The sequence below is a fragment of the Bolinopsis microptera genome, chromosome 11, assembly GCF_026151205.1.
Source record: "Bolinopsis microptera isolate Bmic1 chromosome 11, MBARI_Bmic_1.0, whole genome shotgun sequence".
Classification (NCBI taxonomy): Eukaryota; Metazoa; Ctenophora; class Tentaculata; order Lobata; family Bolinopsidae; genus Bolinopsis; species Bolinopsis microptera.
In genome coordinates, this window is record NC_087082.1 from 1,365,682 (window position 1) to 1,509,860 (window position 144,179).

General features: G+C 38.0%; 10 protein-coding genes across 13 annotated transcripts in view; 7 read left to right on the plus strand and 3 right to left on the minus strand.

Annotated features, from left to right (window-relative positions):
- Nucleotides 1-8,866: 8,866 nt before the first annotated feature.
- LOC134822739 (polyprenol reductase-like) lies at nt 8,867-10,307 on the minus strand. Its single transcript, XM_063833978.1, is given in 4 exon segments — nt 8,867-9,029; nt 9,032-9,169; nt 9,172-9,711; nt 10,148-10,307. Coding segments are annotated over 4 exon segments (855 nt in total). The 5' UTR covers nt 10,266-10,307; the 3' UTR covers nt 8,867-8,970.
- Nucleotides 10,308-10,486: 179 nt separating this feature from the next.
- LOC134822732 (charged multivesicular body protein 7-like) lies at nt 10,487-14,481 on the minus strand. 2 transcript variants are annotated; one of them, XM_063833958.1, is made up of 9 exons: nt 14,274-14,481; nt 14,012-14,136; nt 13,625-13,803; nt 13,304-13,443; nt 12,916-13,137; nt 12,635-12,737; nt 12,400-12,492; nt 12,074-12,205; nt 10,487-11,815 (listed from the first exon to the last, which is right to left on the minus strand). In XM_063833958.1, the coding sequence occupies exons 1-9, from the start codon at nt 14,354-14,356 to the stop codon at nt 11,540-11,542; spliced, it is 1,353 nt and encodes a 450-aa protein (XP_063690028.1). In that variant the 5' UTR covers nt 14,357-14,481; the 3' UTR covers nt 10,487-11,539. The 2 variants fall into 2 exon arrangements, with proteins under 2 accessions (XP_063690028.1, XP_063690027.1); XM_063833957.1 differs by having other exon boundaries at nt 10,835-11,809.
- Nucleotides 14,482-20,805: 6,324 nt separating this feature from the next.
- On the plus strand, nt 20,806-61,395 carry LOC134822726 (rap guanine nucleotide exchange factor 6-like). The gene is made up of 24 exons (XM_063833945.1): nt 20,806-20,952; nt 21,154-21,312; nt 21,795-21,884; nt 21,989-22,149; nt 27,585-27,753; nt 29,132-29,221; nt 29,640-29,795; nt 34,218-34,306; nt 35,378-35,558; nt 36,001-36,161; nt 44,464-44,634; nt 47,355-47,497; nt 47,902-48,017; nt 48,245-48,325; nt 48,715-48,984; nt 50,925-51,113; nt 51,472-51,636; nt 54,919-55,158; nt 55,962-56,094; nt 56,657-56,820; nt 57,587-57,691; nt 57,992-58,141; nt 60,236-60,437; nt 60,680-61,395. The coding sequence occupies exons 1-24, from the start codon at nt 20,857-20,859 to the stop codon at nt 60,874-60,876; spliced, it is 3,678 nt and encodes a 1,225-aa protein (XP_063690015.1). The 5' UTR covers nt 20,806-20,856; the 3' UTR covers nt 60,877-61,395.
- A 4,456-nt stretch (nt 61,396-65,851) lies between these two features.
- On the plus strand, nt 65,852-67,380 carry LOC134822815 (charged multivesicular body protein 1b-like). Its single transcript, XM_063834081.1, has one exon. It carries the CDS (start codon nt 65,864-65,866, stop codon nt 66,473-66,475), a length of 612 nt encoding a protein of 203 aa, XP_063690151.1. The 5' UTR covers nt 65,852-65,863; the 3' UTR covers nt 66,476-67,380.
- Nucleotides 67,381-72,459: 5,079 nt separating this feature from the next.
- On the plus strand, nt 72,460-74,563 carry LOC134823131 (serine/threonine-protein kinase/endoribonuclease IRE1-like). The gene is made up of 2 exons (XM_063834478.1): nt 72,460-73,374; nt 74,555-74,563. The coding sequence occupies exons 1-2, from the start codon at nt 72,460-72,462 to the stop codon at nt 74,561-74,563; spliced, it is 924 nt and encodes a 307-aa protein (XP_063690548.1).
- A 530-nt stretch (nt 74,564-75,093) lies between these two features.
- Nucleotides 75,094-77,484, plus strand: LOC134823133 (serine/threonine-protein kinase/endoribonuclease IRE2-like). The gene has a single exon (XM_063834479.1). It carries the CDS (start codon nt 75,094-75,096, stop codon nt 76,816-76,818), a length of 1,725 nt encoding a protein of 574 aa, XP_063690549.1. The 3' UTR covers nt 76,819-77,484.
- Nucleotides 77,485-86,951: 9,467 nt separating this feature from the next.
- Nucleotides 86,952-99,918, plus strand: LOC134822638 (alanyl-tRNA editing protein Aarsd1-like). Its single transcript, XM_063833780.1, has 9 exons — nt 86,952-87,083; nt 87,191-87,336; nt 94,140-94,273; nt 94,525-94,593; nt 94,793-94,874; nt 97,629-97,732; nt 97,912-97,988; nt 98,210-98,371; nt 98,542-99,918. The coding sequence occupies exons 1-9, from the start codon at nt 87,015-87,017 to the stop codon at nt 98,938-98,940; spliced, it is 1,242 nt and encodes a 413-aa protein (XP_063689850.1). The 5' UTR covers nt 86,952-87,014; the 3' UTR covers nt 98,941-99,918.
- On the plus strand, nt 95,419-96,912 carry LOC134823059 (serine/threonine-protein kinase/endoribonuclease IRE1-like). Its single transcript, XM_063834409.1, has one exon. The coding sequence runs from the start codon at nt 95,419-95,421 to the stop codon at nt 96,910-96,912; it is 1,494 nt and encodes a 497-aa protein (XP_063690479.1).
- Nucleotides 99,919-99,976: 58 nt separating the features above from the next.
- On the plus strand, nt 99,977-102,567 carry LOC134823305 (ornithine aminotransferase, mitochondrial-like). Of its 2 annotated transcripts, XM_063834725.1 has the most exons (4): nt 99,977-100,680; nt 101,408-101,956; nt 101,997-102,068; nt 102,103-102,567. In XM_063834725.1, exons 1-3 carry the CDS (start codon nt 99,992-99,994, stop codon nt 102,037-102,039), a joined length of 1,281 nt encoding a protein of 426 aa, XP_063690795.1. In that variant the 5' UTR covers nt 99,977-99,991; the 3' UTR covers nt 102,040-102,068; nt 102,103-102,567. The 2 variants fall into 2 exon arrangements, with proteins under 2 accessions (XP_063690795.1, XP_063690794.1); XM_063834724.1 differs by having other exon boundaries at nt 101,408-102,567.
- A 35,064-nt stretch (nt 102,568-137,631) lies between these two features.
- Nucleotides 137,632-144,179, minus strand: part of LOC134823339 (epithelial splicing regulatory protein 2-like) — an 18,839-nt gene continuing 12,291 nt past the window's right edge. For both annotated transcript variants that reach the window (XM_063834767.1, XM_063834768.1), the window contains exons 5-6: nt 140,908-141,030; nt 137,632-140,769 (exon numbers count right to left, since the gene is read on the minus strand). In XM_063834767.1, coding sequence (XP_063690837.1) covers nt 139,646-140,769; nt 140,908-141,030 — 1,247 coding nt within the window. In that variant the 3' untranslated portion in view covers nt 137,632-139,645. The remainder of the gene's footprint in view (nt 140,770-140,907; nt 141,031-144,179) is intronic.

Below are 144,179 nucleotides of genomic sequence, written 5' to 3' on the forward strand. Positions count from 1 at the left end.
AATTCAGTTGAAAAATCGAACCCCTTGCCTGGAAATTGCCCCTCACTCCTCCTCCTAAACTCCATGAAAGATGAAAACTTCCAAAGTCTCTTCAACACTGATAATATTGGAATATTTACCCCAACAAAAAGGTGTTCAAGTTGGAAAAGCGAGACAATTTTTAAAGACTTCATGATCGTTGGGAAACTCACTCGATAAAACAACTTCTATTCTGACAGAAGAGATGCCCTTCTTGCTCAATAAAGAAGAAATTTCCGCTACTGTTAGTTGGACGAATGACACATATGACAATACCGCCCCATGCGCATCCAGTCCCAGAACATAGTAGTGAATTATATGTTCTTTGTGTAACTCTAGCTTCCCATCAGCAGAGGTAAATCTTACGACTGAGTCTCTGGACAAGTCGATATTGATTTGGAAAGGTTCACCAGTCGAACAGATGGGACACGGAACAGGTTGACATAGTACCATAAAACTTATTGCATTTCCTTTATTTAAATCATTATGGAGATCATTGACATTCCGATTGACTCCAGAAAGACTGAATGTTTTAATTCTATCAGGCACAAACTTAACAGCAAACTCCTCGCTTAGTTTGCTATTTCTAATCATTGCACTCTTAAACATAGGAAGTTCTTTTAAGTCGTCTAGCATTCTTATAGGTAAGAGAGGGGTATCAAAGAATGGCAAAAGTAAAGGTACCAGTTTCTTCATAGCTTTGAAGCTATTACATCTTGAGATATTCATGGCAACAAGCTCAAAACCTGCATAAAGTGAAGCGCCTTCAATCATCACCTTTGTAACTCTCCCTGAAAGTAACGGATTTCTGAGCTGTTTTTCTACGCTGGGTAACGTTTTAATCTCCACTTTATTTTCTTTGATGATATTGTCCGCTTTCTCATCTTGAAACAGGAAACTTAAATCAAAGTCTAATGAATCATCCTTTGCTTTTTTGTCTTTCTTGCTCAACTTCTTTGTTTCTTTTCCTTTGCCCTTTTTGCTCGTATTAACTGTCTTAGAGACTGTGGCAATCTTTCTTGGATCAGCTGAAACCATGCAAATTTCATTGCTTGACGGAGTTCTGATTTTAAGGGATTTAGCAACAACATTTTGGTAAATGCTTACATCGGACTCTTTCGAAAAAATTATGATGAAGCGAATACTTGTTACATTATCTTCGTTAACAAGATCAATGATTTGAGGGATCGTCAATTGTAGAACAGGGATGTAGGATAGAAATCTTCCAGTTTTAGAAATTCCTAACATATAACAATGAATTATGCTTTCCGAGTGACTGTCTTCTGAAGCTACAAAACTGACACAAGATTCGCAAGAAAAATCTATATTCAATCCGTGAAGAAAATGGGATTCGATTTTTGCATCACAACACGGGATTTGGCATGGAATACCCTCTTCTAAGTGCATGTTGATCCTTTTTTCATTTGATAGTAGTCTACAAAACTCCTCCTTATTCGAGAATATCTTAGTTATAGAGAAAGTTTTTATTCTATTAGACACAGCCAGTTCTTTGAGTTCACTATTTAGTCTTTCGATTTGAATTGGTCGACTGCATTTCGAGAGACCAACTGTCTTTATGTCCTCCAAAACGCTATCCGGAATGATTCGATTTTCAAAATAGGGTGCCAGCAAATTTATTATGTTACGTTGGTTAAGAAGTTCTAATTTCGAAATGAAGTGACCAACTACGTCCAAACCTGTGTAAAAAGGAAAATTCTTTATCAGTGCTGGGTATTTGGCGACTCGGGGAAGCTTCAAGATACTTCCTGGTGTAGACGTGTGTGCGAATAACTTTTTTCGAGTGCTTTCAATCTTCAAAGCTTCGTTTTGGTCCTTTTTAATGGCTTTGTTCATAGTTTTAGTTGACGAACAGCTACTCCTCAAATCAACTTTATCAAAACTCATCATTGATGTTACTTCAACCGTATTTTCAGAGTTTCTGAAAGGAAGAACTTTTGTGGTTTCATAATTAGTTTGTGACAGTGAGCTGCCAGCCCTATCGTCATTGTAAAATTCCTCTTCATTATCAGCAGTCGTAGGAATGTGCGGATTAGCCTGGTGCTTGTTAAATTGAGCAGTAGTGGAATCAAGTTTACACCGCTCATGTGGAAGAAAAAGACTTTTGAATTGAAGAAATTCTGTCTCGTCAGAAAATGCGGTGGCTACAGGAATAATTTCAAGATTTCGTAACACAAGCTCTCTAGAATCATCAAAATTGTTGATAAGCCACGAAATAAACTGCCCACAAATAGCCGTTTTTGAGTTCCTTATCAATCCTTCGCATATTCTGTCGTCAATGTCTTGCAAATCAGGCAGCCTCGTGAGAATATGTTCTATCAAACTGTCGGCATTTTCCCGAGCTGTCTTATCAAATTCTCTCCAAAGTTCGTCATGCTGCCAATTTTGTTCAGTAACGATACTCAACAGTTCATAATAATAAAAGAGTGTAAAAGGGCGAACGGAGAGATCAAATGAAATCCGTTTCAAACAGGCAACCCAAAGACTTGGTATGTCCCAAATATCAGCAAATTTACACATACCAATAACATCATCTGCTCTGTGAACTGCTAATCGTTCTCCGTACATGAATTCAATACAATGCCTCACAACTTCCACACCACTGGGATTGCTGAAACTTTCAAGATTTATCTCATCAGTTCCAGCTGCGATGATTTTTTGAAATTTTTCACTGTGAATAGCCAAGACAACTGAATTGCAAATAAACCTCTGGACAGTTTTTTCAACTCCACTTGATGATGATTCTTCAGAAACAAGGTTAATAACAACTATTTGAGGAATTTCAAAGTTTCTGAAGAAGTCGACCAGATTTTTAGGAAGTCCAAAAAACATTACAGACGCCGAAAAACTAAAACGTCCTCAGATATTCTTGTTGTAGCTCTTTCGGATTTCCATAAACCACTGGAACAATGCTGCCCATCAACATATGGGTGTCTGGGAAAGTTGCAGCTGTTAGAAATTACAGAAAATAAAAGGGAGAAGTGGAGAACAATTATTAGAAATGAGAATGGAATTCAAATTAAACATTAGCTTGCCAATATGAAATTGGCAGTTACTTGTTGATTACGTAATCAAAATTTTAATTTTTACCCTCTATACTAGAATAATACCAATTCGACAATTTGAAAATTAAAATTCAACTCAAGAAACCGACCGGATCTTCTTTAATATCCGGTGTATTTCTTGTGCCAACGTCAATATGTATAATCAATAATTACTGCAACTCATAAATTTGGAAGTTGGGGGTCACCCGGTCACTGGATCAGGCATTTATTACGTAATATTGCTGTCGTGATGACGGCTGCTTATGGAGGGGGAAGGGGGTTAAAATTACAAAAATTTGATTACGTAATTATATACATATGGTCGAATCGTAGGCAGAGTAAAAATCAAACAGGATTTGAGAAGTTTTAAATACTGTAAATCTAAATATTCAATTAGAAAATATCTAATACATTCAATAAAAACCCCATAATCCATATATATTATTATGATAGCTATTAAAACTATTACAACAGTATACTAATTATTATTAACGACTATGTCTATAGTACACAATGTCATCAAACATGATAATATTAAATTAAACTAATATGTAACATACACTTAGAATACATACAAATTATGTCACCATATTATAAAAACTATTCATCTACAAACTTTAACGTCTATAGTCATTGGATGTAACTAACAATGAACTTGCTCCCTACAATAAATATCTTGCATGTAAAATGTACAAACATTTACAGAGGTCTTTGGTTAAAATTATACAAGAATACCATTAAATATGCTTAAGTTTGCTCTAACATTTTTGGAGAAGACTGCTACAATTTTCACTCCAAAAAGTGGATATTTTAACATCTGCTCCAGGATTTCTCCTACTGTCAACTGTAGAATAGAGACATAGGATATCGGTGATTTGTCAGCACACAGTCCAACTATATAACAGTGAATCAGGTGGTCTTTGTGGAATTCTTCATCTCCAATAAAATCAACTTTTGCATCAGATGAGAGATCAATCTCCAGACCTTGAAGAATGTGAGTCTTCATTTGGTTGGTCGTCTCTTTGTTGTTTGCACTTCTCATCGTTACTTGATCACCACAAATTTGGCATAAAACACTGTGGTCCAGTTTGAGGCTTATCCTTTTATCTATGGACAGTTGTCTGAAAAACTCTGGCAAATCATAGTGGTATTTTTCTATCGAGAAGGTATCCACTCTGCCATTCATATTGATATCAAATGACTCCTCAAGTTCTTTTGGACAGAATTTTGCTGAGAGCTACATTTTTTCAAAGCAATGCATCTGACATCCTCTAAGATACTTACTGATACAGCAAGGTCCTTGAAATAGGGTAGAAGTAAACGCAGTAAGTTCTTATCCGTCAGATTTCTTTTTGATACAAGGTGAGCGATAGCCTCAAGTCCAGAATATAGAGTTAGACCGAATTCTTTAATTTTTTGTGGGTAATTTTTTACAGAACACATATGTACAGGTAACCAGTAATCTAGTTCTCTCAGTTTCTCCGACAGTTACGTTTGGCTCCTTGACAACATTTGCTTTACTGGATGTTATTTCGCTGATTTCAGAGCTACTGGGGGTAACCTCTACGGGGGTAACCTCTACGGCATCATCATCATCATTAATTACCCCCTTATCAAAACTCGAAGGTGAAATTTTGAGTGTACTACTCGACGATTGGTCATTGCTTGCACATGGCTGAGAAACCAATTTATTTATCCTGAAGTTATCATATCTATTCCTCCTCACTAGAAAGTTTTTCAAAAAATCATCACTGACCCGGATTGATTTCGATAATATGACAACAACTTTAACTGAACCGGCATGAGGACCTTTTTCATGCGACAATATTTCTAGGATCTCACTTACTTTTAGTAGCAAAATCGAAATATACCGAAGAACGGAACCGTCTTGATCCAGCTGCATAACATAGCAGTGCATTATATGGTCTCTATAGAAACTAGGGACGCATGAAAACTCAACAATAGAGTCTGCAGACATATCGATTACAAGTTCCTCAAATGGAGCCGAGCATAGTTTGATTTGTTTTTTTGATTCAGTACCTTACAAAACTTGGCACACGTCTCTGTCATTGTCACTGCCACAGCCTCCAATCTTCCTATCACCCATGGAATTGATAAACTCTTAATGAGCTGACTTGTTGATGTCGACTTAAGAGCGATCATTTTAAAGTCCTCCAAAATAGAAACTGGTATCCAAGGATTCGTGAAAAAACGGACCAGTGCAGCAAAAATATCTGACCTTCATGCTTATCCGAAGAAAGGCGAAGTCCAACTATATCTAACCTGGTGTACAGCGAGAAATTCTTAATCTCATCTATGAGCTGTTCAAAAGGTATAGAGTATGACTTAACAGATATGCAATCTCAATTGTTTCGTTTTCCCAATTCCTCGGATCAATTTCGTGCAACTTCACATTGTCCACCTGCACCATTTGTTTCTTCATCGCAACACTCATCTTTAATTACTGAAGTTGATTCCTCGTGATGAAATCGTAAAGCAAGAACATTTCTGAAGATTTCAAGATAATTTAGAATATCTGTTGAGAAGACAACCACGACTTTCACACAGGATGTGCCTTTCTTGCTCAATAAACGATTGATTTCTGCTACTGTAAGTTGAACGATTGAAACATATGAATGTACCGCTCCCTTTTTGTTCAGTCCAAGAGCATAGCAGTGAATAATATGATCTTTGTGTATCTCTCCATCAGCGGAGGAAAAATTGACGAACGATTCTCTGGACAGATCGATGTTGATATCTGTAAATTTAGAGTGAGAATTTTCACCACCACAACAGACTCTGCATGAAACAGGTTGATAAGGATGCACATTGATTACCTTTCTCTCCATCATTTGTGAACGAAACTGGTCCATATTCCGATTTATCGCAGAAATACTGAATGTTTTAATCCTACCGGGCACAGAATAAATAGACAGTGAACTATGAATGATCTCTTTCATCGTTTTACTTTTTTGGGCGGTCGCTGTTAGATGTTTCAGATCTTCCAACATTATTGTTGGTAATAAAGGGTTATCGAAGTAAGGTGGGAGTAGAGATTGCAGTCTCTTCATAGTTTTGGGATTGGCAGTTCTTGACAGATTCATGGCAACAAGTTCAAATCCTACATAAAGTGAAGTCCTATCGATTAACTCCTTTCCCACTTTTCCCATGAGTAACGGATTTTTCCCACGAATAGCCACTGGTTGGGCTACATTTATCCAATCTGCATCTGGATCTTTGGTAGTTGGTCCAGCCTTATTGACTTTTGTCTTTGTCTTTTTTGTCTTTGTCTTTTTTGTATCTGTCTTTTTTGTCTTGTCTTCTCTGACTGGAACCTCACTAGATCGATTGTTTGGGTCATCTGACGTATTCCAGCTTTGAATGCCCTTAACAATAGCATTTTTAGATGTATTCGATTCCTCATATTTCATATTTGAGAAGATGATGATGAGTCGAATGCTAGCGACATGATCACTGGAAACACGATCAATTATTTGAGGTATTGTTAACTGTAAAATGGGGATATAAGATAAACATATACCAGTCTCAGACATGCCTAACATATAACAATGAATTATGCTGGCCTGATGATCATCCTCCGAAGAAACAAAGTTAACACAGGACTCCGATGAAAAGTCCAAATAGAAACCGTGTAGGACGTGTAATCCACCTTCTGAATCACACTCTATTATCGGACATGGAACACCCTCCTCAAGTCGCATGTTGATATTTTTCTCCTCTGTAAGTCGTGCACAAAATTCCTCTTTATTCAAGAACACCTTGGTCATTGTGAATGTTTCTATTCTATCAGATGCAGTAAGTCCTTGAAGATCATGCTTGAGACTTGGAATTCTGCCTCGTCGACTACATTTTAAGAGAGCAATTGTCTTGACGTCCTCTAAAAATATCTCAGGAATGAGCCGATGTTCAAAAAATTGTGCCAGCAAATTCATGAGATTACGTGAATTCAATGAGTCTGATTCCGAAATGAAGTGACCAATTATGTCCAACCCAGTGTATAAAGGAAATCCCTTTACGAGAGCTGGATAGTCAGAGAGGGGAATCTTCAATAAACGTTCTGCTGAACGTGAGTGGGAAAACAACTTCAGTCTTAAAGTTTCCATCTTGATAGGTTCCTTTGAGGGCAGTTCGATGTGCTCATTCACTTCATTTAGATCTTTTACCCTACTAGTAGACAAACGGCCACTAATCACATTAATATTACTTAATTTGGTAATTGATGAGGCTTTACTGGTATTACTGGAACTACCTGAATGTAATTCGACCATCATTTCATCAGTTTGCAATATTGAGTTACTTAGAGGTTTGTCTTCATCGTCAGGAATCTGTGAACTTTTCTGGTGGTGCTTGTAAAATTCAGCAGTAGTGGATGCAAGCTGACCCCGCTCCCATGGAAGAAAAAGACTTTTGAATTGAAGAAACTCCGTCTCGTCAGAAAATGCTGTGGCTATAGGAATCAACTGAACGTTCTGTAACACAAACTCTCTAGAATCGTCACCTTCTTTGATTAGTGATGTGACAAACTGTCCACAAATAGCCGTTTTTGAGTTCTTTATCAATCCTTTACATATTCTGTCATCAATCTCCTGCAGAACAGACATCCCCATGACATGCTCAATCAAACTGTCGGCATTTTCCCGAGCTGTTTTCTCAAATTCTCTCCAAAGTTCTTCATGCTGTAAATTCCGTTCGGTCACAATGCTCAAAAGTTGATGAAATTCAAAGAGTTTACAAGGGTCACCAGATAAATCTGTTTTTATTCGATTTAATCCAGCAACCCAAAGACTTGGGATCTCCCAAACATCAGCAAACTTACACACACCAATGATATCATACGTTCTCGTAACAGCCGCCCGATCTCCATACATGAATTCAATACAGTGCCTCACAATTTCAACTCCGCCAGGAGTGCTGAAATTTTTAATATCTATCTTATCGGTTCCAGCTGAGATGATTCTTTTGAATTTCTCACTGTGAAGTGCCAAGATGACTGAATTGCAAATGAATTTCTGATCAGGTGGATCATTTTCATATGACGATGATTCCTCAGGAATAATGTTAATGGTAACTATTTGAGGTATTTCAAAGTTTCTGAAGAAGTTTATTAGATTTTTAGATAGTCCGAAAAACATTGCAAATGCTGAAAATTAAAGTCGCTTCAGCAGATATTCTTGTTTCATCTAGTCCAGTCCAATTCTCGTCAACACATCAATGACAGCATCAGCGATGCCAATTACCCATCGACATGAGTATCTGGAAAGATTTCCTTCATCAAAAATCGAAAGAATATGAAGACAAATACATTTAGGAGATATAACCTTATTATGGCATTGCAATTAAACTGAATCAATTTCTCGACTTTCAATCATCAGGTACAGATATTATGTGGAATTGGTCCAAATACCAAGAGGAAAGAGTGAAACTAAGATATTTGACGCAAGCAGTAAACATATCCGATGATAATAATGATAACTGTAAAATATGATCATCCATGATTAGATAAACTTACAAGGGAATCTGTAGCCTATTTATTATATTATATATTAATAAGAAAATAGAAAATGATAGCAAAGCAATTGTCATTCCTAATCCTAATCTGCTTAAGAACAATTAGCATAAAGTTTCATTAAAACAGAAGCTACGAATAATTATTAAGTAATGGACTTGCATCAAAAATCTATTTATACGGCTGATAACTCATTACTTAATATATAATGTGAACAGCCCCTATACTGTTATATCATACCGTTACAGGAAATAATAATATCACACTACCCTCGATTCCGAAGGGGGAATATAATTCTGACTGGAAAGTCGTCGGAAGCTTTCTTTTAATAAACATTCATAATTTATAAGTACTTATCAAAGACTAATAAACAAAAGGAACCAATATTTTACGATTTTTAGGATAGTCCTCAAACTTCTTAAATACCAATTGTGAGTAGGCGGAGTACAAATCAAACTAAAGTTAAGAATCTGATACAAACAATTTGCACCAAGCAAGTAACCACCCCCAGAACTAACAAATATTGAGATATAGATAAGAATCTCTGCCAGATAATGTGGGACGACACAAACACAAACCAATCCCCATAAGGTATTCCATACACGTTACGCCCACTTGCGCGCAACTCTGCTAGTATCACGTGACACCTGTACTGATGAAGTGAAGCCCAGCAGAATACCACGACCGAGAGAACAGCAACAGGAGTAGAAACTAAGACTGATGAGACGTTGATAGAGAGTGAGAGTAGAGGGTAATAACACAGTGCAAAGAGGAGATGAGCAGCGTGCATCTTACTCTTATCATGTTTTACAATCAACAGACTTTCAAGTAACCGGCGAGTTAGTTGAGCGTGAAGGAGAAGGGTGGGTAACCAGGGCTGGGTAGCTGAGAACTTGAACTTTTCAAACTGTCCTATACCAAGAGGGGTTAAAATAGTTTGTAGCAAATCCTCTGCAGATGATATGGTGAAACTGATAAAGGAAGTCTGGAAGATCAAGTCTAACAAGAAGATAGTGTTAAACAGGTAACCAGTTGTGTAGAAGTGTGTGAAGAACCGGTGAGGGACAAGGAGTCGGCTAGGCTCTTTTGTTTCCAATGTTTTACCTGAAATGTGAGGAGGCTTGAAATACAACATTGTAATATAATGATAACTCATACACACTGAACGTTATGATACACACTGCAATGCATAATGAATCGGTATGCAGAGAACAGTTTTACGGTATGAATACTGTTAAAATACGCTTCAGTAACATTAACGAAACCTGTCCAATAACAAATTATATACCGAATGTATAGTAAGTTATATAGGTGGCCTATAGATTTGGATTCTCGTGGGGTAGAGAAGCACATTTTTAAACTTTTAATAGTAAGTACCTGTTCAGCATAAGGAAGATGCACATTTTGTATTATAGAACATAGGTACAGCACTTTCTGTGGTTATTAATTCTGACTAGGAAAATTACAAGCCTCAAATTCACCGATTGTTCTCTACCTTTATTTGTTAATTAATTAATTAATTGATAATTAATGTACTTACCCCATGTAAGCAGGCTGTCGAACTTTCCACCAGTGAAATACGACAATAGTTTTACAAGAGGAGGACCACATACTGACACCGCCCAGAAACACAACACTGTACTCTCCACTAGGCTCATCTTCTCAAGAATAAAGAACTGTTATCTGATGTTTTATTTACTGAGAATCAAACAATTGATAAAATTATATTTTGAAGTACAGTAATCTTCATTAGATTAAAGCTATATTATATTGTGTCTATATTATTTCTATATCTTTCTGTTTAAATAGAAGTCTTGTGAGGAATATTGAAATTCAGGGTATAAAGTTTTGTGAGACAATTACAAGCTATGTTTTATTTGGATTAAAATAAATTTCGGTTTATAAGTTTGAGTACTATACAGCCTCATACAAAGATCACAAAATAATTTATTATTGATAAAATCGTATGTCACAACAACACTGTCGCAACCTCATTCTTAAACAAATTTTATAACATTATCTATATTATAATTTGGAGTTTTCTTTCTGTATATTGTATGCATTCCCTGTGACTGTGTGGCCACCAGCTTTCTAATTTTTATATAATAATATTATATACGAAGAAACATATGTCACAGAGTTTTAACTTTTTTGAATTATTGGCGACAGACCAATTTCAGCAAAAATGAGGGCCTGTGAGGATCTACGTGGTGACATATGGGGAAGATGGGAAGATAAGTGGGAAATTAAGGCAGGGACAGGAGATCACTCACCATCAGGACCATACCAAATTAGTTTCATTTCGTAGGATGCGGACTACCGAGAACTGATAAAGATATTCGATTCATCATCGTGAAAAATATATTTGTTGACCCAGGGAGGCCCTAGATAGTTCCAAATTCAGTGTTGCTACCGGGAGTTTGCAGTCTCTCGAAAAAACTGATATTCGTTTGAAAAAGGTTTCGGAAGGAGACAGTATTCCAGGACTTGAATCAGAAACGGACTTTAAAGTTACGCTAATGAGGCTACCAGAAATGATGTTCACAGAGTGTTCAAGGGTTTGGGCAGACCTAATACCAAGCACAGTATCTTAGGAATAGAGGAAACCGGATTGCTGACCTGTAAAGATGATGGAGTCTACATGGTGACCTATGGATCTGGAAAACGAGGCTTCTTCAGGATTACTGTAACCGGATGATAGTAATATTATACGATTGTAATTATATTTATAACTGGTTAATTCTTTACTGTTATTAAAATAATAAAATCTGGACGGTTTATTCATATATCATGAAATCTACCCATTCAGAATATAAACAAAAATTTGGAAATTTAAAAAACGCGTATCCCCCATGAACTTAACTCACCTCCAAACAAAATTAATCAATACCAGGTCATATATAATAAGACACTTGTTCTCAAATCCTAACAACTATTCCATCAATGTCCCGACCAGTTTTCTCCCAGGTTTTCTCCGTAACTCCGGAGATAACCTCGCTAACATCTCCTTTGGAGGGGCCTCTCTCTCGACAGGGTGCTCTACTTCATCAAACTCCTCAGGTGGGGTTGGTGCGTTATCAAGCTCTTCTTGTATAGAGTACAACTCTGCTAGCTCCTCGGAGGACAGCATGTTGTCCTGGAGTCTGGTGTTGTCTGGTATGTCTCCTTCTTCTTCTAATGTCAGGTCTATAACCTCTCGGTCCTGGGACTGGGATTTGAGAGATTGTGAGGTTCAACAAGTAATCAGGATTCAGAGTGACATGATCTGAGTATATATTCTAACTGGAGGATGGTATAAATATTGGTGTGTCGTCTCATACTACCAGGTAAACACTAAACACATTGTTTCATTTCACAGTATACTATACTGTGTATAGTATTAGACGTTTTGCGTTCAAATGTTCACACAAAATGTTCACACAGCTAAAACCAACAAAAGAACAAAAAGTAAAACTTGACTAACTACCTGCTTCTTAGGGGGAGGCTCACTGTTATCAGCTAGCAAGTTAGCTAACTCCTCTGATAAACTCATGTCACAGTCAACGTTGGTATCTAGTGATGTCATCGCAGAGTTCAGGTCATCTTCATATGACTTGTACTGTGAAGAAGAACTGATACAGAGTAAGCAAATAAAACACAAATAACCACACGAATTTGTATGATCTTCTTAAAATTGGTCAGGGGCAGGGCATATTTCCTGTTTTGAGTCAACATCTGCTACAAAGATTTAACTGCTTAAATAGTAAAACACCCGATCAGGAGACAAAACAACTAATCACATGACTAAGCTACCTCATCAAGCTGATCCATTATGTCGTCAACTTCATTCAGGGACACTTTGTTCTGTTTGAGGGCTTCTGCACCCACTTTCAGGGTTGACAGGATCTGAATAGTGGTAATTTATTGGGGTGATCCATTTGAACTGTTCCAGCCTTCAATCGTTCTCGTAACTGTCCAATCTAAAAACTTAGAACTAAACTATATAACTAAACACAGTTAACTTCAAGCAAATATTTTCAATACTTACCGTTTTGTTGTGCTGCGATTCTTCTAGCTGGAGCAGAAGTGATTCTGTGTTGTTGAGTGCACCTTCCCATTTTGCTATTGATCTCTCATACAACTTCTTACGTCTGTTATATAAAGTTGGGTTTAAAATAATGAGTTGACGATAATCTTAAAACATTTCAGTACAAAATATGTTGATCTGTTGGATTCAATCTGATTAACCATACCGCAAGAATCTTAAAATTCGATCATTAAAATTATTAAAACACAATCTGGCCACCTGAACAAAAACAAGCTACAAACCGGAGATGAGCCAGAGCTGCATTTTTATTTTTAGCCTTTCTGGCAGCAGTCAGGAGATCGTTAACTTTCCCACTCAGTTGCTTGATCTGGGAACAGAGAGCATCTCTTGTTGCTTTCGCTTTCCCAATTGCTATGTCTACTTGTGAGATTGAACTGACTACTTTCTCATCTGGAGCTCTCACTTTGACCAATGATACAGGGTCACCGTACATTACAATGTCACTGAATGATGAAATATTTTAAAATAAGTCAAATCAACATGCAGACACAGCCAATGAAATTTAAGTATATCGTTGTCTGAGATTTACCATGAACCTTGAAAACACAAGTTCCTTGACACCTTTTCATGAAAAACTATCATTTTTCATTACCCCAGCCCCTTCCTCACCAGCGAAAACCAAGATAGTTGTTTAAATTCTCCAAGTTACTGGGATGTACGAATGTCAACATTAAATTATTCCACTCTTGAATTGTGAATAGGAGGTCGTCATTGTGGTACACAGAGTTTATCACCTTTGATCGACACTCCTGAAGCGAAGAATCGTTACCGTTTATAAATAATAAATATAAACAATAATTTGTTTACAATCGTAAAGTGATATCAATAGTACTAATAGCTACATATTATATATTGTACTAAAACTCCAAAAATGTAAAATAAGGATCCAAATATTTTTGATTTGAAAGTAAAATTATCATCAAAAATTACTTCTAACACAGAAACTACGACAAACTTCTGCTCAGAAGTATCAGGGACTATTCGTCTCCACACAGAGGTCAAAGGAGAGGCCAGAACCCCAAAACCCCACCTTGACCAGGTTTCTGTTAACTTTTCAAGTTTAAGTACTGTCCGTTTGTTTTGCATCTCCTCGAGAACACCTTCTAAGCCTGAAAAAGACTTATTTCAAAAGTTTCAAGTGGTATAACAAAATTGCTAAATTAAATCTGCACAATAAAAATACTCTAAAAATTCTTTTTACCGCAAAACCTGATCTACCCCAGTAGAGTTTATGCTCATCAGATGAATTATTGATATGTTAAGTTTTGATTTACTGTAGTATAATTCCCAAAAGCATTATCGTTTTGCTGTACTTACATTGAGGTGGAACTCCCCTCCAGGCAAGGCATCGCTTTAGCTCACTAATTGTAACAAATGGAGTTTTGCGGTATTGACATACTGCACAGATGAGATTGCTCCAAAAATTGAGCTTTCGAGAAGGTCTGAATTGTACAAAAGCTTGTTACAACAAAGCATTTACTGAAATCTATGAGCATGGAGTATTGATTTGCACATTGATTATTAAATATACCAGACTAAAAAATTACCAATTATGCACCTACAATAATAGAAATTTTACCTCACTGATGTAGAAGCAAAATCCGAGATGAAATAAGACATGGCATCTGAATCCCTCCATTCTGATGGCCATTTAAAAACCATCTCTGTATAAAAACAAAACCACCTCTGTCTGTTTATATTTCTGTATCATCAGTTTGGAGCCAACATTTCTCATTGATGCTTCATTTTTTTACATTTCATCAACCATAGCATTTCATTCAGCTTTAAAAATTATGTATTTAAGAGGAATATTGTAAATAACACTGTTACCTCGAGCTCTACAAGATATTTAAATTTTGGCGTTTTTGAGTCTCATTAGGTACCCTTTATGTTCTGGTCTCAGAACATGCGCAACATGATATATATAATATAATACACGTTAAAAAGTTAGATGTCTAGTATTTGTATTTGTTATTATTAAGTTCGATTGTAATATCTGCTTTAAACACTACTAAAAAATAAAATAAAACACATCGCTGTGTTTTTTTTAATTTTTTTAAAATTATTAAGTTCGATTGTAATATCTGCTTTAAACACTACTACATGTTGTAAAAAACAAAATATTTGCAAAACAAAACGACGGGGACACAGAAAGGAGAAGGACAACACATCACACGGGCGGAAACTGCTGCTGAGTTGACGAGTATCTGATTGTATTAATTAAGGGTCTCTTGTTCATTAAAATAAGTGCGATCATACTTCTAGAGTATATTGGGCTGACACAGCTGCTGCAAGGTTAACATAGGGGTCTAAAGCTGGGAGTGTGTACACAATTAAGCTAGTTATGATAATTTTAAGATCTGGTGGACACTTGATCCCGACACTTAATCAGTGATCTCCTCACTCAATCAACCGTCTGATCGGTTCGAGACTGCTTATAGGGCAGCATGAGACCGAAGCGGCCCCACGAAAAACCTCACCGAACCTCCACGCGGTGTGGGGTGGGTGGCTCGAACGGGAGGTGCATGAGTGTTTCTAACCTATGCAAAGGAAGGGACTAGCCATCTCTACAACAAGGAAAGGCTCTAATAGCCTCTACTAACCTTAGAACCGCAGCATAACCGCTTTTCCCACAGGCAAATAACACCTTCCGCAGGAAACTAACATGCTCACAGGCCCCCACATGACGTGTAACCCCAGGATTTGGTTTTGGATCGGACACTGAAAACAACGATAGAGGAGCAGTCTACACGCTCACAGGCTACCATGTCTCGTGTAACCCCAGGACTTGGTTTTGGATCGGACACTCAAAACAACGATAGAGTAGCGGTCTACACGCTCACAGACTACCACGTCTCGTGTAACCCCAGGATTTAACACGCTCACAGGCTACCAAGTCTCGTGTAACCTTAGGATTTAACACGCTCACAGGCTACCAAGTCTCGTGTAACCTTAGGATTTAACACGCTCACAGGCTACCACGTCTCGTGTAACCCTAGGACTCTAACACTTAATAGACTCTAACACGCTCACAGGCTTCCACGTCTCGTGTACCCTAGGATTTGGTTTTGGATCGGACACTCAAAACAACGATAGAGGAGCGGTCTACACGCTCACAGGCTACCATGTCTCGTGTAACCCCAGGATTTGACACGTTCACAGGCTACCATGTCTCGTGTAACCCCAGGATTTGGTTTTGGATCGGACACTCAAAACAACGATAGAGGAGCGGTCTACACGCTCACAGACTACCACGTCTCGTGTAACCCTAGGACTCTAACACTTAATAGACTCTAACACGCTCACAGGCTTCCACGTCTCGTGTACCCTAGGATTTGGTTTTGAATCGGACACTCAAAACAACGATAGAGGAGCGGTCTACACGCTCACAGGCTACCATGTCTCGTGTAACCCCAGGATTTGACACGTTCACAGGCTACCATGTCTCGTGTAACCCCAGGATTTGGTTTTGGATCGGACACTCAAAACAACGATAGAGGAGCGGTCTACACGCTCACAGACTACCACGTCTCGTGTAACCCCAGGATTTAACACGCTCACAGGCTACCAAGTCTCGTGTAACCTTAGGATTTAACACGCTCACAGGCTACCACGTCTCGTGTAACCCTAGGACTCTAACAGTAACAATTAACAGACTCTAACACGCTCACAGGCTTCCACGTCTCGTGTACCCTAGGATTTGGTTTTGGATCGGACACTGAAAACAACGATAGAGGAGCGGTCTACACGCTCACAGACTACCACGTCTCGTGTAACCCCAGGATTTAACACGCTCACAGGCTACCGAGTCTCGTGTAACCTTAGGATTTAACACGCTCACAGGCTACCACGTCTCGTGTAACCCTAGGACTCTAACACTTAACAGACTCTAACACGCTCACAGGCTTCCACGTCTCGTGTACCCTAGGATTTGGTTTTTGGATCGGACACTCAAAACAACGACAGAAGAGTGGTCTACAGTGACGTTACAGGAACATTGCACACTCCTACGAGTTGCATGTAGCAGGCCATGACCGTCCCTGGAAGTCCCTGTCTCCTCATCGTTAACCCGTAAGGGGTTGCACCAGGGGCGGTGGTAACAGAACTTCAAGACTCTCGGAGTCTGTTGTCGATATCTATGTATAATATAATTATGGTATATAATTTGGGAGTCTCTCTCTCTAGCAGCAGGAGTTGGAGAATGGGGACGCGTTGTGAAAGCCACCGCAAGGAAGGCTTACAGTCGACGCCGACCAATCAAAAGAAGAGACCGAAGCGATATAACGCGAATATCTTTGATTTTAAGGAAAGCTTCACTATCAGTATTCACTCAAAATGATCAGATCGTCATCCCACCACATAAAATGTTTCGAACAGTATACAGGTAATTTCAGCAATGGTAATTGTATAGCTATAAGGATAGACACCCTCGAAAAATGAATAAACCAATTCAATAGATAGAAATAAAATCCACAAATTCACATCACAACAAAAAGCAGTTTAGACCCCCACTGCACCTAACTTAAGCACTCCATGGCCTGTTAATTAAACGTTTACGGTTTAGGAGTGTTGATCAGGTTAAGGTCCAAATCACTTATCGCAGTGGGTGGAAGAGTTTTGGTACCTCTGTAACCCCTGATATATAAAATTATTCAAACAATATACACATAATATTATATATATAATATTATATATATAATATATATAATATTATATATTATATAGCAATGTAACCACTGATTGAGATTATATAGTACATTAACCTGTATATAATACAGGTTTCTGAGTAAATTAAAACGCAGTCTTCGTCTGACAAATGATATCACATCACAAAACCGTTGGCCTTTCTTAAGGCTGATCTTTTCAGCGAAATGTTTTAGGTAGGAACTGTGAAGCCTCGCACTGATGTCCAGTCATCCTACAACATGTTTGGTACTTGTAGCGCGATGCGTTACTGTGCCGTGCCGCGCACTCAATTATACTTCTCACAACGACAGATCGGCGAAATGCGCTACTGGGCCTCGCCGAGCTGCGATGAATTGACATTGTCAATTAAGTTTGGTACCGCCTAATGAGGTTAATTGTTGCACGTTAGCAAATGGTTCCCGATGAGATCACTGATTGGGTGACGAAATTACTAATTAAAGGTCATAACTTAGCTAAATTGTGTTCAATCAACTTGAGAGAGTGGCGTGCCACATTATATTCTTTATAATTAATGAAATTTTGTGAAACTTTCGGAACTCTTAAATTTGATTTATAGGCTAAAGCTATATTTTCTGAAATTTTGATAAAATTACCGTTTTAGAGGAAATAGTTGATTTGTGATTGACGATGTCAATCCATCGAGATCGTTGCTCTGCGAGCAACGATCGACGACGACGACTTCGATGCGAAGCAAAAATGCATTAATGCTCGTTTGCGCGGCGCGTCGAAGTCCTCCAAAGGAAATAGAAAATTTTTGTGCGCAGCGTACGCATTACCTGGGGACCTCAGGCTATTATGTTCATTAACATAGAATAGAGATTCGGCGGAATGACAGGCTGAGTGCGGCCCAGTAACGTACGCAGTACCCTTTTTATATCGCACTTTGAGCTATTCATTTCATGAAAGAAGCAAGATCAAGAAACTTAAATAAAAACCTTACTTATTACTGGCTCGAGCGCGCGTCTCGATCACATGATGTGATCGGATCGTATAAGCTGAGCAATTTTTTTGAGCTTCTATCTAGCTAGATTGTAAATTAATATTATTTCGCCTGCCTTAAAATAATCATGTGACTTTTTTTACAATGTTGTGTCCTCTATACTAAGCTGTTATTTAAACTGTAAACACGGTTTGATTAAATTTAGGCGAACGTTTATGATATGTGCCATGTGGGAGTGCGCATATTGTCATCGTCATTAATATTTTAACTTTCGTCTGGCACAAATCGAGCGCTACTGAGTTTTTAATGTTGCAGTGAAAAGTCTTTACCTATCAATATCGTTTCTTTGTTTATGACATTGTGAACAAATACTAGTATTTATCATTCTATATTGATTTAGGGCCCTCTTGTTGTACTATATATGGGCCTTCTTGTGGCCCTGTATTCCTGAATGTGTATATCACATTACAGAAGTTAAGTAAAACAAAATTTTAAGTAAAACAAAATTTAAATTTTATTGACATTACAATGAATAATTATATCATAATAAATATACGTAGACATCCGATAATAAACTTGTTACATCCAGTACAACCCAAAATGTCAGCCGACTAACAAAAATTTTTAAGAAAGCTTGCATGTTCATAGTTTTTCTAACGAGCATACTTAGGCTGTACGGAAATAGCTTTAATTCTACGTCATATTAAAAACTTTACATCATTTTTGCGATACAAAAATAAACTTTAAAATAAATAAATAACTCTTTTGCTGCTTAGGCGTTGTCTCTTTGGTGCTGAGTAAAAGTATAATGACTTCTCTCGATGTGTAGGCAGTCATTTTCGTCGACGTATTCTCTGATTGTTCTGTAAACTTTATAGTGTACAGCTTAATAGTGTTTGTAAAAATTTTTAACGGGTGATACTCGTAAAATATTTGTTCGACCGTCGACAAGTCCAACTCGGCGCGCATCCTGGTAGGTTGTAAACCTACAAAAAAATTGGCAAACTATATCCAAACATTTGTTATTGTAATTGCCCTTTAATGTTTATAAAAATACTGAGATCATTGTTTTGCTAATACCCTTTGATATCCATTATCCCATTGAAGGAAAACTTCGTTCATTAAAATCACATTTGTTTAGAAAGTTAGCCTCATAACCCAACAATAGCATCCCTAACATCTTTTCACCTGATACCTGGACAAGCTACGATGATGCATCTTAGCATAATCTGGCCTTTATAGAGCCAATTATATGAGCACATTGATCTGATGATCTCCTTGTTTATCAAAAATCTTGCTGCTTCCTACTTTGTGACCTTGGTGCAGCTTGGTCTTGAGCCTCCTCATTTCAAAAATAACAGGCTTGTTTGCCTGGATTCATACTAGCAACTTTTTCAGGGACATACCTCATACTTACAAATTTTTAGAAGGCCATGGTGCTTCTTTCAGTAATTGGGGTACGTAATCCTAGAATTGTTTTAATGCAGCTTTTAGAAGTTGTTCTTCTTTTCATCATAGAGATACCAGAAACTTTCCTTATATGAATGTTGGTGCCAACGCCGGTTTTCTTTTTCATCCTTGAAGGTCTCTCTAATCCCTTAGGTAAGCAACCACATCTTACTGGGGCCCTCTCCTAACATTATAAGCCTAATTTTTGAAGCATCATTATTTAACATGACAGATGTTGATTGTTGACGGTGCAAACAACAGGTAAAACTTATTAGGAGGATACCACATTTGCTGTTCCCACTGATAGGACTGTGTAGACAATGCATGGTTTTACTGCTTGTTACCCAGCAATGGGTAACAATGGACAGGCGCAGTTTTTGTTGTGCAGTAGTGTTGCAAGAGAATAAAACCAACTTATTATGTATTATGTACTAAATAGAATCAATAATATTATTGACTATATTTTATGACGATAAGTTGTAAATTTCGATCAATTTATATTTATTTATTCGGTCTCCAATTATTGAACTACGGAAGCTGGTTGCCTCAACAATGTTGACTATGCATGGTATGACTGAATTGTCAACCTGTGATAATTAAACGAAAAATAAATGATAAACATGATTTAAAAACTGTAAACCACCAACTGAATTATCGCTGAAAATTAAATAAGTATGTAAACAAAAACCATCATGTGCTGTTAAGCAGCAGGGCGCGGCTCATCTGGGCTGCCGTCCTTCAGCTTCTGTTAACTGAAATTACTACAATCCAAGTTGAGGCAATCAGCCGACGCGCTGCTTTTATGGTTATATATAATGATATGTTTAATCTGTAATAAAGATCAAAATTCAAATTTGTTTCTCAAAATTTGTTTCTCAATGAAGTGAACTGGTTTGCGTTTTCAGTGGGAGACTAATCAGTAATCAAGTGTATCTAATTATTCTGTTTTTATTGTGTATTGCTCTGTGAGACTTGTTCCAATTTTTTTCTCAATTTAAACTTAACTTATAAACTATTATAGTGATTAGTGTTACACAATGTATGTGCATCATGAGCGGCCACCCTAATGGAAGTATCAACCCGAGTAATTGCTGCTCTCAGAAAAGATTCACGGGAGAGAAACATTGAAGATTTCAATGCTATCTTTGAATTCTTTGTTCAGGTAACAAGAATCAAAAGCTTGATTCATTTTTCACATTTACAAGAAGAGTAAACTTAAATAACTTATTATTCATACATAAAATTCTGAACTTATTGCTGGTACAACAATAATTATTGTGTAATCTAAGTTATATGTTAGTAGGGTCACATTTTAAAATATTTTACTTTTATTTTATGTAATGCTAACAGTCACAAATTTCAGCTGCCCCATTTTGCTGCCTGGACAAACGCTGGTCTGAAGGAGACATGTCACTTAGCCCGATACATAGAGTGCGACGAGAACACTGTGCTGTTCAAGAAGCACACTCCCGCTAAATGCTGGTACATACTGCTCTCTGGATCTGTTTTCTGTGGAAACCAGGTATACTTAAAGGATGAGGGGACCTTAGAATTTACTTCCAAATATTCGCGTTTAAGTCCTGTGAAAGTGTGTAGAATCAAAAAATACGCCGGACTGTGAAATCGATAATTCGTGCAATATCACGACGCGCTCCTATTGGCTGATAGCAATTTTGGGCTGTGACGTCACTTATGTGTTAAGACCAACGTGCGCGCGCACCCTTTGTGCTTTGCTCGTGTCAACATTTTGTTCTGTTCTGTTTTAATTACGTCGTGTTACCTTTGGCGTTTGCGAGAGCGGTATCTTTGGTTGCACTGAATTAGTCTAAGTTACGAATAATTCTCTTTAATAATTATACTTATAGTTAAATGTAACTCAGAAAGGCTTTCTTGTAGACTCCATCTGGGAGTCACAGTCCGGGAATGTTTATTATTTTGACCCACCCTGTATTTACATAAACACTCGACATGTCAGCTGTTCAGCTCTAATAACGTCATCACCAGATGTTCTACAAAGACACAACATTTGGTCAGAGCTCCCCACCATTTCCTCACATGAGAAAAGATGATTGCATTGCTCTGGAATTCTGCCAGGTAATATCTTGTTATGTTTCCCTGATAATATCAAATTTAATCAGAACACGTTGTCCAGTACAAAATCATATGATAACCAGCTTTGTGATACTATTGTTCCTCAGATAATCGTGATTGACTACACGCCACAAGAGTTGACGGGGCACGCGCCAGCTAACTACAGGTCAGCTCTCCGATCATATCCCGGTCGATATGGTGGAAGTGTTGAGAGTTACAGTTTACAATCTGGAGATACCTTCCCTGAGAGGGAGAGTCTGGATGGCAAGTAAGAATTACATTCCAGATATTATTTTAAATAAGTTTTATCCTCCACGGGGGGGGGGGGGGGGGGGGGGGGGGGGGGGGGGGGGGGGGGGGGGGGGGGGCCAATGACTACTTTTGGTGACTTGGGGAATTACGTCAATGATTTTACCCCGAGTCCCCATGATTTTTAGTCCCCATTAGTCCCCAAATGTCTCCATTAGTCCCCATTTAGATTTCAAAAAATCTGGCTTTTCCAGACCAGATCGCAAACTTCTCAAGACTGAAGTCTAGAATATTTATAAATGGTCACTGGACATTCCTGACTTCTTGGGAGCTACTTGAGGGCTGTTAGAGTACCTCAGGTAAATTAAGGGGGGGGGGGGGGGGGGGGGCTTGGGGGCGACTACCAATGACAACATTGAGGAGACATATTGCATATATACGCTTATTTTATCAGATTGATCTAGTAACACGAGTTGTAGCGCAAGGAAAATAAACGCATTATCAATTTTTCTTATTACTTTTGTATTGTTTTGCCTGAAATGATATGCTCAGTAATTTGAAATTGGCGTTGGTTTCTTTTGTTTTTGACGATCATTTATGGAAATATTCACAAAAGAGTGCTTGCCAGTGCTTAAAATAAAGATCACCCAAGTCTGTTCACAGAACGGCTGTTATAAATACTCATTCACCCATCATCTAACATCTTTAAGTGTATTAGGAGGGTAAGTCGAAGGGTTAATTCATGATTTTTCATTCGATTATAAGATTCAGATATAACAATTTGAAATATGACTTGACTTTTCTTTTTTTTTTCAAGCAATGAATTGACACAATATTTAACCTTTTCAATACAGTGGTAGAACACATTACAACCGGGCTTATCATTTTACTTTTAAGTCAGATTTATCCTACTCTTATCTTGGACAAAACATCTCGATCGTATCGTTATTAAGGAGGGGGGGGGGGGGGGGGGGGATCATGTTTTTTGTCCGTTTTTGTCCGTTTGGCAGCTATATTTTCAAAACGGACAAAAAATAAAGCGGACAAAAACGGAAAAAAATAACAAAAATTGAAATAACATTTAGATGCTTCCTCCTCTTCTTCCTCCTCCTCCTCCTCCTCCTCCTCCTGAGTCCTCCTCCTGGGTCCTCCTCCTGAGTCCTCCTCCTCCTCCTCTTCATCCTCCCCCTCTTCATCCTCCTCCTCTTCCTCCTCAGTCCTTCTCCTCAGTCCTCCTCCTCAGTCCTCCTCCTCATCCTTCTCCTCAGTCCTCCCCCAGTCCCCCTCCTCCTCCTTCTATTCAGTCCTCCTCCTTCTCAGTCCTCCTGAGTCCTCTTCCTGAGTCCTCCTCCTGAGTCCTCCTCCTGAGTCCTCCTCCTCCTCCTCCCCCTCCCTCTCAGTCATCCTCCTCCTCCTCCTCAGTTCTCCTCCTTCTCATTCCTCCTTCTGAGTCCTCCTCATTCCTCCTTCTGAGTCCTCCTCCTCCTCTTTCTCCTGAAGTCTTGAGTCCTCCTCTTTCTCCTCCTCCTCCTGAGTCCTCCTCCTCCTCCCTCTCAGTCATCCTCCTCAGCCATCCTCCTCAGCCATCCTCCTCAGCCATCCTCCTCAGCCATCCTCCTCAGCCATCCTCCTCAGCCATCCTCCTCAGTCCTCCTCAGTCCTCCTCCTCAGTCATCCTTCTCCTCCTCCTCCTCCTGGGGGATCCTGTTTTTTATCCGTTTTTTCAGTTCGGAACCCTATATTATCAAAACGGACAAAGAATAGAGCGGACAAAAACGGACAAAAAATAACAAAAATGGAAATAATATTTAGATGCTTCCTCCTCCTCCTCCTCCTCCTCCTCCTCCTCCTCCTCCTCCTCCTCCTCCTCCTCCTCCTCCTCCTCAGTCTTCCTCAGTCATCCTCCTCCTCCTCCTGAGTCCTCCTCCTGGGTCCTCCTCCTGTGACCTCCTCCTCTTGGGTCCACCTCCTCTTCATCCTCCTCCTCTTCCTCCTCAGTCCTCAGTCCTCCTCCTCAGCTCAGTCATCCTTCTCAGTCCTCCTCCTCATCCTTTTCCTCAGTCCTCCTCCTCCTACGTCCTGCCCAGTCCCCCTCCTCCTCCTATTCACTCCTCCTCTTCCTCCTCCTCCTCCTCCTCCTCAGTCATCCTCCTCAGTCCTCCTCCTCCTCCTCCTGGGTCCTCCTCCTGGGTCCTCCTCCTCCTGGGTCTTCCTGATCCTCCTCAGTCCTCTTCCTCCTCCCCTCCTCAGTCCTTCTTTTACTCCTCCTCGTCCTCGACAGTCCTCCTTCTCCCCAGTCCTCCTCCTCCTCCTCCTGGGGCCTTTTCCTGGGTCCTCCTCCTGGGTCCTCATCCTCCTGGGCCCTCCTTCTCCTGCTTCTCCTCCTCAGTCCTTCTCCTCCTCAGTCCTTCTCCTCCTCAGTCCGTCTCCTCTTCCTCCTCCTCCTCAGTCTTCCTCATATTCCTCAGTCCTCCCCCAGTCACCCTCCTCTTCAGTCCTCCCCTAGTCACCCTCCTCCTCATCAGTCCTCCTTCGCCTTCTCAGTCCTCCTCTTCAGTCCTCCTCCTCCTCCTTTTCCTGGTTCCTCCTCCTCAGTCCGCATTCTCTTCCTCAGTCCTTCTCAGTCCTTTCCCCAGTCACCCTCCTCCTCATCCTCCTCATCAGTCCTCCTTCTCCTTAGTCCTCCTCCTCAGTCCTCCTCCTCCTCCTCCTGGGTTCTCCTCCTGGATCCCTCTTCTCCTCCTCAGTCCTTCTCCTCCTCCTCAGTTATCCTCCTCATCCTCCTTCTCCTCCTGGGTCCTCCTCCTTCTCCTCACCAGTCCTCCTCCTCAGTCCTCCTCATCCTCTTTATCCACTTACTTCTCCTCCTCATCAGTCCTCCTCAGTCCTCCTCGTCAGTCCTCCTCCTCGTCCTCAGTCCTCGTCATCAGTCCTCCTGGGTCCTTCTCCTCCCAAGTCATCCTCCTCCTCCTGGGGCCTTTTCCTGTGTCCTCCTCCTCCTGGGTCCTCCTCCTGGGTCCTCCTCCTGGGTCCTCCTCCTGGGTCCTCCTCCTCTTCCTTCTCCTCAGTCCTTCTCCTCCTCAGTCCTTCTCCTCTTCCTCCTCCTCAGTCTTCCTCCTCAATCCTTTCCCAAGTCACCCTCCTCCTCATCCTCATCCTCCTCATCAGTCCTCCTTCTCCTTCTCAGTCCTCCTTCTCAGTCCTCCTCCTCCTCTTCTTCCTGGTTCCTCCTCCTGGGTCCTCCTTCTCCTCCTGGGTCCTCCTCCTCTTCCTCCTCCTCCTGGGTCCTCCTGATCCTCCTCAGTCTTCTTCCTCCTTCTACTCCTCAGTCCTCCTCCTCCTCAATCCTCCTCTTCCTCCTAAGTCCTCCCCTTCTCAGTCCTCCTAAGTCCTCCCCTTCTCAGTCCTCCTTCTCATCAGTCCTCTTCACCAGTCCTCCTCCTCAGTCCTCCTTATCCTCATCCTTCATCTCCTTCCTTCCTCTCCTGTCTCCTCCTCATCCTCCTCATACACATCCTTCTCCTCATCATTCCTCCTCCTCACTGCTCACTCCTTCTCCTCCTCATCCTCCTTCTCGTCCTTAGTCCTCTTTATCAGTCCTCATCAGTCCTCATCAGTCCTCCTCCTCCCCAGTCCTCCTTTTGGGGCCTTTTCCTGGGTCCTCCTCCTGGGTCCTCCTCCTTTTGGGTCCTCCTCCTCATCCTTCTCCTTAGTCCTCCTCCTCCTCAGTCCTCCTCTTGAGTCCTTCTTCTCCTCCTCCTCCTATTCATTCCTCCTCCTCAGTTCTCCTTCTCAGTCTCACTCCTCCTTCTCAGTCCTCCTCCTCCTCTTCTTCCTGGTTCTCCTCTTGGGTCCTCCTTCTCCTCCTCAGTCCTCCTCCTCTTCCTCCTCTACCTGGGTCCTCCTGATCCTCCTCAGTCTTCTTCCTCCTTCTACTCCTCAGTCCTCCTCCTCCTCAATCCTCCTCTTCCTCCTAAGTCCTCCCCTCCTCAGTCCTCCTAAGTCCTCCCCTTCTCAGTCCTCCTCCTCATCAGTCCTCTTCACCAGTCTTCCTCCTCAGTCCTCTTTATCCTCATCCTTCATCTCCTTTCTCCTCCTCATCCTCCTCATACACCTCCTTCTCCTCATCAGTCCTCCTCCTCACTCCTCAGTCCTTCTCCTCCTTAGTCCTCTTTATCAGTCCTCATCAGTCCTCATCGGTCCTCCTCCTCCCCAGTCCTCCTCATGGGGCCTTTTCCTGGGTCCTCCTCCTCTTGGGTCCTCCTCCTCTTGGGTCCTCTTCCTCTTGAGTCCTTCTTCTCCTCCTCCTCCTATTCATTCCTCCTCCCCAGTTCTCCTTCTCAATCTCACTCCTCCTCAGCCCCCTCCTCTCCCTCCTCAGTCCCCCTCTTCCTTTTCCTCTCTTTCATTTCTCAATAATTTGTTCAATTTATAATTATTGTTGGTGTTATTGTTAACATAATTTATTGTTATATACTAAAATGTTTTTAAGCGCATTTGAGTCTGACTCAAAATGTGCTCAAGAATCTTTGTGTTTAACAAAGTTTTACTCTCCAGTAACAAAACTTTTCATCCCTTTTTATGTTATTAAAAAATGTGTAGACTATTCTTTGTGCCTAATTGAAGTTTAAAAGTTTGAGAAAGGACCATGGTCATTAACCGGGCTACCCATTTCTGCAGATAGCCTGTTACAAATTGTGGAGAAAATTTAAATCAAAAGTTACAATTTTTGTCCGTTTTTGTCCGTTTTTGTCCGTTTGGCAGCTATATTTTCAAAACGGACAAAAATTAACGGACAGAAACGGACAAAAACGGACAAAAAATAACATGATCCCCCCCCCCCCCTTATTAAACTAACTTGAAAACCATAAATAACTGTCAAAAATTCTGGGGACTTATGGGGACAAATGGTGAATTACGTCAACGAGTTGACCTCTAGTCCCCATGATTTTTAGTCCCCATTAGTCCCCAAAAGTCTCCATTGGTAGTCATTGGCCCCCCCCCTCCACCTCAACACATCTTGGCATTTTGTTTTTATATATAGTAGGTGACGTTATGATGCAGAATTTGCTACAGTTGATTACCGAGCTGTCACAACCTGATGGGTTTTGGCAGCTTTATAGATTACATCGAGCAAACGTTGAATACGGTGTATATCGACTATCTAAGAAAATTGATACTATATAGAACACTGATCAGATTACACAGATAGCATCTTCATGCTATCCTTTCGTGGGCCACCTAGGTCGAAATTACAAAACTGTTCAAACCAGACATGTAATAGTAAACTTGAACCTACAACCCACAACTCACAAACCAGACCCTTCAATCACAACTAGTTGTCTATGAAACCCAAAACAGCAACTCAGCAACTAACCAATTGCAGTCGAGTTTTCTCCAAGTTTTACTTTCTGTTACATTTCTGACGCTCTTATCCAAATCCCCTCTTTACAGGTCTGCCTCTTCTGTTGACTCGTACCCAGACCTGTTCGGTCTTGCGGAGGGAGTGGTGGATAGTGACGACGAGAGCGATGAGATATCGCAGTTATCCGCACAAACCACCGACCCACTTAGAGATAGTTTAGGGAAGAAACCGAGTGATAGAACTGAAAACGATGTGGAGGTTAGTTTAGATTATATCTCTTTGAAAACTGCACTAAAAGCGTTATTACTTCTCAAGGCCATGCAATTTGATTGTAGTGGTTTACAAGATCCTCTAATCGTCAGCTCGATTAAATATATTGCCTTTGATATAAAGTTGTTTAAGTCTCGAAGGAAAGGAAGTCGTGCTGGTATTAACTCAGTTTATACTATAATCAGACAATTTGGTAGCTGGTTAGAGTAGCTAGTACCGGATGGTATAAAACAGCTTGTAGTTGGTTCTTGAAACGTTGGATCTTGAAACGTTTACTTGATACGATCAAGATTTAAACTCTTTAAACAGTTGATTTGTTGGGGGAAGATCTTGCCTCTTTGTGCAGTCAGCAGTCAGGTGGCTCTTCCTCGACTGCTTCCTTTCACTTTCTGCAATTTTGCTTACCACATAATATGCGATTGCATGATTTTAAGCTTTTTTTGTTGTGATAGTTACATATTTTTATTGCACTTTGACACGTTCAGTTTGCCAACATTCATTTTTGTGTCCAGTTTAACGATGTTGAATAGCACCACTGACCACTAGATTTACCGTTAATTTGACATTGTACTTGACAAAATATTTCCTATAGTGGCAAACATTTTAATTATACTGCCCTTCATTATCAAATTCCAGCTTAATTATTTGTCGTACGATTCCCTGACTTGATCACGGATTTGAGACACTTGAAACTTAACAAGTGAACTTGTGTTTTGAAAGGAATTGTATTTCAATGAACAGGATCTTTCTGCTTGTTTGTAAACTATGATGTTTTCCGACCTAGTTTCTTGGCTGAATCTTCCTTTGACAGTTGCCCTGTACATGGCATCAATTTTACTGTTCATTGCCAAGGCAAGTAATGTATTTAATCACTCATTAGTACATTTTATTTTTCGATTATGATTAGTCGTTACAGCTAGACATCTAAAAGAATCGGGGTCTTGAAATCTTAAAATCTGTAGAATGTAAATTTAGTTTATTCTTGAATAAAAAAGTCGTTAGTACGTTTTATTTCTACATTAAGTCGTCTAATATTACCGAAATCTGGATACTAAGCTGCTCTGAAAAAATTTTGAAAATTTGTTTTGATACTTGTTAATCAACATGTTACATGTTACACTCCAACGGTGTGTGGGAGTGCCGCTAATAAACGGATAAAATTTGTATCATATTTTAGCTTTTTACTCTTTGGAGTTTTTATTGAATATCAAATATACCACTTGGCACGAGAGTAAAGAACCTAACCGTTTCATTTACATCCTTCAGAAAATTATGATTTTAATTAGAGTATTATTTTTAAAACCCTAGAAAACTTCTTACACATTAAGTTGTTTTATCCTCTGTAAAGTCAACACTCCTTTTACAGGTGATCTACAACGAGGTGTCTCATCTACCTGCTCTACTTAGACTACCTCCTCCTGTCCGTAAGGAACTCTGTCAGCGTATGCTATACAAGGTACTACACATCTACTTTACATCTACTTTACTTTCAGTATTGATTTAGTGTAAACTGTATTGGTTACTGTTTCTTCTTGTAGGGACAGCAGTCTTACACAAATTTAACAGAAATTCTTGAGATGCCAACACTCTCCAACTTTAAGAACAATAGTCTTTCATAGATAAACTTTCAGATAAATTTCATTCGGTAATTCTACTTTCTTTTTCAATTGCTTGAAGTTGTACAGTCGGCCTTTTGGCCATATTTCTTAATATGCAGCACGTATGCAATAGTATGCAGTATGTAATAATATTGCGTATGGGTAGGGCGCTTAGTGCCCTTACCCATTTATGTAAAATTATCGGTAGATCAATTAGTTTATGTAATTATGTAATTGTGTAATTATTTAATTAATGTAATTACATAATAACTGCAGGTATACAGAGACCCAGGGTTCACGATAGTGCAGCATGGGAAGGAGCTTCACTCCTGGCAGGTGCTACTGAATGGTGTTCTGGAGGTCAGAGAGGAGGGTTTACCTGCCAAACTGCTACATGTGGGGGAGAGTTTCGGGATGCCTGCTGCAACTCAGGTACGGGTTTTAAGTGGGGTTTTGTGGAATGCTTGTTGCGACTCAGGTACTAAGTGGGGTTTTGTGGAATGCTTGTTGCGAAACTGACCTTAAAAATGTTAATAGCACAAACCCTATGCCAGATGGCGATGGATTTTAATAATTTGTTGAACTTAAGAATTCGACAATCTGCCATGCTCTGCACGCATAACATAACATCTCAGTTTAGTCATTCGCAGAGCTTACTTGCAGTCGGTTTCTATTTAATTTGTACCCACTATAGCACGCTAAAGTATCTCTTTGATCTACAAAATTAAAAAGTCATTAAGGTCACGCAACTATGTCACGATCCTCAGTTCTGCAATTTTAATAAAACTATAAACAGGCGCCATTTGCACGGTGTAAGGTTGGTGTCACCCTCGCCCAAGCGTGGGAAAATGGTAGATCTCCTGTCAATGATGATCATCAATCATCATCCCATCCCAGATATAATGACAGATACCCCTGAAATAGTATGTGCTTATCTTAAAGTAATATCAACCAGTCCGTCTTAAAGTATGTGTTAAACTGGTATTTGACTGGCATTCGACTTAACTTTCAATAAACTGTTTAAAGTTTTCGTTCTGAGAGCTGACACAGAATCTTGAGTATTATATAGTGGTGTCCCACTGTCCCCCAAGGAACAGTTTTAGGTCCCATACTATTTTTAATATTCATTAATGACATTGCTAGCTGCGTGTTGCATTCAACGTTAAGATATTTTGCTGACGACACAAGAATTTGCAGATCAATCAGTGATTCACATAATGTTACTGAGCTTCAGTCTGATCTTGACGAATTCACTAAGTGGTCATCAAGAAACAACATGGCACTACACGAGGATAAGTTTGAGTACATATGTCATCTTGCCAACAAACGTAATCCTCTCTATGAGCTTCCTTTTGTCCATGAACAGTTCCAATACAGAACATCAACTGGTACTATACTCACTCCTGCGCATCAGCTCCGTGATCTCGGTATAACAGTATCCAGTGATTTGTCCTGGACATCACACATACGATCTAGTTGTGATAAAGCGAGGAAGATGGCAGCATGGCATTGGTATTCAGTGTTTTCCACTCTCGCAATACTGGTGTTATGTTACCACTATACGAGTCACTAGTCCGTAGCCACTTAGAGTATTGTTCTCCTCTGTGGAATCCGGCGAACTTTCACTTCAAAGATCCATGGTTTATAGCATCTCCATTATTGGGATCGCCTGAAAACCCTGTCCCTCGTGTCACTTCAGAGGCGCAGAGAATGTTACAGTGTCCTGTAAATGTGGAAAATCCTGCATGGTTTCACAATTCACATCCAACGACCTTGAAGTACAGTTCACAGTAAACCCACGATTGGGTAAGGTTCCATCTGTCCGTACAAAAAGCTCAGCGGCTCATCAGACTCTATATGGGAAATTCCACGATAACGGTAACCAGTAACAAAATAATAAAGTTTGGAGGTGGTTTGGGAGAGATAGAAAATCTTTAAGATATTTGACCATATTTTCAGGGGCAAAAAACCGTTTGTTGATATCTAGCCTAGTTTAAAAACTGTAGCGCGTCAAAGTTGGCTTAAATTTAGTGTATCTTTAGTGTGAATATCCAGTTATTTTCCGAAACATTTTAGGGAGCTTTATTAATCGTAGAATTCAATATTTTATCCTGTATATCAACCTAGTGGGCTTCAGATAGAAGGCCAGCCTAATTTTGAGGGCCAAATTTCTTTACTTTTTGAGTGTCTTATGATCAAATTTTTCCTCTTCGCGTGTGAATAACGCTACCAAATAGTGAAAAATGTTTTACTGTGGCTACACTATACGTCTGTTTGATTCGTAACTCTCTCTCTAACGGCAACTTTAGTCATCTATAAAGGTCAGAAAATTTCATTCGTTTTGTCACACTGGAAGTGCGAAAAGTAGGGGTAGTGTGATTCACAGGTAGCGTAATTCACAGCTTGGTAGTGTAATTTACACAGCGGAAAATTAATAAAACAAGTGGTTTAAATGCTTTGTTGTGAAATAAATTGTACTTTCAATACTTCCAGGGCAATTCCAGGGACCTATTTTCAACAACTGCCTGAAAGTGTTGGTAATTTAATCGAAATTAGGGTTCCGCCAGGGCAAAATGTGCCACTTTTAGACCATAAATCGCAAAAATAATGATTTGTAAATGGATTAGGACATCAAAATTGATTTGAAAGTGTTTTATAGTCATTGTTAGGTCTGGGAACACTTATTTGAGTAATTTAAAGGCTGATTTTCAGAAAATATCAGCAATTTGGGGCTAAAATTACCTTATTTTCTTGTCACGTAACTAAATTTTGCTCAAAAGAGCAGTGTTTTTGCCCCAAAAAATTCTAATTTTTATCAAAAAGCATGCATAGAGGTATCAAATTAAAGCTCTTGATGACCTCTTCACATTAAAAACACAAAGAAGTAGTTTAGAATTGATATAAGTGATAAAATGGTCTAAAAATGGATTCAAAAAGTTCTAAATTTCACCCAATTTCTGTCTAATCATGAACCTTTGAGAGCTCATAAAAAAATCATGCCACAATATTACACTAGGTACATTTTTCTAGGATTACTCTAAATGTCCTATACTTACAGATAGATCAACTTATAGATGCTTACCAAAGTTAATTTGCAACTTATTGTTGTAGTTTGTCCTAAAAAATGGCAAAAAATTGCCAAAAAATGCAATTTTTGACAAAAAATGAGGTAAAATTAATATTTGAGATCAAATATCCATTTAATCACTCTGAAAACCTTTTTAAACGTTATTTTGGGGCAAGATACCCCTAGAATACATGTTTTGTGGTATATCATACCCCTTAGTCATGCCTATGTCTTATGTCTACCTCACATGGGCGCCCGGACCACTATGGTATGGCAGTAGGGTGTAATCTACACCATTACCAGTATCTAATTGGACCAATTAGTAGTCAATTTAATTTAAAATCAGTAATAGTCAGTCTACTTCACCATTTTACAATAGCAGCAACCAAATTAAGAACAAGCAAACATCAATACAACGCACAAACAGAGCAACTGGGCAGAGTGTGAGTTACACTACGTCCAAATGTGAATAACGTTTACTTCCTATATTGTCCCTGTACTACACACATTCCACAAATGTATGTTAGGAAGGACATAGGAAGTTGAAAAAATGTGTACTTTATTGTGATCAAGCCTTATTGTAACTTCTGCTATTACACTGGGGCACGAATTGCAATTTTAAGGCAAGATTTCTAAAACAACAAATTATGCCTGTGAATAACGCCTACTTTTTAAAATGCTGCTCATATAAAAAGTATAAGAGATAGACATTAAACTTTTATTGCCACATCATCACAAACGTTCAAACTTCATTCTGACTTTATATTATCATGCTGCTAATGTTAGCCTACAATTAGCATGCAATTAAAAGCTAAATTTTGTGCAAAGTGTGAATTACACTACGTGGAATTGCCCATATGAAACACCATTTAGTGTAATGGGTCCCAGAATCTGGAACTGTATACCTTGGCACATATATTATGTGCAGTCTCCAAGCATGATGGCTTCATATTATGACGGCTTTCATGTTTTCCTTGCCGGATAAACCGCCAATCCGGGGCTCCACGCCACCGAACGGCGAACTTTATACTGGCTGGCGTAATGATCGAGAGAGGCATCTGCAACTCTGACGGATATCAAAGGTACCAAAGGTATTAAATAGTAAAACCACGTTTAAAACTCACTGGACGTCAGAGCCACAATCTCCTATATTCTTGCTGCATAGTATAAATGCTATAAATTGCAGCTTATTGCCGTTTTTATGCACAGATTTATATACTTTCATCCTCCCCTTTTAGTTATGAGCTATATGCTTAGTGGTTACTGCAATTTGATGGTTAAAAATGGACACCAATCATTAAATCTGCATCATTGTTAATAACATTGCAACATATAAACGTTTTAGCACGCTTTTTAAAAAACAGTAAAAGGTTTCCAGATAAACCCTTCGTTACTAATCTAAACCGTTATATCCACTGCATTCCTTAATACCTATTCGTTTAGTTGTATGTTTCCTAGACGAGTCTGTCACAGATCTCGATTAAACTGTTTAATTTTGAACACAGATTTATATACTTTTATCCTCCCCTTTTAGTTGCGAAATATATGTTTACTGCAATTTGAGTGGTTTAAAATGGACACCAATCATTACATCTGCATCATTGTTAATAACATTGCAACATAATATTTTTAGACGTTCTATATCCACTGCATTCCTTACCTGCACTGTTCAGTGTTCGTTAAATAGTTGTATGTTTCCTGGACAAGTCTGTCCCAGATCTCGATTAAACTGTTTAATCGGTCACAAAATGTCATTTCACGATTAGTAACCTGTCACTGACCCATAGGTTCTCAAGCAGCAAGGAGACATTTCTACCAGATCTGCAGACTGCCACATTCTTAGCATTCCACGCTCGGAGTTCCTCCATATCATAAAGTGAGTCTAAATATTTGTTATAATAATAGTCTGCTATTATATTATCCAATTATACGCATATCATAAAGTGAGTCTAAATATATGTTATAATAATAGTCTGCTATATTATTATCCAATTATACGCTCCTATATCTTTCCATAAAATTGGGTTGTCTTAATATATACATGAACAAGCGAACTTTGTTGCAGCTTGTATTTTTGCAGGCTACAAAACCAATAAACCATTTCACTACTTTATAGTACAGTAACTGTAAGTTACATGGTCACCCTGACTATACATAAACCCCTCTCTCGACAGACCACTCCCTGACTATACATAAACCCCTCTCGACAGATCCCTCCCTGACTATACATAAACCCCTCTCGACAGACTCCCTCCCTGACTATACATAAACCCCTCTCGACAGACCCCACCCTGACTATACATAACCCCTCTCGACAGACTCCCTCCCTGACTATACATAAATCCCTCTCGACAGACCCCACCCTGACTATACATAACCCCTCTCGACAGCCCCCCTCCCTGACTATACATAACCCCTCTCGACAGACCCCTCCCTGACTATACATAAATCCCTCTCAACAGACCCCACCCTGACTATACATAAACCCCTCTCGACATACCCCTCCCTGACTACATAAACCCCTCTCGACAGACCCCTCCCTGACTATACATAAACCCCTCTCGACATACCCCCTCCCTGACTACATAAGCCTCTCTCGACAGACCCCTCCCTGACTACATAAACCCCTCTCGACAGACCCCCTCCCTGACTATACATAAACCCCTCTCGACATACCCCCTCCCTAACTATACATAAACCCCTCTCGACAGACCCCCTCCCTAACTATACATAAACCCCTCTCGACAGACCCCCACCCTAACTATACATAACCCCTCTCGACAGACTCCCTCCCTGACTATACATAAGCCCCTCTCGACAGACTCCCTCCCTGACTATACATAAGCCCCTCTCGACAGACCCCCACCCTGACTACATAAACCCCTCTCGACAGACCCCTCCCTGATAACATAACTCACTACCCCTCTCTAACTACCTCTCCTCTCAGTCAGAGTGAGTTGAACACTAAGCGGATAAAGGACGAGGAAGGTAAGGTAGTAGTGGTTAAAGAGCTGAGAGCTAGTGTTAGTGGTGGGGCTCCTGGTGACGTCATCACTGCTGCTAACCCTGCTTCTCTGATAGAACATCTCCGAGAGAATCACAAGAGTGTTGATCCTGAGTACACGGAGGTACATTGTAAGGGGTGGATTACTTCTGTTTTACGTTGGCTTGCAGTTTGTTTTAGAGGGTTATATTATATTGGGAATATTGGTGGAGTTGTAGGGTTTGGTTTTTTAAGATATGATACCGAGGGTGGGGGAAGAAGTCGCATACTTTACATTATAAAGACTACCTTGGAAATCTATGAATAAATAACTGTAGACACAAGAATACAAATCTCTCAATTCTCTGCTGAACTATTAGTGCTTTGCCCCTCCTCTCATTTTCTACTGACCTATCAGTGCTTTGCCCCTCCTCTCAATTCTCTGAGTCTCTGCTGACCTATCAGTGCTTTGCCCCTCCTCTCATTCTCTACTGAACTATCAGTGCTTTGCCCCTCCTCTCATTCTCACTTACCCCTTGTTTCAGTGCTTTGCCCCTCCTCTCATTCTCACTTATCCCTTGTTTCAGGATTTCTTCGTAACATACAGGGTATTCCTTAAAGAAGACGTAGAACAACTGACCAGCTCTCTTCTACATTGGTTTAAAGACAGTGGATACAGATACAAGATACTATCTATTGTCACGTCCTGGGTGTCTGCTCATTTTACTGACTTCGACTACAACCCCAAGTTAGTACTTATAGAGTTATAGTGGTATCTTTTAGTGGTCCTTTTAGTGGTCCTTTTAGTGGTCCATTTAGTGGTCCCATTAGTGGTCCTTTTAGTGGTCCATTTAGTGGTCCCATCAGTGGTCCTTTTAGTGGTCCATTTAGTGGATTATAGAATATACATTCGTTTTATAGATCTGGATTTTAATCGGTATGCTGGAAGCTGATCGGTATGAAAATCGCTGTCACGTGTTCGACAAAATATGGTTAACCTCCAGTTTCTAGATCTGTCAATACTTTATGAAAAAATATACAGAAAGGAAATGTTAACACGTCATCACTGATACGTTCTCTCTCTCTCTCTCAGTGGAGAATAACACTCCCAAATATCCAATCATACAGACATAGGCAAGCTTACCGCGCACGACGTTTTTTCTTTTTTGTTTCGTCCTTTCCGTGTGTGCCGTTTTGTGCCACCCTCTCTGCTGTTCCTGCGCAATTGCGCTCATTCGCTCTTCAATGGGCTGTTCAATTGACAGAGTTACTGGCTGGCACTCCAAACATCTTCTCACTCACAATCACCATCAATCAAATTCAAAATTATGCAATCAATCACTATACATCCACGATCATATGATCAAAACACAAAACTTTGTTATATACTGTTTCTGTTTGAGATTTGAATAACGTTACTGTAATGTTTCAAATTATATTTTAAATGTTCAAAATGTACAGATTGTTATCGGTATTGTCAAGGTATTGTCAAGGTATTGTCAAGGTATTGTCAAGGTATTGTCAAGGTATTGTCAAGGTATTGTCAAGGTATTGTCAAGGTATTGTCAAGGTATTGTCAAGGTATTGTCAAGGTATTGTCAAGGTATTGTCAAGGTATTGTCAAGGTATTGTCAAGGTATTGTCAAGGTATTGTCAAGGTATTGTCAAGGTATTGTCAAGGTATTGTCAAGGTATTGTCAAGGTATTGTCAAGGTATTGTCAAGGTATTGTCAAGGTATTGTCAAGGTATTGTCAAGGTATTGTCAAGGTATTGTCACTTAGGTATTGTCAAGGTATTGTCAAGGTATTGTCAAGGTATTGTCAAGGTATTGTCAAGGTATTGTCAAGGTATTGTCAAGGTATTGTCAAGGTATTGTCAAGGTATTGTCAAGGTATTGTCAAGGTATTGTCAAGGTATTGTCAAGGTATTGTCAAGGTATTGTCAAGGTATTGTCAAGGTATTGTCAAGGTATTGTCAAGGTATTGTCAAGGTATTGTCAAGGTACCCTATCATGATTAGTTTTTTACCTCCCATAAACTGATAAACCAACGTCCCTTTGTTACACGCCTATAAATGTGAGAGCCTTGTACTATAAGATATCATACCTTTCCAGACTCGTTCAACTACTACTATAAAAGGTGTGGATTCTGGCGGGGAGGCGGGAGGTGAGACAAACTGTGATCATTGGTTTTAATTGATTAATAGTTGAAGCTAATTGGTTAATTGCTGTCACGCGTACCTCGCCTCCCCACCAGAATCCACATCTATAACTACTACCATAACTTCTATAACTACTACCATAACTTCTACACACAATGCGAACCTGTAAAAGTTAGAGCTGTTAAGTGACAGTGTGGGGTCTGTAATTCTCACAGTTCCTCTAACCTTCCTCTAACCTTCCTCTAATCATAACAAGGAGCTAACTTTCCACCCTAATGATGTAACTTTGTTATTATAAATAACAATAACAATAGGAGTCCCTGTAATTGAGTATAACTATGTACACACTACATTACAAACTATGTACACACTACATTACAAACTATTTACACTGGACTGCATTGTTTAAACCCCCTCTAAAGAGCATTGTTTTGTTTTAGAGTCCAGGTTGTAGTAGCGTGGTCCAGGGTGATAATTACAGAGCTCTGATTCCAGTACTAGATTGTGTGTTTGTTTGTCACAACACTAGCTCAACTCACTAGCTCAACTCACTAGCTCAACTCACTAGCTCAACTCACTAGCTCAACTCACTAGCTCAACTCACTAGCTCAACTCACTAGCTCAACTCACTAGCTCAACTCACTAGCTCAACTCACTAGCTCAACTCACTAGCTCAACTCACTAGCTCAACTCACTAGCTCAACTCACTAGCTCAACTCACTAGATCAACTCACTAGCTCAACTCACTAGCTCAACTCACTAGCTCAACTCACTAGATCAACTCACTAGCTCAACTCATAAGCTCAACTCACTAGCTCAACTCACTAGCTCAACTCACTAGCTCAACTCACTAGCTCAACTCACTAGCTCAACTCACTAGATCAACTCACTAGCTCAACTCACTAGCTCAACTCACTAGCTCAACTCACTAGCTCAACTCACTAGCTCAACTCACTAGCTCAACTCACTAGCTCAACTCACTAGCTCAACTCACTGGATCAGTTTAATAGCAACTCATGTGTAATAATATTCGTATATAGGATATAATCCTTGAGTCTGCCGTTTTCTGACAAAAGTGCTTAAGTAACATTTTGGAAATTTCGGGTTTTTTGGTCTAACTTTTGTTTTTGGGTCAAGAACTATCCCTGAGGACCATTGGATACATTCGCCGACCCCCCAAAACCCCCTTTTTGGAACCCCCTAAAATGCAAAAAGTGGTCATTTTTCTGAGAAAAGTGCTTAAGTAACATTTTGGAAAACGGGTGCCGTTTATTTCAAAAATGGTGCCATTTCGGGAATTGAAAACGGTGGCATTGTTTTCTACGTCCAAAACTGGCCTAGTGACGGCAATTTGGTGATCGTGGGTCTTTTGGCCTGGGAAAAAACAATTTATGTCACTTAAGCACTTTTGTGAAAACGGGCTCGTTTTCTCACAAAAGTGCTTAAGTGCCATTATACGTTTAATTAAATGTTGATTCTGCCAACTGAAACTATATAATCGGTACTAACAAATCTAAATTTTCACGGCGGATCGATTGGTGATGGTCATAAACTTCAGAAACTCTAGCTTCACCGTCAAACTTGCCGATTTGTCAATGCAGAACGTTTCAAAATATACGTCATAATTTGCTTTACAATTTTGTATTCTCTTATAAGTTGAGACTGGCGGGATTATCGACAGGCAAGGGAACATTACCAAAGAGATAGAAACGATTTGCCTCACTGATCCTTCTCTGTTGATATGGAGAAAGTTCTTTAACTACCACACATGCCGGAGTACAAGGAGGCGATTTTTACAAGACGCCTTGTCACATTTAACGAGACCTTCGCGAGGCTGGGGTCAGACGGAGCTCCTTTAGCGATTCTTTGGAATGCGTCAATCGCAGGAAGGAAAGAAGAGAATGTGTCCTCGAGTTGGATAAGGGCAATAAAACATTTTGCCGCAGGCAAGATTGGTGGTAGCAGGGAGATCATTTTTTGGGCAGACAATTGTTCTGCTCAAAACAAGTGTTGGACTTTATTTACTGCCCTATGTTCAATTATCAACAGCCCAGATGTTGACCTGGACAAGATAACGGTCAAGTATCTAGAGCCAGGGCACACCTTTATGAGTGCAGACTCATTCCACCATAAAGTGGAGTTGTCCATTAAACAATCAGGTCAACTTCATGATTATAAGGACTTTGTTCAGGCAGTTGAACAATGAACAGGTGGGTACAGCTGCGATAAGCATGAACTGCACAGACTTTGAATCGTAGCCAAGGTCCTACGGAACAAGAAACCGTTATAAAACTGAGAGATCTCTCTTAAAACTAAAAGATGTTTAAGTTGTAAGTTTCCAGCGTGGGTCTGTAGAAATGGGATGGAAAACAAATCATGACGAGGTTTCCTTTCATTTCACTCCATTTCTCAGACAAAAAGACGAGAGACTCATTTCCATAGGTTGCAAAATAGCTTACTCCCAAAAAACAAGACATTATACGTAAACTGTGCAGGCTTATGGCCCCGAGTAGTAGGGTATTCTGGATGAACTTGCCTGATAGTACAGATATAACAGATCTTAATCGAGTGTTTGACTAAAAATCATCTATTTCTTGTATTATTTACCATTTATTTATTTACAGTATTATTCACAATTATGTTACATTTTTATACGCTTGTTTTTCTTTGCCTCGCGTTACGATATCAATGATTCGCAAATAATTGGTCTTTATGAAGAAAGCCTCATCTGAGTTCTTAATTTAATTTCTAAAGAAAGAAACTTATTAATTATTATAACCCTGTACTTTCACCAATCAACTCTTCGTTGAAATGCTGGTAGAATTCCGACTATTTTTTAATACGCTGGGGAGAAGGGAGTGTTTTCGTGTTCTTAAACCACCACCAATCAATTTGTCGTACAATTTTAGGTCAGATTGATTGCAGATAAAGTTCCCACTAATGTGGCTGTACTTAAGCACTTTTCTCAGAAAACAAAATTTTCAAATTTTCAATTTCAGCGTGTCCCCTTTTTACAACCAATGTTTCATCACAACAGTTTAAGGCTCATTTTTCGTTTTACTTTCGATGACCAATGGTTTGAACGGGTCATTTTCATCAGAACATGGAGCTTTTGCTGATGTGGCTGTACTTATGCACTTTTCTCAGAAAACGAAATTTCAAATTTTCTATTTCAGCGTGTCCCCTATTTACAACCAATGTTTCATCACAACATTTTTAGGCTAATTTTTCGTTTTACTTTCGATGACCAATGGTTTGAACGGGTCATTTTCAACAGAACATGTAGTATTTGCCGATGTGACTGTACTTAAGCACTTTTCTAAGAAATCCAAACTATAATTTGTGATTTTGAGGCACTTTCCGAGAAGTTAGGATGATGAAACCTTGTCATAAGTCTCAAAAGTCGACAAAGTACCTTAGAAACATAGTGGATGCAGTTTAAATTGGACAGTAACTAGCCCAGAGCAATTACAGAATTGAAATCTTTAAAGTTAATTTGCACAAAATGAACCTTGTGTTACTTAAGCACTTTTGTCAGAAAACGGCAGGAGTAGACTGCAGGGTTAAATAAGATATTAATATGGTTAAAAACTTCACCTCAAGTATCCTACCTCAGTCACGTGTGTCCAATTAAAACTTTATATCTTGGTTAAAAGTTATAAAACCCAGAACATTCTGACAAGCTTTCTCAGGTAAGCTGTCCCATACTACCTGACACTGTGTGATGCCATCTTAATAGTCATGTGACACGTGTGACGTCATCTTACTAGTCCTGTGACACGTGTGACGTCATCTTACTAGTCATGTGACACGTGTGACGTCATCTTACTAGTCATGTGACACGTGTGACGTCATCTTACTAGTCATGTAACGACTTGTAGACAACGCACTTACCATAAACATTTAGTATTTCCCCTATAAAACCTGGTGATATTGCTACATTTAGTATTTCCCCTATAAAACCTGGTGATATTGCTACCCTGACCCACAAAGACGAGAGTACCTTACCTTAGAGTTTATACAATATGTGTTACTACACACCCCACACCAGAACCAATCAAATTACACCTGATTCAACAAAATATATACCCAATCAAATTTGCCTTCTCTTTAAAAACATACTGTTCAATATAGTGTAAAGTATTACCTCTCCATACCTCAATACTCATACACTATACCTCATTATATTGTGTAGTAGATTCACTGCAGTTTATTTGACAGATTCCTCCCCAAACATGAACATTTACTACTTCATACCGTGACTATAGCAACGAAATACCGTGACTATAGCAACAACATTTCACAGCAGCAATGTTATCTCCTCCTCACCGTATGATTGTAAAGAATGTTTGATCCAGGCCCTCACATTCCACTAAAACTCTCTCTCTCTCTCTCTCTCTCTCTCTCTCTCTCTCTCTCTCTCTCTCTCTCTCTCTCTCTCTCTCTCTCTCTCTCTCTCTCTCTCTCTCTCTCTCTCTCTCTCTCTCTCTCTCTCTCTCTCTCTCTCTCTCTCTCTCTCTCTCTCTCTCTCTCTCTCTCTCTCTCTCTCTCTCTCTCTCTCTCTCTCTCTCTCTCTCTCTCTCTCTCTCTCTCTCTCTCTCTCTCTCTCTCTCTCTGCACACTAATCCTCTATATAATAGCTCCATCTTGCTAGTAGTAACAGTACCCTCTCTATTTCTCTACACTCGACTAATGCAATGGGGGACCTGGAGTGGTTTCAGTGAAATACACCCGAACAAATATTATTTATAGCGCAAGTGTTTACAAATCCTATTTAGTGTTTACTAAAGCTGTGTTATTAAAAGGGTGGTGGTCTAGAAATTAAGAGTTGAACAAGTTTATATTTTGAATTGTTTTGATTTAATTGTTTCCGCAGAATTTACCGAAAACTCGTACTACAGAGAAAATAGTGGCAACGTTAGAAAATTAGAATGAGTCCAATCGTGTGATATTACATGGGGTGTAGATAAGGAGAGGAGAGGTTTTTATGGAGATTAAGCGCATTCAAATTTAAAAGCTTGACCATTACTGGAATAATCGGATTATATTGTGTTAAAGTATTAGAAGCTAGATAGTGTTATTCTTATTCTCTGCTGAATGGTTTATGCTTTCGGACTCTAAATGAAGGTTAAAACAGGTTTTTTAAATGAAAATATTAGAGAATTGGTTCACGTGCTGAAACTTGTACAGTGAAGTAGCTATTTAAGGGGGCATACACCAAAACAGTGGTTTGTGCCGTCCAGACCAAATGACCTCATAAGCAGTTCAGTGACCTTCTAGCGCACCGTTTCCACACCAAAAAAAATTATTTTGAGAATACCCATTTTTGTAATCGAGCATTTCCTGGTTGAGAGTGCAATTTTCGGAAAAAATTATTTTGTGGCTGAGACGCTATAAGTTAATCATTTCTTGCGGTATCGGGTTGAAATTTTGCTCGCCGTTTATTCACATCTATTTCAAGATGTGTGTAAAATCTTGATATCGTGTCTAAAAAGGCTGGTGTGTTATGAATTTTTAAAGTCAAAAAGCTAAAATTGTCCTTTTCAGGCTTATTTTAACAAAAAGACAGTCAGGGAAGATCGGATTGGTTTGATGCTTAACATCAAATTGTTCTCTGAATTCTGGCGCAGTTTTTGATGCCCTCAAAAACGTTTTTACTCATTCAGCTTCAAATCTATTGGACCTCAAAGCCAAACAACAAATTTAGGCACATTTTTCGATTTTAATATTTACTGATTTTTCTAAAATTTTGATAGGAATATGCTAGTGACTTTTTGAAGGGTGCAAAATAACCGCAACTAGCACATTTATATATGAGTTATGAACAACAAAACACCCTAAAATGCTTCCCTTTGAAGTTATGGGAGAAAATGTGATTTTTTGGCTTTGCAGATAAAAAATCACATTTTCTCCCATAACTTCAAAGGGAAGCATTTTAGGGTGTTTTGTTGTTCATAACTCATATATAAATGTGCTAGTTGCGGTTATTTTGCACCCTTCAAAAAGTCACTAGCACATTCCTATCAAAATTTTAGAAAAATCAGTAAATATTAAAAACGAAAAATGTGCCTAAATTTGTTGTTTGGCTTTAAGGTCCAATAGATCAGAAGGTGAATGAGTAAAAACATTTTTGAAGGCATCAAAAACTGCGCCAGAATTCAGAGAACAATTTGATGTCAAGCATCAAATCAATCCGATCTTCCCTGACTGTCTTTTTGTTAAAATAAGCCTGAAAAGGACAATTTTAGCTTTTTGACTTTAAAAATTCATAACACACCAGCCTATTTAGATACGATATCAAGATTTTACACACACCTTGAAATGGATGTGATTAAACGGCGAGCAAAATTTCAACCCGATACCGCAAGAAATGATTAACTTATAGCGTCTCAACCACAAAATAATTTTTTCCGAAAATTGCACTCTCAACCAGGAAATGCTCGATTACAAAAATGGGAATTCTCAAAATAATTTTTTTTGATGTGGAAACGGTGCGCTAGAAGGTCACTGAACTGCCTATGAGGTCATTTGGTCTGGACAGATTTGGTGTATGCCCCCTTAAAGTTATATCTGACATTAGAAGTTCGAATTTTTCCTCTTGCAAATTTATAGTCAATCTCCTATTACAGCCGTTCATAACAATGGAACGTGTAAAGTTTTTAAACATTGATCGTTTTAAGACATTAAGTTATTTCTAGCGATTTGAAAAGTCACATAACACAGAACTCAGACATCTTTTCGTGAGTTAAATAAGTAAATTGCAGAAAACCTCCAAGTATGCACAAAACAAACCACAACATCAAACCCAACAACTCCCCTCCCAACAACTCCCTCACCCCTCCCAACAACTCCCCCCCCCCCCCCACAACAACTCACACCATCCCCGCAGGTTGTGGAAGTTTCTAGAAGATTTCGAGTCGGAGCTGAGAGTGTGGAACCTGAAACAGGAACTAACCCAGTTCAGGCAGCTGTGTAACAACAGGACGCTACTCAGGACTATAACTATATCACGTGATAAGGCAGATCCTATACCGTTACTTGTGGGGGGAGCTCAGATCGGGTGAGCAATTTGTTTGTTGAGATCGTAATAGTGTTATTGTTACTGAAATCTTATTATTGTGGATCTTTCTTACCCTTTTTAGTCGTTTTGTGCCTTTGTACTGTTGTTACATGTATGATTTAAGTGAAAAAAAGGGATACATTTGAGTGGCTGTTGAATGTCAATGCACAATGCACATGAGTTATTATATTTGAACTTACAATTTTGAAGTTTTGTACGGTTCGTCTGATACCACAGTGGAACAATCTCTACTACTCCGCGCCACAATGCAACACTATCTCGCTATATCCCGATATACTTCTACTCTGCACTGAACTAGGGTTATACTATAAGTTATAACTCACAGTTTGTTTACAATGTATTTACAATATAGTTTCTCTCTATCTGTTTATATTATATATACAGCTACATATCAGAAGTGTCCTGTAATGTTCTATTATTATACTTAGTGCTGTAAAGGTAAAGATAAGATTAGCGCACGATCAGTGCCAACTGAATAATGTAATTCTATACTATTTAGTGTTTACACCCTCTGTAGCAACATGTACATAGTGATTGTCTGTGATAATGATCGTGAATATGTCAGCTTTCACAGCTTTCACAGCGCTAATGATAGTCATTATGGGGCTCAATGAGGGGTATTGTGGTACAGATTACATGTGTTTAGCTTTGTGAAGTGTTACAGTGTACTGGAATCGTGTAATCATGCGGTGGGTGCTATATCTCAATAATAGCTGAGTTCATAATATCATGTTTACTGCTATTTCCAAGTGGTTTATGTTCATTTTTATTATTGCAAAGAATAAACGAGTAGCAGGTTCAAGTCCCCAAATACTATTTTAAAAACAGGAGTATAATAACAAGCCTCAGTAATATCCAGTACTAAACTGAGAATATTGAAATAAGTGTAGCAGTGCAGCAGGTGTAGTGTAGTTGAAGTGTCACATTGTACACAGATACTTGACAGTGTACAGCTGTACTCAGCTAATTAATATTCATGTCCACCTGCGTATCACGGGATACACTCAGTTATAGGTTACATCACGTGATACTTAACAGTGTCACGTACTCACGTGATAATGCCTCACTGATTTCACCCCACTCTTCTACAATTCCATCCCCAACTGATTCTCACGATATTGCTCCAGATTTGCAGATAAATTTCCCTAAATAGGTAGCAACGATTTTACCTTATGTATACTGGATACCACTGGTTGCTTTTCCCACAGTTCAAGTTCCGCTCATTACCCACGTGCTAATCACATGGTAACCACGTGACCTACTTTCACAGCACGTGCATTTCCTGAACCTTCACGAGTGCGCGCGTGCACCTGTAACAACTCAGCAGACATCATGTACTGAACTAGGGAAGTTGTACTGTACTACTATATAATAGTTGGGAGTATTAGTGGTACATTTAGTAGTGTATTGGTAGTGTGAGTAGAGGACACAGGGTAGAGGACACAGTGAGTAGAGGACACAGTGAGTAGAGGACACAGTGGGTAGAGGACACAGTGAGTAGAGGACACAGTGAGTAGAGGACACAGTGAGTAGAGGACACAGTGAGTAGAGGATACAGTGAGTAGAGGACACAGTGAGTAGAGGACACAGTGAGTAGAGGACACAGTGAGTAGAGGATACAGTGAGTAGAGGACACAGTGAGTAGAGGACACAGTGAGTAGAGGACACAGTGAGTAGAGGATACAGTGAGTAGAGGACACAGTGAGTAGAGGACACAGTGAGTAGAGGACACAGGGTAATGGTGTGTACTGATAATATCTAGTGGTGTGTACTGATAATATCTAGTGGTGTGTACTGATAATATCTAGTGGTGTGTACTGATAATATCTAGTGGTGTGTACTGATAATATCTAGTGGCGTGTACTGATAATATCTAGTGGCGTGTACTGATAATATCTAGTTATTGTCGGCTTCATACAACCAACAAAACGGTTCACCAAATGTGGAAAAAACAAAGTTTAACGTTTTTCCATCCTGATCGTGACCACAGCCTGCTGCTGCGAAGAAGATAATATCTAGTACAGCTGATATCATCTATCCCCACTTGTGAGGATGTTACTAGTGTTTACTACTAACTAGAACTAGTGCTGCATTACTAATATTACTAGTCTGTAAGTACTAGTATTACTAGTCTGTAAGTACTAGTATTACTAGTCTGTAAGTACTAGTATTACTAGTCTGTAAGTACTAGTATTACTAGTCTGTAAGTACTAGAGACAACATATAACTGCAATGTGTCCGGTCCACTGGGAATTAAATGTGTTGAAATGTTTCTTACAGTGCTGTATAATAGTGTATACATAATATTACAGACTGCTTATTACTTTACTACTGGATAATGGTGCCCGATAATGCTAAACTAAGTTGGTTAGTTCGTAAGGCTCTTAAAGGAATTCAGTCAATAAATTCCATTTTTACCTCTCATTGTAACATCGCTTATCTAAATTATCATTCTTCGAAACAAATAATCTGCCAGGCGCTATCACTATATCAGTACAAGTCACTACCCCCCGGCCCTCCCTATAGAACCCTTCATTTACCTCCCTCTCCTTGCACCCCCCCCCTCCCTATAGAACCCTTCATTTACCTCCCTCTCCTTGCACCCCCCCCCCCTCCCTATATAACCCTTCATTTACCTCCCTCTCCTTGCACCCCCCCCCCCTATAGAACCCTTCATTTACCTCCCTCTCCTTGTGCAGGTGTGGAACGTTTGTAACGAAGGTAGCAGAGGGAAGTTCCTTTGACACAGCTCACCTGCGAGCCAGTGATGAGCTGATACAGTTCAACGACACTAAACTCGACCAGTTCTCTGAGGATAGAATCACTAAGATGCTCTCACAGAGTATGTGGATATTATTACTACTGCAATCTATAAAATATTATATATTATACATTATACATTATACATATTGTGTAACTTTGATATTATTCGTTCAAGCATTCTTGTACTGTGCATTCCTCTGCAGTCTGTATTCCTGTACTCTGTATGATTTGATGCTCTCTCTCTCTCTCTCTCTGAGTACTAATCACTTACAGGCTGTTAGTTTTGCATAATATTATCTAGAACATCTCCATTTTTCTTATAATATACCAAGCCAGTTGTTCTTACCCAATTATACTGGTTGTGATGATAATGGTCGTTTATAGCTGATGTCTACCATGCTTTAAAGTTTCCTTCTTGGATATTGTTAGTGAAAGATGATGGATCATATCATCAACTGTACCATTTATTTGTTCATATCTCAGGTATACGGTTCACACTGATGGTACGGAGTAACAAGATAGGAACCAAAGACGCGATACAGCGATCAGAGGACGATATAAACAAGAACCGAGTGCTGGACAACCAACCTAGAATACACGTGAGTTTCATGTTGATCCGGACGGTGCCGGACGGTGCCTGCAGTTCTAATGACTGATTGTTGTTTTGATGCTACTGCTCTGCTGGGGTTTTGAGTTCACTTTTACATTTTCGATTTTAATTCTGAAAGATTTGCTCGTTTAAAATATGGCATATTCAAACAAATTTGCTGTGCTTTTGGGATTGGTATTTGGGTTTTGCTTGATTTTTGATTGAAGCACGTTTCAGAGCAACTCAGATAGCATTGGGAAAACAAAAGCGTTTTCAGGATTCATAGATTCGTTAAAACAGAGGAAACCTCAGAAAAGGGTAAATTAATTTGTAACGTTAAACCACTTTCTTCATAAGTTGTGTGTTACTAGTGACGTAAATGCCTATTATTTGAGTAGCAAGACGTAGTATACAGTTCACGTTATTGATATTTTGGGGAAAGCTAGATAATATTATGATCTAAGGTGATGGCACGCCTTTGTACACTGTACAGTGTACTCTGCGCAAAGCATGAATATGCATATTTCTAAATGATAGCAATTTAAAAATGTAGGTATTGTATTATTACCTCGTGTTTGAACCTGCTTGTAAATGGAAAAGTAGGGGGTCCGAAACTAATTGTAGGATTGTCACGAAGCATGTTGAAACCCCGAAATTAACTGACCTCATTAATATCACTATTGTTCTGAACTGATGCCTGCCTTCAGGGTCGACTTGAAGATTATCCCGTGAATATGACTCTCCCAAACTCAAAACTAGACCTCACTGGAGCAGACCAGAATGACATGAACGTCTCCAGAATCTCCATGATGTCATCTCGCTCCAACATGACCTCAACATCCTCGCTCTCGTCACGTGGGAGTGTGGGCCTGAACCGTGAGGCGGTGAAACTTTACTCTGATGATAATGTGTTCAAGTACATTCAGATCACGGAGGAGACAACTGCGTTAGAGTTGGTCTATATTGGTCTAGATCAGGTGAGGTTATCTGTTAGAGTTGGTCTATATTGGTCTAGATCAGGTGAGATTATCTGTTAAAGTTGGTCTATATTGGTCTAGATCAGGTGAGATTATCTGTTAGAGTTGGTCTATATTGGTCTAGATCAGGTGAGGTTATCTGTTAGAGTTGGTCTATATATTGGTCTAGATTAGGTGAGATTATCTGTTAGAGTTGGTCTATATTGGTCTAGATCAGGTGAGATTATCTGTTAGAGTTGGTATATATTGGTCTAGATCAGGTGAGATTATCTGTTAGAGTTGATCTATATTGGTCTAGATCAGGTAAGATTATCTGTTAGAGTTGGTCTATATTGGTCTAGATCAGGTGAGATTATCTGTTATAGTTGGTCTTATTGGTCTAGATCAGGTGAGATTATCTGTTATAGTTGGTCTTATTGGTCTAGATCAGGTGAGATTATCTGTTAGAGTTGGTCTATATTGGTCTAGATCAGGTGAGATTATCTGTTAGAGTTGGTCTATATTGGTCTAGATCAGGTGAGATTATCTGTTAGAGTTGGTCTATATTGGTCTAGATCAGGTGAGATTATCTGTTAGAGTTGGTATATATTGGTCTAGATCAGGTGAGATTATCTGTTAGAGTTGATCTATATTGGTCTAGATCAGGTAAGATTATCTGTTAGAGTTGGTCTATATTGGTCTAGATCAGGTGAGATTATCTGTTATAGTTGGTCTTATTGGTCTAGATCAGGTGAGATTATCTGTTATAGTTGGTCTTATTGGTCTAGATCAGGTGAGATTATCTGTTAGAGTTGGTCTATATTGGTCTAGATCAGGTGAGATTATCTGTTAGAGTTGGTCTATATTGGTCTAGATCAGGTGAGATTATCTGTTAGAGTTGGTCTATATTGGTCTAGATCAGGTAAGATTATCTGTTATAGTTGGTCTTATTGGTCTAGATCAGGTAAGATTATCTGTTATAGTTGGTCTTATTGGTCTAGATCAGGTGAGATTATCTGTTAGAGTTGATCTATATTGGTCTAGATCAGGTGAGATTATCTGTTAGAGTTGGTCTATATTGGTCTAGATCAGGTGAGATTATCTGTTAAAGTTGGTCTATATTGGTCTAGATCAGGTAAGATTATCTGTTATAGTTGGTCTTATTGGTCTAGATCAGGTGAGATTATCTGTTAGAGTTGGTCTATATTGGTCTAGATCAGGTGAGATTATCTGTTATCTGAGTTGATCTATATTGGTCTAGATCAGGTGAGATTATCTGTTAGAGTTGATCTATATTGGTCTAGATCAGGTGAGATTATCTGTTATCTGAGTTGATCTATATTGGTCTAGATCAGGTGAGATTATCTGTTAGAGTTGATCTATATTGGTCTAGATCAGGTGAGATTATCTGTTAGAGTTGGTCTATATTGGTCTAGATCAGGTGAGATTATCTGTTATAGTTGGTATATATTGGTCTAGATCAGGTGAAGTTATCTGTTAGATTTGGTCTATATTGGTCTAGATCAGGTGAGATTATCTGTTAAAGTTGGTCTATATTGGTCTAGATTAGGTGATCTTTGGTTGAGTGGCTATCACAATTTAATTTAAAGTAGGTATGTTAAAATACCTACTTTAAATTTTAAATTTGTTCTATTTCTCATATCAAGTGCTATTTAAAATCCAATATTTTATAATATATGATACATCGAAAGCATCCAATATGCATTTAAAATATGACTTAGAGACTTGAACAATTTACTGAAAGCGGTTACCAAACTAATGAGCATTTGATGGGTAATGGGTTAACTGTGCAGACAGAAATCTGCTACTTTCAAATCCCCAGGATTAGCTGAAATATATGACTCATCGTAAGAACCAATAACTCCATACATCACAACCCCACTAACTTTCCCTTTCTCTTTCTAACTTTCCCTTTCTCTTTCTAACTTTCCCTTTCTCAGTTCGAGATCCTGGAGGACGTAGCAAACTTTGCTCTGTGTGAGGTGATAGCAGTTCACGCGGGGGCAGTGAGACAGAAACAGCTGGCTCCAATGACTAAGAACCTGGCTAATAGACTGAGCCTCAGTTCCAGATATTATCTTAAAGATAACCGGAAGACGGACAGTCTTGTTCAGGAATATATTGCCCAGGTAAGGGGGGTTTTGGGAACAACATGGTTACCTTGTTCAGGAATATATTGCCCAGGTAAGGAGGTTTTGGGAACAACATGGTTACCTTGTTCAGGAATATATTGCCCAGGTAAGGGGGTTTGGGAACAACATGGTTACCTTGTTCAGGAATATATTGCCCAGGTAAGGAGGTTTTGGGAACAACATGGTTACCTTGTTCAGGAATATATTGCCCAGGTAAGGGGGCACAATGTCCAAACACGTCACTCAGCACTTTACCTCACTTTACCTCACTTTACCTCACTTTACCTCACTTTACCTCACTTTACCTCACTTTACCTCACTCACCCTCTAATTACCCTCTAATTACCCTGTACAGGAAATGTTGAGAGACACAGTCACTAACCTCCTACTGCTGGACCCTGAGGAGATAGCAAGACAGATCACTCTCAACAGTTTCGAGGTGTTCAAGAAGATCCGTCCCGTGGAGTATGTGACCGACTTGTTTAGTCTGAAGAGCGGCTACGGTCAGGATGTTATTGAGGTGAGTGAGATAGAGGTTTGATGTTTGTTTATATAATCAACGCGATGAATTAACATATAATTTTCAAGTTGTGCTACATTCAACATCATGTTCTTCCCTACCTAAATTTATGAACTACACTTTCTAGAGTTCATTACATAAATAAAAATATCGCTGAGTAACAAAGAAATAAGACACAGAATTTTGATGTAGTCATAATGATAATGTAAAACACACTTCAATTTGATATAAGTAAGTATGAATTCTTTGGAGAGAAATATAAATAATTTACCATAAAAACACACGTTTACATAGATTTAAGAAAAAGACCGGTCTCAAACAAGCAATAACACACCAATTTCCCTGTCGGCAGTGACAAGAAATAAGCACACATTATGCACATAATATAATGCACACCTCATGCGCTAACTTTAAACCCTTTACCAAACTCATGCTTGAAAAAACTCGAATCCCTTTAAAGCTCTTTGTACAGTTTACAAGATGTCAACATTCGCATGTAGTTAAATAAATTGTACATTAAGTGCAAGCTGATTATTAATATTATAAGTTAAAGTAACTGTTAGCTATTAAGTTAAAGTAACTACAAGTCATTAAGTTAAAGTAACTATAAGTCATTAAGTTAAAGTAACTACAAGTCATTAAGTTAAAGTAACTACAAGTCATTAAGTAACTATAAGTTAAATATTCGGTTTGTACACGTCCACAGCACCAAACTACCAGCGCCTGTACCTGCCCTTGCCTCCTCGTTTAGCCATCTCTACTTCACTGTCCAGCCCTTCACTCGACTCGTAAAGCATGTCACCTGAGTTTTCCAGTTCCATATGGTCTGCCAACTCTGCCATTAAGTCTCCTTCTTCGTCTTCTGTAGAACGTCCTGGAATAGACTACCATTAGTTTTCCGGTCTTAACTTTCGAAATAAAGCTTTTCCAATTAAAAACAAATTCCACTTTCAAAGAAATTAACTTCGTCAAGGATTTCATGGTACATCCGAAATACTATTAAGGCTTTCTGTGTCTATACAATCTGGGATGGATGATTTCGAGATTTCATTCAAGATTCAAGACATCCAATCCTATCAGCTTTACAACGATAATACGACAACAGTTTTAGACAAAACAGTCTATAAAATTATTCTCTTTTGAAAATAATTAGTATTAACAAGATTATTAACCAATTTAACTTGTCAGATTGTTACTTTAACTAACAGCAAGACATTAGACAATAACACATGGAAACAGTATGCTGTTATCAAAATAAACAATAGCAAGTGATTACCACTTGAAATGTTGCTTTTGACAGAGCAAATTGGCGCAGAAGGCAAGTTTTATAATTCTACAGTTCTTTAGAGAAAGATTAGATAGCAGCGTTGTGTTTACACTATCTGTTATTTAGAACTTGAGTATATATTATAATAATATGATATAAATTATAATATATAATTGATTATCACCGTGTGCTTACCTGTTGCTATGGTGAAGATTGTGAAGACAACCATTGTTACTGCGAATATCATTCTCAACATTCTGACGACTTTTATCTGCTAATAGATATAACTAATGAGATTTATTCGTGAACAAACTTTAACGATGAATTTAAATGCTAATTTTTTAAAGGGAAAATGTATAGTTTAATTATGTATAAAGTATCTCCATAAGAAAAATAGTAGGGGAAATGGCGTCAAAACATGTCACTTTCTCTGCTGAGACCTTAAAAACAGACCAAGCAAGGTGATAAACATTTGATAACTCAGCTATGAGACTTTCTTTGCTAAGACCAGGAAATCAGACCAAGCAAGATGCTAAACATTTGATAACTGAGCCTTGAGAGGTGCCGAGATCTCTTTAATACCCCCGGTTGTTGGCGACGCACTGTACCAATCATGGCCCCATTACAGGCCCCAAAACAGGGCCACCACGTATCTAATCGAATTTTAATTGGATTTTAATTGAACTATAATTCCCTTCTTATCAATTGGGACCTTGATTATTGACGTTTAGCGGCTACCTGCTCTATTAGGGCCTATTAATTTGCGTTTAAGTCACGTTTAGCTGAGAAAGTGCAAGGAGACAAGCAAACAAATGATCTGTCCGGGCGTTTAGATTTGTTAGCCGTAATTTAATAACAATTTCATGCCATGCGTGTCAACTGTTAATCGATAATAGTGCAAGCATTGTTACCTTCAGGTCTAATATCTATTCAGGGGTTTGACTTTTAAAATGGTTAGCGCGATATACTAATCGAAGTTTAAGTTCCTTGTCATTATTCGACCTTTCGGCTGCAGCTGGAAATAACAATAATTATTGGACTGCGTTATCAGGATAGTTGGGCGTCAGTCAAGAAGCTCGTCCACTAAGGGTAGACAAGGTTTGGCTGAGAGACAAGGGTAAACCTTCCCTCCCTCTGGTCTAGCCTCTCGAAAAAGAATCATCATATTCATTAATGTTTTTTAACGGTCTTTTTAGCAGTCAAAACTCACCAAACCACCAAAACTTAAACTCCTACAATATTCACTGTGACCACGTTTTAAAACCAGCTTAAACTAGCTAGCCCTGCTCTTTGTGTAATCAGTTGTAGCCAATTTTAATCTATTTGTAGCAAGTTATTTGTGTTTGCAAAAATATGTGGTCAGTTATTTTAGTCGATGAGTATATTGTTGTTGTAGACGTGGTTTAAGTTTAGCACAGGTATAATGTAGTATAATATGCCTAATCTAGAAACATAAACATACTTGGAACCCCCCATACTTGGAACCCCCCCATACTTGGAACCCCCAATACTTGGAACCCCCAATACTTGGAACCCCCCATACTTGGAACCCCCCATGGCCAAACTTGGAACCCCCCCATACTTGGAACCCCCAATACTTGGAACCCCCAATACTTGGAACCCCCAATACTTGGAACCCCCCATACTTGGAACCCCCCATGGCCAAACTTGGAACCCCCCCATACTTGGAACCCCCAATACTTGGAACCCCCCCATACTTGGAACCCCCAATACTTGGAACCCCCAATACTTGGAACCCCCCATACTTGGAACCCCCCATACTTTATGTTAGGAATATTTGATTTTTAAATTGATCATAAGGAACGTTTATAACATAATATTTATAAGCTAAATATTTGTCAATGAAAAAAATCTGTTTGGTAACACCTAAACCTGTCGTAAACCTGTCAAAACTAGATTTCAATCATAGTTATTACTTTCAAAATAAGCCAAAAATTGTTTATAATTTTATAAATGTGCGAATAATTTGAAAATGAGCCACACAAATATTTCAGAAATTTGCAGAGAACGTCAACACGGAAATGTACTGGGTAGCGACGGAGATCGTAATGGAGAAAAGTGCGATAAAGCGAGCTCGCATGATAAAGCACTTCCTGAAGATAGCAGTGTATTGCCAGAGTTGCAACAACTTCAACTCCATGTTCTGTATTCTGTCAGGGTTAGCTCATCCTTCGCTGAAGAGACTTGATGAGACTTGGTCTAAAGTTCATGGGAAGTGGTACAAGGTTTTCGAGGTGAGATCAAAAGTTAAACATTATATTGTATTATATCTTTATATATAAATTGTGCTATAATATGCTGATGACACCAAAATATGGCGTAAAATCGTGACTGGAGCGATGGGTGGGTTTTACCCAAAAAAATGTTAAGCGCGCTCAATTTCTAGCAAAATGAGCGAAAAGGGGATTTTTAGTGTTTCCCACTTTCAGCTATTTGTCTACACCCTGGATGGAATCGCACTAGATTTCGTGCAGAGCGAAAAAGACCTTGAGGTCTTTCTTAAAACATACCTAAAGTGCAGTGAGTGGAGAACATAATCACATAATCACCCTCTGTATATACACGCTAGTTCACGTTTAGGTTTAATTAGAAGAACTGTACGGTATATCAAGGACCGTAAACAAAAGAGGGCGGAGCCTTCTATCTAGCACTAATTAAAAGTTTTTGTGAAAATTGCAGTGTCGTCTGGAGGGCAACAAGTATTGTCTTAATTAACAAACTTGAAAGGGTACAGAGTCGAACTAGAGTACGCTACCTGGACTCTAGTTCGACAAGTACCGAAGTTCGACAAGGTTGATTCCTGGCGAACTTTAGTTTACGAAATAGAGTACGTGTCGAACTAGAGTACGTGAATCTTGGCTAGGCTAAGACAGCTAGACCTGATGCCAATTGCATCATTATACATTTATACAATAGTCAACTTTTACTGAATCTCCCATCTTACTTAACCCTGAAGGACAAAAATATATCTCTTCACATAACGTTATCTGAGCTAATTAAATCTGCTAACTGATTAATTAATGAATATTATTAACAGGATCTACACGATCTGCTGGACCCCTCCCGGAACATGTACAAATACAGGAACCTAATGAACAACGCCCCCTGCAGAGCTCCCATGATACCCTTTTTCCCTGTACTCAAGAAGGACCTTACCTTCATCCACCTCGGTAATTAGTTGTTATTAATTAATTAGTTGTTATTAATTAATTAGTTGATTACTCAAACTAATTTATTAATTAATTACTCTAACTACTGTAATCATGCTGGCCTTTCTAATTTCTAAAATCTTATCTTGGTTTTACTTTTAAAATGCTGTTACTTTAATCGTTTTAACTTTTTAACAAGCAGTTCAATTGACTGCTTGTTTAGCCTTAGTTCTCAGTTAAGCCTTTCACGCGAATCAATGGTTTTAAAATGGCTACTAAGACTCAGGTATTTTGTACAATGTACATGAGATGGTACATTGTCAAGCAGATTAGCAAGTTGTGCTTGCCAACATCCTAATCACAGACCACAATGGACGGTGAACTGTCTGTTCTGCTCTACATTGTGAAAACGTTTAAAACTTTAAGTTAAAAGTTATCTCCCTTTTAATGCTGACTGCTGAGGGAATAAGACATGTAACTGGTTCATACTTTTTGTAAAGTAGCGCCGATAATATCTGTTTTAAAGATAATTTCTGCGCTTCAATGAAATAAAACAGACAGTAGTTAATCAACAACATCTCAGGTATTGACACGAAAGTGGAAGGAGGTCTTATAAACTTCGAGAAAATGCGGATGATATCCCGTGAGATCCAGAACATCCAGAAATTCAGTAGCATGGAATACAACTCGCGGACTATGTTCAATTTGGCGGGTGATACCGGCTCGGCTGCTCGACTCAGACGCAAGGTTAATAACTATTCAACAGGAGTTATTGTAGAGTCTTATTTATATAGCTATTTTATTTGTTGGATTTAAATGTTCAGATTACTGACGTAAGTCTCCTATCCCTGAGCTATTTAAATTATTGTTAAAACGCTTATTTGTTGATCAGTGACCCTTAAGTCTAAAGGGCTATGATTGGATCATATTTGCAGAATGCAGACCACCTACTATATATATATACCTTCAATTCAATGGTATCTTGCTGACAGCAAGAATCGTTTAAGCACTTTTTTAGTAATATATACCGCAACCAATCTCGCAACCAATAAAAGTGGCGGGGGAGAAAATTATATCTTCAACTTTTAAAGCACTTACATTAGGTCCATCAGTCTGTCGATTTAAAATTTATAATGGGAAAGAGGAAAAATACTTTATATAATGTAACAATTTTGACCGTCATTCAGTTGTTTTGTCCACCATGACCTGATGACCAGTCGTCTAGAAATTTACACGGCTAGTCAGTAGTCATATGCGTCACAATATAATAGCCGTATTCGTTACTTTTTTGGAGATCTTAAAAATTCAACATTTGAAGCTGATCGGCGACTATACGATCACTTTTAATGACGCAACACTGAAATTCCCGGTTATAATTTATTTAATCTCTTTGATATTACATTTCTGATATTGTACTAATAATATTAAATATTACATCACAATAATATCTTAAACAATAATCAAACTATGATATTATATTAAGCTTCCTTACATTAAACTCAAGTTATTTCAGGAAAGTAACACTATTCCTACAAATAACGCTAAGAAGCTGTACGACAAGGGACTGATGCAACGTAAAGTTGCTCTCTATCTTAGTGAGATAGTTAACTTTGACGAGGTTAATATTACCATTATGTACCTAATAATAATATCATTTTTATTAAATAAATAAATGAATACACAATTAATTTATATCATCTTTAATAATATTTGATAATATAGTCGTGATGTAAGATGATACTCCAGATCGTAAGCTAAACACTCACAGACATGTTCTCTTTCCATCTTATAAAGATTATAGTGTTATCCTGACTCCGATAGTTCATAGTACGCTAACAGTAACATCAATAATTATCGTCTCTTCAGATTAATAATTCTAACAATCTCCCCTCAATTCTCACTCTTATCTCCACCCCAGGCTAAGTTGCGGCAGTACTCCCACGCGTGTGAACCACCCTCTCCCACCACCTTTGTCTCCTCTTTACAACGCCGCTCTCTCCCCGACCTCACTGATGTGAACAGAGGTGGAATACAGGCTCCTCCTCCACCTGACACCACATCCGACAAGGTCAGTTGTTAGAGAGACAATGTTAGGAATGTTCAGTTACCAGATAGTGCAGTGGTCACCTATTTTCTTTGTTCATTTCTTGTGATTTTTCTGCTAATATGGTCATGTTCTGTTGCTCAGAATACCGTTAGGTTCAATACTTTACTTCGTCGCAACTCACCAAGGTTATAAACTCTCACGATCCTAAATTAAGTGTTCCTTAGTTTTTACCAAATTAGCGCATAATTCAGGAATAATAAGTCTCCAGTAACTACTTAATTGGCTTGCATGTCAACTATTAAGCAGTTACAAGGATCACCACCTTATTTGAGTATTTTAGTCAACGTTTGTGGACTGTAATACGATATAAACCGTCCAATGTCACAATGTCACAACAATGTGTACGTCAAATATTTTGCAAAAGTGGCATTTAAATTCTCTACTGACACAGCGTAATAATACTGAGCTACAACATTGTTATAATTACTATAAAATCACTCGTGACACATTACACAACACATGATACAATTGCAATTATATCTCTGACAATTAAATCTCAAACTAACACCAAATAACACCTCATACTAAACCGACCCCCAAGTTTTTCCAGACGAAGACACTACAGAGATTCCCACGCGACAAGACCCGGTACAAGAGTGCTGATTCTAAACGACTGAAACATACCATTAAACTCATGCAGGAACACTTCCTGACGACAAACCAACACGACCTCTTAGAACTTCCTGATAACTCTAAATCTAACTCTAAATCTAACCCTGGCTCTAATTCTAGCTCTAACACAGTCTCTAATGTGCCTAGTTTGAGGAGGAAATATCCTCCTAATTTTGTCCCGACAATATCAGCTCCACTAGAGAATCCTTCACTTTCTAAAGCAAGTATCAGTCGTATAACTCTTGCTTCTAGTTCCCAATATTTTAGTGACTCAAACAATGTCCAAAATACCCCAACACGTCTGCAGAATGTTCAAAACAATGTCCACATTTCTCAAAACAATGTCCGGAATGTCCCTAACAATGTTCAGTACACTGACAACTCTCCTACTAGTCCACCAGCTACTAGTACACTGTCTAGAGATAGTTTAGATAACTGTACATTAACTTCAGACAGCAGATATAATCTCTCCGGTACTTTTACTGCCATCTGACAGTAAATATAACCTTTCTGTTTCTGGTACTTTTACTGACAACTGGAATTAAATAAATAACTGCACGTAAATTTAATATAACTTTTCTGGTACTGGTTCTTTTACTGACAACTGGAATTAAATAAATACTACAATTTGATATAAACTTTCTGGTACTGGTTCTTTTACTGACAACTGGAATTAAATAAATACTACAATTTGATATAAACTTTCTGGTACTGGTTCTTTTACTGACAACTGGAAATAAATAAATAACTACATATAAATTTAATATAACCTTTCTGGTATTGGTTCTTTTACTGACATCAGACTTTGAGCTAGTAACCATCTACTTTATATTTGTCTTTTACTGACACTTACATAATAACAATTCTGTAATTTACAATCAGAAACGAAATTTATTTTGAAATGCATGTGTTAACTTACATAATAAATAATTTACATTATATACATACTATATTAACTCGTTTTTTAATTTTTAGTTTTTTAATTTTTAGTTTTCAGTGTAAAGTTTATATTAGTGCTATTGTATAATTTAATTTGTCTCCCGATAAAGCACGTTTTTCAGGAAAATCAATCTCCCCGTTCCATTAAATCCAACATTTATGGACATAATATGCTGCGCTGAAATCACATTTTATATTGCATAATTGTTACATAATGTAATATTTGATCGAGTTGCAGGAATGTGTTATTGAAAATTCTCTCTGCTTACACGCTATGTTGTTGTCTGATTAAATTAGCTCCAGATATTGGAATTTTTGGTTCGTGTGTTTAGGAAAATACTCATAGAAAATATAAAAACATAACAACTTAAGTTAATTTAACAAATCGCGTCCACAACAAATGTACACTGCATCACCAAAGCACACTGCATCATAGCACACACTGTACACTGTAAACATAATATCTTCAACATTTCTACATATTCTAACATCTGATTAACTCAGACAGACACAGAAAGTTCTCTCCGTAAAAGCAGCTCAGTAGAAAGTGTGAACAGTAAGCGGTATCTGAGCGCACTGGAGAACGACATTCCGGGATTAGGGGACACGGCACGACAAGAGGATGTGGGACGACCTCGTCCCGAAGGGGCGGAACAGTTACCACCGGTAGTTCCTCCTAGGGTCGACAAGATGGATCTTAATAATAGTACGAGTTTATTGATGTGATAATTTTTGATTCGGTATAGTTTTGATTTTAGAGTTATATTAGTGTTATATTAGTAAAAAATATGTTAATGTACTATTTAAGTCTGATTTTTAAAAGTTTAAAATTTAAATTATGATAAGCAGCAGTTTAACTCGAGTAACTGGTTTCACCATTACTCTGAGCTTCATGTTAATTACCAGTTCCTCACCTAATCTAATGTGATTGTAACTGTAACATTTCAGCGTTACAATCATCGTTTAGAAAGAAGCTAGAACAATCCCGCGCGCAGTCTATAGACAGTTCAGTGCAGCCAGTCAAAGCGTTCAAATCCTCTTCAGCCAACAGTTCGCCCCACTCCACCCCTCCCCCTGTGTCACCGCCCCTTCTTCCTCCTAGACAACGTAGGAAGAGTGACGGTAGTGGTACTACCACTGTATAGAAATGTGATTAACTAATTATTTAGGAGTGTAGTTAGTAGTTGTTTAGGCTAATCTATTCAGAAGTAGTGATCTGATGATTAACTTCCTATTGAACTATCTTGTAGTGATGAATGTTTTTAACAGATTCTTATTGCTCGCATTTGAGCAGTCTCATATTTATACTTTACTTAGTATAGGTTTATGAAGCGACGATATTGAGATTGGTTAATTAATCTTGCTTCCACAACTTCATATCATTTTAAAAATCGAATTATTTTATAATTTATTCCGACTTAGTAATGTGTTGATAATTGGGGCTGAAGTCAGTGTATTATATTTTAGAAGAACTTTTAGATGTTTTCATGTACTCGTTACTCAATGCATGTTTTGCTGCTATGTCGAATATTAGCTATAATATAGAAGTTGACATGTTGGAATGTGTGTAGAAGTATGTGAAGATACCTGACATATTGTATACGTGTTGCTTTGAACTATCGAGAAATGTTCTTAAGTAATGTGATCTCTCATTGAAATGTACATTTTTATTTCAACAGAAAAATGTTGTCTTTCTTATTGTACATTGAAGATCATTTAAAGAAAGAAAAAAGATTGAAAAACTGATTAATAAAAACATTATGGGAAATCTTTAAAACTTCATGTTTAATCTAGTTTAATTATACGAGGCTGAACTATTGGTTTCTTAACGCACCTTTGGGCTTTGCCGCCTTTGCTTTGACCTGACTTCTCACCAAATCCATTCCCAAACTCCGCCAATTTATCTAAAAAAAACCTTGGATTTTCCACTATTGCGGATGGCGCGAAAGATTTGCTAAAACGTAAGTGTTCCACTCTTCGCGCAAATAAAAGCGCGCGCCTTATCTTGATCTTAATTAAGTTGTAAGTTAATAACTTGATTGACGATGTCAATCCGTCGAGATCGATGCGGAGCAAGAATGCTAGTTCGCGTCGAGAAGCGTTGACCATTGTTAATGATCTGGCCCGGCGCGCGCTACTTCGTAGCTCTTTTCGAGAAGAAAGCGGCGCGCGCTACTTCGAAAAAATTTAGACGAGTAACATCCGTCAAGTCGAAGCGGCGAAGTCCTCCAAGTTAATAACCCACCAAGACGCGCGCCGAGTTGGACTCGTCGACGGTCCAATTAAACCGATCTAATTAAATATGTTGTATCAGTGTATCACGTCGTGACCCCCATTCCGTTGAACGTATGTCGTATGACAACTAATACATAATATGTGGAACACATATTTTACGAGTATCACCCGTTTATAAGTCGATCTGCATGCATTTTATTCAACGTATTCAAAATTCATTTATATTAATTTACCCGATACGCCAATCTTGCAATGCATAACACTCTTTTCGAGCTTCTTGCAGTGTGCGTGAGATAATGGAGAAACAAGCAATTGATCGGGTGATAATTGTAAAACATTTGTTCCAAGACCGTACCGCGACGGTCTTGGAAAATTTATTTTAATACTTTCAACACTACTACATAACAAATAATTTGATAATATGAGTATGACGTAAATAAAAATCAAATCGAATCAAAATACAATGACACAAACATCATCACACATCGTCAAAAATAAATTTACTAAAGTTTTAAAATTAACTAAAAACTATTGGCCTAAACTGTAAACAACAAACAACAAAAAAATGGGGGGACCCCCAACCCATGTAGCTGAGACACTTCACAGCAAGTAGACCAAAGTGGCTCTTGCTTGTGAAAGGTGCGTCAACTACTTGTAGCGCGATGCGTTACTGTGCCGCGCCGAGCTGCCATGAATTGACATCGTCAATTAAGTCAACTACCCGCCGAAGCGATGGGTTGGGAGTCCCCCCTGGGATCATTTCGTCCGTAAAATTATATACAACATAAAATAGTACAGTAAAATATCAAAATTTACATAAACAAATCTAGGAGACCTCAAAGCTCGTCTTCTGGGGGATGAGGTTGAAGGAGCAGAGGCGGCTCGTGGGAGCTGGCTGGCAGTTTTGTTGGGGGTCCAATCGATGGACTGGGGGGGGGGGGGGGGGGGGGGGAGGGGGGCTTGGGAGCCGGCTCAAGCTGATCCCTCCAAACTACCGATTACATTACACACAGGGCCTTGTAAATGTAATGTGTAACACTTTACAGGCGACAGCAATAATAATAATAATAATTCTATACAGTTACATAATTGAAACAATTATGGCCCCTTATTGTGGGCAGAGTATGTGTCTTTATTGAATTGTCCTGATATAAACTTATCTGAGTGACTGCATTAAAATAATTTAAGGTGAGTTCTCTTAAAACTTTAAGACAATAGGAATAAATACTAGGACCTAATAAAATGAAAACAAAATGCAGCCGACAGCAAACAAACACAAACACTTATAACATGGTTGAAACAGGACACCAGTCCACACGTGTATGATCTCAGCCGCGCAGTATCATATAGCAGTCAAATTGCAAAGGGTCCTGGACCCCCAAATCGAGGCAAATCATAATAGATTACCTATAGTGGGATGCGCACGATGTGCTTTGTAACGTTTACAATTAACTATGTGTTAAAACTGCGCCGCTGAGTGGTCCAGGACTCCCTACAACACAAAATTTCACGAAGATCACGCGTGCGCTTACATTAAAACGTATGATAGTAAATGAAGACCTTTATATTGCGATTTGTTATTTCCTAACACTATTACTAATTACTATTAACTATTTCTATTTTAAGCACCAGCCACCAGATAATAATTTTAAGGCATCCACGGACGCCTGGACGCCCTCAATAGCCGCCTCTGTGAAGGAGATGTCATGCAGTTCAAGATGCTGGGCCGTTGATCTTCTTCTGATTCCTCTTAGTACAATGAGTGTACTTCTTAACAGATCAAATCTGAATCGTGTTCTGATGTGATTTTTGACTTGGCTCTTGGCTTCTTTTTTATGGTCAGCTATCATCTCAGAGACACGATCTACAAATACAGTGCATAGTGGTCCCATACCTCCAGAGGTTGTGAAGACTAGAGGGACAAAGGATCCTTTCTCTGACTGAAGTACTCTCTCTTCATACAAATCTTTCTTTTCTTTCTCGTGATCTTTATAGATCTTATCTAGCGTCTTAAATGTGTTTGTGTCACAGTTAGGATGTGTGACCCTGTAAACAACCAAGTTAAAATGAATCTAATTTACATTTACATACTTTCCATTACTATATAAGTTGATGAAGTGTTTTTTAGCAACATAAGGAGTACACATAAAATATCCATTGTGCTTCTCTTTATTAGTAGCATAATTTAATCCCTCAATCTTTCCTAATACTTCGTCCGAAACATACCAAACTATCATTTACAGATCCGTTTAAAAATTTTTTTTGAAAGCCTCTAATCTTATTTTAAAACTTAACACTGTCCCACAATTTTTGACATCCGAGGGGAATTTGTTCCAATATGGTCTCACCCTCTCCGGAAGAAAAGAACTGTGGACTTTTTTCATTTTACTCCTACTTTTACTGCATTTACTGTTTGATACCACATTAAGACCAGATCTGCTCATACTGAACAAACCAGCTCCGTAATTGGCCAAACCACTTATCATTTTAAAAGATTCAATGAGGTCCCCACGTATTCGCCGCTCTGCCAGTGTTGTTAAATTGAGGATCTCCAGTCGACGACTATATGGAGTACCCACCTCGTCAATCAGACGGGTAAACCCTCTTCTGGACGCTCTCCAGCTCTTACTGGGCCGCGCTCAGCCTGTCATTCCGCCGAATCATGTTTATGAACATGATAGCCTGAGGTCCCCAGGTAATCCAGCTCCAAAATGATCCTCCAACTTCCATGAGCCGCAACTGGACTCCACGATTGAACACAATACTCTAAATGGGGTAGAAGTGCCGATACGTTATTCAGCTATTTATTTCCATTAGAATTTGTCTTCACTGAGTCTTCAGAAACAATCAGAAATTTGAATGAAAGAACTATCAAATCATGAAACTCTATAACACTACACGAATCCACCAGATTATTAATAAATTAAGATTGTATAGAAAATTCAATCAACTTTGACTAAAAAAACGATCCAGACCAATTTCAAGACTCTACTATACACAAAAACTGAAAAAAATGGGGATTTTGAATTATAACTCCTTGAATTTTTAGCCCCAAAATGCCAACAAAATTCAAAATTCCTTACACAAGCCACAAAACCAGTTTTGAGGTGCTTCACTTGTAGCTGAAGGCTCCCAGAACTGTAACAAAAATATGTATGCCCATATTTGGGCATAAGCCCCAAATAACATAGTTTAAGACAATAAATTGGTACAAAATCGGTATTTTTTTTAAATTCCCCTAAATGCCCTTATGATTTTTCTTGTATCTTGTAGGGAATCCTCTAAGATTTCAGATGGTACTATGGAATAAGGCGGCAAAGGCCAGCTACACAATTATTTTTGGGCTAGAAGGCCAAACATTTCCCTACAAATAGAACCAAAACTCAGGCTCATGTCAAAAATCAGCTAAATTCCAATAAATTAAGGTTTAAGAGTTGTTTGGAGATATAAAAGGAGTCAATTTACTTTATAGTATGTTATCTAAGGCACAGACATAGAGTAAGAACTATTTTTCACTGCCAAAAAGCAAAAAAATTGGTTTGCGAGAAATCGCAAATTTTGCAGCCGCGCAGCGGTTAAACCGCATGCAATTTTTAATTTCGGTATTTCTTATCCTGCAGGGAAACAGTTTTCCTATCAGATCATTTCAAATGCATCTTAAACTGACAAACTCAATTTTGAGCCAGAATAAAGCCTGGTGGCCCACTGTGGAAGAGCTTTTTTTAAGGGGCTATTTTCTTGAAATTGTTGTTTTCTTCATCTTCAACTATAGTGTTATTATTATTATTATCAATGCTATTTTTTACTTATATGCTCATTGTAGCCTATAACAATTAACATTTTCATCATCATCATATTGAGTTTCTAATGGCAGCTTTAATAAAAAATACTCTCAGGATGTCTACAAAACAACTGGAGAAACAGCAATTCAACTTGAAATTTGCAGCCAAACAATTGGAAAGAAATGCAAATAAGTGTAAGAAAGAGGAAGGAGCTGAAAAGAACAAACTGAAAAGAGCAATAGAGAAAGGCAATGTTGAAGGTGCCCGGATTCATGCTGAAAATGCTATACGACAGAAGAATCAATATGCTAATTATTTGAGGATGGCATCTCGTGTTGATGGTGTGTGTTCTAGAGTTCAAGCTGCAATAAGTATGAAACAAGTCACCAGTAACATGGGCAGTGTTGTGAAAGGTCTTGATGCTGCCATGAAATCAATGAACCTTGAGAAGATGCAGCAACTTATGGATAAATTTGAAAAGCAGTTTGAAGACATGGATGTACAAAGCCAAGCAATGGAGCAGAGCATGAGCAATACTGTTACACTGTCAGTTCCAGAAGATTCTGTTGATTCTCTGATGCAGGAGGTGGCTGATGAGCATGGATTAGAGGTTGGTGTAGAACTTCGTGGTCAATCTGTTCCCAGCTCCTCTATTGGAACTACTTCACATGCTAATGCTGAACAGGATGAATTGTCTCAACGTCTTGCAAGACTTCGCCAACAGTAACTTTCCACAGTTCTTACGATTCCCGGATATTATAATACTTTAGATGAGCAATATAGCATATAGCTATTGTAACATGGAAACAACACTTGAATTGGCAGTGAAGGATATATTGTTTTATTCAGGAAAGAACCACCTGATTAAAAATCCTACTGAATTTGGTATTCACAACTGACAACTTAACTGGTGACTGATAACATACTAATGTTTTGCTCCTGGAATATTTTATCTACATAAATCGGTTGATTGTCTTCTGATTGACAGATAATGGCAAGTTATCAAGTTATATTATCTAATAGATCACGAATCTTATTTTCTTGTTACAGCATGCTATTTTTCAGTAAATATTTTATTAGTGTAAAACATTGATATTGGTTCCTTTTAAACCATGAATCACAAATATTAGATTGGTCTTTGTTGACGATGTCATAAAATGGGAACACAAATATGAGTCTTGATATACAAAGTTAGGCCACTTTACTTTCTTGAGAATGATTTGTCCTAAACTGCTTTTAAAACTCAATGTTAAAACAAAACGTAATGGTTGAAATTGACGACATTTTATGGGTTATAGTTTGTTAATTGTGGCATCTAGCGGAAGTGTTCACACATTACCATATCAGTAACAAACAAAACATTATCCATGATGTTTAAAAGTGAAAATGGAGGGTGAAGGTCGAAGAGGTTCATAAATACTTAAGATGTGGTAGGTAATTTGTGAAGACTTCCAGTAGAATGCTTAGTATTGGGCTAACTGTCACATGGCCAGTTGAATATTTTTCATACTGAAGCTGAAGTTAAGTTAACGATGCTTCGTAGGCCTATTACTATCCACAGTTATCTTCTTCGAACTGATTACGGTATAACATGTATTATAGAATTGATTTTGTAAATTTTAAAATTGTAGTGTCTTCATAAACTCATTGTGTTTAAGTCACCATTCACCAATACAATATTGCTTATTAATTTTTGATGCAAAATTCTCATAGGCTTAGTATGGAATCCAGCTATTAGTACAGGGAAATCCGTCTGAAAAAATCGATTTGCCGACACACAAAGCTTACAAAGGATTTTTGACGTTTTTGAGTCCTAATAGGTGTCCTTTATGGCTGACCAACTTTTCCAAACTTTTCCACGTGTCTTAAGGCCACTTTTTGCCACTTTACCACTTTTTACCACCTTTCTTGTTTGTCAAATATCTTTAGTTGTGAACATCGTAGAAAGTTGCAGATTAAACGAGGGTGTTCATATTATCAAGAAGAAAAACTTTTGTTGAGACAATTTTTTCCTCAGATAATCAATTAATTGGATAATTATCAATTAGCTAATTAGCAAAAATTAAAATTTTTTATTGGCTCAAAATGATTGGAATAGCTTAAAAAAGTAGTTTTTAGAAAAACTTCGAAAATTTTTCACTTACATTTTTTTTTCGAGACATGGAAAAAAAATTTCGAATTTTCGAAATTTTTTTTTCGCCAAAAGTTATCAAATTGCATGAAACGTGGAGAAAAATGCTATTAAAAAAACTTCGTGAATTTTTGTTTTCAAGAATACTAAAATCACTTATATTTGTAGTTGGAGTTCAGTAAATCTCGGCAGATTTTAGTAATCAGGAATTATTAAATCAAAATAGATAAAAGGACTGAAACTGAAAAACGTTAACCACAGGATATTAGAGTTTTATAATTAATTACAGTATATCCTTATTGATTTTTACAGAAACTGCACCAAAGGCACATTTAAGATCGAACCGATAGCCTGCTGTACTACGATAATATGTAATAAATAAAACATCTCTGAGTCTGTACCGTCAATCGTGCTAATCTGAACCAGCCTACCTGGATTACCATCTACCTCTTCTTTTCATCAATAATTAGACCGAGTTGTGCAAGAAATGTGATTTATCATAGCTCATATTGCATTTAGTGGGTGATGTAAGTACTTATCGAGCTGTATTCAATCACAATAGTAATATACGACACAATACCTTTGTATTAAATGGCCCTTAATGCGGTATATGAAACGCTTTATACCTCGATAGACCCGGTATAGTTTATCACGAAAACGTCTACTTGGCCTCATGGCTCATTTACAGCTCGAAGAAGGCAAGAAGAGACCATGGATACCAAGGAAGAGCTAGGAAGTAGGAAACAAGTGTAAATACACCTTCCAACATCTATTGTGACTTGTTTTCTATTGTTCTGCATACCACTTCATTCGCTATGCGAGATACCTCATACCTCAAATCACCCCCATATGTCAGGGTTGGCTAAATTCAAAAAGAGTAATATACGGGCAAAGGTAAGATCTAGATACGAGCGTCGGACATGGGCAAGAGCCGTGGGGTAGTAAAGAAACGGTAATGATTATGTTGGTTTGCAATCCGGATGTTGTGAAGTAAAAAGACAGGTTCTTGCCGCAGCTGCAGGATATTTGGGGGCCATGATGATAAGCTCTGGATCAATGTGGGACGGATCGAAGAACATTTAAATGAGCGAGTTGACATTTTAGGCTTTCTGATGTTTTCTTGCCTTCTTCGAGCTGTCAATGAGCCATGAGGACAAGTAGAAGTTTCATGATACAGTAAAACCTCTCTATACCGGCCTTTCGCGGGAGAAACGAGAAGTGTACGGTATAGTGGGGGGGGGGTCCAAGGGGAACTTTGGGGAACTTTGGGAAAGTCCCCCAAGATTTCTGAAGTTCCCCAAAAAAAAGTTCCCCAAAACTCCCCAAAATTCCCCAAAATTATTCAAAATTATTCAAAATTATTCAAAATTATTCAAAATTATTCAAAATTATTCAAAATTATTCAAAATTTCTCTAATATACATTAATACCCATTAATGTTAACATGTATGTTATTATAAGGTATAATCTTAACTTACTTGTTGATACTTGCAGCATGATAATTTTTTTGGCATGATAATTTTTTTGGGGAACTTTGGGGAACTTTGGGGAACTTTGGGGAATTTTGGGGAACTTTCTGAAGTTCCCCAAAAAAAAGTTCCCCAAAATTCCCCAAAATTATTTGTTTCATTGATAATTTTTTGGGGAACTTTGGGAAAGTCCCCCAGGTTTCCTGAAGTTCCCCAAAAAAAAGTTCCCCAAAACTCCCCAAAGTTCCCCTTGGACCCCCCCCCCCCTATAGTCTATAGATTTATAGAAACACCCCGATAAAGAGCGTTTCATATACCGCATTAAGGGCCATATGATGTACACGTATTGTGTTTTATTGTGATAGTGTGATTGAAAACAGCTCGATATTATTTACATACCCATCAAATGCGATATGACCCATATTGCATTTGGTGGGTGATGTAATTATTATGAGCTATAATAAATCACATTTCTTGCACAACTCGGTCTAATTATTGATGAAAAGAAGAGGTAGATGGTAATCCAGGTAGGCTGGTTCAGATTAGCACGATTGACGGTACAGACTCAGAGATGTTTTATTTATTACATATTATCGTAGTACAGCAGGCTATCGGTTCGATCTTAAATGTGCCTTTGGTGCAGTTTCTGTAAAAATCAATAAGGATATACTGTAATTAATTATAAACCCCTCCGGGATAGAATAAGATTATGATAATCCCGGCTCCCGCTAAATAGATTCTGATAATCCCGCCTCCCGCTGTTAGTTTTTTCCCGCTGAATAAATAACCCCGGCACAGCTTCTATAATCCCGCCCCGCTAATTTGGCTCAACAAGATTTGTTTTGTTTTGATATTCCATGAGAATTTCAACTGCGCACTGTCACGTGTTTTGATGACGTGTATCACGTGACTAACTACTACGACGCGCATTCGTAAAAAATGTCACGTGACCTATGGCTTAACGTAAGAACTATAAATACACTTGATATACGTATCGGTCTAATTGCAGGCGCTGGCAAAACTCCAGCACACTGCTTACATTACTTAAACTCTTACATTAATTGGACCAGTTCCAGAACTTGTCTCGACGGTTACATTTGATTTTGTCCAGTTAATTTTGTCGTGTTTGATATAAGCGCATATATAATCGTCTACTTTGATGAACTTCATGACACGATATCATTATTAGCTCCACCTTTTATCGCTTGCCAGGCTTAACTCGACGCCCCTTATCGATATTCATATTCATTCAACGTTCTGACTGAGGAATACTGTTTAGATATAACGCCAATTTCAAATGTCATAGTACCTTAGTTGTATTTATTTCAATTTGGTAGTCCCCAATTCCATTTCATGTTTTCCATACTGATCTCATATAGCTAGAATTAAGAGTAAAATGTCAAATTTGTTGGTCCTAGCACTAACCCGGAGGGGTTTATAACACATAACACCGGCACGCTTAAGTTATATTAAAATAACCCCTCGTGCTAAAGCACGTCGGGGTTATTTTCATAATAATCCCTCGTGCTTCGCACTCGAAATTATTATAAATTTTTCCCGCGCGTCGCGGGAAAAATTGAAATATAATCCCTGCGCATGCCGGGGTTATGTGTGTTATAAAACTCTAATATCCTGTGGTTAACGTTTTTCAGTTTCAGTCCTTTTATCTATTTTGATTTAATAATTCCTGATTACTAAAATCTGCCGAGATTTACTGAACTCCAACTACAAATATAAGTGATTTTAGTATTCTTGAAAACAAAAATTCACGAAGTTTTTTAATAGCATTTTTCTCCACGTTTCATGCAATTTGATAACTTTTGGCGAAAAAAAATTTCGAAAATTCGAAATTTTTTTTCCATGTCTCGAAAAAAAAATGTAAGTGAAAAATTTTCGAAGTTTTTCTAAAAACTACTTTTCTCCGTGTTTTAAGCTATTCCAATCATTTTGAGCCAATAAAAAAATTTTAATTTTTGCTAATTAGCTAATTGATAATTATCCAATTAATTGATTATCTGAGGAAAAAATTGTCTCAACAAAAGTTTTTCTTCTTGATAATATGAACACCCTCGTTTAATCTGCAACTTTCTACGATGTTCACAACTAAAGATATTTGACAAACAAGAAAGGTGGTAAAAAGTGGTAAAGTGGCAAAAAGTGGCCTTAAGACACGTGGAAAAGTTTGGAAAAGTTGGTCAGCCATAAAGGACACCTATTAGGACTCAAAAACGTCAAAAATCCTTTGTAAGCTTTGTGTGTCGGCAAATCGATTTTTTCAGACGGATTTCCCTGTACTATATAATATAGTTTTTTACATGTCCAGATAATCAAACACAATTCAAAGTGACACAAATAGTGCGGTACAATTTGTAGGTTGAATTTCTCATAATTGCAGAACGTGACAATTATAATACTATAATACCTTCGCTTCTGAGTGCTGAGCGCGATAATTCCCGACAGCTTGCTGGAGGGAACGCTCGGGCACGAAACAGTGAAGGTATTATATTTTATAATACGTTCTGGTTCCGATTGGAAGGGGTGTAATGTGATACGTGCGCATGATACACTATAGTGTCTAATATATAGAACGCCAGTGTTATTTGTTTTGAAACTTGCCGCCAGCCAGTCTGAGTCTATGCTGATAATACCTTGGCTTCCCTTGCGGGATATATCTGCAAACTATCAGCTCTCAGTGTCCACGAGTTTTAGTCCAGATATAATTCCCAGTTCAAGGTATTATAAATTTAATAAAGCTATCTTTTAAATGCTATAAAGCTAACTAAACTAAAATTAACTATTATATGCTAAATTTAGCTTTATAATTCAAATAATTTTGTTTTTCAAACCATGATAATATTGTCATAATATCTCGAATTTAACAAGTTTAATATCAATCAGGATGGCAGGCCAGTAGAATGAGGGTATGAGGATTACCACAACATGGCATCACCTGGTATCACGATAGCTACTGAAAGCAACCAAGAGTTGAAGTATTTTCGTAGGAAGTTGATCGGATTGGGAAACTATGGAACACGTGTGTATCTCGGGGAGCTAATTAGATTCAGTCCGAGTAGAACGGTCTGTTCGAAGATAAATGTTGCAGTTAAAGAGATGATTTGCCAGGATCCTGCAAAGATAGTTAATGCAGACAGAGAGGTCCGTGCATTACAAGCACTCCAACATCCAAATGTCATAACTTATCATATGTACTGTACCGAAGGTAGTTTCGTTTATATTGCTTTAGATCTCTGCAGAGGAACTCTAATTGATTGCATCGATGATGACAAGAAAAAAGACATTGATGGGCAACCTTTGTTGCCAAATTCTGACAATTTGCTCGTTAGACTGACTTCAAATCAAACTGACACAGTTATTGTTGAGCAAGATCGTGATTGGATGTTCAAAAAGCACCTATTGCAAGGCATAGCAGCAGGGTTAAGTTATCTTCATGGGGGAAATAGTAGTAATTTTATTATTATCCATGGCGATCTTACACCCCAGAATGTCCTGATAAAATCAGATGAATCCAATCATTATGGATTAAAAGCAATAATATCTGATTTCGGATTTTGCCGTGAATTAACTCATGGAGAAACAAGTATATCTGCTTCTCAGGCTGCTGTAGGAACAAATGGTTGGATGGCTCGAGAGCAGCTCATGCTAAACGAAAGGATTTCTACTGCTACTGATATCTTTGCATTTGGCTGTATTGCTCATTATGTCCTATCTCCGAACAGAGCAAAGTCTATTATTCATCCTTTTGGAACTAGCGAAAAGAGGAATAAAATGATTGAAAAAGACAAAAGGATATGTTACCTTTACGAAAATGCGCCTAGGAGTTTTATTTTTAAAGGCGACTTGATATTGGCTGATATCATGATAGGGTTGTGTGTCAAGACAAAACGCACTGTTCGACCCCATGCTGATGAAATCCTTAGCAGCCCATTTTTTTGGGGCTATGACAAAAAGATGCTGTTGTTAGAGCAGATTTTTAATGAGTACAAGGATAACATACAGCAAGTTGAGGTAATTAAAGAATTGGAGCAAAAGTGGAACGAGCATCATCCATCAGAGTTTTCTGTTTCTATTCCAGAGATTTGGAATTACTACAAGAGTTGGAGAAAGAAGCAAAAAAAACCGGATCCAAGCCCGACAAATCTATGTAATTCCCTGATGAGGTTAATTAGGAATACACGACAGCATTTCACAGATACCATTCAGAAGAATCCTGAATTGAAAAATGTGCTGGGATCTGGGGATGACACTGCTTTGGGTTTCTACTTTTTTGAAAGAATTCATTTGTTATTCCCTTTTATCTACGTTGGGTTTTACCATCATGCTTTTATAGAGAGCAAGTTTCAAAACATGTATGACAATACGAAATTCTTTCTTCGTGCAGTTTCAGTCAGTCATTTGAACAGTAATAATTATAGCATTGACGGCGAGATTGCTAGGATTGAGAATACTGTAGAGCAATTATGGGTGACATTAAGTAGGTGTAAACAACGTAAATGATTGTATTGATATCATGCATGTAGTTATTAGCTATGCAAAAATAATGGCCAAAAACGTGCTGACGTAATAAGTGATTGCTCCCTAATTAAATTTGATGTTGATTTGATTTTGTGGTTCTATAACATTATGCACTGGCCATTATTTGAGTGGAAGTGTGGCTCTTATAGTAATACTAGAAAGCCCGTACGGGCCGTGTTTACAGTGAGGAAGGTAATAGTATTCTTTGATAGTCAGTTATTATTGCATCAAAATATCTCTATGTGCAATATCATGAAAAGCTTTCCTAAATAATATGTAAGTCTTAAGTTTCCGTTTATATAGACATATGCATAGTATCGGTCAAAGTTCTCAGTTCATATGTTAGCTGACTTTAAACAGAGAGTCCACATTGACATATTAACCTTCGCTTAGCCTTAGAATAATTTGTTACGTACAAAGTAGTCTTGGTCTGTTCGTAGCACACGCACACGTTGGCTCTTGACGTCAATGCAATTAGTAATAGTAATGTAGGAGCCATTTTGTTGACACAATATGTGAACACGGGTATCTGCAATTTTATACTCTATTATTTTTCATATTTGAAGAAAGTGGGTTTTTAAGAAAGGAGTGATGTGTATTGTATATTATGCTCGGGTTCCCAAGACCATTTTTAAGTCCAAATATTCGTTATAATTTTATGTTTTTATTTCAGAAACTGTAGTGTTAGTTTAAAAGTAAGCATTTGTACCTTTTTATTTTCAATTAGTTATTGTATATATAATAACTAATTGAAAATGAATGATTGTATATGATAATCATATAATTGAGTGATTCAAATTATCAAGCAGTTTCTAACTCTCCTTTTGATTGACTGATCTAAAGCAGTATTTGACTTGCATTTTTTGGCATTTTGATTTTCGACGATAATGTATTCAAATCTAATCAATTTGTACGATTGAGTTTTAATCCGAATCGTTACGAAAATGTTCATTACAATCAGCCTGTCAAATTTGCATGAAGCCTTCAAGATGAGTAGATAATCGTAATTTACGTTTTTCATATCACGAGTGTTATAATTGCCCAATGCTTCGATTAAGAAAAATATAACTAAATCGTTAAAGTAACAGAAGCTGTTAGAAACATTGAATGTTACATAAAACAAAACAAAGCTATGTAAAAAAATATTATGAATTCAAGAGTGATTAGTTATCTGATTATCTTACAGGTTATGGCTTCCACGTTTTAACTATTATGCTAGATGAAGTAGTGGATTTAAAAGATTTGGATGAGATTGAGAGGAAGCCTAAATATGAAGCTTCAGTTTCTATTAGGGAGCCAACAGTTTTCCAGTCAAGCACTCTATTGAAGCCTCTTGTTCCCCAGTCTAGCATTGTTGATCAATACCGAAATCAAATCAAGCTACGACATTCTATGAACCTAGAAAAACAAACATTAAAATGTATGGCAAGTGAAAGCAAAGCAGCAAATGTCACTTTTAAAGATGTTGGAGAAAGAAAATTCCTTAAACTAGATAAGAACGTTCTGCTAGGGAGTGGGAGTAACGGAACTCGTGTTTATCTAGGAACATTCCGTCAGAGTGTAACTAATGATGAAACGCTGGTAGCCATCAAAAGGATCCAATATGATACTGAGGCAGAGTATAAAGCAACATACCGAGAGGTTGCTACTCTGCAGAAACTGAATCATTCCAATGTGATCAAATATTTATTCGCTGACAACAATGATGAATTCAATCTTATGTTTATCGCTCTTGAGTTATGCAGAGGATCTTTAATCAATATATTTGAACTCCGCAAAGATGTTTTTGAATGTCCCTTTATACTCAAAAATCGAGCTCCTGCTAACGATTGGTGGTTTAAAAAACATTTGCTTCTTGGAATTGCAAACGGTCTAGATTACATCCATCAACAGGGTCATGTCCATAGAGACCTTAAACCACAAAACATTCTTGTTCAGGGAGATGACAGCAACATCTTTGGTTACAAAGCAGTAATATGTGACTTTGAGCTCGCCAAAGAAATGGAGGCAGGGAAGTCCAAATTGTCTGTGTCTCAGGGGATTGTTGGTACCCAGGGTTGGATGGCTAAGGAGGTGCTTGCCGGAGGAGCACAAACTAAAGCTTTAGATGTGTTTGCTTACGGGTGTATAGTACAATTTGTCCTGGTAGAGAACAGAGATAAGCATGCAATCCATCCATTTGGAGCAGACATCCACCGGGATAATGCCATCATGGAAAGTAAGCGGTCTTCATACATTAGTACACATATTGCTGATATAAATGGCTCAATTCGTACTACTGGTCAATCTTATTATGTCGGTGAATTACTGCAGGGTAGAAGTGGGCTAGGATATGAATATCTTGGTGATGCAATTATAGCTGATTTACTCGTTAGTGTTTGCATATCAGGGGATAAAACTGTCCGACCTTCAGCTCCTGAACTGTTACTCCATCCATTCTTCTGGTCGTATGAGAAGAGAATTCAGAGCAATGAAATGATGTTTAATTTGTATAAACACGACTTTCAAAGACACGACATAGTGTCGTTGATGGAGAAGAATTGGAGAATCCTCAACACTTATACCTATTCCTCATTAATACCTGATGCATGGGAATATTATGTTTCTCATAGAAAAGCAACTAAAGGAAAGGTACCTTCTTCAAGACTGAGTAGTTCTCTCTTCAACTGTTTGATGAGGCTGATTCGAAACCTTCAGCAGCATTACGAAGAAGCAATTGCTCTGTCACCTGAACTTGAAGTTGCTTTAGATGGGAACTCAGAGTCTCTGGGTAAATATTTTTTCGAAGGAGTGCCCCTGGCATTTCCAGTAATATACATTTACTTGTTTCAATACCAATGCAATTCTCCGGAGAAAACTATTGAAGTAAAACGGAAGATCTATCAGCAGCAACTCTCCACTCTTATGAATCTCAAGAGCAATCATCGTGCATTGTAAACTTGAGTGGGACATAATTTTAGCAGTAGATACTTTTAAGAAGGGCATTTATAATTCATTTATTCAACGTTATTAATTTCGGTGTATCATTATTAGTTTAGATATCATCTGATATTGGCTTACAAATATAATTTTATCAACAAATAAATAATTACAGAGAACCAACCAGTTTTTTTGTTTATTGTCGTTGTTGGGTTTTTAAATGTGACTTTTTCTTCAATTATTTCAGATTATTTATTCGATGGATTGTTCAATTGTCAAACTTTATCAGTGTTGTATTTCGTTGATTGATAAATAAATGAATGTATGAGTAATATCTATCTGCTTTTTCTGAAAAAGAAGTTAAAAGAAGAAGTCATAGAGCTTTTTGAGTTTAGAATTAGGTACTATTTTTTTACTAATAAAGAAGTAAAGAGCTATTTCGTCTTGTCTTTGTCATTTTGTCGTGTTATTTAAATAGCCATGTTTCTTCTTTATGATTATCGGGAATTTATATTATTTTTCATAGTTAATGACTTGGCATTAGACACGGTGTTTTATTATACTAAAGTCAAGGATTAATTCTTTTAACCATTTTATTCTTTTATTGTATTAATTTTTTATTTAAGTTCTTTCAAACTATTTATTTATCTAAATATCTATTACATTGTTCAAAAATTTTGGATTTTATCGAAAAATGGTTGTACAGCAGGGTGTCAGAATTATTGGCGTGTTTGAAATTTTATGTGTATTTTATGATGAAATCAATATTTTTCGACGGGTCTTTACTTTACTTCTGAATATCGAAATTACAAAATTCAAAAACTGGTCTGTAGACAATCGTCTGAACTTTTTCTTAAATTCAGAATTTTGTGTTGATGTACCTCAAAACCCATAATTTAGGCCGTTATTTAAAGGGTCGATTCCATACTTGGTTAGATTTACGAAGGAGTAAGGGATTTATGTGTAATTTTTTTGGTGAATTTTTTCTGAAATTATTCTTTAGACTAAAGTGCACAGCTCTTCAGGCGATAGCGAAACATATAGAAAACTATAAATTTTATAAAAGCTCTCTTTCTCCTCTAACTGACGCAATAAAATATAGTCAGGCGGACTCATCCCGGAATTCAGGGGAAGCAGCCGAAGGCTTCAAGTCCAATAATCCAATTTTTTTTTTTTTCGTCGTAATTATCGACGAAATTTAACTTCTTTCGGACTTTATTTTTAGACTGAACTGTAGTATGAAGGATTATCTCTCGAATGATTAAGACTCCATAGGAAACTGACCCTCAGAAGTCAAGTAATTATCGTTTTTAAAAGCTTGGGTAAGCTAAAATTTTAAGCAAAATTGTCTGCGTGCCAATAATTATGACACCCTGCTGTATCATTACTGTACTATATTTATAGATTTCACCCATGAGACTTCTTGGTTAATCAGATGTTTTAAAGTTTTACTGACTGAACAATTGTCTTTTCTTCCTAGCATTTCATAAAATAATCTTCAATCCTCAATTAAATATCGACCCGAGAGTTATTCAGTACATTTACATTGAAAGTAGCTTGAAAATGATCATTGTATGTCCCATGATGCGAATGGCTCATAATCATTAGCCCGACCTCCGAGACGGGGTATCCGAGAGGACCCTGGTCGTGACCAGCTCTGCACCAAAAGGTGTATTCTGGCGCCTGAAATCTTGGACCGTAGTCTGCGTACGGGGTAGACTGCCACGGACGATTATGTTACATGGGCCGCTCACTGCATTCTGATTTTAGCCAGACCTCAGCAGGTGGTTTGTCTCCACTCTTGTTTCTTTTTTCTTGTCCCCCTGCATCCTGTCCTTCCCCTTTGCTTCCCCCTCTTTCAGTCTTCATTTTCAGCATCAGCCTCATCAGTTTTAGTATTCAGAGCCACTTGCTCCTACAACCGTACCTTACTGGCTCACTGCATTTGGCCCAAACGGCATTTTAATTTTCCGTTTTTTAACTTGCTTACTGTGCATTTCACTTTTTTGCCCTAGCGACTAGCGCGCGTTCGTGTTCCCGAGCCTGTCCCCTTATTCTCTCAGAACACCTCGGGTACACTTGTTCGTCCAAGTACCTAGTGGTAGACACGGGTAGACACTTTGACAGTCATCACACTGTTATGGATTTGGCACAGTTGACATGAATACTTTTTCTTATCAGTCATTATCATGTCACCCATCACAACATTTTGAACTTCGATAGTACCTCACGTGAATTTATCGACAGTTAACTCTCTTTCACTACGACATACTTAACTTTGTCACACAGTATCACATTTTCATTAGACACCTACATTTTGAGAATCATTTAATTTTCGAATGGAATTTTACCGAATTAAACCGAGTGTGTGTGTTTGAGCGATTTGTACAACATTTCTGTAATGTTTCAAATTATATTCAAATGTTCTAATCATAATCAATAATGTTTATTTACGATTTCTATCCACAGGTTATGGTCTCCACAATGACTCCTGGAGATGCTCTGAACCTACAGAAGCAAATTGCTAAATGGATTGGTACTGGACCGAATGCAACTGACGTGAACTTCAAAGACGTTGGTGAGGACAAACGCCTTATGTTTGATAAAGGAAACCTTTTAGGAACTGGAAGTATCGGAACTCTTGTTCATCTGGGAACCTTTCACCAACCACTTACAAATGAGCATCAGTTGGTGGCAATAAAACAAGCAACCGACGTGAACTTCAAAGACGTTGGTGAGGACAAACGCCTTATGTTTGATAAAGGAAAACTTTTAGGAACTGGAAGTAACGGAACTCGTGTTCATCTGGGAACCTTTCGCCAACCACTTACAAATGAGCATCAGTTGGTGGCAATAAAACAAGTTATAAACAACAGTAATGATGAATATAAAAAGAACTATCGTGAGGTTGAGAATCTCCAGCAATTGAATCATCCCAATGTTGTACGATATTTTTATGCTGATAAGTGTGAAGATTATGACATTATGTTTATTGCGCTTGAACTTTGCAGAGGTTCTCTAGTGGACATGTTTGTCCACAAACATGATGTCTTCAAAAGGCGATTCACTCCTAAGAATCAGGTAACTTGTGACGATTGGGGCTTCAAGAAAAATCTCTTGTTCGGTATAGCTTGTGGTCTTCGTTATATTCACAGTCAAAGCTATCTACATAGGGATCTTAAACCTCAGAATATACTTGTACGTGATGATAGTGATAACCGTTATGGATACAAAGCTGTTATCGGTGACTTAGAGCTTACAAGGAAGATGAAAGATGGGAAAGATAAATTGTCTGTGTCACAAGCTGCTGTTGGCACTCATGGTTGGATGGCCAGAGAGGTCCTTAATGGGTCAATGAAGTTGACTCCAGCCATTGACGTGTTTGCATATGGATGTATTGTACATTATGTGCTGTCTGAGAGACGAAATAAGCAGCAATCCCATCCATTTGGATCTGATGAGCACAGAAACAGTTTTATAAAGAAAGCACAAAGATACTCGTATATAAGCTCGACTTTAAACCGGCCACATGACGACATATTCTATTCTTCTCCACGTTACGATTACCTGGGAGACTCCATATTGGCTGACATGCTTGTTGACACCTGCATAAGTGGTGTTATCAGTTTACGTCCTAACACAACTGAGATATTGAAACACCCGTTTTTTTGGTCATATAGTGAGAGAATGAAGTGTAATGAACAATTTTTCAACACTTTCAAAGATCGATATCAAAGCGAAAGAATGATTTCATCCATGGAAAATATATGGAGCAGCTTGGAGAGTTTTGCACATGGGTGTCCTATCCCTGAGGTTATGGAATATGATGAATTGTACAGAGAAAGATTGAAAAGAAACAGACTCTTTAATCGGGTGAGGCTCCCTCAATCGTCTGTACCAGACATTTTTAACTATTTGATGCGACTCATCCGGAATTTGCAGCAGCACTACCACGATGCTGTTAAACTTCATCCACCTCTGAGTTTCTGTCTTGCTCCTGGAGATGATGAGACATTGGGCCGATATTTCTTTGAGAGAGTTCCTATGTTATTTCCAGTTATTTACATGTTTAACAGATTGTATGAAGATAGTAGCGACGGCAAGTATTCACCCAGAGAATTAAAAGTTCACAAATTACTCAAAAATACCCTGAAACACCTGCACACCAATCATCCAGCACTTTGAAGATATTTAGGATTTAACGTTTGAATTGGCGAAGGTTGTTGAAGGTTTCGAAACTGACCGGAACCGACCGGATATTTGGCTATGTAGTAGTACGTTGCTCACTTCTTGTAGTCAAGGTTTCATTCGAGGGGGAACATTTTAATCAAAACAATTACTTCGCCGTACAAAAAGGAATATTACGGCCAAAAAAATACTTTTGGGCATTCTGTTCCATCAAAAAGTACCTGCACCCCCCTCCCGCCTCATTCGATAATTTAAAATGAAGTATCAAATTAAATGTACGGCAAACGAATTGTCTTGATTAAAATCTTTCTTTAATTAGGTTCTGTAATTAAGTTCTGTTTTAAGGTTGAACCGTAATTGGGTTAATTATGATTATTTTAAACATATTTAACTGCTTTCTTTGACAAGTGCCCTTCTTGATCCTAGGCAGCAATGCTTTCTAGAGTGCAAGTCACGCACAACCAATATTTGTGAGTCTGGCATTGTCTCTGAATGAAAACATTATCAATCATGTTGTGTATTTGATTTTGCTAGGGCATTCGGTTCTATAAATCACGATATCCTTCTTCATAAGCTGAAGACCTTATATTATAACGTTGATGGTACACTTCTCAAAATGAGATGTCATCCACCCTTTCTGTTAATTCTGGTTTCCCCCAGGGCTCCATTCTTGGTTCCTTACTCTTTTTATTATTTATCAATGATATTCCCCTTGGCCTTTCGGATTATACTGACTAGCAGGAACCCGTATAACCCTAAAATGGTGTCAAGACTCAAGAGACTAAAATAATTATTATCTATTTAATTCGCGTTTTTGTCCAAATTTGGGGCTTTAAAACTTCTATTTCTTGGCCAATTTTTTATTTTTCCATGCTGATTTGGAGGCCATTAAAGCATTACGGTTTTTGCCGAAAGTAGCGTTAAAGTTGATGAGTTGATGCCGTGGTGTCAGTAAAATGGCACGGATAAACATATATCGTCTCGCTTTATATATAGTAAGATATTGTTTTGTATGCCGATGATACAAAGATCTAGCGTAAAATACGTTCATCTTCTGATAATGCTAATTTGCAAAAGGATATAGACTATCTTTCTGATTGGGCACTAAGAAATAAGATGCGATTCCATCCAGTAAAATGTAAAGTACTTGTTATTTCAAGGAAACCATCCTTATCTACTCCAATTGCATATAACCTTGATGGCTCTCCCCTTTTGTATGTAGGGCTAGAAAAAGATCTTGGAGTCGATATTACTCCTAAGCTAAGTTGGAATAGTCAATGCGACAGAATTTATACTAAGGCCTGCCAACAACTTGGTATGGCCAGAAGAAATGACCATATTGTCATTGATCATAAACGTTGCCGGGTCCTTTACCTTTTCCTTGTTCGTAGCCAATTCGAAAATTGCTCCATAATCTGGCGCCCTTGTAATAAATCACTTAGTGATAAATTATAAAGTCTCCAAAAGAGAGCTATTAAACGGATTCTATTTGAAGAGGGCCGCAGTTATCAACCTGAGAAATATGTCAAAAAGTGCAAGCTTGTCGACAAACTTTATCTCAAAAGTTTGACTTAAATGATCTTTTTTTTTTCCACAAAGTTTTAAACAATTTAATTCCTGTGTCACTGCCTCGCTATCTCTCCTTATATCAAGGCACTTCTCGACTAAGACGTTGCCACCTCGACAGTACTAGTATGTCTATTGTGTTATAAATTTACCTAAGTTAAGTCAGAATTCACACACCACCTGTACCTTAAATAGTCCACTAGTAGCAAAATCATTTTTCTACAGAACCCATATACTTTGGAATGGACTCCCTTTACAAGTTTACAGATAAGACACATTGTGTCTACTAGTCTTTTTAAATCTGGGATCACTAAGCATATTCTATGGAAATGTCTATTGGATAGTGAATAGAACAGTCTAGCCTAATCTCCTTGCTCCCCATATTTGTCTTCTATCTACCTTTTCCTTTATAATACTTCCAACATCATAACACTCTTCCCCCACACACCTTCTCACAAATTTTTTAAAATTAGAATCGGAATCTAGGATCTAATTTAAGGCCACAAGGGGGGGGGGGGGGGGGGGGGGGGGGGGGGGGGGAGTTGGGTGTCCGAGGTCAGTTTTGGGATTTCAAGATAATATAATGTAGTAGAGCTCAGTCAAAATTTTCAAATGCTTTTTGTCTCATAAAAAAAGAAGCTTCCGTTTTTGAGATATTGCGTGTCAAAAATAGAGGTTTACATGTAATTCTATTGTAAATGAAAACTTCAAATGAAACTTTGTTTAAAATCTATCTTATTTTCCACTTACAGTTTTTGACATGAGACCTTGTAACTCGGCAACAGTGTTTTTGCATCATAGCTGAGATATGAGGTTAAACATGAATGCGCATCATGAAATTTTCTACAGTTAACCTCATAAAAAGAGTTAGAAGCAAAATTTTAAAATTCGCTGCATTACACTTGACTGTGCCATAGGAACATATAATAATAATATTCCAAATTTGAGATAAAACAGATAAAAGCTCTAGAAGAAGATAGGATAGAAAATTTCAACTTGAGATTTGAGCAACAAAATCTTAAGAACCTGTAATAAACGAGGTTAAACGAGGTTAAACCTGTAATAAACGAGGTTAACTGATTGAATAGCCAACTGTTAACCTCAATTTTACGACAAACATGGCCTGCCCAACGTCAAAAAATGTGTTTTCGACATCGGACCCCCCTCCCCCTAGCCTGTGGCCTTAAAATATTGGAGCTATTATTATTAGATAATTTAAAGATGCTTTTAAAGCTGTGAAGAAAATCAAAATTAGTTCTAAGAACTACTTAAAATACCCTAGTAACCCTCTAGTTTCACGGGCAATTAATCGAGTAAAAGATATTGCACAATTTTTATCTGCGAAATAAAAATATAGAGGAAACCTGGCTGTTCCATCGATACATTTATTGGTGGTGTGTGTTAGGTCAGCAGGAGGACCGGCCACTGTTAAAGTTGATGTACCTTACAAGACATATTTACATCGTGGATCATAATTCTGGGGATCGGAATTATGGGGGAACGAAAATATGGGGATTTTTTTTCAGAAATCACCAAATTTCGTACCCCAAATTAAATTGTCGCATTTTCACGCTAAATTATTTCAGAGAAATCAAAATCAGTTTTTGATGGAATTTTTAAAAATTGCATGCCTTCCTTATTCTATTTTGTACTTAATGTTTTTCTAGTGTGAAACTAGTCGTTGTTATAGAAGTCTTTATAAAATTATATGTGAGATAATGTTGAATCTGACGCACGTTTTTTACGGAACACTGAAAAACCAGTATTTTCTATTCAGTAATTGTTATACTACCTTACTCGGGAATATTATGACTGGGATAAAGTGGTTGGTTTTGGAAAATTCTGCCATATTTTTCCCGGTCATTAATTTTCCCAGTCATGAATTAACCCGCTATAATGTTCCCGAGTAAGGTAAACTAATAGTAATACATTTTGATACTTGGTGGGTTTTGGAACATTCCGCCATATTTTTCCCGGTCATTAATTTTCCCAGTCATAAATTAACCCGCTATAATATTCCCGAGTAAGGTAAGTAACTTTCTATTTACCTGAGAAATGCGTATCCTTGTCTCACAAAACACGTAAAACAACAAATTTGACAAATTCACCTCAAATTAGCCCTATTTAAGCCAATTACATAAAAACTAATGTGTGGGATTTTGAAATGGCGGCCACAATTTTGGTAGTACAAAAATATGGGGATTTTTGGAAAAAATTCCCAAATTTCGTATCATATAAATATGTCTCGTAAGGTAGTTGATCCCAGAAATATGAGTGCGGGACGACAAAATGCAATTTCAGTATTGATTATGACCGCAGCCACTATATTATTTGAGTGACCGAATTTGTATACATTTTTATACATTTTTATTTGGCGTATTAATAAAGTAAAAAACTGCCTGTGGAACTAAAGGGTAAGGCCTTAAGTAGGGTATTAGAATTTGTTATAAAAGTAGTCTAGCGGGCAGTATGATATATCCCGAAGGTGCTCGTATAGCGCATGATATGTGTGTTCATGTTGGTATTATAGGTTGAGAGATATTTGCAAGCTTGGATGATGGCTGTGAGCTCTGTTTGATAAACAGTGCAATAATCAGGATGCATCATGGTTGGTATTGATAGGTCTCTGCTCTCGGTCGGTAACCTTGTTGATGACCCATTGTGCTGTGGCCAAGTCCACTTTCGTGGCCTTGACAGCTTCAGAGATAGCCTTGAAACAGACATTATTGAAGGCGCCTTCTATGTCTAGAAACACTCCTAAGACATATCCCTTCTTAGTTATTCTGCGTTCAATGGTGTGAGTAACTTTATGAAGTGCCGCTTCTGTGGAGCAGCCTTTCTTAAAGCCGATTTTTCGTTTGTTGGTATCGTTTGCGAAATTAAGGTCGTGTTACATATGCCATAAGATCACTTTCTCCTGCAACTTTAACATCACAGGTGAAAGAGTGATCGTTCGAAATGACTTAGCATTGTTGTAGTCGGTTTTTCCAGGTTATGGGACAGAGATTCTAAGGGAGTCCTTCCACAAAATTGGAATTTGTTGCGTTTCATGGTTTTTAGTCATAATGTTCCTCGTAATATCTTTAATCTTTGATATGAGTCCAGGCTTTCTGGATAATGATGGGTTTGAGAGTGTCAATTTTGTTGAGTTTTAATTTTTAAGGTTTTGGTTTTTAAGAATAATTTAATTTTTAAGGTTTTGGTTTTTAAGAATAATTTAATTTTTTAAAACTTAAAAAATCAGGATCTCTGTTGGTCACTGTTTAGTGTTAATACATTTTCTAATGAAGAGGGTCTTTTCTCAATCTAGGTGGCCTTGTGTCCATCCTAGATGGGCCAGCTGTAGAGTGGAATCTTAATTTGTTAATTTAATGTATTGACGGGTATCTCTATGAGTATCAGATAGAGAGATTCTCTATCCTCGTCAACAATTTGTCTCTTTGTACTTACTCTGTACAGCCTGGGTTCAGGCATTTGCCAGATTTTATGGAAAACTTACACTGTTTGCAGGATTTGTAGATGATTGTAGATTTATTTATTTTGGACATGGTGCAATGTTGAACTGAAGTTATACAATCAATCAGCCCTTAAAAAACAAAGTGAGTAAGAATTCTCCGTGTCCAAAATAATCCCACTTCCTTGGGTAATGAATAATTTGACTATTTATACTTATCAGGATATTTTTATTTGATATTAAGTTTGTGGTTCACAGTTTAAGTGTACTTCTGTGAACAGATTTTATATTCATTATCTGGAAATTTACCAATTACTGCGTATTTACGCTAGGTGGCCTGCCTCCTGCGGGCCAGTGGCGTAACGTTGCCTGTTGGCGCCCCAGCGGTGCTCCTCGTTACGCCACTGCTGCGGGTTGTATCTATTGTAGTATACTGTAAACATAGTACTATCACTATTAACTAAGTTATATATTATATTTTTAAAAGTTCAATTTGTGAAAATTTGTGACAATTTGTCAACAACGAGGAAATACATACATAGCCGAGGATCGACCGGGCCGCTTTTTAAAAACTATAACGGTGACCTGAACTAAGACACGATTCACCGAATTTTGACACGGACTGGGATTCCAATAGGTTTATTTTGACCGGTCGATCGTTGCGCAACAAACAAAACGTATTTGAATCTGATTTATCTGATTTATCTGACTATCTAGGTTTATGTGTGAGTGTTAATATTTCATAAGTTGTCGCTTGTAATATTGCTGTTTTACTTTTAGGCTCTGGATCGAAATCAAAGTTGACATACAAATTTAGTTGGTTCTATTTCCTTCTAAACATTAAATTTTCTTTTCAATATGCATATGTACGGTATTGTTCAGTCATTAAGCGTTTTATAACTTGATCATTTTCCTGTTATAACAATTATTTTCCTGCTTACTTTTAGGGCATGTAAAACCAGTTTACAATTTAAAAGCCATTGTGATACACAACGTCGTTAAAAGAATGCTGCTAAAGTGCCAAAAGGAGCCCTTTCTGCGACAGCTCACTTCCAAAGTCGTTTCTTGTAATGAGGTATTTTATATATTTCTACTTATTTAGCTTGGAAATCTCGTATGTTTTATTCAAAACATAGTTGTATTTGGTTGTCCCAGTTTTTATATTTAACCCTTCTGTTTCAGGTAAAGAAGGGAAAGAAAAAGCACTACGAAGTGGTGTTAGAAGACACAATACTGTTTGCTGAAGGAGGAGGACAGCCATGCGATCACGGTGTTTTGAGAACAATCCCCTCGGACGTCACTGATGTAGATAAACTGTCTTTGCAAAAGTAAGTGTAAACAGATCTGAAATCGTGTCGTGGGAGGAGGTGTTCTAGCAAATGTGTGGGCGAAATTGTGATTATGTCGCTTTATGTCGCGCGAGGTTTATTTCTCAGAATTGTGGGTATGTCGCTATTATTCGGATCCATAAATAACGTAAAGTTACGTGCGTGCGCGTATTTTTATAAAGTTTATAGTCTTACATATTGTACATCTGCTGAGCCTCTCGTAGCAATTTCGACCGTAACCGGACCATATTATCTTCATCTTGTGGCATGGTGCCCAAGCCTGATAGTAATACATATGCATTATGGCAGTATCTAGTATATCCTGAGCGGTGGAGATCTATCATTGTATTGGTGAAACTTCTCTCCATAAAGCACTGTCGTTACCTGTTTATTAAAGGTATTTCCAATCAATATCATGTGTGATAATTCCACTGGAATTATTCCAGCCTATATCTATTTTTCAGGAACCATAAACAATAGTCAATATACAATATACATACAATACAAGGCCTTCTCCAGGTAGTCTTCTCCTGACAGTATTATTTATCTATGTAAACTCGCGCACGCACCTACCTTTTTGCAATATTTAGGTTCAAATTTGCGCATAATCATAGTTTTGAAAAGCGACATACCCACACTTAGAGACAGTAGATGAATCCATAAATTTGGAACATGGGCACATCGCAGTATTGGCCGTATTTGAGTGCTGGGAAGGCTCAGTTCGGTTTTCTAAGATGGATATAGCCGTAAGCTAGGCCTAGGAGCCATCAAAAGTCGTATAAAATTACCCATGGAATGACCAGAAATGAACAAAAATGAATATTGTCCTAAAAATGCTCAGAACGGTTTAAAATGGGTCGGAAAGTGTTTACATTGGTCCTAGGACCACTCAAACCAAGTTTGGGAATCACTGCATGTCTAGAACCGATGTGAAGGTGGTTCCAATTTTGATTTTTGTAACCATTTTGGGAACATGGGGACATCGAAGTATTGGCTGTATTTAAGTGCTGGGAAGCCTCAATTCGGTTTTCTAAGATGGATATAGGTAAAAACTAGGCCTAAGAGCCATCAAAACTCAAATAACATTACCCAGGTTCATGGAATGAACGAAAATGAACAAAAATGAATATTGTCCTAAAAATGCTCAGGACGGTTTAAAATTGATCGGGAAAGTGTTTATATTAGTCCTAGGACCACTCAAACAAAGTTTGGGAATCACTGCATGTTTAGAACCGATGTTACCAATGTTCCAAAATGTTCCAATTTTGGCACAATAATCCTCCTGAGAATCCAGTTTTTTTGGAACATGGGCACATCGAAGTATTGGCTGTATTTAAGTGCTGGGAAGCCTCAATTCGTTTTTCTAAGATGGATATAGGTAAAAACTAGGCCTAAGAGCCATCAAAACTCAAATAACATTACCCAGGTTCATGGAATGAACGAAAATGAACAAAAATGAATATTGTCCTAAAAATGCTCAGAATGGTTTAAAATTGGTCGGAAAGTGTTTATATTAGTCCTAGGACCACTCAAACCAAGTTTGGGAATCACTGCATGTCTAGAACCGATGTTACCAATGTTCCAAAATGTTCCAATTTTGGCACAATAATCCTCCTGAGAATCCAGATTTTTGGAACATGGGCACATCGAAGTATTGGCTGTATTTAAGTGCTGGGAAGCCTCAATTCGTTTTTCTAAGATGGATATAGGTAAAAACTAGGCCTAAGAGCCATCAAAACTCAAATAACATTACCCAGGTTCATGGAATGAACGAAAATGAACAAAAATGAATATTGTCCTAAAAATGCTCAGAACGGTTTAAAATTGGTCGGAAAGTGTTTATATTAGTCCTAGGACCACTCAAACCAAGTTTGGGAATCACTGCATGTCTAGAACCGATGTTACCAATGTTCCAAAATGTTCCAATTTTGGCACAATAATCCTCCTGAGAATCCAGATTTTTGGAACATGGGCACATCGAAGTATTGGCTGTATTTAAGTGCTGGGAAGCCTCAATTCGGTTTTCTAAGATGGATATAGGTAAAAACTAGGTCTAAGAGCCATCAAAAGTCAAATAACATTACCCAGGTTCATGGAATGAACGAAAATGAACAAAAATGAAAATTTTCCTTAAAGCGCTCAGAATGGTAAGAAAATGGTGGCAAAGAGTCAATATTTTCGTCCAACAGAGTCTTAAAGTTGCATTCAGAATTATGTACAATTAGCACACGTACCGCCAAGAGAAGGCAGAAATTATTTTATTGGGCAACTATTTTGGTTTTAATAATCCCCCAATATATTGATATAAATTTTTGACATCATTAGCTGTATTTGTTCGTTGAGGGATGAAGATTGCGGGTGAAAGGGTTGGTTGAGCGAGGTAGGTTGCTGGTGAAGGGGTTGGTTGCGTTAGGTAGGCTGGTGGTGAATGAGTTGGTTGAGGGATGAAGGTTGCTGGTGAAGGGGTTGGTTGAGTGAGGTGGACTGCTGGTGCTTCTTTGAACTGGTAGATAAAGAGGTAGGCTCATCAATTTAGTGAAGGGATTCATTGTCGTTGTAGTTGTTGTGGTTAACAGAGAGGGAAAATGATTTGTATAACTTAATTATCTATTTATTCTCTTCTTATTCATTAACAAGCTTGCTAAGTTAATCCTATTGCTGATGACCTGATCTGATCTTACGCCTCTACATCCGATCACACCAAATAAGATCGGATAACCTTGCTACGCTCGGATCACCTTATTCAGATCACATCTTTATTTGCTTCCACACATCTATTACACGAAGTGATGTGATACAAATGAAACTGATGTGATCTAAATATAGGGTGTACATTGTGTGACTGTCTGACTGTTTATGGAATCACTGCATGCCCAGAACCGATACGAGGGGTGCAGAATACCGAACCATCTTAACAGTACAGTAAATGAATAGTCTGTTGATTGGCCTTATGACTCTTTCGTAAACTCTTTGGAATTGCTCAGAGCGGTTTAAAATTGGTCGGAAAGTGTTTGTATTGGTCCTAAGACCACTCGAATTGGAACATTTTGGAACATTGGTAACATCGGTTCTAGACATGCAGTGATTCCCAAACTTGGTTTGAGTGGTCCTAGGACCAATATAAACACTTTCCGACCAATTTTAAACCGTTCTGAGAATTTTTAGGACAATATCCATTTTTGTTCATTTTCGTTCATTCCATGAACCTGGGTAATATTATTTGACTTTTGATGGCTCTTAGGCCTAGTTTTTACCTATATTCATCTTAGAAAAACGAATTGAGGCTTCCCAGCACTTAAATACAGCCAATACTTCGATGTGCCCATGTTCCAAAAATCTGGATTCTCAGGAGGATTATTGTGACAAAATTGGAACATTTTGGAACATTGGTAACATCGGTTCTAGACATGCAGTGATTCCCAAACTTGGTTTGAGTGGTCCTAGGCCAATATAAACACTTTCCGACCAATTTTAAACCATTCTGAGCACTTTGAGAAGAATGTTCATTTTCGTTCATTTCTGGTCATTCCATGGGTAATTTTATACGACTTTGATGGCTCCTAGGCCTAGCTTACGGCTATATCCATCTTAGAAAACCGAATTGAGGCTTCCCAGCACTTAAATACAGCCAATACTTCGATGTGCCCATGTTCCAAAAATCTGGATTCTCAGGAGAATTATTGTGACAAAATTGGAACATTTTGGAACATTGGTAACATCGGTTCTAGACATGCAGTGATTCCCAAACTTGGTTTGAGTGGTCCTAGGACTAATATAAACACTTTCCGACCAATTTTAAACCGTTCTGAGCATTTTTAGGACAATATTCATTTTTGTTCATTTTCGTTCATTCCATGAACCTGGGTAATGTTATTTGAGTTTTGATGGCTCTTAGGCCTAGTTTTTACCTATATCCATCTTAGAAAACCGAATTGAGGCTTCCCAGCACTTAAATACAGCCAATACTTCGATGTGCCCATGTTCCAAAAATCTGGATTCTCAGGAGGATTATTGTGCCAAAATTGGAACATTTTGGAACATTGGTAACATCGGTTCTAGACATGCAGTGATTCCCAAACTTGGTTTGAGTGGTCCTAGGACTAATATAAACACTTTCCGACCAATTTTAAACCGTTCTGAGCATTTTTAGGACAATATTCATTTTTGTTCATTTTCGTTCATTCCATGAACCTGGGTAATGTTATTTGAGTTTTGATGGCTCTTAGGCCTAGTTTTTACCTATATCCATCTTAGAAAACCGAATTGAGGCTTCCCAGCACTTAAATACAGCCAATACTTCGATGTGCCCATGTTCCAAAAATCTGGATTCTCAGGAGGATTATTGTGCCAAAATTGGAACATTTTGGAACATTGGTAACATCGGTTCTAGACATGCAGTGATTCCCAAACTTGGTTTGAGTGGTCCTAGGACTAATATAAACACTTTCCGACCAATTTTAAACCGTTCTGAGCATTTTTAGGACAATATTCATTTTTGTTCATTTTCGTTCATTCCATGAACCTGGGTAATGTTATTTGAGTTTTGATGGTTCTTAGGCCTAGTTTTTACCTATATCCATCTTAGAAAACCGAATTGAGGCTTCCCAGCACTTAAATTCAGCCAATACTTCGATGTGCCCATGTTCCAAAAATCTGGATTCTCAGGAGGATTATTGTGCCAAAATTGGAACATTTTGGAACATTGGTAACATCGGTTCTAGACATGCAGTGATTCCCAAACTTGGTTTGAGTGGTCCTAGGACTAATATAAACACTTTCCGACCAATTTTAAACCGTTCTGAGCATTTTTAGGACAATATTCATTTTTGTTCATTTTCGTTCATTCCATGAACCTGGGTAATGTTATTTGAGTTTTGATGGCTCTTAGGCCTAGTTTTTACCTATATCCATCTTAGAAAACCGAATTGAGGCTTCCCAGCACTTAAATACAGCCAATACTTCGATGTGCCCATGTTCCAAAAATCTGGATTCTCAGGAGGATTATTGTGCCAAAATTGGAACATTTTGGAACATTGGTAACATCGGTTCTAGACATGCAGTGATTCCCAAACTTGGTTTGAGTGGTCCTAGGACTAATATAAACACTTTCCGACCAATTTTAAACCGTTCTGAGCATTTTTAGGACAATATTCATTTTTGTTCATTTTCGTTCATTCCATGAACCTGGGTAATGTTATTTGAGTTTTGATGGCTCTTAGGCCTAGTTTTTACCTATATCCATCTTAGAAAACCGAATTGAGGCTTCCCAGCACTTAAATACAGCCAATACTTCGATGTGCCCATGTTCCAAAAATCTGGATTCTCAGGAGGATTATTGTGCCAAAATTGGAACATTTTGGAACATTGGTAACATCGGTTCTAGACATGCAGTGATTCCCAAACTTGGTTTGAGTGGTCCTAGGACTAATATAAACACTTTCCGACCAATTTTAAACCGTTCTGAGCATTTTTAGGACAATATTCATTTTTGTTCATTTTCGTTCATTCCATGAACCTGGGTAATGTTATTTGAGTTTTGATGGCTCTTAGGCCTAGTTTTTACCTATATCCATCTTAGAAAACCGAATTGAGGCTTCCCAGCACTTAAATACAGCCAATACTTCGATGTGCCCATGTTCCAAAAATCTGGATTCTCAGGAGGATTATTGTGACAAAATTGGAACATTTTGGAACATTGGTAACATCGGTTCTAGACATGCAGTGATTCCCAAACTTGGTTTGAGTGGTCCTAGGACTAATATAAACACTTTCCGACCAATTTTAAACCGTTCTGAGCATTTTTAGGACAATATTCATTTTTGTTCATTTTCGTTCATTCCATGAACCTGGGTAATGTTATGCTACTTTCGATGGCCCCTAGACCTAGCTTGCAAATATATCCATCATTTACAATTATTTTTGGCACTATTTAGAGCTCATTAGGGCAAATAAATGCATGGCACACTTTTGGCACAATTTTGGCACATGTTCCAAAAATGTTCCAAAAATGTTCCAAAAATCTGGATTCATCAACTCCTTAGAGAAGAAAACGTCAATGCAATCATTATATGGGGTGTCATCTACGTAGCGCGCAAGTACTCCGATATGTTGCAAGTCTATCACAAGTAACAAAATATTGTGTCACGTGACTAATTCTGAATATCGGATTACTATGTTCCAAAAATGTTCCAAAAATCTGGATTCATCAACTCCTTAGAGAAGAAAACGTCAATGCAATCATTATATGGGGTGTCATCTACGTAGCGCGCAAGTACTCCGATATGTTGCAAGTCTATCACAAGTAACAAAATATTGTGTCACGTGACTAATTCTGAATATCGGATTACTATGTTCCAAAAATGTTCCAAAAATCTGGATTCATCAACTCCTTAGAGAAGAAAACGTCAATGCAATCATTATATGGGGTGTCATCTACGTAGCGCGCAAGTACTCCGATATGTTGCAAGTCTATCACAAGTAACAAAATATTGTGTCACGTGACTAATTCTGAATATCGGATTACTATGCGCGATCGGCTCAGCGGCTGCGATCGAGTATACAAATTCACATCCGTATAATAATATATTTTATGTAACGCTTGGCTGGCATAAATTCCATCCATTTACTGCTAAAATACCCCTCTTTTTGTTATGTATGTGGGCAATACAATATGACCTCTCGTAGTTAGGTAGTTTTTACTGAGCTCTATTTTTATTAATGTTAACCCAACAAGTTCAGAGTATTGGGAAACACAGCAGGACCAGGTTTACCACTTCTCAGCTGATTCCACTTATCTGACTCAGTGTAAAAGTGGTGGACGTACAGAGACGCGATGGTAGAGCAGTGCATTTCACTGATAAGAGAGTGGGTGAGGGGAGTGAGGTTAATGTGGAAGTTAACTGGAAACGGAGATACGATCACATGCAGCAGCACACAGGTAGGGCTTTGTTTTTATATTGTCTTTAGTTGGTGTGTAGCTGGTTAAATTAACCAGCACAAAGTGGTTAATATTGAAGAATTTATGTGCAATATTAGTACCGTCGGGTGCTAAGGTGCTTCTGCAATGTTATTATCAACATATTTTGGTGATTATTAGTTTTACCATTCACTATGAGATCACTGAAATTGCCATTCATGAATTGGGTTAAAGTTTAAACATTGTTTATAATGATGTAACGGTGTTTGCAGGACAACATTTACTAAGCGCTATCGCGGAGCAGGAGCCATACAAGTATAACACTGTATCATGGAACTTAGGTTAGTTCATCAGATACTAAGGATCTATATCACCAGTAATCTCAATTGTTTGGATAACTCAGTATGATTGTTCTTCTATTTGGCTTTTTCTTGTTCGGGATTGTTTTTAGTTCTTTGAAGACTTTTTGCCGTGTTTCCTTTATAAAAGTACAAACAATTTCTGATTTGTCTGCCAATTAGGTTAGAACACTAATTTCAGGTTTAACAATATCACATGTTGAGCTCAAAACACCATCTATATCTGACGAGATCAAGCTGGAAATCGAACAGAAAGTCAACAGGTTCGATCATGTTTTAAATTTATCTCTGATTAAACTTATCAGTCCTGTGATGATCAAGTTATAATCTAATGATTCTAGAGAATATCCACCACATGTCCCACCTCGTGTTTTAATAATTCTGTGGCTTTTGTAATCGTATTTTTAAGTGCTGACTGTGGCAGCGTATAAAAAATAAAATGTGTATCCCCTGAAATCTAGACTCAGGATTGTTCTAAAAAAGTATAATTTTTACTCTGTACATAGATTAAAACAGCAAGATAATACTTTGTAATAATATGCAAATTAACTCAGTAAGAAAGTATGCTAATTGCAGGCCCATGCCACACGTCCTAGCCACATGTGTGATACTAATTCTCCATTTGACAGGCAACTAACGATCTCACTTCAACAATATGTGGTCTCATGATGGAACTGTACTTTTTTTAGTTAGTCACGCTTCATTTTATATCAACAATCCCTGTCATTTCTTCTCACTTTTTTCTGGATCAGTTTCTGTTGAACATCTTTTGTCGAGTTTGTTGAGTGCAAAGACAGTTATATGCTTATGGATGCTGTGGGTAATTCAGGAAAGGTGGCTATCAATCGTAACGGAATATTGGGGGAAGGCAGTAACGGGACATGCGTTTACAAAGGAACATTCGAGAAAACGGTTCAAGTGGCCGTTAAAAGAATGGTATATTTCCAAACCACAGACCTGAAAGTGATTAACAATGAAGTTACTATGCTGAAGAAGCTGGATCACCCTAATATAATCCGATACAAGCTGTTCGACAAAGACAAGGACTTCCTCTATATTGTCCTGGACTTGTGTGACGCATCTCTGACTGAATGTATTAAAAAGGGAACCTTGAACCCTTCATATACGTACATGCCCGGTGAAATGAAAGCAAAGTTCAAGATTAATATTCTGAAGGACATTTTAAGCGGCTTAGAATACCTCCACAAAATGGATGTTATTCACCGAGACCTAAAGCCCCAGAATGTTCTAATCAAAAAAAGCAAAACCACCGAGTATGGTGTTACTGCTGTGATAACTGACTTTGGACTCAGTCTTGAAATTAAGGAGGATCAAACTCACGTGACTGCTACAGAGGCGGGTACCAAGGGGTGGAAACCAAAAGAAGTACTTGGGAAGGGTAAAAAATATTTCAAGAAATCTATGGATATTTTTGCGTTTGGATGTGTTGCACAGTTTGTACTTTCTCAATCTACCGACGCATCTAATCGTTACGTTCACCCTTTCGGTGAGGAATTGTGCAGGGAGCGAAATATCCACTTTGGTAAAAGGGTGGCATTCCTAGATGATCCTAGAAAATCGTTCGATCCTAGAAAATCGTTGGATCGTGAGGTGGATTTGCTGGGAGATATAATGGTAAACAGCTGTGTCAGCAATGACCCAAAACTACGTCCTGAAGCTAAGGAGCTTTTAGATCATCCTTTGTTCTGGAGCTACACTGATAAACTTCACTTTGTGGAGAAAGTATTCAATGATTACAAAGACAAATTTGAGAGCGATGCTGTTAAAAGTTTGGAAGACAACTGGAAGAAATATAAGCCAACAGCAGTCGAAGAGAACATTCGTGAAGCTTGGGGATACCATTTGTTCTGTCGAAAGCTTGCCAAACAATCCAAACCAAACACCAAATCTCTCTTCAACGCTGTTCTCCGGAACATAAGGAACATCCAACAACACTGCAGGGAGGCGGTAGCACGGTACAAAGAGCCCCACAAACAACCAAACTCAGAGGCTTTCACTATTCTTGAGGAAGTTTTGGGAGATTGCTCGGATGAAGACATTGGACGATATTTCTTTTCTAGAATTCCAGTACTGATTCCAATCGTGTACCTGTCTCTCTACCTTCACGCTAGAGATAATAGAGTTTTGCAGCGGTACTACAAGAATGCTGATACTGATAAAACGGTTGCGGAGGGGAAGACTAAATCAGGGTGGAGCACTCTGGATAAACTCATGACACGCAGCTCCAGATCATCTACCCCATCTAGTTCAAGTAGAAGCAGATCCAACTCTAAGAGTTAGAGGACAGATCATCTACCCCGTCTAGTTCCAGTAGAAGCAGATCCAACTCTAAGAGTTAGAGGACAGATCATCTACCCCGTATAGTTCAAGTAGAAGCAGATCCAACTCTAAGAGTTAGAGGACAGATCATCTACCCCGTATAGTTCCAGTAGAAGCAGATCCAACTCTAAGAGTTAGAGGACAGATCATCTACCCCGTCTAGTTCCAGTAGAAGCAGATCCAACTCTAAGAGTTAGATGACAGATCGTCTACCCCGTCTAGTTCAAGTAGAAGCAGATCCAACTCTAAGAGTTAGAGGACATTGATATTATTATCGTTTTTAAGTTTATACAGGGGTTACAGAGTACAGACTTTAGATGGATACCGCTTGTTGCAAGCTTCTTTTGAAATATCCTTGATAAGTTACTTTCATATCTCATGTGATTATGTTGACTGATTTAACCTTTCGTTTCAGTCGTATATTGCTATTTATGATTTTACCAGGGTTTAAACAAAAGCGATCTGATTTCCAAATTTAGTCGATTTTATACTTACATTTTCTCTTTGAATTGGATTTTTATATTAAAGAAATTCTTAATAGTTTCTGAAATCGAACCAAATTGTGTTTTAATTGGTCGCTTTTTAGAGTTAATTTCTGTCCTAAAACTCACTTCTTTCCGAAAACTCTTCCCCGATTTCTAAAGAAACGCAAAAGCTCTGACGTTTTCCATCCTCAGTTTGATCCAAGCAGGGACACCGGTAATAACAAAGGTTTACGATAGTAAAGATGATCAAGCGTTATCCTCCGCGCATACCAGAGGACTACCTGCCGACCATTCTGGTGAGTTACATTCCGTCTTACTTGTGTGATTTCTACTATTACTAGCGTGTTACGTCTGAGAATTGTTGATAAAAAGTTATCAATATATTTTGTACCTTCGATAGATTTTCGTCGGTTACGGTTTTCTCTTTAAATGTTGAACATCTAGAAAGTTTTTAATAATCATTGTTGTGTATCAGGGCCGGTTAGAGTTATAGAGATAAAAGGTGTTGACGAAAACATGTGTTGTGGTACTCATCTGAGCTCGCTCGCTCAAGTTAGTGAAATTTCAGATCTCAGTTTTAAGAAATGAAATTTATGATTTAAACATGTGCCTACAGTAGGGGCAGACAAAGCGCTAATATTCTCGTGGGTTCAGACGGCAGCCCGTATAAAGAATTGCGTTAGGATACTTTTTGTATACTCTAATCCGAACTGATAAGATAAATTTCTACATCAAACAGAAGAAATTTAACCAAGTTCTTCCCTCCCACTCAGCTGCAGATGATCAAACTGCTTCACACAGAATCTAAGAAAGGAAACACGTTGCTCTATTTCGTGTGTGGAGATAGAGTGATCAGTACCCTCCAGATTGCGTTAGAGGTTCAACACAAACTAAACGTCTTGCTCTCGTCTCCGCCTGAAAAGTTCGCTCCCATGGTCAGTTGAGTGTTTTGGATATTGGCTTTTTAGTTTTGGATATTTAAGCTTGCGAAAATATTAGGTGGTTTTTAATCTTGTCAGTTGATGCAAGCTTTGTTTTCTATTAATTAATTTCGGTGCAAATATCCCTCAAATCTCTGACTAAACCTCCCAATTCCCATTCTCAGGTAGAAAAGCTGAGTAAAGATAATCGCACAACCCGCAAGACCGCTGAGAAACTATCAGAAGAGCTAGCCATCCTTCACGCCGCCTCCCTCCTCCAATCCTCGGAGCGAGTCCTCACCATGCACCGACCATCTCCAGACGAGAAGTACAGTCTGACTCTACAACGAGACCTACGAGACACGTGCGAGAAGAGACTTCTGCTGCTCACTATGGGGGAGCAGGGTGGAGCTCAGTTCGTGTTTAGGGGACCTGTGGATGTGGTGGATAAGTTGGGCAAGGGGCTCGCGCAGAAACTTGGGGGTAAGGGAGGAGGGAGGGATGGGAAATTCCAGGGGAAGTTTAGTGATCTGGCTCTTTTAGAGAGTGCTGTGCAATATCTTCGGGACAACTTTGAGTCATGAACATTCTTTGAAGATAGCTAATAACGTGATCGTAGATTTTCTATGATTTTCTATGATGATGTTTTATAGATTTAGACTTATAGGATTTTGTTTAACTTATTTTTAGACAGAGTTTATATTTATTTATCTTACGAGGAATATTTACAATTTGCATTGTGGTCACTTTACTTATCCAGTATAAAATATTCACAGCCCCACTCATTCAGTTCCACATCATATTGTTGTCTCAACACACGAACCCTCATTTCTGACAAATACCGATCTAAAGGGTTGAAACACTGAATTATATGTAGTAGTTTCACTTGCATTCCAACAGGTGACATTGCATATATTTTCTTACGTGAATTTACTATGACTAGTAAACAAAACATCCTTCGATTTTGTAAAACCTGTTACAGTTTCCTGTGCGATAAACGTTCTTTGACTTGATGTGAACTTACCGTTCATTTTTCTAAAACTGAATCCTCGTAGGTATGAGCCGTATTGGGTTATGTAGCCAATAATTAAATTATTGTCAGTTTCATTTCATTCTTCTGTAATATAATCTAATAAATAACCTGATATTGATCCCTCATTTCTACATCTGCATGCTGCAAGGGGGACCTCAACTACATTCCGTTACTTCATTCCGTTACTTCATTCCGTTACTACTACATTCCGTTACTTCATTCGTTGTTTCTTGGAATCTTTTCCGGGTTTGAATATGTTGCATATAATTTAATTTGGTACAGGATTTAAATTATTTTGCGTCTGTGGAATCGTCACATACAGTTTCCTTTTACTTAGGTTACCTTTGCCCGTTTCCCGTACTGGTATTTGATATACATTATTATTCTTGGCAAAAAACGTGTTTTTATAGTTTAATAATAATAACACCAGGAGTATTGTCTAGATAGATTGCGATATCGCATTACGCATATGCTTGTTAATTTTTAATGCTATTTGCCAATATGCTATTGATAAAAGTTATTCTGCTTGAATAAAATCAAACTGACTTTATTTCTACAAATGTATGATATTTATACCCGTCGAGCCTCATAATCTCCCCAGCATGTTACGGAAGTTACTCCTCACCCCTACCTGCTCTCGAGCAATGGGTGCATTCGCCGCTGCCCCGACCCCCGGCCAACAAGCAATCTTCGACAAAGAATTCAAGTATGGGGCTCACAACTACGGACCACTCCCCGTAGCCTTGGCACGAGGACAGGGAGTTAATGTCTGGGACACCGACGGCAAGAAGTATTTTGACTTCCTGGCGGCGTACTCAGCAGTGAACCAAGGTCACTGTCATCCCCGGATTGTGGCTACGTTGAAGGAGCAGTGCGACATCCTCACCCTCACTTCCCGCGCTTTTTACAACAATGTGCTGGGAGAGTACGAGGAATACATGACTAAACTGTTTGGGTTTGACAAACTTCTCCCCATGAACACGGGAGTAGAGGCATGCGAGACATCCGTTAAGTTGGCCAGAAAGTGGGGTTATGAGGTGAAGGGAATTCCAGAGAACCAGGCTATAGTGTTGTTTGCAGAGGATAACTTTTGGGGACGTACCATAGCTGCATGCTCCTCTTCCTCCGACCCGTCCTGTTACACAAACTTCGGTCCTTTCACCCCAGGGTTTGAAATGGTGCCATTCAACAACCTGGCAGCCTTGGAGGAGAAACTTGCTAATCCTAATATTTGCGCCTTTATGGTGGAACCAATCCAGGGAGAGGCAGGAGTTATTATTCCTGATGATGGGTAGGTTAACTTGTTAACACTAGGGTAACACTAGTATTGTTAACACTAGTATTGTTAACACTAGTATTGTTAACACTAGTATTGTTAACACTAGTATTATTAACACTAGTATAATTGTTAACACTAGTATAATTGTTAACACTAGTATTGTTAACACTAGTATTATTAACACTAGTATAATTGTTAACACTAGTATTGTTAACACTAGTATTGTTAACACTAGTATTGTTAACACTAGTATTATTAACACTAGTATAATTGTTAACACTAGTATAATTGTTAACACTAGTATTGTTAACACTAGTATTATTAACACTAGTATAATTGTTAACACTAGTATTGTTAACACTAGTATTGTTAACACTAGTATTGTTAACACTAGTATTGTTAACACTAGTATTGTTAACACTAGTATTATTAACACTAGTATAATTGTTAACACTAGTATAATTGTTAACACTAGTATTGTTAACACTAGTATTATTAACACTAGTATAATTGTTAACACTAGTATTGTTAACACTAGTATTGTTAACACTAGTATTGTTAACACTAGTATTGTTAACACTAGTATTATTAACACTAGTATTGTTAACACTAGTATTGTTAACACTAGTCACTATAATAGCACTGTGTTAGATAAATTAACAGGCTTAAGTTTAGTCAAATGCGTAGTCTTTGTAACCTTTAATAAACATTTTATATTTCTAAACCTCCATGATTTCAGGTACCTTAAAGGAGTAAGAGCCCTGTGTGATAAACACAACGTGCTCTGGATAGCAGACGAAGTACAATCAGGTTGTGGTAGAACCGGTAAAAGGTCAGCTTGCGAGTGGGAGAATGTGAAACCTGACATGGTGACCCTCGGCAAAGCTCTTGGTGGAGGGGTGTTCCCTGTGTCTGCAGTCCTGACTTCTGATGAGGTCATGTTGTGCATCAAACCGGGGGAGCACGGCAGTACCTTCGGTGGGAACCCTCTGGGGTGTAAGATAGCCATGACAGCCATGGACGTGCTTGAGAACGAGGGATTGTACGAGAATGCCCAGAACATGGGAAATATCCTGGTAGATGAGCTGAGGAAGCTACCCAAGGACATCGTTGACGTGGTCCGAGGTCGGGGTCTGTTCTGCGGGGTGGAGATCAAGGAGACGGAGTCCTTCAACGCGTGGGAGGTGTGTCTGAAGCTGAGAGACGCGGGACTCCTGGCTAAACCTACTCATGGTCACATCATCAGGTTCACTCCTCCTATTGTTATCAACGAGGATGAAATGAAGGAGTGCACTGATATTATCTGCAGTACTATTTCTAGCTTCCAGTAAAGAGGATATTATCTGCAGTACTATTTCTAGCTTCCAGTAAAGAGAAGCTCTGTAGATCTGCTCCTTGGTGCTCCTTGGTGCTCCTTGATCTGCTCCTTGGTGAGCTCCTCTTTAATACCTCCCTCGTGCCGGCAAGTAATAGTCTCAGATAAACCCAGGAACTATCTGACTCATATAACAAGTAGTTTCACCATCACAACCTTCAATGTAGTTCTCGCTGTAAGGATGAGTTATAATATAATTTGCAAGTCATCTAGATTCTAGATGCGCTCTTTAAATCCGTGCTCAGTTTTATTAATTTATAAGTAATATTATTAATTTTATTAGTGTTATATAAATTAAACTATTTAATATTGTTCGTGTGAACTCAGTTGCTTCTATCGAGAAGTCATTTTTATTTCACGAATATCAGGGAAAATATTATGGGATTCATTAAGAATTATATTTTATTTACAGTTCAGTTTTAAGAACTTAGCTGAGATTATATTCTTATCTGTATTTTGCTGAGATTCAAATAGTTTTTAAAATGTCAAATTCCTTATTATATTTCTAGCTTGTGTTATTTTCATTGGATCGTTTTTCTGTTTTCCAGTAAAAGTTCTTTTTGAACGTGAGGAAGACGGATGGTGTGCCCGTAATTTTCATTTGAGACAATTGCTAATAACACAGTTTTCTGAAATTTTTGGTTATTCAGATTACATTTAAAGATCAGCACTGGACTCCTTAAAAGTGGTTAGATTCAGCAAAATTTGATTTCAAAAACTTTAAAATTATTTAAGGACTGACTCACACAAATTTGCTGGAGCTGAAATAATTACATCATTCCCAACAAAATCATAAAATTCATTTATCGACTCGTCCTCATTCCTCAAATTATCATTTTAGTACATCGCGCTTTTTGAACAGCGTTTTAAGAGTTTTCTTGGCCAGCTCATGAACTTCTTGCTGCTTCATTTCAGGAGGGGCACTGTCTTCATGTAACTTATGAAACAAATAAATCACGGGAAACGGCATAGGAATGTTCTCAAAAAAGTATTCACCAAGTGTCTCATTGTCCCCGGATGGTATAAATTCAGTAAGAGGAGGATACATCTTTACTGCTTCATGGTAATGTTGTTGCAGATTACGGATGAACCTAATCATGGAGTTGTAAATAGTCGATATAACATTATCCGGGGGAATATTCCTCTTTAAGATAGGCTGGGCCAAGTAAGCCCACGAGAGAATAGCATTGCGATGCTCTGCCTACCTCTGGGGTGTGGCAACCCTGGGGAAGGTTGCCGGTGAAATCAGAGTGAATGGTGGAGGATGGTGTAAAAAGTGACATGAGTCAAAATTATACGCCAAAATTATACGCCAACTAGGGGTTTGCGGAAAAGTAAAATGAGACGAGACAGCATATGAGTTAATACTCTAACTTTAAGTCACCCCGATCTGATCCAGCTCTTCCGGCACAATTAAGCGTTTGGTGCGGTTTGCGTAATTGACAATCGTGGTGATGTGTTGGTTGTCGAATATTTCATTGACAGAGAGGTTGTAGTCCTGGAAATATAGACCTCTTATTTGGGCAATAGCCGGACACTGTCCAAGGAAGTGTGAGACAGTTTCCTCTCCGTCGCCGCACATAGGACAAACACCATCGTGTTTGATTTGCAAATGGTGTAAAAGTGTTTGTTTAAGCCGCAGTGACCCGTGATGAGGTGAACTGCAGTTCTGTTAATCTTGTCTGTTGTTGCTGAGTGTAGCATGTTCAATGTTGAGGTTTTTGATGTTGGCGTGCTTGTGGCCGAGTGTCAGTTTAGTGTGTCTGGGACCATCAGTTAACCAAGTTTCCTGATTCAGTTTGTTGTCGATTTGACGTTTGATGTAGAATTGTGGAATTATGAATTAGACGAGTACCATCCGCCAATTCAGCCGTCCTTCCTCACCAATTCAGCGGCAGCATTGAACTTGATGTCCACATTACTTGTATTTTGCCCATATTTCAAACTGTTGAGTATGTAGTAACTTGTTGTATCAGTATCACGTCGTGTTCACATAGCCATGTGTATACACGTACTGCGTGTCTGGCGCGACGCGCTTGTTTCACTTGACGCGGCGCGCGCTACTGCAAGCGAAAGGGCTTTGGTTGGAGCAACACGTCGTGCGCGTGACCCCTATTGTCGTTTCACAGCTCAGTACTACTAGACTAGTACTACTAGTATCTGCATCACAGGAGGGGCTAAGTGCAAAGAAACTGCTGCTAACTGCTGCTCACTGCTACTAACTCAAACTGCTGCTCACTGCTGCTGTCAGTGAGCAGCAGTTAGTAGCAGTGAGCAGCAGTTTCTTTGCACTTAGCCCCTCCTGTGGCATGGCGAAAGCTAAGCCACATTACAGACGCGCACTCGTGCGCGGCAGGTCTACTAGTCTACAACGTATGACAAAAGTATTATTTGGGAGTGTGCTAAATAATTACTCTACACTTGATCTATTCGAGATTTTTCTACCTGTCATCAAGATGTAAATCAGATCGAACGCAAAAATTAGATCGAACCGGTTTGATCTCAAAATTAGATCGAACGCTGGCGCACGATACATATACAACTACAATGAAAGCCGCGCCGCGCATTCGATCTAATTTTTAGATCAAACCGGTTCGATCTAATTTTTGCGTTCGATCTGATTTACATCTTGTATCACGTTGCGACCCCCACGGTCGTTTCACTATCGTCCTGACGATACAGGGGGAGCCGCGCACTTCGTGCGCGGCGGGTCATACAACGTATGACAATTTACATCTTGGTGACAGTAAAAGGTCAATTGGAAACAATTTGAATTAATGTATTTTCCGACGCTGATTGAGATTCCAAATCACCCTTTTTGCTCTTGACATGGACTTAACCATTAACGGGTGATAACGAAAAATATCTGTTCCATATATTGGAAGTGAGATTCGAGAAAGGCAGTTGGAGGACTCCGCCGCTTCGACGCGCCGCGCGAACTAGCATTCTTGCTTCGCATCGTCGATCGTTGCTCTGCTTCGCAGAGCAACGATCTCGACGGATTGACATGCATCGTCAATCGTTGTCATACGTTGTATGACCCGCCGCGCACGAGTGCGCGGCTCCCCCTGTATCGTCGAAACTCTACTATAGTGAAGCGACCGTGGGGGTCACCGCGTGATACAAGTCAATCGAGAGAGGCAGTAAAGCTATTACCGTCTTGATGGAGTTTTTTTGTCATGACCAGGCCTCTGAAATTGGAAAGCACATTGTAAATACTTTGTGTAAGCAGAGCAGCATCACCGAGAAAAGCTTCATGTAGAAAACTGTGTCCTTTATCAGTGCTATCACATGACAAAGAAAACCCCTATTGTTGGAACACCATGCACCAGCAAACCCAGAATGTCAGTTAGGCGCTAAACTGACCGTAAGTAAAAATTGCACCTTCAGCTTATGTTCCAAAATTGTAGCGCGATGCGTTTACACCCCCCGCGCGTGAGGGCACGTTTTTGCTAGTAATTTGCGACATTACTTTATGGATATCGAATCTCGCGACTTCAACGAAGTGCCGGGGACAAGTTTTCAATAATTCATAAACTTTTCAGTTCCTATCGTTTTAAGCATCGTTAGGGCTTTCCCAGAAACTAACTCTCATCATCCTAGGATAATCATGTGTCGCACAGCACTTGTTTCAGTAGAGAGTGTACTCGCCTTTACGAAAGAATGACGTGTACGTTTCGGTCACATATCGAAAATCTGAGATAAACCCGATCGATAAAATCCTTTCAGGTAGGTGCTAGTCAAGGTTTCATCTCTTTAGACATTAAGATGGCTTCAAACACCTCACAAAAAGTTTTCAAAAGTAAAATTTACTCGCGACTTACTAAAACCACCATAAACGTGCCCTCATAGATTTTTGAGGGCAAGTTTTTGAGCGCGCCGCGTGACTTTGTCTGAGCAACAGCAAGACGTATAGTTACAATCTCGCAACTATGAACAGACAAGGAAAATATTGTATTAATATCTGTCAAAGGAATTTAATGTATTTTAACAACTTGTTCTAATAATGCTAATAACTAATCGATGAACCTCATAAATGGTCGGCCCGGTGTGAGTGTATAGTATGGATTGTGCTCTGAAATGGGGCGCTGTTATTAGTTAATACAGCGGCCAATCAGGATCGAGCTGGTTTGTGGCTGCAGTCCAAATTTAGGATCATATCTGATTAGGTACCTAATTAGTGATTATGCACTTTAAAGTAAGATTAACTCGGTATTCACAATCCACATTAACAATTGTCTGCAACCAATCAAGGTCAAGCTGACTACTTAACGTGAAAATCATATTATTATATACTATATAGTGTTTGTATCATTATAAGACGACTCATGTTTCTGACATGTCACTTGTCAGTTAAGAGGTGAAATGAAAAGACAGTTAGACTCTCATTTGATTTACACATTTTTCTGAATTGTACATGTAACAATCTTTATCAGTAATCTGTAATCAGCATATAAATCACATACCAATACGTATCAAAGTGAAAACTGAAATCTTACCTGACAACACAAATTATAATAGTACCATTTTAACTCTCATGCAAGTTTACTCTTCTACTGCACTGGTTTTAATTGAACTTCCAAGAACTGTCCGGAAAATAAATCAGTCAAAAGCAAAGCCCCCGAATGCACTGTACACAATCTTCGTAATTACCCAATGTATTTTATCGTGTACACTGTAAAGACAGTTCCAATTAAATGCAGAAGAGTTGTTTAATGTTCCCACTTCCCAATTACAATCATAACAAACTCAAAATTGAGGATTGTATACGGTACTAATTTCTGCCAAATAAGCACTATATAGACATCACAATTTTGATTAGTGTATATCCAGAGTGGCGTGAAGGCTAGAGCGTCGATCTCCTCGCGGAGTGGTCGCACGTTCGATTCCCCGTGAAGTTCGCATTAATTTTTTGCCCAGATCACTCCGAGCACAATCATTTTTCATGATAAATAGAACATAAACAAAACTGACATGGGCCTGGCTATATCTAATTTTAAAACATTACCCAGGCCAGAATTTCTTAAATAACTGTTGAGTATCAGAAACCAGTGCAGAAAAAGAGAAGATATTAATCTCACTCCACTCTTTCTGCTGTTCTTACTGTTCTCCACCTCTGTTTTAGTGTCATTAACTGCTGCTGGTTCTTCTATCCTGAATGCTTGTTAAACCGGGGACCTGTATGAATATATAAGTTACAACTATTTTTTAAAGTTACAAATATCAGCTGATTTGCAAAATGTAGCGATTTAATCATGTGGATTGTGAATACCGTGTTAATCTTACTTTAAAGTGCATAATCACTAATTAGGTACCTAATCAGATATGATCCTAAATTTGGACTGCAGCCACAAACCAGCTCGATCCTGATTGGCCGCTGTATTAACCAATAACAGCGCCCCATTTCAGAGCACAATCCATACTATACACTCACACTGGGCCGACCATTTATGAGGTTCATCGATTAGTTATTAGCATTATTAGAACAAGTTGTTAAAATACATTAAATTCCTTTGACAGATATTAATACAATATTTTCCTTGTCTGTTCATAGTTGCGAGATTGTAACTATACGTGAACGTCTTGCTGTTGCTGAGACAAAGTCACGCGGCGCGCTCAAAAACTTGCCCTCAAAAATCTATGAGGGCACGTTTATGGTGGTTTTAGTAAGTCGCGAGTAAATTTTACTTTTGAAAACTTTTTGTGAGGTGTTTGAAGCCATCTTAATGTCTAAAGAGATGAAACCTTGACTAGCACCTACCTGAAAGGATTTTATCGATCGGGTTTATCTCAGATTTTCGATATCTCACTTCTTTTTTCCGCAGGTGACCGAAACGTACACGTCATTCTTTCGTAAAGGCGAGTACACTCTCTACTGAAACAAGTGCTGTGCGACACATGATTATCCTAGGATGATGAGAGTTAGTTTCTGGGAAAGCCCTAACGATGCTTAAAACGATAGGAACTGAAAAGTTTATGAATTATTGAAAACTTGTCCCCGGCACTTCGTTGAAGTCGCGAGATTCGATATCCATAAAGTAATGTCGCAAATTACTAGCAAAAACGTGCCCTCACGCGCGGGGGGTGTTTATATTGACACACGCTGCAACCCCTTTTGATCGCGCGCGGCCGGCCGGCCGCAACTCTCTCGCCGGCCGGCCGGCCGGCGAGCACGCTTCGCGTGCACGAGAGGTATACAACGTGTAGCAACGTTTATACTGTGCCGCGCCGCGTCAAAACGCATAATTGGGTAGAATGGACCGCTGCCAGTGTCTCCCTTTCCTAATAAATATAAACAAAAGGAAATAATATTAATTTGAATGACCGTTCTCAGATGCAAAATAATATTGAGAATATAATTGGTCGCTCGATTCTCCCATTATTTAATGTTTAAGTTGTTCAATACTTCTATGTTGAATTATGATTTCATTTTCTCTATCAGGGCCGAACATTTACAGTTTTGACCGAATTTCTGACCCGCAACCAATTAGTCAGTCAATTATAAATAACAAATGACACGATTGGGGTGCTGGAATTTTGATTTGGGTCGGAAGAAGCTCACAGCAGAAATCTTAACAAAACGAAAAGTTGTATTTTCAAAAGTCTGTCCCATTTTCAGATTTGAAAATTTGTGAACCCACAATTGACTGATTGGATGAAATTTTTGCCCACAAACCAATTATTCAGTTAATTAATGATGATATGAAACCAAATTGAGGTACTGGTAGTCATAATTTCGAAAAAAATTGAAAAATCATACTCTCCCATACTCTGTCCCATTTTCGGTTTTTGAAGCTGAAATTTCCAGGGCCGAAATTTTACAGTTTTGACCGAATTTCTGACCCGCAACCAATTAGTCAGTCAACTATAGATAGCAAATGACACGATTGGGGTGCTGGAATTTTGATTTGGGTCGGAGGAAGCTCACAGCAGAAATTTTAACAAAACGAAAAGTTGTATTTTCAAAAGTCTGTCCCATTTTCAGACTTGAAAATTTGTGAACCCACAATTGACTGATTGGATGAAATTTTTGCCCACAAACCAATTAGTCAGTTAATTAATGATGATATGAAACCAAATTGAGGTACTGGTAGTCATACTTTCAAAAAAAATTGAAAAATCATACTCTCCCATACTCTGTCCCATTTTCGGTTTTTGAAGCTGAAATTTCCAGGGCCGAAATTTTACAGTTTTGACCGAATTTCTGACCCGCAACCAATTAAATAGTCAACAATAGGTAGCAAATGACTCGATTGGGGTGCTGGAATTTTGATTTGGGTCGGAGGAAGCTCACAGCAGAAATTTTAACAAAACGAAAAGTTGTATTTTCAAAAGTCTGTCCCATTTTCAGACTTGAAAATTTGTGAACCCACAATTGACTGATTGGATGAAATTTTTGCCCACAAACCAATTAGTCAGTTAATTAATGATGATATGAAACCAAATTGAGGTACTGGTAGTCATACTTTCAAAAAAAATTGAAAAATCATACTCTCCCATACTCTGTCCCATTTTCGGTTTTTGAAGCTGAAATTTCCAGGGCCGAAATTTTACAGTTTTGACCGAATTTCTGACCCGCAACCAATTAGATAGTCAACAATAGGTAGCAAATGACTCGAATGGGGTGCTGGAATTTTAATTTGGGTCGGAAGAAGCTCACAGCAGAAATTTTAACAAAACGAAAAGTTGTATTTTCAAAAGTCTGTCCCATTTTCAGATTTGAAAATTTGTGAACCCACAATTGACTGATTGGATGAAATTTTTGCCCATACACCAATTAATCAGTTAATTAATGATGATATGAAACCAAATTGAGGTACTGGTAGTCATAATTTCGAAAAAAATTGAAAAATCATACTCTCCCATACTCTGTCCCATTTTCGGTTTTTGAAGCTGAAATTTCCAGGGCCGAAATTTTACAGTTTTGACCGAATTTCTGACCCGCAACCAATTAGATAGTCAACAATTGGTAGCAAATGACTCGATTGGGGTGGCTGGAATTTTGATTTGGGTCGGAGGAAGCTCACAGCAGAAATTTTAACAAAACGAAAAGTTGTATTTTCAAAAGTCTGTCCCATTTTCAGATTTGAAAATTTGTGAACCCACAATTGACTGATTGGATGAAATTTTTTGCCCATAAACCAATTAGTCAGTTAATTAATGATGATATGAAACCAAAATTTTGGGGGAAATGGTTTTCATACTTTCCCAAAAAATTGAAAAACTTTCCCTCCCCTACTCTGCCCATTTTCGGTTTTTTTTTGCTTTAAAATTTTCCCGGGGCCCAAAAATTTTTCAGTTTTGACCGAATTTTTTACCCCCAAAAACCCAATTTGTCAGTCAACTTAGGGTTTGAAAAAGAACGATTTTGGGGGGCTGGGGGTTTTTATTTGGGGGGAGGGAACTAAAAAGCAGAAAAACTTAACAAAAAAGGGAAAAAATTTTATTTTCAAAAGCCTGTCCCCTTTAATTAAAATTTTAAAAATTCCCAATAAATTTTTAAAAATTTATATTTAATTAAAAATTAAAAAAAAAAAAAATTATATTTTTGTCAAAATTTTCCAAAAAAATGGGGGAAAAAAAAACCCCCATATTGCAAAAAACGTTTTGGGAAAACGAAAAAAACCCAGGGCCGAAAATTTTAAACAATTTTTGGGGAAATTTTTTTCCCCCCAATTAGTTTAGTTAAATATTGATAGAAAACCAAATTTGGGGGTAAATTTTTTTTTTTCGGGGGAAAAAAATTTAAAAAACCAAACTTTTTTTCCCTGTCCCCCCTTTTCGGTTTTTAAAAATTTGGGCCCAAATTTTTTGTTTTAAAATTTTTCCCCAAAAACCCAAATTTTCAGTTTTTTAAAAATGCAAATTTTAAAACCCAAAATTTGGGGGCTGGATTTTTGAAAAATTTTACAAATCCCCTAAATCTTCCCCCAAAAGTTTTTATTTTCCCCTGTTTTAATTTTAAAAATTTTTAACCCAAATTACGTTTGGGGGAAAATTTTTTTCCCCAAAAACCAAATTTTCAGTTTTTTTAAAAGATGAAAAAGAAAACCCAAATTTTGGGGCTGGAATTTTGAAAAAAAGGGTCAAACCCCAAAAGCCCTTTTTTTTAACAAAACGAAAATTTTATTTTTCAAAAGCGCCCATTTTCAGAATTTGAATTCAATTTGGGGGCCCAAATTTTTATTTGGGGGGGGATGAAAATTTTTCCCAAAAAAAAAATTTTAAAATTCCCCTTTTTAATTTTAAAGTTTTTAAAAATTAATTGGGTGTTTTAAAAAATTGGTTTTTGTCAAAATTTTTTCAAAAAAAAATTGAAAAATCAACTCTCCCTTCTCTGTCCCTTTTTCGGTTTTTGAAGTGAAAAAAAAAATTTTCCCGGGGGCCCAAATTTTACATTTTGACCCAATTTCTGACCCGCAACCCAAATTTGTCAGTCAACTATAGATAGCAAATGACACGATTGGGGTGCTGGAATTTTGATTTGGTCGGAGGAAGCTCACAGCAGAAATTTTAACAAAAACGAAAAGTTGTATTTTCCAAAAGTCTGTCCCATTTTCAGATTTGAAAGTTTGTGAACCCACAATTGAATGATTGGATGAAATTTTTGCCCACAAACCAATTAGTCAGTTAATTAATGATGATAGAAAACCAAATTGAGGTACTGGTAGTCATACTTTCAGAAAAAAATTGAAAAATCATACTCTCCCATACTCTGTCCCATTTTCGGTTTTTGAAGCTGAAATTTCCAGGGCCGAAATTTTTACAGTTTTTGACCGAATTTTCTGACCCGCAACCAATTAGATAGTCAACAATAGATAGCAAATGACTCGAATGGGGTGCTGGAGTTTTGATTTGGGTCGGAAGAAGCTCACAGGCAGAAATTTTAACAAAACGAAAAGTTGTATTTTCAAAAGTCTGTCCCATTTTCAGATTTGAAAGATTGTGAACCACAATTGACTGATTGGATGAAATTTTTGCCCATACACCAATTAAGTCAGTTAATTAATGATGATATGAAACCAAATTGAGGTACTGGTAGTCATAATTTCGAAAAAAATTGAAAAATCATACTCTCCCATACCCTGTCCCCCTTTTCGGTTTTTGAAGCTGAAATTTCCAGGTCCGAAATTTTTTCAGTTTTGACCGAATTTCTGACCCGCAAACCCCAAAAAATTGTCAACAATAGGTTTTTCAAATGACTCGAAATTGGGGTTTTTTTCTGGGAAATTTTTATTTGGGGGCGGAAAAGGGAAACTCACATCAAAATTTTAACAAAACGAAAAAATTTTATTTTCAAAAATCTGTTTCCCCTTTTCGATTTGAAAATTTTTTTTGAACCCACAATTTACTGATTTTATGAAAATTTTTGGGCCCTAAACCAATTAGTCAGTTAATTTTTTGATATATGAAAAACCCCAAAATTTAGGAACTGGTATCTTTCTTTCCCCCAAAAAATTTTAAAAATCCCTCCCATAATCCCGCCCATTTTTTGGGTTTTTGAACTGGGGAAATTTTCCCGGGGCCCAAATTTTTCAGTTTTTACCGAATTTCTGACCCCCAAAAACCCAAATTTGTCATTTAAAAAATAGATAGCAAATGACACGATTGGGGTGCCCGGAATTTTGATTTGGGGCGGAGGAAGCTTACAGCAGAAAACTTAACAAAACGAAAAGTTGTTTTTCAAAAGCCTGTCCCATTTTGCCCTTTAAAAAATTTTTGAACCCACAATTGACTGATTGGATGAAATTTTGCCCACAAAACCCAAATTTGTCAGTTTTAAATTTTGAGATATGAAACCCCAAAATTTAGGTTACTGGGAGTCAAAAATTTTTTAAAAAAATTTAAAAATCATACCTCCCATACTCTGTCCCATTTTCGGTTTTTTTAATTTAAATTTCCGGGGGCCCAAATTTTTCCGTTTTGACCCCAAATTTTTGACCCGCAACCAAATTTGTCCGTCAACTATAGTAGCAAATGACACGAATTTTGGGGGCTGGGAAATTTTTATTTGGGGGGAGGAAGCTCACAGCAAAATTTTTAAAAAAAACGGGGAAAAGGGTTTTATTTTCCCAAAAATCCCGTCCCATTTTTAATTTTAAAAAAGTGAACCCCCAATTGACTGATTTGGGGGAAATTTTTTCCCATAAACCAATTAGTCAGTTAAAATTAAAAATGAATGAAACCCAAAAGGGGGAAAATGGTAAATCATAAATTTCGAAAAAAATTGAAAAAACATACTCTCCCATACCTGTCCCATTTTTCGGTTTTTTTAAGCTGGGAAATTTTTCCCGGGCCCAAATTTTCAGTTTTGCCGAATTTCTGAAACCCCCAACCAATTTGTCAGTAAACTATAGATTCAAAGACACGATTGGGGGGCGGAAATTTTTATTTGGGGCGGAGGGAAACTCCAGCAAAATCTTAAAAAAAACCCAAAAAGTTGTATTTCAAAAAGGCTGTCCCCTTTTTAGACTTGAAAATTTGTTTAACCCACAATTGACGATTGGATAAATTTTTTTCCCACAAACCAATTAGTCGTTAATTAAAAGATGATTTGAAAACCCAAAATTTAGGTCTGGGTTTTGTCATAATTTTTGGAAAAAAAAATTTAAAAAATTTATACTCCCCATACTCTGTCCCCCTTTTTGGTTTTTTAACTGAAATTTTCCCGGGCCGAAAAATTTACAGTTTTGACCGAATTTCTGACCCGCAACCCAAAAAGCCCCCTTTAAATATAAAATACAAATGGGCACGATTTGGGGGGCTGGAATTTTTATTTGGGGCGGGGAAACCAAAAAGCAAAATTTTAAAAAAAACAAAAGTTGTATTTTCAAAAGTCTGTCCCATTTTCGATTTGAAAGTTTGTGAAACCCCCAAATTTTAATGATTTGGGTGAAATTTTTTTTCCCACAAACCAATTAGTCAGTTAATTAATGAGTATGGAAACCAAATTGAGGACAATTTGTCATACTTTCAAAAAAAAATTGAAAAATAAAACTCTCCCCTACTCTGTCCCAATTTTTGGTTTTTTTTGCTGAAATTTCCGGGCCGAAATTTTTTCAATTTTTACCGAATTTTCTGACCCGCCCAACCCCAATAATAGTAACAATAGGTAGCAAAAAAAAAGGGGCTCGAATGGGGGGCTGGAGTTTTGATTTTGGGTTTGTAAAAAGTCACAAAAATTTTAAAAAAAACGAAAAGTTGTAAATTTTTAAAAGTCGGTTTCCCATTTTCAGATTGAAAAATTTTTTTTAACCCACAATTGAAATGATTGGAGAAAATTTTTTCCCATACAAACCCAAATTTAAACATTAATTTTAAAGATGTTTTGGGGAAACCCAAAAAAAGGAAAATGGTATTTATAATTTCGAAAAAAAAAATTTAAAAAAAACATACCTCCCCCAAATCTTTCCCCTTTTCGGTTTTTTTTAAGCTGAAAAATTTTCCCGGGGCCCAAAAATTTTTTCAGTTTTTTACCCAATTTTTGCCCGCAACCAATTAATTTGTCAAAAATAGGTAGCAAAGACTCGTTGGGGTTGGGTGGAATTTTGATTTGGGTCGGGGGAAATCACATCAAAATTTTAACAAAACGGAAAAATTTTATTTTTAAAAGTCTGTCCCTTTTCGATTTTTAAAAATTTTTTGAAACCCCCCCCTTGACGGGTTTGGGTGAAATTTTTGCCCTTTTTCCCAATTTGTCCCTTAATTAAAAAGATGATATGAAACCAAATTGAGGAACTGGTAGTCATACTTTCGAAAAAAATTGAAAATCATACTCTCCCATACCTGCTCCCATTTTCGGTTTTTGAAGCTGAAATTTCCAGGGCCGAAATTTTTACAGTTTTGACCGAATTTCTGACCCGCAACCAATTAGTCAGTCCAACTATAGATAGCAAATGACACGATTGGGGGTGCTGGAATTTTGATTTTGGGGTCGGAGGAAGCTCACAGCAGAAATCTTAACAAAACGAAAAGTTGTATTTTCCAATAGGCCTGTCCCATTTTCAGACTTGAAAAATTTGTGAACCCACAATTGACTGATTGGATGAAATTTTTGCCCACAAACCAATTAGTCAGTTAATTAATGATGATATGAAACCAAATTGAGGTACTGTAGTCATAATTTCGAAAAAAATTGAAAAATCATACTCTCCCATACTCTGTCCCATTTTCGGTTTTTGAAGCTGAAATTTCCAGGGCCGAAATTTTACAGTTTTGAACCGAATATCTGACCCGCAACCAATTAGTCAGTCAACTATAGATAGCAAATGACACGATTTGGGTGCTGGAATTTTGATTTGGGTCGGAGGAAGCTCACAGCAGAAATTTTAACAAAACGAAAAGTTGTATTTTCAAAAAGTCTGGTCCATTTTCAGATTTTGAAAATTTGTGAACCCACAATTGACTGATTGGATGAAATTTTTGCCCATAAACCAATTAGTCAGTTAATTAATGATGATATGAAACCAAATTGAGGAACTGGTAGTCATACTTTCGAAAAAAATTGAAAAATCATACTCTCCCATACTCTGTCCCATTTCGGTTTTTGAAGCTGAAAATTTCCAGGGCCGAATTTTTACAGTTTTGACCGAATTGTCTGACCCGCAAACCAATTAGTCAGTCAACTATAGATAGCAAATGACACGATTGGGGTGCTGGAATTTTGATTTGGGTCGGAGGAAGCTCACAGCAGAAAATCTTAATCAAAACGAAAAGTTGTATTTTCAAAAGTCTGTCCCATTTTCAGATCTTGAAAATTTGTGAACCCACAATTGACTGATTGGATGAATTTTTTGCCCACAAACCAATTAGTCAGTTAATTAATGATGATATGAAAACCAAATTGAGGTACTGGTAGTCATAATTTCGAAAAAAAATTGAAAAATCATACTCTCTCCATACTCTGTCCCATTTTCGGTTTTTGAAGCTGAAATTTCCAGGGCCGAAATTTTACAGTTTGACCGAATTTCTGACCCGCAACCAATTAGTCAGTCAACTATAGATAGCAAATGACACGATTTGGGTGCTGGAATTTTGATTTGGTCGGAGGAAGCTCACAGCAGAAATTTTAACAAACGAAAAGTTGTATTTTCAAAGTCTGTCCCATTTTCAGATTTGAAAATTTGTGAACCCACAATTGACTGATTGATGAAATTTTTGCCCATACACCAATTAATCAGTTAATTAATGATGATATGAAACCAAATTGAGGAACTGGTAGTCATAATTTCGAAAAAAAAATTGAAAAATCATACTCTCCCATACTCTGTCCCATTTTCGTTTTTGAAGCTGAAATGTCCAGGGCCGAAATTTTACAGTTTTGACCGAATTTCTGACCCGCAACCAATTAGTCAGTCAACTATAGATAGCAAATGACACGATTGGGGGTGCTGGAATTTTGATTTGGGTCGGAGGAAGCTCACAGCAGAAATTTTAACAAAACGAAAGTTGTATTTTCAAAAGTCTGTCCCATTTTCAGATTTGAAAGTTGTGAACCCACAATTGAATGATTGGATGAAATTTTTGCCCACAAACCAATTAGTCAGTTAATTAATGATGATATGAAACCAAATTGAGGTACTGGTAGTCATACTTTCAAAAAAAATTGAAAAATCATACTCTTCCCATACTCTGTCCCATTTCGGTTTTTGAAGCTGAAATTTCCAGGGCCGAAATTTTACAGTTTTTGACCGAATTTCTGACCCGCAACCAATTAGTCAGTCAACTATAGATAGAAAATGACACGATTGGGGTGCTGGAATTTTGATTTGGGTCGGAGGAAGCCTCACAGCAGAAATCTTAACAAAACGAAAAGTTGTATTTTCAAAAGCCTGTCCCATTTTCAGATTTGAAAATTTGTGAACCCACAATTGACTGATTGGATGAAATGTTTGCCCACAAACGGCAAACCAATTAGTCAGTTAATTAATGATGATATGAAACCAAATTGAGGTACTGGTAGTCATGATTTCGAAAAAAATTGAAAAATCATACTCTCCCATACTCTGTCCCATTTTCGGTTTTTGAAGCTGAAATTTCCAGGGCCGACATTTTACAGTTTTGACCGAATTTCTGACCCGCAACCAATTAGTCAGTCAACTATAGATAGCAAATGACACGATTGGGGTGATGGAATTTGATTTGGGTCGGAGGAAGCTCACAGCAGAAATTTTAACAAAACGAAAAGTTGTATTTTCAAAAGTCTGTCCCATTTTCAGACTTGAAAATTTTGAACCCACAATTGACTGATTGGATGAAATTTTTGCCCACAAACCAATTAGTCAGTTAATTAATGATGATATGAAACCAAATTGGAGGTACTGGTAGTCATACTTTCGAAAAAAATTGAAAAATCATACTCTCCCATACTCTGTCCCATTTTCGGTTTTTGAAGCTGAAATTTCTCAGGGCCGAAATTTTACAGTTTTGACCGAATTTCTGACCCGCAACCAATTAGTCAGTCTACTATAGATAGCAAATGACACGATTGGGGTGCTGGAATTTTGATTGGGGTCGGAGGAAGCTCACAGCAAGAATTTTAACAAAACGAAAAGTTGTATTTTCAAAAGTCTGTCCCATTTCAGATTTGAAAGTTTGTGAACCCACAATTTGAATGATTGGATGAAATTTTTGCCCACAAACCAATTAGTCAGTTAATTAATGATGATATGAAACCAAATTGAGGTACTGGTAGTCATACTTTCAAAAAAAATTGAAAAATCATACTCTCCCATACTCTGTCCCATTTTCGGTTTTGAAGCTGAAATTTCCAGGGCCGAAATTTTACAGTTTTGAACCGAATTTCTGACACCGCAACCAATTAGTCATCAACTATAGATAGCAAAATGACACGATTGGGGTGCTGGAATTTTGATTTGGGGTCGGAGGAAGCTCACAGCAAAAATCTTAACAAAACGAAAAGTTGTATTTTCAAAAGCCTGTCCCATTTTCAGACTTGAAAATTTGTGAACCCACAATTGACTGATTGGATGAAATTTTTGCCCACAAACCAATTAGTCAGTTAATTTAATGATGATATGAAACCAAATTGAGGTACTGGTAGTCATACTTTCAAAAAAAATTGAAAAATCATACTCTCTCCATACTCTGTCCCATTTTCGGTTTTTGAAGCTGAAATTTCCAGGGCCGAAATTTTACAGTTTTGACCGAATTTCTGACCCGCAACCAATTAGTCAGTCACTATAGATAGCAAATGACACGATTGGGGGTGCTGGAATTTTGATTTGGGTCGGAGGAAGCTCTCAGCAGAAATTTTAACAAAACGAAAAGTTGTATTTTCAAAAGTCTGTCCCATTTTCAGACTTGAAAATTTGTGAACCCACAATTGACTGATTGGATGAAATGTTTGCCCACAAACCAATTAGTCAGTTAATTAATGATGATATGAAACCAAATTGAGGTACTGGTAGTCATACTTTCAAAAAAAATTGAAAAATCATACTCTCCCATACTCTGTCCCATTTTCGGTTTTTGAAGCTGAAATTTTCCAGGGCCGAAATTTACAGTTTTGACCGAATTCTGACCCGCAACCAATTAGTCAGTCAACTATAGATAGCAAATGACACGATTGGGGGTGCTGGAATTTTGATTTGGGTCGGAGGAAGCTCACAGCAGAAATTTTAACAAAACGAAAAGTTTGTTTTTCAAAAGTCTGTCCCATTTTCAGATTTGAAAGTTGTGAACCCACAATTGAATGATTGGATGAAATTTTTGCCCACAAACCAATTAGTCAGTTAATTAATGATGATATGAAACCAAATTGAGGTACTGGAAGTCATACTTTCAAAAAAAAATTGAAAAATCATACTCTCCCATACTCTGTCCCATTTTCGGTTTTGAAGCTGAAATTCCAGGGGGCCGAAATTTTACAGTTTTGACCGAATTTCTGACACCGCAACACAAATTAGTCAGTCACCTATAGATAGAAAATGACACGATTGGGGTGCTGGAATTTTGATTGGGTCGGAGGAAAGCGCACAGCAGAAATCTTAACAAAACGAAAGTTGTATTTTCAAAAGCTGTCCCATTGTTCAGGATTTTGAAAATTTGTGAACCCACAATTGACTGATTGGATGAAATGTTTGCCCACAAACCAATTATTCAGTTAATTAATGATGATAAGAAACCAAATTGAGGTACTGGTAGTCATAATTTCGAAAAAAATTGAAAAATCATACTCTCCCATACTCTGTCCCAATTTTCGGGGTTTTTGAAGCTGAAATTTCCAGGGCCGAAATTTACAGTTTTTGACCGAATTTCTGACCCGCAACCAATTAGGTCAGTCAACTATAGATAGCAAATGACACGATTGGGGTGCTGGAATTTTGATTTGGGTCGGAGGAAGCTCACAGCAGAAATTTTAACAAAACGAAAAGTTGTATTTTCAAAAGTCTGGCCCATTTTCAATTTGAAAGTTTTGAACCCAAAAATTGAAAGATTGGGTGAAATTTTTGCCCACCAAAACCCAAATTTGTCAGTTAATTAATGTGATATGAAAAACCCAAAATTTAGGTACTGGGGTCATACTTTCAAAAAAAATTTAAAAAAACATACTCTCCCATACCTGTCCCAGTTTCCCGGTTTTTTAAGCTGAAAAATTTTCCCGGGCCGAAAATTTTTAAGTTTTGACCCAATTTCTGACCCCCAACCAATTTGTTTAGTCAACATAGATAGAAAATGAAAACGATTGGGGTGCGGGAAATTTTGGGTTTGGGTCGGGGGAAGCTCACAGCAGAAATCTTAAAAAAAAAGAAAAGGGTTGGGAATTTTTAAAAGTCTGTCCCATTTAGATTTAAAAATTTTTGAACCCACAATTGACTGATTATGAAAAGTTTTTCCCCAAAAAAATTATTCAGTTTAAATTTTTTTAGAAAGAAAACCCCCCCGAGGTACTGGTAGTCATAATTTCGAAAAAAATTGAAAAATCATACTCTCCCATACTCTGTCCCATTTTCGGTTTTGAAGCTGAAATTCCAGGGCCGAAATTTACAGTTTTGACCGAATTTCTGACCGCAACCAAATAGTCAGTCCAACTATAGATAGCAAATGACACGATTGGGGTGCTGGAATTTTGATTTGGGTCGAGGAAGCTCACAGCAGAAATTTTAACAAAACGAAAAGTTGTATTTTCAAAAGTCTGTCCCATTTTCAGATTTGAAAGTTTGTGAACCCACAATTGAATGATTGGATGAAATTTTTGCCCACAAACCAATTAGTCAGTTAATTAATGATGATATGAAACCAAATTGAGGTACTGGTAGTCATACTTTCAAAAAAAAATTGAAAAATCATACTCTCCATACTCTGTCCCATTTTCGGTTTTTGAAGCTGAAATTTCCAGGGCCGAAATTTTACAGTTTTGACCGAATTTCTGACGCCGCAAACAATTAGTCAGTCAACTATAGATAGAAAATGACACGATTGAGGTGCTGGAATTTTGATTTGGGTCGGAGGAAGCTCACAGCAGAAATCTTAACAAAACGAAAAGTTGTATTTTCAAAAGCCTGTCCCATTTTCAGATTTGAAAATTTGTGAACCCACAATTGACTGATTGGATAAATGTTTGGCCCACAAACCAATTAGTCAGTTAATTAATGATGATAAGAAACCAAATTGAGGTACTGGTAGTCATAATTTCGAAAAAAAAATTGAAAAATCATACTCTCAAATACTCTGTCCCCATTTTCGGTTTTTGAAGCTGAAATTTCCAGGGCCGAAATTTTACAGTTTTGACCGAATTTCTGACCTGCAACCAATTAGTCAGTCAACTATAGATAGCAAATGACACGATTGGGTGCTGGAATTTTGATTTGGGTCGGAGGAAGCTCACAGCAGAAATTTTAACAAAACGAAAAGTTGTATTTTCAAAAGTCTGTCCCATTTTCAGACTTGAAAATTTGTGAACCCACAATTGACTGATTGGATGAAATTTTTGCCCACAAACCAATTAGTCAGTTAATTAATGATGATATGAAACCAAATTGAGGTACTTGGTAGTCATACTTTCAAAAAAAAATTGAAAAATCATACTCTCCCATACTCTGTCCCATTTTCGGTTTTGAAGCTGAAATTTCCAGGGCCGAAATTTTACAGTTTGACCGAATTTCTGACCCGCAGACCAATTAGTCAGTCAACTATAGATAGCAAATGACACGATTGGGGTGCTGGAATTTTATTTGGGGTCGGAGGAAGCTCACAGCAGAAATTTAACAAAACGAAAAGTTGTATTTTCAAAAGTCTGTCCCATTTTCAGACTTGAAAATTTGTGAACCACAATTGACTGATTGGATGAAATGTTTTGCCCACAAACCAATTAGTCAGTTAATTAATGATGATATGAAACCAAATTGAGGTACTGGTAGTCATACTTTCAAAAAAAAATTGAAAAATCATACTCTCCCATACTCTGTCCCATTTTCGGTTTTTGAAGCTGAAATTTCCAGGGCCGAAATTTTACAGTTTTGACCGAATTTCTGACCCGCAACCAATTAGTCAGTCAACTATAGATAGCAAATGACACGATTGGGGTGCTGGAATTTTTAATTTGGGTCGGAGGAAGCTCACAGCAGAAATTTTAACAAAACGAAAAGTTGTATTTTCAAAAGTCTGTCCCATTTTCAGACTTGAAAATTTGTGAACCCACATTGACTGATTGGATGAAATGTTTGCCCACAAACCAATTAGTCAGTTAATTAATGATGATATGAAACCAAATTGAGGTACTGGTAGTCATACTTTCAGAAAAAAATTGAAAAATCATACTCTCCCATACTCTGTCCCATTTTCGGTTTTTGAAGCTGAAATTTCCAGGGCCGAAATTTTACAGTTTTGACCGAATTTCTGACCCGCAACCAATTAGTCAGTCAACTATAGAATATAGATAGCAAATGACACGATTGGGGTTGCTGGAATTTTGATTTGGGTCGGAGGAAGCTCACAGCAAAATCTTAACAAAACGAAAAGTTGTATTTCAAAAAGTCTGTCCCATTTTCAGATTTGAAAATTTGTGAACCCACAATTGACTGATTGGGATGAAATTTTTGCCCCACAAACAATTAGTCAGTTATTAATGAAGATATGAAACCAAATTGAGGTACTGGTAGTCATAATTTCGAAAAAAATTGAAAAATCATACTCTCCCATACTCTGTCCCATTTTCGATTTTGAAGCCTGAAATTTCCAGGGGCCGAAATTTTACAGTTTTGACCGAATTTCTGACCCGCAACCAATTAGTCAGTCAACTATAGATAGCAAATGACACGATCGGGGTGCTGGAATTTTGATTTGGGTCGGAGGAAGCTCACAGCAGAAATTTTAACAAAAACGAAAAGTTGTATTTTTCAAAAGTCTGTCCCATTTTCAGATTTGAAAATTGTGAACCCACAATTGGACTAATTGGATGAAATTTTTGCCCACAAACCAATTAGTCAGTTAATTAATGATGATATGAAACCAAATTGAGGTACTGGTAGTCATAATTTCGAAACAAATTGATAAATCATACTCTCCCATACTCTGTCCCATTTTCGGTTTTTGAAGCTGAAATTTTCAGGGTCGAAATTTTACAGTTTTGACCGAATTTCTGACCCGCAAACCAATTAGTCAGTCAACTATAGATAGCAAATGACACGATTGGGGTGCTGGAATTTTGATTTGGGTCGGAGGAAGCTCACAGCAGAAATTTTAACAAAACGAAAAGTTGTATTTTCAAAAGTCTGTCCCTTTTTTAGACTTGAAAATTTGTGAACCCACAATTGACTGATTGGATGAAATGTTTGCCCACAAACCATTAGTCAGTTAATTAATGATGATATGAAACCAAATTGAGGTACTGGTAGTCATACTTTTCAAAAAAAATTGAAAAATCATACTCTCCCATACTCTGTCCCATTTTCGGTTTTTGAAGCTGAAATTTCCAGGGGCCGAAATTTTACAGTTTTGACCGAATTTCTGACCCGCAAACCAAGTAGTCAGTCAACTATAGATAGCAAATGACACGATTGGGGTGCTGGAATTTTGATTTGGGGTCGAGGAAGCTCACAGCAGAAATCTTAAACAAAACGAAAAGTTGTATTTTCAAAAGTCTGGTCCCATTTTCAGATTTGAAAATTTGTGAACCCACAATTGACTGATTGGATGAAATTTTTGCCCACAAACCAATTAGTCAGTTAATTAATGAAGATATGAAACCAAATTGAGGTACTGGTAGTCATAATTTCGAAAAAAATTGAAAAATCATACTCTCCATACTCTGTCCCATTTTCGATTTTTGAAGCTGAAATTTTTCCAGGGCCGAAATTTTACAGTTTGTTGACCGAATTTCTGACCCGCAACCAATTAGTCAGTCAACTATAGATAGCAAATGACACGATCGGGGTGCTGGAATTTTGATTTGGGTCGGAGGAAGCTCACAGCAGAAATTTTAACAAAACGAAAAGTTGTATTTTCAAAAGTCTGTCCCATTTTCAGATTTGAAAATTGTGAACCCACAATTGACTAATTGGATGAAATTTTTGCCCACAAACCAATTAGTCAGTTAATTAATGATGATATGAAACCAAATTGAGGGTACTGGTAGTCATAATTTCGAAACAAATTGAAAAATCATACTCTCCCATACTCTGTCCCATTTTCGTTTTTTGAAGCTGAAATTTTCAGGGCCGAAATTTTACAGTTTTGGAGACCGAATTTCTGACCCGCAACCAATTAGTCAGTCAACTATAGATAGCAAATGACACGATTGGGGTGCTGGAATTTTGATTTGGGTCGGAGGAAGCTCACAGCAGAAATCTTAACAAAACGAAAAGTTTGTATTTTCAAAAGTCTGTCCCATTTTCAGATTTGAAAATTTGTGAACCCACAATTGACTGATTGGATGAAATTTTTACCCACAAACCAATTAGTCAGTTAATTAATGAAGATATGAAACCAAATTGAGGTACTGGTAGTCATAATTTCGAAAAAAAAATTGAAAAATCATACTCTCCCATACTCTGTCCCCATTTTCGATTTTTGAAGCTGAAATTTCCAGGGCCGAAATTTTAACAGTTTAGACCGAATTTCTGACCCGCAACCAATTAGTCAGTCAACTATAGATAGCAAATGACACGATCGGGGTGCTGTAATTTTGATTTGGGTCGGAGGAAAGCTCACAGCAGAAATCTTAAACAAAAACGAAAAGTTGTATTTCAAAAGTCTGTCCCATTTTCAGATTTGAAAATTTGTGAACCCACAATTGACTGATTGGATGAAATGTTTGCCCACAAACCAATTATTCAGTTAATTAATGATGATAAGAAACCAAATTGAGGTACTGGTAGTCATAATTTCGAAAAAAATTGAAAAATCATACTCTCCCATACTCTGTCCCATTTTCGGTTTTTGAAGCTGAAATTTCCAGGGCCGAAATTTTACAGTTTTGACCGAATTTCCTGACCCGCAAACCAATTAGTCAGTCAACTATAGATAGCAAATGACACGATTGGGGTGCTGGAATTTTGATTTGGGTCGGAGGAAGCTCACAGCAGAAATTTTAACAAAACGAAAAGTTGTATTTTCAAAAGTCTGTCCCATTTTCAGATTTGAAAGTTTGTGAACCCACAATTGAATGATTGGATGAAATTTTTGCCCACAAACCAATTAGTCAGTTAATTAATGATGATATGAAAACCAAATTGAGGTACTGGTAGTCATACTTTCAAAAAAAAAATTGAAAAATCATACTCTCCCATACTCTGTCCCATTTTCGGTTTTTGAAGCTGAAATTTCCAGGGCCGAAATTTTTACAGTTTTGACCGAATTTCTGACCCCGCAACCAATTAGTCAGTCAACTATAGATAGCAAATGACACGATTGGGGTGCTGGAATTTTAATTTGGGTCGGAGGAAGCTCACAGCAGAAATTTTAACAAAACGAAAAGTTGTATTTTCAAAAGTCTGTCCCATTTTCAGACTTGAAAATTTGTGAACCCACAATTGACTGATTGGATGAAATGTTTGCCCACAAACCAATTAGTCAGTTAATTAATGATGATATGAAACCAAATTGAGGTACTGGTAGTCATACTTTCAAAAAAAAATTGAAAAATCATACTCTCCCATACTCTGTCCCATTTTCGGTTTTTGAAGCTGAAATTTCCAGGGCCGAAATTTTACAGTTTTGACCGAATTTCTGACCCGCAACCAATTAGTCAGTCAACTATAGATAGCAAATGACACGATTGGGGTGCTGGAATTTTGATTTGGGTCGGAGGAAGCTCACAGCAGAAATCTTAACAAAACGAAAAGTTGTATTTTCAAAAGTCTGTCCCATTTTCAGATTTGAAAATTTGTGAACCCACAATTGACTGATTGGATGAAATTTTTGCCCACAAACCAATTAGTCAGTTAATTAATGAAGATATGAAACCAAATTGAGGTACTGGTAGTCATAATTTCGAAAAAATTGAAAAATCATACTCTCCCATACTCTGTCCCATTTTCGATTTTTGAAGCTGAAATTTCCAGGGCCGAAATTTTACAGTTTTGACCGAATTTCTGACCCGCAACCAATTAGTCAGTCAACTATAGATAGCAAATGACACGATCGGGGTGCTGGAATTTTGATTTGGGTCGGAGGAAGCTCACAGCAGAAATTTTAACAAAACGAAAAGTTGTATTTTCAAAAGTCTGTCCCATTTTCAGATTTGAAAATTGTGAACCCACAATTGACTAATTGGATGAAATTTTTGCCCACAAACCAATTAGTCAGTTAATTAATGATGATATGAAACCAAATTGAGGTACTGGTAGTCATAATTTCGAAACAAATTGAAAAATCATACTCTCCCATACTCTGTCCCATTTTCGGTTTTTGAAGCTGAAATTTTCAGGGTCGAAATTTTACAGTTTTGACCGAATTTCTGACCCGCAACCAATTAGTCAGTCAACTATAGATAGCAAATGACACGATTGGGGTGCTGGAATTTTGATTTGGGTCGGAGGAAGCTCACAGCAGAAATTTTAACAAAACGAAAAGTTGTATTTTCAAAAGTCTGTCCCATTTTTAGACTTGAAAATTTGTGAACCCACAATTGACTGATTGGATGAAATGTTTGCCCACAAACCAATTAGTCAGTTAATTAATGATGATATGAAACCAAATTGAGGTACTGGTAGTCATACTTTCAAAAAAAAATTGAAAAATCATACTCTCCCATACTCTGTCCCATTTTCGGTTTTTGAAGCTGAAATTTCCAGGGCCGAAATTTTACAGTTTTGACCGAATTTCTGACCCGCAACCAATTAGTCAGTCAACTATAGATAGCAAATGACACGATTGGGGTGCTGGAATTTTGATTTGGGTCGGAGGAAGCTCACAGCAGAAATCTTAACAAAACGAAAAGTTGTATTTTCAAAAGTCTGTCCCATTTTCAGATTTGAAAATTTGTGAACCCACAATTGACTGATTGGATGAAATTTTTGCCCACAAACCAATTAGTCAGTTAATTAATGAAGATATGAAACCAAATTGAGGTACTGGTAGTCATAATTTCGAAAAAAATTGAAAAATCATACTCTCCCATACTCTGTCCCATTTTCGATTTTTGAAGCTGAAATTTCCAGGGCCGAAATTTTACAGTTTTGACCGAATTTCTGACCCGCAACCAATTAGTCAGTCAACTATAGATAGCAAATGACACGATCGGGGTGCTGGAATTTTGATTTGGGTCGGAGGAAGCTCACAGCAGAAATTTTAACAAAACGAAAAGTTGTATTTTCAAAAGTCTGTCCCATTTTCAGATTTGAAAATTGTGAACCCACAATTGACTAATTGGATGAAATTTTTGCCCACAAACCAATTAGTCAGTTAATTAATGATGATATGAAACCAAATTGAGGTACTGGTAGTCATAATTTCGAAACAAATTGAAAAATCATACTCTCCCATACTCTGTCCCATTTTCGGTTTTTGAAGCTGAAATTTTCAGGGCCGAAATTTTACAGTTTTGACCGAATTTCTGACCCGCAACCAATTAGTCAGTCAACTATAGATAGCAAATGACACGATTGGGGTGCTGGAATTTTGATTTGGGTCGGAGGAAGCTCACAGCAGAAATCTTAACAAAACGAAAAGTTGTATTTTCAAAAGTCTGTCCCATTTTCAGATTTGAAAATTTGTGAACCCACAATTGACTGATTGGATGAAATTTTTGCCCACAAACCAATTAGTCAGTTAATTAATGAAGATATGAAACCAAATTGAGGTACTGGTAGTCATAATTTCGAAAAAAATTGAAAAATCATACTCTCCCATACTCTGTCCCATTTTCGATTTTTGAAGCTGAAATTTCCAGGGCCGAAATTTTACAGTTTTGACCGAATTTCTGACCCGCAACCAATTAGTCAGTCAACTATAGATAGCAAATGACACGATTGGGGTGCTGGAATTTTGATTTGGGTCGGAGGAAGCTCACAGCAGAAATTTTAACAAAACGAAAAGTTGTATTTTCAAAAGTCTGTCCCATTTTCAGATTTGAAAATTGTGAACCCACAATTGACTAATTGGATGAAATTTTTGCCCACAAACCAATTAGTCAGTTAATTAATGATGATATGAAACCAAATTGAGGTACTGGTAGTCATAATTTCGAAACAAATTGAAAAATCATACTCTCCCATACTCTGTCCCATTTTCGGTTTTTGAAGCTGAAATTTTCAGGGCCGAAATTTTACAGTTTTGACCGAATTTCTGACCCGCAACCAATTAGTCAGTCAACTATAGATAGCAAATGACACGATTGGGGTGCTGGAATTTTGATTTGGGTCGGAGGAAGCTCACAGCAGAAATCTTAACGAAACGAAAAGTTGTATTTTCGAAAGTCTGTCCCATTTTCAGATTTGAAAATTTGTGAACCCACAATTGACTGATTGGATGAAATTTTTGCCCACAAACCAATTTGTCAGTTAATTAATGATGATATGAAACCAAATTGAGGTACTGGTAGTCATAATTTCGAAAAAAATTGAAAAATCATACTCTCCCATACTCTGTCCCTTTTTCGGTTTTTGAAGCTGAAATTTCTAGGGCCGAAATTTTACAGTTTTGACCGAATTTCTGACCCGCAACCAATTAGTCAGTCAACTATAGATAGCAAATGACACGATTGGGGTGCTGGAATTTTGATTTGGGTCGGAGGAAGCTCACAGCAGAAATCTTAACAAAACGAAAAGTTGTATTTTCAAAAGTCTGTCCCATTTTCAGATTTGAAAATTTGTGAACCCACAATTGACTGATTGGATGAAATTTTTGCCCATAAACCAATTAGTCAGTTAATTATTGATGATATGAAACCAAATTGAGGTACTGGTAGTCATAATTTCGAAATAAATTGAAAAACCCTCCCCCCATCTCCTCCTCCTCCTTCTCCTCCTCCTCCCCCTCCTCCTCCTCCTCCTCCTCCTCCTCTTCCTCCTCCTCCTCCTCCTCCTCCTCCTCCTCCTCCTCCCCTCCCTCCTCCCCCTCCTCCCCCTCCTCCTTCTCCGGTTAGTTAAGAATAAGCGGAATAAAAAGCGAATTAAATTTTAGGAGTTACACTTAAAATCCCAGCGGGGATGTGGGGCAAGACTCGCAGTTCACACCGGAAGAAGTAGCAGCCAGCAGAAAAGTCAGCACCGCCCGCATCCACGTGGAACGCTCCATTGCCATTGGCTATCTGAAGCGGTACAAGATTTTGGGAAACAAAGTTGTGGCGAAGATGTTGCCTTATCTGAGCGACATCGCATTCGTGTGTGCCCAACTTGTCAATTTGAACCCTGTTTTTTTAAGGGAGGTGGACAGTGATTTTTTTAAATGACCAGGTCTACTTAAATAACTAAAAAATTATGTTAATGTTCTGTTCCTGACTGGACGATAAGCACCACAGTCAGTTGGGGGAGAGACCAACACACTATCAAGATTGTTTGACTATCGTAAACAACCCCCCGCCCCCCCCCCCCCGGCCCCCCCCCCCCAACAGTTTGCATTGTAGTTTGTACATGGGCAGTGGGCACAGTTACATTATAACGATCACGGATCACACAATTTCTAGTTCTGCATGACGTAATCATGGCGTGTTTACCGAGGTGCAGAATATAGGAGCACTTTGAAATTGCCAAGCTGTGGTAGAGATAACAATGTGAACAAATGGTCAAATACAGATAAGTAAGGTAAACATACGATATAATGTCCCTCTGCTCACTCGTCCTGTTTGTGATTGGACGGATCAGCGTCACGTGACAGAACACCTCTATTACAATTGGTCGGGATCACGGAGCACATCAGGGCTGCCCGTCGTCCGAATAAATTTAATTCAGTTGTTATTATGATTGTTATATAATCATGGTGTTGGTTACCTACCTTTATTTTGTTTCTTTTGACTTTGCTATCGTGCTCTGCTCTGAAAATTGTGATAGAACCTGTTCGAGTTGTTAACGAGATGATCTCCTTGTTCTTTCGTTGCAGAATCATCATGTTCTTTGTTTGAGTAACACAAAAATTTTAGGAATAGGGAAGCGTTATTGGGCTGTAAAACCAACTTAAATCGATTTCTCATGCAACGTTGTACAAGTGAGGAACAGTCACCAAAATGAGTTGCTTACCTGCTGTGTTTTGTCGTACTCTGCTCTTCGCTCAAGTTCGCTTGAGTGGGTGGAGTTGTAGGCTGAGTGGAGTTGTAGGCTGAGTATATGTTCAAATCTCCTTACTTCGTATGGTGAAACATTGACAGGTTTACCTTAGCCTTTGGGACGAGTGTTTGCCCACCGGGGATCCAAAAATATGATTATCATGGACATTACTTTGACACATGAACTAATCAAACGACTTTAGTGATTCCAGAAAATGTTACTAACTACATTTAGCTAGTTTATAGTAGATACACACGATCGCAGAATAGAGGAGCACAATCGGGCTCTTTGTTCTGCGACCGTGTTTCCTCGGTGGGCCGACATGTTTTTGTTGTGTAGTAGTGCTGGGGAAAAAATAAAACAAAATTTCTATTGATAATTCTTGACCTTAGTGCCACATTTTCTGTGGTGAAAACAAATTTAAAGTCAAACGTTATATATCGTAGAAGGGCATGATTTACTCACATCACTAAGCATTTGGATGGATAATCAGCACACAAGGATAAACTGACCTTTAAACATGACCACCAGCTATACCACGTAACCATAGCTCCGAAATAAATAAATTGCTCTACATAGAAACATCTGGCCTCATCCTATCACATTGTGGTCCCCAGGGGTTCGGTAAAGCCCTTACAGGCAACTGGGTCCTTTTACCAGCCACAATAAAATTGGTCATGCCAGTACTGTCATAAACTGTAACCAACTATTTAAAAATTAGATATCTTTTGCTAAATTTTAAATTTTAAGTCATAGAGCAATCTTCTTAATTTTAAAATTTAAGAATAATATTTTACCCTAACTATGATGTGGTGGCATTTCATACTTAAGTTAAATTCAACTTTGAAAGTAAATAGATTATTAGTGACAACAAAATTATAGTTTAAGACATCCATCCTGCATCGTGTTTCCAATATTAGAATTTATGATATGTATTGATTGAATATTTGGTAATAAATTTAACTTTTGTTTTATTAAACTTTTGTTTTATATTCGCTAAGGTGAGGATTGCCTCGATCTTTCGGTTTCAGCCCTAGGTCAAGAGCTGCAGTAGAAGCGAAGGATCAAAATATATGTTGCTTGTTGCTCGCATTCTAAACTATGAAACATCAATTTTTAGGGATAAGGACGTGTTTATAGGTTCTGAAACCTAGCTAAATCGATTTTTCGTGCAATTTTAGGTTAGAAACGGTCATCAAAATGAGTTAATAAGAAGGTCGATTTCTCGGTTATTTTTGAGCTTTCGTTCAGAAAATAATTCGGGGCGATACAGAACAATACAGAACAAGAAGGTTTCTCGACTCTCTAAGAAGAAGAAAGAGAGGGCAGCCCCGATTATGCCACGTGACATTCTCAGTTGCCGTGGTGATGAGTCCTGGTAGGACACTCAGATAGTGCCAAACAAAGGACATTACAAGGTAGAACCTGGACTACTTGAAAATATAGAAGAGGGGAACAAAGAACATTTATACAGGGTAGAACCTGGACTACTTGAAAATATAGAAGAGGGGAACAAAGAACATTTATACAGGGTATGGGGTAGAACCTGGACTACTTGAAAATATAGAAGAGAGGAACAAGTGGGATTTTGTTAAACAGGGACTTTAACTTGTGTTAAATTTATGAATGTGTAACTTATAAACGAATGCTTGCCCCGCTTAGCAGTTATCATGGAAATCAATAGCAGTTATCATGGAAATCGTCCAGAGTCCTGTCGCCTGTTGTCCATTTTGCTCATACTATTTGAAAGTAGCTCACGGAGAATTTTGGCAAGACGACAGCTCATTCGTCGCAACACTGGGGTTTCTTCACCCTATTCTCAGATTATGTATTGCATCATCATTCATCATTAAGAATCACAGTGCTGGCAAGCACGACCGTTGCATTTATTGTGGGTATAATATGTACCCCATTTACTATTATACCCCCTTTACTATTATACCCCCTTTACTATTATAAATATACCCCCTTTTGTACACGTTACAAGCCTCTTTCGTGCACGCGAAGCGTGCACTCCGGCCGGAGGCGGCGGCTGAAGGCTGCCGCCTCCGGCAGGAGTTTTTCAGACATTAAGACTCATCGGAAGTCGTTCAGCAGATTTATTTTTATTTCAAAACATTCTAATTTGATGTCAAAGATGACAGGAATAAAAAATAGTTATGTTGAGATTTTTAAGAAATTTGCATAAAATACTCGCCAGCACTGTTATACGAAATTCGGTAAAAAACCCAAAATCGCCATATTCAGGTGCCTTAAAAACCATGTTAAAATTGAGTTAGAGATCTGAAATTTTTCAGGGCGTCTAGACGTTGACCAAATCGACTGCAAAAAAAGTTTCAGGTTTCAGGAACATCGGGAAGTGGGTTTTCTAGAACCCCTGTTTTATGACAGATTGTCGTGATATCTATATACATATTCAGGGATAGACGATTTGCCAGTCAATTGTAGCCTGTATTTAATTGTCCATAGATTCAAAAGTATAAAAGATACAGCCATTTCCGACCACAGGTCTTGAAAATAATTGTTTACACTTTAGTTTACATTGTATAAACAAATTATTTGACGTCATGAACACCCTTTGATGACGTCATCAAGTTAACCGTTTTTAAAACTTGATTTTTGACAAAGTAATAACTTTTAAAAATGATTTTACACCATTAAAAAGTAATTGTATTCAAAATCTGAGGCAATTTTACCTTAGATAATTGTTCAAGCATTCTGAAAATCTACCGGAAAGTTTTTCTAGCTTGCTCCTTCATAAAGATATTCGTCATTGAAGTTTGTGCTTTTTTGAAGAATTATTTTATAAAAACGTCAATTTTGCGATTTAGTATTCTCTGGTTTTGGGCCATGCCTTGGATTGTGGAGCTCAGTTCTGCTTCCTATAGGTATAAATTGTGCATTAGGCTAGTTTTAAAGTTAAAAATCTAAAAGTTGCACACGTGGGGACACGCCCAAATTGATAGAAAATCGCTAAAATCACTGAAAATTGCTGTTTTCGTCATTTTCTGTCAACTTTAGAGTGCCGTTGTGATTACAATTCTTCTTGAAATATTTTGAAACTTTGCATGCTTATCAAGCTATATATAAAACAATTACATGCAAAAATTTACGGCGATTCAATATTGGATGCGCACGCAACGTCCGCTCAAAGTTTGCACGCGCGAAAGGTGAGAATTTGCTCATTCGTGATTTCCAACAAATTCTGCTTTGCCACGACAGTTTAATGTCATTATATATGAATTTAATACCAACTTGAATGAGTATTAAGTGGCATATTCAGTCAGTGATCGACCGATATGCTTACCTAAACACAAGGAAATGTTTTTAAAGGAAAAATTTCGAAATCGTTGAAACTTCCTCCTTATTAATGAAGATATCAGTTTATATTTCGACTTTATAAAGTACCCTGACATTATAATCAAAAATAGATGATATTTGACCAAAACCCATAATCATGGGTAGAGTGGACCGCTGCCAGTGTCTCTCTTTCCCAAACAAAAGGAAATGATATTAATTTGATTGACCGTTCTCAAATGCAAAATGATACCGAGAATGAAATCGGTCGCTCGCTTTTCCCATTCATTTACAATTGTAATAGACTAAGAAAAACTACCCAAAGGCAGCTGTACTCGGCAATAAAGATTCAATAAACTTCAGCAGTAGTAACTACCACCCTTACCCCGAAATACTAGGTATCGACCTGAACGCAACCCAAAGAGATTTTTACAGCATCTGATTGATGTAATCAATCGAAACTTATTACAATTCGAAAGCCGTGAATGAATGGAAAAAGCGAGCGACCGATTTCATTCTCGGTATCATTTTGCATTTGAGAACGGTCAATCAAATTAATATCATTTCCTTTTGTTTGGGAAAGAGAGACACTGGCAGCGGTCCACTCTACCCATGATTATGGGTTTTGGTCAAATATTCTATAGATAAAATATGTCTAATTAAAAGTGCGGGGTGTTTGCGGTGTTTGAGCGGTTGTAGTGAATATAAAGGCTCGGCTCATGTGATTTTCTGAATTTATAGTAGGGGTTGGTGACTGGTAAGTATAAAGGAGACAAAATAGCTATAAGATGGTCTTAGAGATTTGTCTCACTGATCTTGCTTGAGCAGTAGCAACCTTTAAATCTCCGATGGCCATGTATGTTGTATGTTGTGTTTTGATTCAAAGTGTAATGTTTTAGATTGAGACGATGTATTGAAGTATTGACGGGTAATGAAATGTTAAATCGGTCAATAATAATGGAACAGTTGTTCTCAAATGAGGGGATAAACTTTTAGAAAACATGTTCACTAATGACAATAACTCAGTGTGTTAACCTCATTTAGGCCGCACGTAACCGAACTACCACAGGACTGAGGACAATGTTTTATTAAGTCAACAAGTAATTCAGTCGTACTCAGATGGTGTGTTGAACACTTAACTGTTGAAACATGGTTGACCTCATTAAACTGAAGAACCATAATTTATAAGCTGATTGTTCTTTAATCACAGCAAAAACGAAATCTTGCTGTAAATTACTGGGCGGCGCTCAGCCTGTCATTCCGCCGAATCTTTATTTATGTTAATGAACATGATAGCCTGAGGTCCCCAGGTAAGCTGTAAATTTTAAAAATCAACATTGAAGTCACCAGTACCACTTGTTCATGTTAAATACGATTATCGTGTGACCGCAGCTTTATATTACGGTTACCTAGCTTGTTTATACTTATAGAGTTATAATCTATTGCTCGCTTCTCTCACGTATGCGAGAAGCTCGAAAAAAGCGAAGGCCGCGCTCTGGGACTGGCGTGCCAGGTAACCGCAGCTTAGTATAGCACTATAGCGCGATAAGGGGTTAATGTTATCCTCAATTTCACCTCGCTAAACTAGCAGTAACTTCATGTCAATAAATACTGATTATCGTTGACTATCCATGAATAAACGTTTGAGTTAGACAGAATACATTTGGATAGCTACTTCAAAGAAGAAAATCCGCCATTATTTTTACCCGCCATTATTTTTACCCATGACCATTATTTTTACCCGCCACAATATTGAATATTACCCGCCAATATTACTATTAGTATTACCCGTATCTACCACAACCAATGTGATAATAAAGCTTTACTGCCCGGAAAGACCTACAAATTAGCATTTACTTATATAATAAGGCGTAATAATAGACGTAATAATAGGCGTAAGCTGTCGTACATCAGGTCATGTTATCCTGATCCGAGGCATCTGTACGTTGATACTTGATAGATGGGTGCGCCCAGTAATAATATGGTGCTTGTAATTGGTGTGCACCAGACTTTTATTTGGTAGTGTCCCCACTTGTGACTGTTTAGGGTACTGACACTGTTGTCATGGGGTTTTTGTCCCTTTATTTGCTTTATCATTATGTTGTACTTACATATTACATGAGGCTAATAAAACATGAATTCGATTGTTTAGGGCTCGGGTTAGGGTTGTGGTAAGTAAGGGTTATGGATAGCTTCGGGGAATTATGGTTAGGGGGGGGGGGGGGGGGGGGGGGCAATGACTACCAATGGAGACTTTTGGGGACTAAAAATCATGGGGACTAGAGGTCAACTCGTTGACGTAATTCACCATTTGTCCCCATAAGTCCCAATACAAGAATTTTTGACATTTATTTATGGTTTTCAAGTTAGTTTAATAACGATACGATCGAGATGTTTTGTCCAAGATAAGAGTAGGATAAATCTGACTTAAAAGTAAAATGATAAGCCCGGTTGTAATGTGTTCTACCACTGTACAAGTCAGTTCAGATTGAGGTAAATTAAAGTTTAGCTCTCGTGAAGGTAGAAGTAGCCGACTCGCTGAACGTACCCTCCTTCGACTTACCCTCCTAATACACTTAAAGATGTTAGATGATGGGTGAATGAGTATTTATAACAGCCGTTCTGTGAACAGACTTTGGTGATCTTTATTTTAAGCACTGGCAAGCACTCTTTTGTGAATATTTCCATAAATGATCGTCAAAAACAAAAGAAACCAACGCCAATTTCAAATTACTGAGCATATCATTTCAGACAAATCAATACAAAAGTAATAAGAAAAATTGATAATGCGTTTATTTTCCTTGCGCTACAACTCGTGTTACTAGATCAATCTGATAAAATAAGCGTATATATGCAATATGTCTCCTCAATGTTGTCATTGGTAGTCGCCCCCGCCCCCTCCCTTAATTTACCTGAGGTACTCTAAGAGCCCTCAAGTAGCTCCCAAGAAGTCAGGAATGTCCAGTGACCATTTATAAATATTAGTCTTGAGAAGTTTACGATCTGGTCTGGAGAAGCCAAATTTTGTGAAATCTAAATGGGGACTAATGGTGACTAAAAATCATGGGGACTCGGGGTCACATAGCTTGTGTCAAAATTACACTAGCGTAATCATTTGGAAACCCCTCCTCCCCCCTCGGCTGATTACGTAATAAGTGAACGACCCCATATAATATTGGTATTTGAACGAAATAAAACACAAAATTATAATGTTATCAAATAAGACGGTTATTTATATACACAACTACAACGTCGGGTTCTAAGATTCTTTCCACTTCACTAATCTACATTGAACACACCACACACTATATATGGCTACAATTTATTTAACCCACGTGGACAGGGCTTAAAGATCAAGATTTTTAGCGAAATTTTGGGGCCACGATAATTCAGAAGAGCAAATTTACAAAAAATGTTGGCCATTTATTGTTATCGATTCAGCTTTGTTAATATTGTAGCCCAGCCTCCAATAGAAAAAAAATTGCGGCCAAAGGAATTTGAAGAAAGATCAGCAGCCCCCAAATTTGACCAAAATTTTGGCCTGATCTGCAATTGACAGGATTGTTGGCTGTGGTTAGAAAAATTTGATCCACGTTTTAAGCCGTAGAATTGGAAACCTCTTTATTAAGACATATCCGATATCGCTAGTTATATATTTGCCTTTTATAAATGAACGTTAAGGTTATCAAACAAGATGATAGATTGTTGAATTTCAGAATTTTGTGTGACGTTTCAACCATAAATTATACCCGACAGTACATCATAGTTGCTTAAACTATAAAAGTATGAATAGTATGTACCTTTTCGTGATTGGTTGAAATTTAATGCGATAAAATATGTCAATTACCTTCAAACTCAAATATACATTTAACATAGAAAAAAGGTATCGAATCGTATGTGTGACAGAGAATTTGCTCGGTAACCAAAACAAACGGTCTAATGACTAAATTTAACCAATGAAAGCGCACAAGCTGCATAACTAGCAAAACGTGACTGACAAATCAGATGAACTAGGCTTGCTGCCCTGTGATTTGAATATCGTTCGTAATAAATCAAAAATATTCTTTTTATCGTTTTTGTTTTAAGAACTAAGTGACCAGTGTAACAAGGCGGCGACTAATCCGGTTGAACTGAGGGCGGTCTACATTCCATAGAAGTACGGCCGAAATCATACGGTAAACAACAATTTACTAGAACTGTAAATGAAGATCTAGTAGAATCGAAGAAAATATGTACGGATAGCCTTCTAGGTAAGGACCGTACGTCTGGTTCTTTTAACCCTTTGACGGCCGCTTCTCAGTTAAACCAGCCCGGTAACCACCATGTTACAGTTATGCAGCTGTACATAACAGAGAACTACAACCTAAAAGTAAATCCACAAAAAAGAGAGAAGATAAAGTCCCTCAGTTTTGTGTCTTTACCTCTTATCTCACCACTTTTGTGTGTACAACAATATCCGGCGGGGGTGAATGGGGGTGAGGGTGAGCGGTAACAAAACATAAGGGGTCGTTCACATATTACGTAATCATTTTTTGGAACATTTTTACCCCCCCCCCCCCCACCCCCTCCGTAATCAGTTTTACACATAGCTATTGTGAAAACCCCCCCCCCCCCCCTCAGCTGATTACGTGATATGTGAACGACCCCTAGGATATCGAGAAACAATATCGGCGTGAAATGTGTGCGGTTTGAACAAACAAAATAACCGATTACGTGACAGATTGAAGATGAACAGAATGTTATACAGATGCTTTGGGACTAGAGCTCCAGGATATCAATCAAGGTATGGTTCTTTTTAAAGGCAAAATCATGGATTACAAAGTACATAGCTAATCTTATATTAGACTACTTGTTTTGTCCCCACTGACCAGCAACCCTCCTAATTGTTAGAGACAACAACTTTAATCTTATCCACCATCGCACTTTCAAGCAATATCAACATTCAACACTTGTGCGTTCTTCAAATTCTTAACATCACCTCATAATGTTGGGATCACTGGGGACGGAACTATATGAACTGTGACTATGACTATTACTGCTAACATAATGGTAGAAAAATCAAATCACGACATGCTACCAAGTGGTAGCACGCGGGGAACTTTACAATAAATATATCTTTCTTTAAACAAACTAACCCTGCAACGGCGCGCGAATTAACATCGAACTTTGGCAGCGCCCTATCATATATTGAGAAAATTATACGGATATCAAAGTCCCACATAGTATCATATCTTTATTATATGTTGAATTTTACCGTGAAAACAATCACTTGAATCACATATAGTTATGGGTGCTGTTTCATTTACGACAACAACAGTGCCATACAGAAATACGCTAACACAGTCAAATACCGGCCAAAAAAAGGGATGTATCCAGGTCTTAACATTGCACGTGCAATCAAGACGACCTTAGGAATCCTTACTTTAGGATAAAATGTTGGGATCTCGCGGTATGTTCGGAATTTGACTTTGTTAGCTGCTACTTCCGGTAAAACTTAAACCAAATGAACCTTTCAAACAAAACACAAATAACCACTAGTACGTCTACGAATCGTATTAAACAGCAACCGTGTGCACTTTCTAAACTGAGAAGTGAACCAAACAGTTCTGCGCAATACTAATTTGAGTTTTATCAATCCTCGTTAAATATCTTCTAGAAACTAAGCTACTCGGAAATGACAACATTTTATGTGGAGCGATTGAAGTTTTTCAACGAAAATTATAGCATGCCCACACGAAACACACTCAAAAATTATTTACTCAACTTTTGAGTTAAGTAAATATAAAGTTAAGTAAATATAACCCCTCAGTCTCATGCACAAAATGAACCATCATTAAACCGACCTGAACTCGTCAAAATTTAACGAAGATTGTGAAATTAATGTACTTATGTGCGAATACCCCTTGTTATAAATGCTCATGTCATCATTTCCTTGGAATCAAACCATTGTTAGCGCACTACAATTCAAAGTAAAAATTAAACCCTGAGCGTGATTAAGATTTTCGTGTGAATTAAAAACAAATTTTGAAAATTATAAAATCAACGATAAATATAATAACCCGACACCAAGAAGTTTTTTATACTAATTAATCAATACGTCCAATACATAATTTTGTAACATATATTATATTATTATGCATATTTATATATTTGACACGACATACACACAACATAGATTATCATATATAGTATTTATAATTATATAATATATAATATATATATATATATATAATAGTATAAGCTACCCCGTCAAGATACATGTAATAACTTTGTACAATAAACCAAAACATTATTATATCAAATATAGACCGCACCCTAAAGGCTAAATGCTACCATTCACTACACATACATGTTCGTTAAGCTAGAATGATCAATGTACATAGTACTGATGATACACCACAGTAAAATATCATGGCAAGATAGTTAATATACTGTACAACGATATAGTGTAGCCCTCTTTATCAGAACACTGCGCTCAGTGCCTAGCAACCACTGCAACTGTTGGTTACTATCGTCATTTTAACCGTGGTGCTAAGCACTTTCGCACTTTCGGGACGCAATAAATACCCAGTCCACTTAAATTCAACCCCTGATTATTTCTTCAGTTATAAGATGGCCACATCCGAGATAGGAATGCTATTTACCTGTCCAGGAACAGTTCAACGTAGCGCGGTCCAATGTGCTTGCGGTCCTTCTCCACGACGGCGCGCTGTGCATCTTCAAGCGATGTGAAGTTGACATACGCTTCGCCAGTCGGTTTCATGTCGTCGTTGTAGCAGATAAAGATATCGTTCTCAGTGAGATTGAAGCCGCTGAAGAAGTTTAATATCTCAAACTTGTCCGTGTTGTAAGGTATACCCCGCATTTTAACGACACTCCTGCTCTGTGTAGCACTGGTCAGACCGTCCGACCAGGATGTTGACCGCTGCTCGTCAGCTGAGTTACCAGTTAGGAACGAGTCCGAGTTGAAGAAGTTGGGCAGCGCCGAGAAGAGGTTGTCCGCTATTTGCTCGGAGGTCAGCGAGGTCGGGTTGTTGTCTTGTACACTGACCTGGGACAGGGACCTGATGAAGTCGAGATGCAGATCGTTGATTGGGCTGCTCTGAGTCGATGCGACGTGGGGAGACAGTAGTGCACTGCTTATCGGATCAACTTTTACCTTGCTTGGACTGCAATAGTTTGCAGAGCTACTGGAGTTGTCCGGGCTGAAGGTCGACATTCGAGGCCACGACTGCTGGGTCTTCAGCAAGTTTTGAGCAGCTTGGTCGAGAGCGTATGCACTGTTGGTTAAATCGTTTTGTTGTTCCCACGAGAGACTAGGGCCAGGGGGGAGAACAACAGGAGAGAAGGAGCTAGGACTCGAGGGGAACATAGTGTTCGGTGAAAGCAGCTCAGGGTGAGCCCCGGCACCTGAACTTCCGTTCATGGGCATGGCTGTGGATGGGGACCAGGGGTTTTGTGGCAAGTTAAACCGGAACGGACCGACTGCGTTTATCATCTCAATACGGGGACATCTAAACACCTCGATATACCTATTACCCATGTGGTGCTTGTGTTTCTCCGTGGCTTTGATGGCATCCTCCACACTCCCAAAGTGAACGTAACCATTTCCGGTTGGGCGACCGGAGCCGTCGTAAATAAAGTGGATTCCACCTTCACCGAGAGTTAAACCTGCAAAGAACTCCAGTACTTGGGTCCTGGACGCAGAATAAGGTAACCCGCGGAGCTGAACACAGTCCATTATCGTACTCGGCAGTGGAGTCGCTGAGAGGTAATTAACTTTAAAACACAATTTAAATTTGTTTACAAGGGACAGTATAATTGGGACCTCAAATGTGGTATTGTATTACGGAAATCTCTTGGAACGTTAGAAGTCCTCAATTGAATGTCAAATCAACCAACCGGAATCATGTTGTTTTTTGGCCGCAAGTTGAGCTTTAAGCCACGTTTCATCAACACGTTCCGGCATCCACAGGGCAGGCAGAATAGGGGAGGTAGGGTTGGAAGAGAAGGGCTGCGGTAAACCTGCAACAATTAGCATTGTGAGTGTGACCATGTAAAATATCCAGAAAAATATGAAATTTTGATTAAAGACATGAACTTCTGATTAAAATCAGGCAACACTTCAGTTCCAGTTTACATCATTGCAAAGGATTCGTTTGTTATCTTATCAAAAGTACTATTCTTTCATTCAGTATCGAATTACGTCGCCTGGAAAATGGAAATTTATCAACATGTGCGGCGCGGTTCACATTCCAATCCTGGGAAGTTACGCCTAAAAAGCTAATAAAAAGTAAACAGAAACATTGAACGCGCGCCCTCTCTGGCCAATGTCCAAACATTATGGCACAGAAAAGCGTTTCCTCAACGTTGTCTGTAAAAGAAAACAAGGCCGCGCGCGGCGCTCAAGTACCATTATGGACAAAATTTGTCCCTTTCCCGCCATTCAAACAGTCATAATTGAATTTTAAGGTTTAATGAGCGAAAACGGCGGCTTGCTTTGCCTTTAACGTAAAGAGACTTGGACGGATTTACAGAGATAGTGGTTGAAATCCCAGAGTTTACTGAATTATCCACAGCTAATTTATTAACTGAGTTTCAAGTAACTGGTAGCCAGCTAATGGCTTGACATGTCAAAGTTAAATACCCAATTGACGTCAATGACTAAGGAACATTACATCCCCAGGCTACTATGACAATCCTTAATTATATATGGGTCATTTGTCCATAGTATTCTGCACGCAGTTTTGGCAGATAGTGGGTCAATGTGGAGGATTCCTTGTCAGAATGTACGATCCCAGCCTCGGATAATTAAACCTTTTAGATTCTCCAGATGGTAATTTCCCTAAAAACTTGCCTGACTCTTTAACCACATTGTAGAAATGGGGATCAAACAAAGAGAAATGGACACACAGATTCTGCCTCAAAAGTTGAGTCGCCCTTCAACTAGGCGACGAAATGTCACCCTGTTTAAAAGGGCAGAGTTACATTCTATGTCAGGGTTGGGTCTAAAGCACGGGGTGTGCTGGTTAGATTCATATTAGGAGAATGTAGAATGTAGTTGATTTCTTAGTACCATACAAAAGTCAACTGCGGTGGAACATGTCATCGATATAGAAGAAAACTTGTCATTTCAGGGGTCCGGGGACATAATTGAGCGGGATCAGTTTGTGATCAGGAATATAAATGTTAATTTCATTGAAACTTTAACGAGTAGAAAAACGATAGTTCAAATTTTATCATATCCGATTCGATGATTATTACTAATTATTGGTAGAGGTAATATTAGTCACATAAACCGGCGGTATTTATTAGGAAATTAGAAAACTAGATTTGCAATATGTCTCTGATGTTACCTTAACTGCACAAGGAATAATTTTCGTCCGAAAGTTAGTTTCTCTCCTAATATGGCAGTATCGACTATCGGGCCGATAGTTTCTGAATCCGGCGTATTGCAGTAAAATAAAATAATGTAGCAAAAAGCAATCATGAGATTTAATGAGGCAAAGCATGCTATTATTTTTGAATAATATGCAGACGGCATACATAATTCTTAGAGGGCTAATATTTGACACTTAAAGCAATGCATCATAAAATTTCATGTTCTAAAAACTTCAAAGATGCCCCGAATACTTTACTTAATTTCAGACGCTGAACTCTCTTCAGCATCTTCACTATCTTCAACATGACAAGCATTCTCCAAAGTTCCAAGCAACTGTAAGAATGTAGTATATCTCATTTGTACGCCTCTGTAGAGCTCAACAATTTGTAGTATATTGCATACCAAGCAATATATTCGCGTGTGCTCAACATATTACAGATTGTTATATATGACAATGTTAAAGTGTGTAATATAGTACTAGTGGTGTTGCGTGTGTGTTATATAGTAACCACTTGAAGTATCATGGAGCAGGTAAATATATTGCCCTCTCCTCCTTTCCCTCTCTCTCTCTTCTCTCTCTCTCTCTCTCTCTTCTCTCTCTCTCTCTCTCTCTCTCTCTCTCTCTCTCTCTCTCTCTCTCTCTCTCTCTCTCTCTCTCTCTCTCTCTCTCTCTCTCTCTCTCTCTCTCTCTCTCTCTCTCTCTCTCTCTCTCTCTCTCTCTCTCTCTCTCTCTCTCTCTCTCTCTCTCTCTCTCTCCCTCTCTCTCTCTATCTCTCTCTCTCTCTCTCTCTCTCTCTCTCTCTCTCTCTCTCTCTCTCTCTCTCTCTCTCTCTCTCTCTCTCTCTCTCTCTCTCTCTCTCTCTCTCTCTCTCTCTCTCTCTCTCTCTCTCTCTCTCTCGCTATCTCTCTCTATATCTCTCTCTCTATATATCTCTCTCTCTCTCTCCCTCCCCCTCTCTCTCTCTCTCTCTCTCTCTCTCTCTCTCTCTCTCTCTCTCTCTCTCTCTCTCTCTCTCTCTCTCTCTCTCTCTCTCTCTCTCTCTCTCTCTCTCTCTCTCTCTCTCTCTCTCTCTCTCTCTCTCTCTCTCTCTCTCTCTCTCTCTCTCTCTCTCTCTCTCTCTCTCTCTCTCTCTCTCTCTCTCTCTCTCTCTCTCTCTCTCTCTCTCTCTCTCTCTCTCTCTCTCTCTCTCTCTCTCTCTCTCTCTCTCTCTCTCTCTCTCTCTTCTCTCTCTCTCTTCTCTCTCTCTCCCGCTCTATAAATTATAGCAGTGTGTACAATCATGCACAGTGTACATTGAGTTATTAACTTGTAATTAGTGTCCACGTGACACAACAAATCAACTAATCCCGTCTCGGTACACAAACCAACCACCAATCAGACAGCGGGAAGCCGATCATGTGACCGACACTAGCCAATGGAAACCTCCAGAAAATACCCCAACAGTTTGAGGAAATTAACTTATGTAGTTCCTGCAACGTCTGCCAGCTATCATTAACCAATCAGAAGGCTGGATTCCTCGTAACAAGCCAATCAGGAGAGCGGGTTCAGCCACGTGACAAGAGTTCAGGGAAGAGACGAAATTACAGTAAAGCTGTACAAAAGCCATTTTCCGTCTGGGGCTGTATCCGGAGCAGTAGGGTGGAGCGGGGCTGAGCGGGGCTGAGCTGGGCCGAGTAGCACTGAGGGGTTCACTACGTACAAGTAGCCACTATTCGGCACAGTTTCATGGTTCTTTAAGCATAACAGTGGTTGAAATGATAAAATTACTCGTGACGCTTATATACCTTCATA

What these genes read in the sequence shown, in the direction of transcription:
- LOC134822732 (XM_063833958.1), bottom strand. Translation starts at nt 14,356, where the DNA reads ATGGTTTTTAAATGGCCATCAGAATGGAGGGATTCAGATGCCATGTCT. An exon ending in GAGGGGAGTTCCACCTCAAT is followed by an intron (nt 13,804 to 14,011) that starts GTAAGTACAGCA and finishes AGTCTTTTTCAG; the next exon opens with GCTTAGAAGGTGTTCTCGAG. An exon ending in AACTATCTTGGTTTTCGCTG is followed by an intron (nt 13,138 to 13,303) that starts GTGAGGAAGGGG and finishes TTCATCATTCAG; the next exon opens with TGACATTGTAATGTACGGTG.
- LOC134822726 (XM_063833945.1), top strand. Translation starts at nt 20,857, where the DNA reads ATGGAAGTATCAACCCGAGTAATTGCTGCTCTCAGAAAAGATTCACGG. An exon ending in CTGTTTTCTGTGGAAACCAG is followed by an intron (nt 21,313 to 21,794) that starts GTATACTTAAAG and finishes CGTCATCACCAG; the next exon opens with ATGTTCTACAAAGACACAAC. An exon ending in GTGGGGGGAGCTCAGATCGG is followed by an intron (nt 44,635 to 47,354) that starts GTGAGCAATTTG and finishes CTCCTTGTGCAG; the next exon opens with GTGTGGAACGTTTGTAACGA.
- LOC134822815 (XM_063834081.1), top strand. Translation starts at nt 65,864, where the DNA reads ATGTCTACAAAACAACTGGAGAAACAGCAATTCAACTTGAAATTTGCA.
- LOC134823131 (XM_063834478.1), top strand. Translation starts at nt 72,460, where the DNA reads ATGATTTGCCAGGATCCTGCAAAGATAGTTAATGCAGACAGAGAGGTC.
- LOC134823133 (XM_063834479.1), top strand. Translation starts at nt 75,094, where the DNA reads ATGCTAGATGAAGTAGTGGATTTAAAAGATTTGGATGAGATTGAGAGG.
- LOC134822638 (XM_063833780.1), top strand. Translation starts at nt 87,015, where the DNA reads ATGCTGCTAAAGTGCCAAAAGGAGCCCTTTCTGCGACAGCTCACTTCC. An exon ending in GATAAACTGTCTTTGCAAAA is followed by an intron (nt 87,337 to 94,139) that starts GTAAGTGTAAAC and finishes TATCTGACTCAG; the next exon opens with TGTAAAAGTGGTGGACGTAC. An exon ending in CACTGTATCATGGAACTTAG is followed by an intron (nt 94,594 to 94,792) that starts GTTAGTTCATCA and finishes CACTAATTTCAG; the next exon opens with GTTTAACAATATCACATGTT.
- LOC134823059 (XM_063834409.1), top strand. Translation starts at nt 95,419, where the DNA reads ATGGATGCTGTGGGTAATTCAGGAAAGGTGGCTATCAATCGTAACGGA.
- LOC134823305 (XM_063834724.1), top strand. Translation starts at nt 99,992, where the DNA reads ATGTTACGGAAGTTACTCCTCACCCCTACCTGCTCTCGAGCAATGGGT. An exon ending in GTTATTATTCCTGATGATGG is followed by an intron (nt 100,681 to 101,407) that starts GTAGGTTAACTT and finishes CCATGATTTCAG; the next exon opens with GTACCTTAAAGGAGTAAGAG.